Source organism: Copadichromis virginalis, linkage group LG4 (genome assembly GCF_057382275.1).
Source record: "Copadichromis virginalis isolate Kocher_CV1m ecotype Utaka linkage group LG4, C_Virginalis_male_GT1.1, whole genome shotgun sequence".
Classification (NCBI taxonomy): Eukaryota; Metazoa; Chordata; class Actinopteri; order Cichliformes; family Cichlidae; genus Copadichromis; species Copadichromis virginalis.
This window is the reverse complement of record NC_140621.1, coordinates 35,724,114-35,835,481: the sequence shown is the minus strand read 5'-3', so window position 1 is coordinate 35,835,481 and position 111,368 is coordinate 35,724,114. Positions and strand designations below refer to the sequence as shown.

Sequence of the window (111,368 nt, the reverse complement as noted above, 5' to 3'; positions counted from 1 at the left end):
AATAAAGTGGTAGAAACTCTGTATAAGGCCCAGGTGGATGTTAGATGATAACAAATAAAAGTTTTTTCCAGCTAGGGTGAATATGGATAAGCATCAGGCTTTCAAATGAATTAAAAGTCTGTCTGGGTCTTTGGTTGATTAATAGGCTGGTGTGAAAAATTGCTGCCACACCGCCCCCTCGGCCTGTGCTTCGAGGTTTCTGGTAGTTAGAATGACTCGGGGGTGTTGATTCATTTAAACTAACATAATCATCCTGCTGCAACCAGGTTTCTGTAAGGCAGAGTAAATCAATTTGTTGATCAATTATTAAGTCATGTACTAACAGAGACTTGGAGGAGAGAGACCTAATATTTAATAATCCACATTTCACTGTTTTACTCTTTGGTTCAGATGTGGATACTTTATTGTTCTTTCTTTGTAATTGTTTATGTTTAAGTTGTTTGTTGCTGGTTTTTAGTTTGTTTTTTGTCTGTTTGGAAGCTGACACAGTCTCTATGTAGATGGGTTTTTGGGGGGGTAGCAGGAGGAGAGAAGCTGCAGAGAGGCGTGTAAGACTGCAACTCTGCTTCCTGGTCCCAACTCTGGATAGTCATATTTTGGGGGGTTTAATAAACTTGTCCATATTTCTAGAAATGAGAGCTGCTCCATCCAAAGTGGGATGGATGCCGTCTCTCCTAACAAGACCAGATTTCCTCCAGAAGCTTTGCCAATTATCTATGAAGCCCACATCGTTTCTGGGACACCACTCAGACAGCCAGCAATTTAAGGAGAACATGCGGCTAAACATGTCACTGCTGGTCTGATTGGGGAGGGGACCAGAGAAAGCTACAGAGTCCCACATTGTTTTGGCAAAGTTGCACACCGATTCAATATTGATTTTAGTGACCTCTGAGTCACATAAGTGGGTGTCTTTATCATTTTCTTTTAAATGTATGTTTGTCTTTATAATTCAAGTAACAATTTGTCAGTTGAACTGAATTTCTTAGCCTTTTCCCCCCCATCTCTGAAACACTTTAGTCTGGTTTCAAAGCACTACATAGCACTGAAACTGTGCTTTTAAAAGTTTTTAATCATCTTGTATTAATTGCTGACTCTAGAACTCTGTTATTTTAGTTCTTTTAGACCTGAATGCTGAATTTGATACAGCAGAGCATGGTATTCTAGTGTCTAGACCGGAGAACCCTGTGGGTATTAAAGGAACTGCGCTTGAATGGTTTAAATCTTATTTAACCAGCACCAATCTTGACAGTTTTTCTGTCAGGTTTGGTGGCTCTTCATCCACATCCAACCCCCTTTAATGCAGGGTGCCTAAAGGATATATCCTTGGTCCAGTATTTTTTCCCTTTACATGCTCCCATATAGGTTCTATTTTCAGAATCAGAATCTCATTTCACTGTTACGCCAATGATTCTCAAATCTACTTAAAAAATTCAGTTACAAGATGTTACAGTCCCTGATAATGCATTGCTTTAAATGGAGAGACTCTTGAGGGATGGCTGTTATGAGGAAAGGCAGCCCAGAAACACACATCTATGTGTGCCTCAACTTTCTGTCTTTTACCCAGGCTAATCTGCCATTTTCCTTCCTTGGCTAGGTTTAAGGGTTTCGATCTAGATTATCATTCTAAATTTGGGACACATCATCAGTAGTGGACCTTGGATTCATCGGGTGTTTCGGCCATTATCACTAGACACACTAGCCCCGGAGTGTGTCACTGGTTTATCTTAAATTGTTATTTCTCTTCTTCTTTCTTCTGTTTTGGTTTCCTACAGCTTGTTTTCTATTTCTATCTACTGCAACTGATAAATACTTACCTCTTTAGCATTTATGGAGCCTGTGTTTTTTTGGTCTTGTCTTTGCTGTCTTGACAATATAAAATCATGGTTGGCATTACATTTTTGAATATAAATGATCAAAAAAATAAAAACAAAACAGAGATTGTACACAGCAAATCCAGCATGTCCAAATTAACACTGTCGGATTTGATTTCAACACTATTAAAGTGTCTATATGGGTCCACACCAGAGAGTGTTAATTTAACTCTTTTTGGAGAGTTGGTACGTTAACTCTGATTTAGTGTTAAACACCAAATCTGTCTGGAGTTGATAATTTAACACTTGGTGTTAAGAGTTTATATATTAACTCTCAAAGAGTATTTTAGTTTAACTACGTAAGAGTTATCTTCTGATTCATTCTAAAAAGCGGGAATTTTACTGTTCTGAACTTCTAGAAATTTCTTTTGGAAATAAACATTTACTAAAAAGATGCAATGTTTTTGAAAAACATTTATTCTGAACTGTGCACCACAATTTCAAAACATTTTCTGAAAGATGTAACAGTGTACATGTTCTCACTTTCATTAGAATTTTGTTTATCAAAAGGTCTGACATGGTAAATGCAAATAACAGCATTCTCATCACTTATTTCTTCAATACAATATGCATGTCCTTCATTCATCCCTTTGTGGAACTTCAACGCACTTCTGCTCTCCCCCATATTCCATCTTCACAAGCATATCCTGTGTGGAGATTGAATAAAAATTAGTTGACACTAATTAACGGCACAAATAATCCAGTAAACAATTGCAGCACAGTAAAAAAAAAAAGGAATCCTCTTTGAGCCATTACTGGTGTAAAGTATTTTCCCAAAAGACAAGGACACAGGCAACAGGTAATACTGAACTAAATGTAAAACCTCAACCTTTTTCATTTTTACCTAAACCGTGTGCACAAAACTCTGGAGGGATCTATGCTAACGTAGAACCCAGTCAGGACATCTGCTACTGCTGTTTGCTCGTTTTTTTAATTTTTTTATGGGCGATCGTTTTCAGGCTTCAAGTAGCACCATTATACCAACATTTCACATTCTACACATTGTTTTAGGTGTATTTGACCAAAAGTTTGACTGAAAATTCACATGCAAGCTTTTTTTCAAGGCTGTGGTATTTGCCTGCAAACAATACCTTTCAGCTAGCTAAAACAGAATATTATGCTATCAGCGAGCAACATGGCTAATGCCTTTCACACAGCTTTGTCTCAACTCCAAAGAGCCACAGAAGTAAAAGCTAATAATAATAATTGAAACAATCTTTGAAAAAATGACTTACCAAGCATGGCAAACAACTCAAATATGTAGAGCAAAATGTTCTGAAACGGCTTCACTTCAGCTTCGATTGGAGCCGTGCTGGGGGCGGAGTCTGTGAATTTACTCTGTTGGTGTCATAGCCCCTGTAAGAGTTCAGAGTTAAGAGGTCAAGAGTTAATGTTTCCATTGTAACGCCTCCAGATTTGACAGAGAAACACTCATTTTTAACACTCGATTTTAACTACTATCATTTTACACCTCAGAGTTACATTAAAAGAATGTGACTCTACTTAGAGTAAAATTAACTCTACTTTTGCAAGAAGACTATTAACACCAAAACATTTAACACTTTTGAATTTGCTGTATCTGGACCTTTAGACCTTCGTCCTTCTCTTAAGGATGACCTTGGCCCTCTGGAAAAGTCCAGAACTCCTGTTGCAAATAATCTGCCAGTGTTCTTTGAAGGCAGTTTTTTTATTTGAGAAGCAAATAAATTCTGTTGTAAAAGTCAGCTTTTTCCACCTCAGAGTGTTGTTTAAGTGTGTTTATTAAGAAATCGATTGATTGATTGAGGTGAGGTTGAATGAATTATCTGGTGATTATATTATGTATACACTTCAAATGAATTACATTATGACATTAAGTCTTTGGGGAGTAGTTCTTATCTTCACTTTCTAATTTGTACGACTAGTTAAATATAAGAGAAGTATAATATGTTAATCCTGTGGGACTAAAATCTCTTTTGAGCATTCACAGAACTCTTGCTTAAGATAAATGAAACATGTTGCCTGTTTGATTTATTTATTGTCTTACTGATTGAGAAACCAAAGTCCAGATTTTGGTTTTTAGGTGTAACTTTATCCTTGCTGATGATGAATGCTTAAGTGAATCTCAGGGGCTGTGTTTAGCTGACAAGTTGGAGCTGTCACAGAAAAGTACTGATGCCCTCTGGTGGTTCAACAAAGCTGCTACACTGAACACATACACTGCTTTGAATTGTGAGACATCGAGCATTTTGTGTATCTACCTGAAGACACAGTTTTTTCTTTTATCTACAGACATTTAAACAAATATATTATTTGGTCGAATATTCAACCCAGTAATAATGAAATGCCATCATGATCACTTAATGAAGCACAGGAGTGGCTGAGGGATAGTAACGTCAGATATCTTTATTGTTCATATTCAGTGATCTGCAGACAAACCATCACATAGTTTTTGTTGTATCGGGGACATTTTTTCTAATAGAACAAAAGTGTGAGTTTATTTCTGCATGAAACAATTGAATCATAGGAATAATTTAAAATACTCTTTCCCAAATTCCTGTTTGAACTCCTCTTCACTGTTTAGCAGTTAATGTCAGGCCCAAACTGTGGAACAGACTTCCACATTACAGAAGATCCAAATTTCCTTCATTGTTGATGATTGTTTTCTGTTTCACGATTACCCCAGACCTGCTTCTCCTCCCACACTATTGGTTTGAATAGAATCAAACTTACATACAATGCTCATCTAATAGGTCTTCACTCAAACTGTGCTCAGAGTTATATTTGTCACTTTTTGGACAATAAGTTGTGAATTCTGACGTATTGTGCTGAGTGAGCTTCTATATCACTGACCTCCTTGTTTTAATGTCGATGCATTTTAATTTCCACTTTGATGTTCTTTGTCTTGATAAACCACTAAAAACAAAAGATCGTCTGAAGGTTATACCAAAGAACAAAATAAAAACCCGTCACTCTGTTTTCTCCATTATTAGACTGTCTACTATCGGTTGCGCACTTCCACTGTCATAGTCGCTCGACTACAGTTTGAGATGGCGGAAGTAAGGGTAACATCATTATCTCTGTAAGTAAGAGTGGGACCCTCAGCTCTTCCTCTGACAAACCCTCGCTGTTCATTGTTTTTCATAATGTCAAACAGACAAGAATTACATTGTGTGTTGATGGGAAAGACTCCGATTCCATGCCAGATGTAGTACAGGTTATAATCGAAAGGAACAGAGAACATGCCAGCAATTTTCTTATCAGCTCGCTTTGTAGATTCATTGTAAAGATCGTAGGTGACGACTCCAACACATCCGCGCGCTGCGCCAGCAGTCTTAGAAAACACAGCGCTGCCATATTCAGAAGTGCGCAGTGTTGAAGGCATGGCAGTGTCATATTGTCCACTCTCCAAATGCACTCTGGACAGAGAAACAAAAGACATCTCAATGAATATGTCAATTTTGAAATGAAGGGCAGCGGTCATGAGACAGGCGTGTACCAGGGTTACTTTGGATTAACAGAAAATGTTTGGCTACGGTTGCCACAAAGACTGCACAGAGCAAACATTTAACAGTCACGCAGTATAAATACTTCCAACACGACACTTTCCATATCACATCCTGATATACAAAAAGATTTAACAAATTTCCCACAATGTTTATAAAAAAATAGTAGTGTTTGGCTTTTTGATATATTTGGATAAATAAACATTTGATCCTCCACCATTTGGTTTTAGAACTTATGAAGCGTCTTGGATGAGAGGCCTTCAGCCTGTGGTACAGGCCTTCAAGCTGGCTGTAGTTAAACCTTTACTCAAAAAGCATCTCTAGACCCAGCAGTCTTAGCTAATTATAGGCCAATCTCCAACCTTCCTTTATTAGATAGAACTTTATTAATCCCTCGGGTGGGTTCCTCTGGGAAATTCGATTTCCAAAAAAGCACAGCACCGACAGAAGTTACAGAGTTACAGAATATATATATATATATATATATATATATATATATACACACACACACACCCAGCACGCCCCTGCGGGCGGTTTATCCTTCAAGCTCGGGTCCTCTACCAGAGGCCTGGGAGCTTGAGGGTCCTGCGCAGTATCTTAGCTGTTCCCAGGACTGCGCTCTTCTGGACAGAGATCTCCGATGTTGTTCCCGGGATCTGCTGGAGCCACTCGCCTAGCTTGGGAGTCACCGCACCTAGTGCTCCGATTACCACGGGGACCACCGTTACCTTCACCCTCCACATCCTCTCGAGCTCTTCTCTGAGCCCTTGGTATTTCTCCAGCTTCTCGTGTTCCTTCTTCCTGATATTGCTGTCATTCGGAACCGCTACATCGATCACTACGGCCGTCTTCTTCTGTTTGTCTACCACCACTATGTCCGGTTGGTTAGCCACCACCATTTTGTCCGTCTGTATCTGGAAGTCCCACAGGATCTTAGCTCGGTCATTCTCCACCACCCTTGGGGGCATCTCCCATTTTGACCTCGGGACTTCCAGGTTATACTCGGCACAGATGTTCCTGTACACTATGCCGGCCACTTGGTTATGGCGTTCCATGTATGCCTTGCCTGCTAGCATCTTGCACCCTGCTGTTATGTGCTGGATTGTCTCTGGGGCATCTTTACACAGCCTGCACCTGGGGTCTTGCCTGGTGTGATAGACCCCAGCCTCTATGGATCTTGTGCTCAGAGCTTGTTCTTGTGCTGCCATGATTAGTGCCTCTGTGCTGTCTTTCAGTCCAGCTTTGTCCAGCCACTGGTAGGATTTCTGGATATCAGCCACCTCCTCTATCTGCCGGTGGTACATACCGTGCAGGGCTCTGTCCTTCCATGATGGTTCCTCGTCTCCCTCCTCTTTCTTGGGTTTCTGCTGCCTGAGGTATTCACTGAGCACTCGGTCAGTTGGGGCCATCTTCCCAATGTATTCTTGGATGTTCGTTGTCTCATCCTGGACTGTGGTGCTGACACTCACCAGTCCCCGGCCCCCTTCCTTCCGCTTAGCGTACAGCCTCAGGGTGCTGGACTTGGGGTGAAACCCTCCATGCATGGTAAGGAGCTTTCTTGTCTTTATGTCAGTGGCTTCTATCTCCTCCTTTGGCCAGCCTATTACCCCAGCAGGGTACCTGATCACGGGCAGGGCGTACGTGTTGATGGCCCGGATCTTGTTCTTACCATTCAGCTGACTCCTCAGGACTTGCCTGACCCTCTGCAGGTACTTGGTGGTTGCAGCTTTTCTAGCGGCCTCTTCATGGTTCCCATTCGCCTGCGGGATCCCCAAGTACTTGTAACTGTCCTCTATGTCTGCAATGTTGCCTTCTGGTAGTTCAATCCCCTCAGTTCTGACTACCTTCCCTCTCTTTGTTACCATCCGACTACACTTCTCCAGTCCGAACGACATTCCAATGTCATTGCTGTATAGCCTGGTAGTGTGGATCAGTGAATCGATGTCTCGTTCACTCTTGGCATACAGCTTGATGTCATCCATGTACAGGAGGTGGCTGACAACTGCTCCGTTCCGTAGTCGGTATCCGTAGCCAGTCTTGTTAATGATCTCACTGAGGGGGTTCAGGCCTATGCAGAACAGCAGTGGGGACAGAGCATCTCCTTGGTAGATCCCGCACTTGATGGTGACTTGTGCTATGGGCTTGGAGTTGGCCTCTAGTGTTGTACGCCACATCCCCATTGAGTTCCTGATGAAGGCTCTTAGGGTCCCATTGATCTTGTACAATTCTAGGCATTCCAGTATCCAGCTGTGGGGCATTGAGTCATAGTCATAGGCCTTCTTGTAATCAATCCAGGCAGTGCACAGGTTATATATATATATATATATATATATATATATATATATATATATACACACACACACACATATATAAATACAGAGACAATATAAATAAAATATATGAAGGGGATAAATAGAATAAATAGGAATAAAAAATAAAAATACAAGTGAATTGCACATTTCAAGTATTGAGTCTATTGCACTGTTGACTATTTACAAAAGTATTGCACAAGGGATTGCACAGTGAGGTGAAGAGGCACTACAGCTTAGTTGTTCCCCCCTCCTTTGTCCTCCTGTTTCCCCTCCCTCTCCCCTCCAGAGAGGAGTTAAACAGTCTGATGGCGTGTGGGACAAAGGAGTTTTTAAGTCTGTTAGTTCTTGTCTTTGGGAGAAGCAACCTGTCACTGAACAGACTCTTCTGGTTGTTAATGGCCGTGTGCAGAGGATGCCCAGCATTGTCCATAATGTCCATCAGTTTCTTTAATGTCCTTTTCTCTGCCACTGTCACTGTCACCTATATCAAACATCCTTGAAAGAGTAGTTGTCAAACAGCTAACAGATCATCTGCAGAGGTTTATTTGAAGAGTTTCAGTCAGGTTTCAGAGCTCATCACAGCACAGAAACAGCTTTAGTGAAGGTTACAAATGATCTTCTTATGGCCTCTGACAGTGGACTCATCTCTGTGCTTGTCCTGCTAGACCTCAGTGCAGCGTTCGATACTGTCGACCATAATATCCTATTAGAGCGATTAGAACATGCTGTAGGTATTACAGGTACTGCGCTGCAGTGGTTTGTATCATATCTATCTAATAGACTCCAGTTTGTGCATGTAAATGGAGAGTCCTCTTCACACACTGAGGTTAATTATGGAGTTCCACAGGGTTCAGTGCTAGGACCAATTCTGTTTACATTATACATGCTTCCCTTAGGCAGCATCATTAGAAGACAGAGCATACATTTACACTGCTATGCAGATGACACCCAGCTCTATCTGTCCATGAAGCCAGATAACACACACCAATGAGTTAAACTGCAGGAATGTCTTAAAGACATAAAGACCTGGATGGCCGCTAACTTTCTGCTTCTTAATTCAGATCAAACTGAGGTTATTGTACTCGGCCCTGAAAAGCTTAGAAATATGGTATCTAACCAGATTCTTACTCTGGATGGCATTACCTTGGCCTCCAGTAACGCTGTGAGGAACCTTGGAGTCATGTTTGACCAGGACATGTCCTTCAACGCACATATCAAACAAATATGTAAGACTGCGTTCTTCCATTTGCGCAACATCTCTAAAGTTAGAAATATCCTGTCTCAGAGTGACGCTGAAAAACTAGTTCATGCATTTATTACTTCCAGGCTGGACGACTGTAATTCATTATTATCAGGAAGTCCAAAAAACTCCCTGAAAAGCCTTCAGCTGATCCAAAATGCTGCAGCAAGAGTCCTGACAGGGACTAGAAAGAGAGAGCAGATTTCTCCTGTTTTGGCTTCCTGTTAAATCCAGAATTCAAAATCCTGCTCCTCACATACAAGGTCTTAAATAATCAGGCCCCATCTTATCTTAATGACCTTGTAGTACCATATCACCCTATTAGAGCACTTCGCTCTCGCTCTGCAGGCCTACTTGTTGTTCCTAGAGTATTTAAAGTAGAATGGGAGGCAGAGCCTTCAGTTTTCAGGCCCCTCTTCTGTGGAACCAGCTTCCAGTTTGGATTCAGGAGACAGACACTATCTCTACTTTCAAGATTAGGCTTCAAACTTTCCTTTTTGCTAAAGCATATAGTTAGTGCTGGACCAGGTGACCCTGAATCCTCCCTTAGTTATGCTGCAATAGACGTAGGCTGCCAGGGATTCCCATGATGCACTGGGTGTTTCTTCTGTTGCAGGATCAACATTGCAAGTGGCCAATCAGAATGTTGTGACGTCATACTTTTGCGACTTCGGGAAAAAACGCCGTAAAACAAAAAACTGTACTTAAGCTGCGAGAAACTGCCTCTGTCCGCCAATCAACGGACCCTAACCCTTTAATAAATGGTAAGCAGAATTGATATTGTCCTTGCAACATTGGAATTTCATAAATGCACGAATGGCTTGGCGCGCAAAAGAATAACGCCACAAGAATGTGATTGGTCACTTGCAATGTTGAACCTGGAACAACATTTTCATGATGATGTGGGAACAACACCAACACGACGATATCAGATCATCCCTATGTGTTAACAGACCTCTCTGCACTGAATCATCCTTTTTATTAATCTCTGTCTCTCTTCCACAGCATGTCTTTATCCTGTCTTCCTTCTCTCACCCCAACCGGTCGCAGCAGATGGCCCCGCCCCTCCCTGAGCCTGGTTCGCCAAAGTGCTTACTTTTAGGGAGTTTGTTGATTGTTGGGTTTTTCTCTGTATCTATTATTATAGGATATACTGTACAAAATAAAGTGCCTTGAGGTAACTGTTGTTGTGATTTGGTCCTATATAAATGAAATTGAACTGAATTGAATTTGACACAAGGACTGTAGAACCTGGGAGCTGATCCACCAACTGCTCCAGACTGAAAGGTCTTTGAGCTCAAACAAGGAACAACTAACAACTTCTGAGCCTGGAGCTGTCATGGTCCTGGGACTTTGACCCAGTATTCTGAGTCATGAGTTTTGCCTTTGGACTTATGATTTACATTTAGAACAGAAAAATCCTTTAATTGTCCCACAAGGGGAAATTTGGTCATAACAGCAGCAAAACCCCCACAAATACACACAGAAACAAAATTTTTACATATTTACATCATGGACAGTAGTTACCAAATCAGAGTACTGTACAGTTATTAAAATTAGAGTACAGATAAGTGGCAAACCCAGGTTGTAGTGTGCAATCAGAGCAGGATACTGAAAGATGTTTAAATAGTTAAGAATATTTAGAATAACTGGAAAAGTGCAGATTGTGTGTTGTATCTGTGCATTAAAAAGTAGACATGTAACTTCCAATAAGTTAGTGTATATATAAGCTGAGAGAAGTAATGTGCAGTTATAACAGTAGAAGTTGTTATAACTGTGGTCTCAGATGCAGAGAAATTAAACGCTTGGATTTAGAATTTAATCCGTCTGTTGAGTCCTACATCTGTGTCCACGCCCTGTTCAGCACACACCCGGTCCCATGTTAGCAGCAGTACATTATGTACGTGTCTTTGTGTAGCTTGTCCATTTAGTGGTGTGTATGTAGGCACAAGCGTTTTGAATCCAAGCACAGAGAAACTGTTGCACATGCAGCAGGGCAGGCTTTGTGAGCTTCCAGCAGATTCTCACTCTCGTGGGTAAATTTGCTCTGGAAGCTCAGTTCTGCTCACTAAACAAGTGCCAAGTGATTCCATCCAATCAGCAAATTCCTAGAAAATAACATTTTTCCTCAACCATTCCCAATTTGCATAAAATTCCAGTTTCAGGCAACATTTAAAAATGCAGATCCCTACACCAGCGCTCTAGAGCGCGGCCAATTTGATCGCATTTTCAATGGTGCGACTAAAAAAAATCTTAGGTCGCACCGGTGCGACCAACTGTTCGAGTAACAAAAAAACAAAAAGTCTCCGTGTGGTCAACAACAGACACAAATGAGAGCAGATTCCACACAAAGATGTAAACACAGAGCGCAGACCCGACGCATCAGAATCATGATAATAAGAGTAAATGCCCAGGTGTCCCCTCTCCTCACTGCCTTTCAGCAGCTGTGCAGCAGCAAACAGGTCGTCAGAGGCCGATGTGATGATTAAGTTTAACATTGTCTACAATATTACCAGAATGCCAACGCACTTTAAGCACAAGCACACGATCGTTAGTTAATCATTTACAAATGAATATTGTCTGAATGGTCAGCAATTCCCCCCCAAAAGTGCACATGTGAAACTGCGGTGTGAAGCAGTGCGGTTGAAAAATCTGAGTGCTCCAAACTTTTGTGCCGGTGCGCCGAAGAAAAAAAATGTAGGTGCACCAGTGCAACCGTGGCAAACAGTTAGTCCCGAGCCCCGCCCTAAACACCACTCACAGTTTGTCATTCTCACTGCTCTTAATGCAGTTCTCACATCAGTCATAATTCATTGTGTGAAATATGTGCATCAACATATTTCTCAGTATGCTTCTCATCTGAACAGCACAGCTCTCTCACTTTCCTCAGCACTGTTTGCATTTCAATCAAATCACTTCAAACGTTATTCAGACGTGTATGAAAGAGCAAACATAGCAACACATGAACAGCAGTGAATTTGCCTTTAAAATAAACACGTTCTAAGAAGAGTTTTAGGTAAAACAAGCAGTAATTAGATTTTTATTTTTGTGTCACACTTTTCTACACGAGGCCAATATTTTTCCAAAGTCAGAAAAGTTTTGATAAAAGCCTCAAAAATGTAATGAAAGGATCTGAATTCAGTGATCAGAGATGAAGTGATTGACTGAGTTTTCATGACAAATAGGACAAAAGTTTTGATTGCTGCAGTGTGTTTTGCACAGGTGAGTGTGTGTAATGAGAAACTGAGAGCTGCATGAAGACGTTTCTGCTGTGAAAGCTGCTCCAAGGCGAACGATGAACACCCCTAACATGCTTTATATTGGTCTTTGTTAGTCATTCACACTCTGTTCTACATTTTTTATGATGTTTTTACCTTTTAATTAATTTCATGTCGTTCATGTCTCTATTTTTAATCTGCTTAATAGTTCTGTTATTAACAGCATGTCAATGATCTGTGAAGCACTTTGAACTAACCAGCAGAAAAAATGAAATGTGAGTGATTGTGTTTGAGTAAGGAGTCACCTGGGGTTGCGCAGCGAGTAGTTCTTGCTGTAATTGCTAAAGACAACTTCACACTGTCGAGAGTCAGAAGCACCCATGACGTCTGCAAGCAGAAGAACAAAACGACTGAGCCTTCAGGGACTCAGCTGGATGGTGACAGATGTGAGGAGGTTTTTCTTTCACATCAACAATTGTGCACTGTGGACACATCCTGCCTTCAGATAATTGGTGCAGTAGCTGTAGCTGTGTCTCAGTTCAGGAGCTGCACTGTTTGAAGGACCCGGCTGTGAAGGCCGGAGTGAGCGGCTGTTTAATGTAGCCTAGAGCTCTGGTCTACAACACCAAGCACTGCTCAGGTTGCCGACACAGGTCAACGTTACATTCATTGTATTAGTAAATGAAATGTACTTATTTTAAAAAATGACAGCAGTGAAACTTAAATTTCAAACACTGAGCTTCAGTATTTACATTTCATATCATTTGATATCTTCTTTATCTCAAAGGCAAATATCTCTTACAGCTTATATACGGATGAATTGTCTATGAAAGAGACAAATGTTGTTCCTTTACTGTGTTGATGCCTCAACCTGAAAGCTTAAAATGCTGATCACAAGCCGTGATTAATTGTATAGCAAATATTCCTTTGCTGGGTGAGAAAAACACGTGTTATCATAACTGTTTGAAGTCATATATAAAAGACGTCAGAGCCTTAAACAGGCTGATCTTTGTTAAATGCATCTCACAGAACTTTAAACATCTTTATGAAATACGATCTAATGCTGTAGATCAACTTACCTTCAAAAGAATAAAGCATATATATAAATGTACAAGCATGTAAACATCTACAGCAGTAATCCAACATACTGTAATACTGTACAAAGTACTGTAGTACTGCACACAGTACTGTAATACTGTAATACTGTACAAAGTACTGTAGTACTGCACACAGTACTGTAATACTGTAATACTGCACAGAGTACTTTGTACAGTACTGTAATACTGTAATACTGCACACAGTACTTTGTACAGTATTACAGTACTGTGTGCAGTACTACAGTACTTTGTACAGTATTACAGTATTACAGTACTGTGTGCAGTACTACAGTACTTTGTACAGTATTACAGTATTACAGTACTGTGTGCAGCTTGTGCTTCTTTGTCTCTTGATCTCAGAATAAGGAAAAAGTTGGAAACACTGAATCTTATTTGATCTGCATTCCAAACATAGTCTAGATTAAACAGCCCTGTGTTTTTGTGAGACATGTGTGGCATCCCATAATGATCACAGATCCATCCTGGACACCCCACTGAAAACTTTCCGGCTTCACCACTGATGAAACTTCGATCAGGTTATGGTCACAGTTTCCGCCTCTGCTGCTTTTTACTGAATGTTTCTCAGTGTTTTTATGATTTCCACCCTTTGAAAGTCATGATTACAAAGTTCAGATTCTGTCTCTCATTCTGTTTCAACAGTCCAATCACAGTGAGGCTCACACAGTCTGAAACCCTACGTTAGAAAATGCAGTGAATCAGAGGAAGCTGTACGTACAAGACTAAATTAAGACTAGTTTTTTTAATATCAAACAATGAAAAATTGACTTACAATAACGTGATGAGTTCAGATAAAAGCAATAAGCAGTGTCCACATGGGTCGTCCTCCCGGTGTAGCTGTGTTACTAAACAGTCCTCTTTTTATACCCTGAAAGTGAAAGTACAGGGGGCTGAAAGGACGGATGCTACTGAACCATTTAGGATCCGTCTTTCACACTGAAAGAGCTGGGCGTCACTTTCAGAGAAACTGCCTCAAATAATTTCTCCTCTAGCATTTTCTGCTGTTTTAATTGTAACACATTTAGTTGGCAAATAGATACTGTAACAAACTGCAACAGAGGTGTGTGTGTGTGTGTGTGTGTGTGTGTGTGTGTGTGTGTGTGTGTGTGTGTGTGTGTGTGTGTGTGTGTGTGTGTGTGTGTGTATCCTGGTGCCCACAAGTGTGAAGGCATTTTTGAGTTTGTAGTTTTAGTGTCAGGGTTACCGATGGGTTATGGCTAGGTTTAGGTTCAGGGTTAGGCATTCATTGTTGGTGGTTATGGTTAAGGAGAGGGGCTGGGGAAAGCGTTAGATGTCCCCACAAGATATAAAACCCAACAGAGTGTATTTGTGTACGTGAGAGAGAAGAAAGACGGAGCGTTTTGTTGGTGTCTTAAAGCTTTGTCAGTTACTCCAGTCGGGCTCACGTGTGTCCTCTCTCTAACAGATTGTGAACATTTGTTCTTCGGAGAGCAGTTTTCTCCATGCAGCCTTTGTTTCCTGTGCTGTTTTTAACCACAGGGTGCGGTGACAATCATTATCTTCTTTAAGCAGTATTATAGCATCAAGCAGCCACATGTTTGTGGTGTGTGGCGAGTTTGCCTGTGCATGCTAAGCGTGTGGATGAGTACAGGATCGTGTGAATAACAAAGCGAAAGACCAGACACTGGGATAGATCTCAGGTTTGTGGCAGTGGATTCTTTTAGACTGATCTAACAGGAAGGAAGATTTTTTTGAATCAACAAAGTCAGGTCTGCACGCACAGTGTGGGCGTACCTGCACAGCAGTGTGTGGATCTTCTTTGTATGGATCCGCTCTTAATTTTAGTCTTTGAGTTGGTGTCGGTGATCCACTGTACATGTAACCGATGTGTTCCTGTGTTGTCTCTGACAGTGAAAGGTAAACAGAAAGACCTGCTATGACCAAATATGAACAGTTAGGACGAGAGTTTGCTCAACACACTACAACCTCCAAGCTAGCAAGACTGTTCATGCTAGCATGATCAGCGCCTATACACATACACAGCACACACGTACCACATACTCAGCATTTAGCAAAGAGAGGCGCAATGATGACAATAGTGAACTAAAACACATGATCAGAAACATCAGGGTGGATAAAGATATTATTAGTGTAGGACAAGAAATGACACCGACCTCTCCCACAGGGGAATTGTAGGAAAGGGGAGAGGCCAAAGGGGTACCCCAAATTTACAGGGTTGCACCAAAGAAGAAGAAAAGGATGAGGAGGGGCTCTAACTGATGATGAAGATAGCTACAGACTTGGAGGTCCTAACGGTAAGGTTTACCAGGGACAGTTTGGGGTTTAAAACATATTTTGTGTAAATATAACAATATGTAATTTATGACCTGGTTACATATGTTAAGGTGTGATGTGTCAAGTCCCGTTGCCTGGTTAAAAGTATCTGCAGAAAGCAGTAAACGTTTATTTATCCACTGCTGGAGGGTGAAGGTCAGTGATGAACTGTGTTGTCATCTGATCATCTGATTAGATGCAGCTTGCTGACCAAGCTGGATTGTGTTAAACTTACTATTTCATACTTTTGTCTAAAAAACATCACGTCAGCTCACCCGACGGTGTGTTTGTGTACATGACACTTTAATACGCAGCGTGGAAAACCACAGTTCATGTCACAGTGAACACGGTGAGACAAAAAGCTAACACATCAAAGTATTTCAGCTTATTCAGAGAGTCTTTGTGGGAAAATAAATCCAACTAATAATTATCGTCGTGTTGAGTCATGCAGACTAATCTCCCTGCAGGAATAGTTCAGGTTACTGAAACGTTTCTGCCTCTGACAGCTGTCCACACCTAAACTGAACTCGCTACACGTCAAAGATACAGAAATGATTCTCTTTAACGGTGATGTAGGAACCACACCTGCTATCAGAAAGGTCAGAGGTCAAATTAGACTAAAAGTGACTAATAGTTTAGAGGTATACAGAATAATCCATGTGAGGCAAAAGCTCCAGACTGCTCTGTTTCCAGCAGATTTCCTTCTTTCAGTGACGGCACGCCCACACAACAGGACGACACTCGTCTCAGTAACACGTGTGTTCGTCTCAGTAACACGCGTGTTCGTCTCAGTAACACGCGTGTTCGTCTCCAACACTGTCGGCGTAGTACAGGCACTAATGTTCTCTAGCACACAAGTAAGCAATGATTCACGGAGTTTAGAAACAGGCAACAACAGATCAGATATCATTTTACTCTTTGGTGTTTCACTCACATTTAAACATATTTATACAGCAGCAGTACAGTAACAACTATACAGCATTAGAAGATCCTCCTGTCAGCATTAGACAGAAGAAAGACAGTTTCATCTAAACTTCGATTCCTGGACGAATCTTTTGGTTTTTCAGAGCAGATCTGACCCTGTATTGTTTTTTGGGTTTTTTTTAGACGATATTAGCTAACACAAGTGAAATTCAACCATCACCAAGTCAGTCAGTAGCAGGAAACTGCTCACTGAACATCAGCAGATTAATAACACACAAAGATCTGGTAAAAGAAAGCTCTTCCTTTCTATGATGGTTAAATTATTAAAATGTTTTCACCATTAACACAGTCCAGTATGAGGTCTACTCAGCACAGTCTCACCAGTGTTGTCGGCTTACAGAGGAGAGGCAGAGCGGTGCACATCCATCAATCCAGCAGAAGTAGACCCAGAGTGGAAAAATATGACACTGAGTGTTGAGCTTTTATAACCTTTATAGACAGAATAGCATAGGTGGTGGAAGGACTGCACTTTGGTGGCCTCAGGATTTCATCTTTACTTTTTGCAGATGAGCAGTGGCTGTAGCTCAGGAGCACTTTATAGCACAGGCAGAGTAAGCGCTGCATAAGAACCATTGCAGCTACCATTTACCATGGTGTGGTTCTGTTTATCTGTTTATGCTTTATCAGGTGGTGGCCTCCAACTCTGATGTGGTTTTGTGACCAAAGGAATGAGGAGTTCTTCCTTAGAGGCAGGCTGAGGAGGTCAGCCATCTGAGAGGCACTTGTAGTGGAGCTGCTGCTCCTGTTGGGATGGTTGATTAGGAGAGCTCTTGGACTATGAATGAACTGGAAGAGGTGGCTGGGCTGAGGGAAGTCTGGGCGTCTCTGCTCTGACCGCTGCAGCTGTGACGCAAACCCAGATAGATATAGAAAATCGATATTCAGAATATTCCTATTTTTCATTTTAACTGATTTAGGTTTCAGAAAAAAATACATAAAATCAAATTATTTAATTTATAAAAATATGTGTATGTGAGCTGGTGCAGCAGTTTTGAGTTCCCTCCCCAGACGCCCACTCACATCCTGGGCCATCTGACCTCAGGAATTCGCATGATAAGGTGGGGCCAGGTTTCACAATGAGCTCACCCGAAACTCTGGCTGATTGTGACCCACACCCAGTTTCACACCTTGGCTCATGTGATTAGAGGATCATCAGGGGTCCTTTTGTCCCTCTGTGGGGGGAAACTCCCACAGGTTTATATCTGGGACTCTCCACCATTTGACCTTAGAACTGAAGAAGCTTCTCGGATGAGAGGTGAAACGTCTTCAAGCAACTTAAAGAAGTCCAGACGCTTTTCTTTGCAAGCTCCTTTGACTGCAGCATTTGTACTTTTAAAGTCTGTTTAATGACTTGATGAATACATTTTTGGATACATTACTGTAAATGATGAAATATGTTCCACAGTTTGAATCAGGTTTGAGAGCGAGAGATTGATGAGTTTGAAGCCATTATGACTGGGAAAATTCTGACATGCAAATATTTTTTCTGCGAGTGAGCTGAGAATCGTCCCGTATGGACAGAGTGGACAGGGTAAAAGTACTCTAGGAGGCATCAACATGGGCAGCAGAGAAATATTCACTTCTGATAAGGACTTAAAGAAGTGCCATAAGGAAGGAAAGATCATTGACTGTCAAAAATATGATGTTGTTGACACTCCAGGTCTGTTTAAAGTAGACGCCTCTGTCTCCAGAGCAATGTCAGTAGTCTCTTGGAAAGAGTTCTGGTCCACGAAAAGCGGGACAGTGTCAGTACGGTCAAAGTCAATCTCGGCAGGGGTGTGGCTAGAGACAATAGTGTTCGTATCAACATTATCAAGTCACTACAGTCTGGGTCTGGAAGAGCAGGAGGCAAGCTGCTGTCCAGGAGACTGAGATCCAAAGCTGCTGCAGCCTTCAGCTTTTGTTACGGAAACTTTAAATAAAACTGCAACCACCAGCTGAGTGTCTTTGAAGTGAGGTTTATGAAAGAAAAAGGAAAAAGAAAAACACTGCAGTGGAGAAAAAGTTTAAATTAAGCACCAAACAGTTTTCTGAGGAAGGACACCGCCCTGAACTATTTTATACCTTCCCAAAAGTCTCAAAGAAAGAACATCCACAGCATATCATATATCTCTACACCTTCAGTCCAGCTCATCTTTGCCCCTCTCCCAGAAAAGTTGTGACTGCCCGTCACCTCCCTAAGATTAGGGTGTCTGGAGATCTTTAAATCTGTAGAATGGTTGCAGGTTTGCAACATGAAAAACTTTCTCTCCAGTGTCCATTGTGGTGAGACAGTAATTCACCTCAGACCTCCTCTTGGGGATAAGGTAGGGACCAGTGTAAAAAGGGGCCAACTTTGCAGAAAAGTAGGACGATGAATCTGATTTTGGGTGTGACTTTACTCTGACTAGGTCTCCAACATCGTAAGAGACCGCGCGACGTCTCAGATCATAGTAGTGCTTTCGCCGTTTATGACTCTCTGCGAGCACCAAGCGAGCATGTTCATGAGCATCCTGAAGTGAAGCTCTCAGGTTATCTGAGTAAGACGTTTCGTGGACATTCAGTCTTTAACAGGAGGGCTGAGTGGATGGAGACCACATTTTGTTTTTGGTTGAGGAAATAGAGGAGATCATCTTGTACAACGTACTTCTCCAGATCCCGACTATCCTCCACAGTTTGTTTTTGACTTTTGAGCTGATTGAGCAATGAGCCCGTGACTGGGTCCTCAAGCTGCAACTGACGAACATGCGGGCGGTCAGAAACAATTGCAGAAGGTAGAGCACGAAGGTCCATGCTCCCAATCACGGCATAGGGAGGGAGAAGATTGGTAGGGGCTTCCACACCTGGGAGGGGATTACATGAAAGGGCATCAGGCACCTTATTACGTTCTCAAGGTTTGTGGATAATGCTGAACTCAAGGTTTTGAAGGAGAAGACACCACCAAGCAAGCCTGCCACAGGGGTTTGGTTGAGACATCAACCACTTTCAGTTGCTGTGGTCAGTGTAAATAGTTACGTGCAAGCCTTCGACATAGGGTCCAAGGCCCAGATGACAGCCAGACACTCCTTCTCTGGAGTCGAGTAGGGTTTTACTGATTTGTGCAAGGCATGGCTAGCCACAGCAACATCTTTGCCATCCTAATACTTCTGCATTAATGCTGCTCCAAGACCAGCATCACATGCATCAGTGTGAATGAAGAATGGACGGGAACCTGAGGACTGGTGCTGAGGCTATAGAATGTTTCAGAAAGTCTACAGCTGCTCGGCACTCTGGAATGACACTCTTCGTCCTTTTTAGTGAGGACATGACGGGCATAGCCATGTACAAAGCGGCGACAGTAGCCAGTTAGGGCAAGGAACTGTCGCACCTGCTTTGTTGTGGCACTTTGAACTCACAGCTCTCACCTTGTCAGGGTCAGAATGGATCCCCTCTGGCATAACCCAATAACCAAGGAAGGTGAGTTCTGTAAGGCAGAATTGGCATTTGCTTGGTTATAAAGAGAGGCCAGCGGACTAAAGCCTACCAAGGACCTCTTTTAGGTCAAGCAGGTGTTGCTCAAAAGTCGTGGTGTGACAACAATGTCATCCAGATACACCGCGCAGGACTTATAAACCAGGCCAGCTAGAACATTGTTTATAAGCTGCTGAAAAGTCACAGGGGTGTTACACAGGCCAAAAGGAAGGACTCTGAAACGAAACAGGCCACAGTGCATGATAAAAGTAGTCTTTGGTTTAGCTTCTTCAGCAATGGGGACCTGCTCAAAACCTTGAGCGAGGTCTAGTGTTGTGAGAAACTTCCCTCTTGACAAAAAGTCCAGTGTTTCATTCACTTGCGGGAGTGGGTAAAAATCTTTCGCGGTCAGCTAATTTAGACCATGGAAGTCAACACAGAACCGTGGTTCGCGGGGGGGTTTGTTCACAGTGACCATGGGAGCAGCCCATTTTCACAGATCATCCATAATTACAGTTCTCATTGGGACACGTATTGTTAGTGAAGTGTGAGTCATAAAGTCCATCCCAAGAACCAAGGGGGATGTCAGGTCCTGCACTATCACAAACCGTTGATAGACTTGCTTGCCCATAAATCCAATGATTAACCAGGTTATTCCTAATGGATTGCAGTTAGTGCCATTGGCCAGTCTTATGGGTGGAGAATTCCACAGATTCTTTAATGACTTTTTTTTTTTCAGGCAACAGGTCTGCATTTACTGCTGGAAGAGACTAACCTGTATCTAGTGTGGCATCCAGAGCTGCTCCATTAACGTTCACATAAACTCTGGGAGGGGCGTTCCACGGTGATTGTGAAGCTCCAGAAACGTTTCGTCATCATCCAGGTGACGTCTTCAGTCTCAGCGGACTGGAGCTTTCAATCTTATAAACAGCACATTTGCATAATGACTGAAACCAGCCCAGTGAAGGGACAATGGGCTGGGAGGTCAGTTCCTTAAACTTAATTATGCAAATTCTCGAGGCCTGGAGTTCGAGACCCCTGATCTAAGTGCTCTGTTGGGATTGTATAAGTGGAGGAGTTCAGAGAGATAGCTGGGCGCTAAATTATTTAGAATTTTAAAAGTGAACAAAAGAATTTTAAAATCTATGCGATATTTAACAGGGAGCCAATGTAGTTTGGCTAAAATTGGAGTGATGCGTTCATAGATTCTCGTACCTGTTAAAAGACGCGCAGCTGCATTTTGAATTAACTGAAGCCGGTAAAGAGAAGAGTGTTGGAGGCCGGAGTAGAGGGAGTTACAGTCGTCCAATCTGGATGTGATAAATGCGTGGATAAGCTTTTCAAGGTCCTTTAAAGGAGGGAACGGCTTTGCTTTGGAAATCTGACGCAACTGGCAAAAGCTGTTTTTTTACCACAGTGGAGACCTGTTTCTCAAGTTTTAAAGAGCCATCCAGGAACACTCACAGGTTCCTTACAGTGAGCGAGAGATGGCTAGCGAGAGGGCCTAGGGCGTCAGCTAACTGGTCTAGCAGAGTGTGACTACCAAAGACTATGATTTTGGTCTTATTCTCGTTCAGTGTAAGAAAATTATGTGATAACCAAAATTTAACTTCATGCAAACAGTTGAACAGAGGTTGCAAAGAAGCAGACACATCGGATTTCAAAGGTGAATAAATCTGGATATCATCAGCATAACAGTGAAAGGAGATGTTGTATTTACTAAAAATTAATCCCAACGTCAACATGTACAAAGAGAAGAGAGCAGGACCGAGCACGGACCCTTGAGGCACACCACAGTAAATAGGGGCAGAAGCTGAGGAGTGTTGCCCCATAGCAACAGAGAACGACCTCTCTGAGAGGTAGGATTTAAACCAAGTTAAACCGTACCTTTGAGACCAACAACATGTTCCAGTCTTGACAGAAGAATGTTGTGGTTAACCAAAGCAGCAGTCAAGTCAAGTAAAACTAAAACTAAAACCACGGAGTATCCAGAGTCAGCAGTTAAAAGAAGATCATTAACAACTCCAAGTAAGGCTGTCTCTGTGCTGGGGCGAGGTTTCAAACCAGACTGAAACTTGTCATTAATACCATTTGCATCTAAAAAGGCCTGAAGTTGTTTTAGAACTACCGTTTCCAATATTTTGGAAATAAAAGGGAGTTTGGAGATCGGCCTGTAGTTAGTGAGACCATTAGGGTCAAGATTTTTCTTTTTCATAATAGGTTGCACAACAGCATGCTTAAAGACAGACGGTACACAACCTGATGACAATGATGCATTCAGCAGAGATAAGATACAAGGACCAATAACATGTAAAGCTTCCTTAAAGAAACGAGAAGGAAGAATATTATGCGGGGAACCAGAGATTTTGAGATGATCAATTATGTCTTTTAAAGCAGAATAAGACACTGGCTCAAACTGTTGGAAGACAGTCAAGCATTCAGAGGCTGGAACTGGGTCTAAAACTGACGATGAATGAGATGGATGAGAAGCCCTTAGAGCTGAGATTTTATCAGAGAAATACTTTAAGTATTTATCACAAAGAGCAGGGGAGGCATCCCTATAAGTGATAGTGCTAGGGTTTACCACAGAGTTAAAAGTATTGAAAAGGGCTCGGGGGTTGTGGCTATTAGTCATGATAATGCTGGACAAAAAGGCAGATTTGGCAGCTTTAACAGACTTTTGATACTTTTGATATAATTACGGAGGATGTCCAGAGAGACGTGGAGTTTGTCTTTCCTCCATTTTCATATCTCATCACTCTCCACTTTCTGTTCATCTGAGAAAAAGACACAATTTGCTATTGCATTGATCGATTATTTATTATCCACACTTAACAACTCTTGCACCTGATCCATAATAAAGCAATGATAGAAAAAATGTTATAGAACCAAAGCATTGTGTTTATTTATTTTTTTCACTAGCTGGGCCCACATCCTCATTTTAGGTTTGACAGCGTTTTAGTAGGTAAAGGTGATGCTTGGACATGAGTTGAGCTGTGGTTTGGGGAAGGCCTCGAAGGGGACTGGCGACGGCTCCCATGCCTGGCAGATCCCCAAAGAAGGCGTCCCCTAGAAGGTCGAAGATCTCAGCAGTAACAATTTGATTTTCAATTCAACGTATTTATACGGCACCAAATCACAGTGACAGACGCCTAAAGACCCTGCAATGATGTCTGGCAGAACCAGGCTCACGGAGTGGCGGGGCCATCTGCTGTTTTTGGGGTGAGAGAGAGAGAACAGGACAAAGATAAGTGCAGGGAGAGCGAACGCCGAGTGACATCCCCACCGAAAGGAGAGGGAAATAACTGGTGGCAGGCCAGCGAAGATGAACAGCCCTCAGTAAAGTAGTCGAGGATTTCATGAAGTGGAGTGGATGAGCTCGGACAATTAGGAAGGAATGTTTGGAGAAGAGATCAAATGAAGGGTTGATTAATTGAAACACTGACTGGAGGAAAATTGCCTTCTGTAATGATCAGCCCCCAAATTGTCAGAGAGCAGAGTGCGAGTCCACCAAACTTCATGGGAGATGATAAGATGTTTAGACGTAGTCAGAACTGTGAGTTGGCTTAGAGAGCGGTCTTGAATGACGGTGTCGAGGGTGGATGCTAGATGATGCTAGTGAAAGCACATGAAAAGTGATGGGACGCCATGAAGAATTAGGCACATTGTGCGGTTTGGATGTCTTAAAAGGGGCGATAGAGGACAGAATCTGGTATCCCCGAACCATGAAAGTTCGCTGGTGCTTTGCAAAGACAGGAAAGATGGCAGAGAAACTGGCATCTCGGTGCCGGCAGGGTTTGTTGCTACATCTTGCGGAAGACTGGACAAAACGGAGAAACTGGTTAGAGGAATGGGATCCCAGTGCCGAAAGCTTGCTGCTGCCATTGCAAATGATGGAAATAGGGAGCCTAGCATCCCATTCACACACACACTGACACAGATACACACTCACTCCCCTTCCCCACTCCAAACTCCTCCGATACTTGCCTCCCATCCGGCGCAGACGGTGGGTCAGCTGGAATGTGCAGTGATGCAGCGACCCTGATGCCGCTTACTCGGCTCACTCCCTGTTGCTTGTCATGTGTTTTCATGGTGTTATGGTGTGAAGATTCATGCACTTTTGTGCTGTGATGTTTTTGTTTTCTGAGCAGAGTTTCTTTGTTCCTCCTCGACTGTCCATTGTTGTTATACATTTCATTGTTTTCTTTACATTACCTGTTGTGACCTGCCTCCCCAATGTGATGTATGTACGTTTAGAAAAGGTCCAATTTTGCTGCAGGCAACTGCAAGGGACAAATAAAGGCTTAAATCAATCAACTATAGTCTATGTGCACTTTCCCCTCCTGAGTCACCTGATGGTCTGCCAGAATCTCTTCGAGGCAGTCCAAAAGTCTTTTTCCATGGCGTCTCTGAACTCCTCCCACACATGAGTTTTTGCTTTAGCCACTGCCCGAGCCTTGTTCAGCCTGTTGGTTCCTGGTTGGCTTCCTCTGAAGTTATCAAGGCTAATCAAGCCCGATAGGACTCCTTCTTCAGGCTGGTGGTTCCCTTTCACCTCTGATGTCCACCATCAGGTTCGGGGCTTACCACCTTGACAGACACCAACCACCTGGAAGTGCTGAACAGGGTCCATTCAGACTAGTGCGCCCTTGCAATGCTGTCAAAGATCTGCTGCAGGTGGGTGTTGAAGATCAGTAACTCTACCCCAGATAGAGCAAACTATTTCCTGGATCTTCTGCTCATAGGGGTTTTTGAGTCGCTCTTCATCTGGTCCCTCACCCAGGACCAATTGGCCATGGGAGACGCTACCAGGGGACAAAAAGCCCCACAAGACACACAAACCCCTCCACCTTGATAAGGTAATGAATCCCGGATAGCAATGGCATATAGAAAGTATTATTTTTATGTCATAGCTGATCAGAGGTAATATAGGCATTGATAAATAACAATTAGCATCCTGAAAGCCTCTGTGATCCAGGCACTTTAAGTATTTTAAAAACCTTTTCCAAACTTAAATAAGTTAAAATTTAAAGTAAAGTAAAAGTAAAAGGAGACTTTTCATCAATCTATCCCACATGAGATGAACCAGATCAGAAACAGATTCAACATCATGGCATCAGCACTGCTTTCTGCTCCTCTGCATCACAGCCATGAACCTGCTGCAGGTGATTCACACTGTGATGGATCCATCACACTGATGCTCACAGCTGGGTCTGGAGAGCACCGAGCTGAACTTAACCAGATGTTGTCTTCAGACTGTGAGTCTTGGAGTGTAAAGCTGATGGGGATCAGCTCTCATCGTAGCTGCAGACACTTCAGGTCACTTCACCCTTTAGCCTCAGCCTGTGGCTGTATCCCAATTCAGGGTCTGCAGCCTTAAAGGCCGCATTTTAAGGCCGATTACGTCACAGCGGCGCGCCGAAGGCTGTCCCAATTCAAAGGCTGCTCGAAATGCGGCCCTGAAATGCGTCCTTCATTTCCCTGAATTTTAAGGACGTGGCAGTGTAGACTTCGTGGCCCAACATATCCCAGAATGCATAGCGCGGCGGTGGGTGTGGATAAATTTGCCGAAAAAAACGGCGGATGAGGGGCGGCTGAAGAGTAAACTTTAAGTACTGAATATTATGTCACTTATTTATGTGCAAATGTTTAATAACGAAGAACATTAAACATTCCTGTTGGCCACATGTCAGCAAAGTCATGTGACATTAGTGACGTTTGTACTAACTTGGTTTTAAAGCCTTTACTTTTAAATATACGCCGTTCAATAGCTGAGCTTAATCCTACAGAGAATGATCAAAGCTCATGTAGAAACAAACAAATGAACAAAAGATTTTCTACTTCATTTCTGTCAAACACAGCTGTATGACACAGCTGTATGACACATTTCCAGCTGTTAGTATCATGGTTGCTAGGCAACCTGGGCAGCGCAACAGAGGCTTTTTTTTTTAAACTTTATTGACAAACAACAGTATCAGCGCAACGGAGGCTAGACCGTCCCATTACACAAGCCTCGTACTTCCGGCCTTAGCGGTCTTTGAGTACGCGGCCCTTGAGGATCGTTGAGGCTGCGTACTTTAAGGCTGCAGACCCTGAATTGGGATACAGCCTGTGTCAGACGTTTCAAACCCAGACAGACCAGCAGGTGTAGTTTCTCCTGTGGCCACCAGAGGGCAGACGTTCAGCAAACAGCTGCACTGCTCCTCAGAGTCCAACATCCTCAAACCAGGAGGCGGGCTCAGTGCTGGGGAGGAGCTGGACCATCAGAGAGGAGGGGGTTATCAGAAGTGAGGAGAGGAGCGCGCTCAGTCAGGACGGCTCACTGCTCCTCTGAGCATCACAGGGAAACACGAGTGATTTAAGCCTTAAAGCTGTGATTTTTAAAGTGTTACCTCAACCACACTGATGTAGCTGCTGTTGTAATCAGAGGTTGTCAAAGATTTTCATTTCAAAAGCCAAAATACCTCTCGCCCACACTCTGACCCACAACTTTTCTCAGTCATTTATGATAAAAGAGTTTAAGGGTTTGAGAACAGCTTGGTCGTTGAAGCTGCAGCTGGTAGCTTATAATAACATATAACCTCCAATAAAAGTCCTGGAAATTCACTCACAAAACTGAAGCTCAGATTTCTTAGAGGGTCTGTTAGTACAGTAACCTCACAGACGATGTGTCATATCAATGAAAATGCTCCAGCAGCACAAACACTGTGCAAAGATCTAGTTCAGGGACTCCAGTTAGCTGAGGTGAAGCCTAGAAGACTGCTAGCGGCTACCTGTGTCACCATCCACCTGTCTGAGCGTTTTCTGGTCTGATTACTGACCTGGAAGATCCGCAGTAAAAACAAAGGAGAAATGCACATTTCAAGACAAGAAATAGTCGCCTAACATGTTTCATTTTTGAATAGATATTTCTGATTCCTGTGTAAAAGAAAGGACGTGTCCTTTCTATCAAAGGTCGTCGTACTGATGTGCACTTCTGCCAGCTCTACGCAGGATCTTTGTGAACGGCTTCATTTTATTTTCAGGTCCTTGCATCATCTTTTTTGTACACACTGTTTTAAATACCACGTCCCACTTTCTTAAAAAGAATTAAACTAATTAAATTTTAATAAGTGAAAAATCCCAGCACCCTGTTGGTTGAACCTTTCTTTTTTTGGTCCTTGAGTCTGCATCTCATTCTGACTCGTGCTCTGTGATTGGACGGCTCTTTCGGAAACCAGTTTGGTGATGTGTGTTCAAGGGGAGGGAACTATACAGACGTTATTATAAAAACATGAAGTTACAAAGAAGAGGACCCACTCGTGACTGCCCACCAACCACATCTAGCAGGCAGGATGGCCGGCAAACATGCAAATGATGGTAAGAACGTTTTATATTTGAGCTTTTGGATGAACCAGCAGAGCGAGGACTCGTTCTCTTCCTCAGACTAATATTTCCAGGTTTACGTTCGTGTATGTTAACTGTCAGCCTGTGGAGTTACCTGTAACTTTGAAAGTAACTTTACATTTCTCACACACTTTGGTGTTTTAGTCAAACTCAGCTTTCTTGTCACATTCAACAGATGCTGCCAATATTCAGTGACGCTTCCACCGTCACACAACAGCTGCTCGTTATACTGTTCATGTTATTAGACAAAAACACAGAGAACAGCAGTTCATCTGGAGAATTCAGTGAAGTTTAAAGACTTCAGCTGCAGATGTTCACTGCACGATTTAAACTAAATGTTTAAAGTTTAGAGTTTCACTCAAAGGTCCCTTACAGATGTTTTACTAACTTGGTGTTTCAGCAAAACTAGAAAGTCATTTTGTTTCTGACATGATGTAATTTATGTTATTTATTTATATTTATAATGGAGTGCTTTACTATCATTGGTTGTAGTTTAATAGTTACAGTTTCAGACATTTTCTTCCTTTTAGCTGTTTAACTGTATTCTTAGGACAGAGCTCCAGGAGGCGTGAACATCATTAATGCTCCTAAAATTATTTTCATACTTAAATAAAACTTTACTTTCATTTCTATCCATGTATTATACTGAAAGGGTTTTCTTTAAACAGATGGCTGCCTGGTTCACATGGCAGGTGACTGCTGCAGAACTGAGACGCCTTAAAAACCATCTGAAGCCTTTCAGGTGTTTTGCAGCATTAGACATAAAGAGCACCGAGTCATCAGCAAAGCAGCGTTTAGCTCAGTGAGACTCTACAAAGCTGGAGTCAGCTGTTCAACCCAGACTAACTGATCATGTCTTTGAAAAGCAAAGGAAGCAAATAGGATCAATTTAAGCTAATGTCAGTTGTTGTTGTCTAGATCAGTCACACTGTGACTGCTGCAGTGTTGATGTGTGATGAATGTCGTGTAAATTCTCAAACAGGGCCGACAAAGCTGAGGATTATCCTCGTTGGGAAGACTGGAGCTGGGAAGACTTCAACCATCAACACGTTCCTCGGTAAACCTGCTGTGAAGAAGAACCGCCTTCTCTCAGATACAACACCGTGCAAGACGGAGACGGCACAGTTTGGAGACCAAGAACTGGTTTTAGTTGATACTCCTGGTCTGTGCCACACCAACTATAAAAAAGAGGAAGTGCTGAATAAGATCACTGCATCCGTGTTTGAGGCTGATCAGGGTCCTCATGTGTTCCTGTATGTGCAAAAATGGGTGGGAGATAACACACAAGACGAGAAACGAGTGGAAGCCCTGAAGAAGATGTTTGGCGACGCGTCAGGGCCTTACTTTTTCCTCTTGATGACTGTAGATGGAGCTGAGGATGAGGATAAGATAACAAAGTTTACTCAGAGAGTTGGTTTTAAAACAGAGAACTATTGTGTCCTTAACAACAAAGGTGAAAAAGACCAGAAAACTGAAAAGGTAAAGGAGCTGGTGGACAAAATCAATCAGGTGGTGCAAACTAACAAGGTAGAGGGCAAAGAATATTACACCAAGGAAATGTTGGAAGAACATAAGAACAGACTGAAACCAACATATCAGGTCAGTGATGCAAACAGGGACCTGACCTCTGTGGTGGGGGGCTTGTTAGCTTCTATGCTGGGTGAAGAATTAGCTCAGAAAGTGATACAGTTTAATTCTTACCTGGCAAAGGAGTGTGATGAATGGCTCTGACTGTAGCCGTGCAACAGCCACTTACAACATCCAGCACGATGAAAAGGATCAGCGAGGGTCATGAGACTTTTTCTTAAACTGATTATGTGACTTAAAGCCTTCAGACTGAGTTTGAAGAAACGACATTAAACATCCTTTGATGCATTAACGACCATCCAGCCCTGTTTTTAATGCAGCGCCGCCCGAAGATCACGAGCGTCCAAACCTGATGAACGATGTTGTTGCACAGAGCGTCTCTGAGTGTTGATGTCACTGTGCTGTGGCTGATGATGAGCATTATTCTGAAATTGTTCTCCAGTTTGTAGATGCAGGTTTGTGCTGATTGGTGAGCTTTTATTTCTGACGCTGCGTCTCTCACCCTGATCGAGACAACCAGCGGTTTCCTCTCAGTACCTCTGAGATGTGTTGACATCGTCATTTCATATGTATTCTTCATGATTTTTAATGTTCCCCTTCTGTTTTTCTTCACATTTGAATGTTTTTGGAGTTAGGTTCGGACACATTGGCAGTTTACTTTCATGCTTTTGATCGATTAAAACTGTGAACATTTTTGCTGCTGCAGGACTTGTTAAAGTTGCTTCCTTATATGTTTTTTCTACAGTTTGTTAAATTTGGAGAAACAATGATAAAATGTCCAAATTAAAATAAATTGGCCTTTTAAATGTCACCTGTCCCGACTCTCTTTCTACTCGTGTGCTGTTTTTTTCTGTTATAACGTTAGATTGCCGAGTGCTGCAACTTTATTCCAGCATTAGTTGGGATGTAAGTATAAAGGAACGAGCTCTTTATGCGCAGGTATTTATGGCTGCAGCTGTATTACCAATGCTAACATTCTCTTATTTTGAAAAGCATTGATACGGCCTCTCTTTCCCCTCTTGTCCACAGCTCATATAGCTCAGCGCACACACAGGCATGCATTAGACTGGATCGTTAGCCTCACTTCTATAAACTTGATTAATTTTGTAAAGAACAATTCTCACACACAAACAACGAGTCCTCTTCAGCTCTGCGGTTCAGAGTCAGCAGCAGCTGAGATTTAATCATGTGGAGTTTATCAGCACTGACAGAGACATTCAGGCTCTGACTCACCTCCTGTCCTCCTGCTGTGACCTGAAACAGCCTCAGTGCTCCATGTTTATGCCTCAGGTCCTAAAATGCATCAGAGGTTTGTGAGACCAGCTCTGCTGAGTTAGTGATGTCTCTGTTGCCTGTCCATACAAACATAACAAATGTTAATTATGTTCGAGTATTGTTAATGACTGAGGGCGGGAGTAATGTGGACACTGCTCCAGTCTGTCGTGGTGAAGCAAGGAGGGGAAAGTAAAGCTGTCAGTTTACCTGTTCCTGGTCTCATCTGTGCTCATGAGCTTTGGGTAGTGAAGAAATGAAAGTGTGAATACAAGAAATGAGTTTGCTCTAGAGGATGGCCGTATTTTCTGGAGTGATGCGGTCAGGAGTTCAGTCAACAGCAGCACACTGACGTGGTTTGGGCACCTGACGAGGATGCTTCTGGCAGCTTCCTGTGTGAGGCGTTATGAGCATGTCCATATGAAAGGAGACACCTGGGCAGACTGAGGACACTGCTCCTGAAGACATAAGAAATTATGTCTCTGGGTGACTTGGTGTCTCGCTAGAAATAAGTGCTTGGGTTAAGGAGGTCTGGGCATCTCTGCTGAGACCACTGCCTTCATCATCTGGACCTGGAGAAGAGGCAGAAAATGGTTGGATGGATGTGGCAACTGTGTCAATCAGCTAAATGTGGCACTGCTGCCTGACCCCCAGATCTGTCAGACCCCATCAGGATCCCCCTCAGAGCTGAGGACGCCATCATCCACCTGATGCCTGTTATCGGACCCGGAGTTAGCAACATCCCCCAAAAACCCGAAGAGGAGAGTCCTGGCCCCTAGCCCTGCCAGTGTAGCAGGAATGATGAGGATGATGATGCAGCAGCAGCCGTTCTTCTCTGCGTGAGTAGCTTAATGTTGTTCGTGTGTAATTTACGTTGAGTACACTAACCACGTTATTACATTAATGCATGTAAGGTGAACTAGCAAACATCATCATAGCTACATGCGGCTGTCTTCTTGTTTGATGGCAGATACTCCCTTCACCCTGGCCAAAAAGGCTAAAATGACCAAAGAAAAAGTGGAAAACAGTTAAACATGAGAGGTTTTTGGACAAAGTTTGTTTTTTCCATTGTTTAAGCACTGCTTCCAGCCAAGAGTGATACCATATATGCCCCATAGCTGCAGAAAAGGCTAACATTGTTATCTTTTTACAAAAAAACAGCTGAACATGAGAGGTTTTTGGACAAAGTTTGTGTTCTCCATTCTTTAAGCACCGGTTTGAGCACCGTTTAAGCACCGGCACCGTTTCAAAAGTACCGGTTTGGCACCGGTCTCGGATAAAACCTAAACGATACCCATCCCTAGTTAAAACACCACTGCACTTTACAGGAAGAGCCAGAATCGTCTCTGAGGTCTTTTAACATCTGTCGGACAATGCTCAGGATTTTCTATGATTTTCTATGAGTCTGTTGTGGCCAGTACCATCATCTGTGCTGTTGCATGCTGGGAAAGCAGGTCAAGGGTCACAGATGCTAACAGACTCAATAAACTGATCAAAATGCAGTAATGTTGTAGGGATGGAGCTGTAAAGTTCACCTAATGCACAGCACACAGAGCAGTACACCCTCTTGCACATGCTCGACTGTAAAAATAACAAATAACAAAGTTCTACAGTTTAGAGTAAAATGTCAATCATATATATTTACTCTCTGTAATATTTTGCATATTTATATTTCTTAAATTTTGTCAGTTTCTTTGTAAAATATTTGTATTATTTGATTTAGTTCAGTCTGTTCTTATTGTCTTGGAGCAACTATAACCATATCATTTCTTCTGGGATTAATAAAGTATTCTGATTCTGAGCAAGGTTTTAGTCTCCCACCATGGTTTTATCCAACACTGACAGATAAATGCTCCGTGAAAAGGCTGCGTTAGGACACTGGCTGTGGTTAATAACCTGGGTTACAGACCGAGTGTACGTGATCTTTGGTGTTTGTTTTTCCTCCTTGTCTTTTAGTTTACGTTTCACTAACAGCTACAGTCACCTGTGTCACCATCCACCTCTCAGTTAAAGAGACCACGCCCCTAATTATGCAGACTTAAAGCCTTAGTTGAAGCAGGTGCGTTGTAAAAAGCTCAGTGCAGGAGCCTCTGCTGGACATTAGAGGAACTGCAGGTTTTGGTGCTTCAGTGCTGATGGTTCATCTCATCCTGACATTTGATCTGAATAACAAACACATTAATGCTGTTTTATTGTGTTGTTTCCTGTTGTCGTCAGAAGGTTAAGTGTGAGGAGGCAGACCTGTGGAAATGCACTCTGATGATGCACTTTTTTCAGCCTTCTGATTGGTTTCTTTCAGCCGGACTTCTGATTGGACAGCTGAAGTTTAGGGGCGGGAACCAGGAGCAGACTTGAATATAGAGGTGAGTTGGAAATGTAAACAGTCAGAAGAAGACATGGATGGTCGTACTGCAGTGGAGACCAAGGTACTGATTGATCCACAGCCCATGGGTGAGTGTATTTGTCCTGCAGTGATCCTCAGGCTGGTGTGTGCTTTGAGTTTTGGGACAGTCATTATTTCCTGAAACATAAAACAGGAGCAGCTCTTTGCTTAAATCACTGGGACACGATTTCAGTTTCAGTCTGAAATGTTTTTTAGTTCACACATGTTAGGTTTGTTCATTTACTCTCAGTCTAAAGCTTGATCAGCACCAAGCTGCACTCAAAGAAATCATTTCTGATTTTTAAGCTGTAAAGATTTTATATCACAGATAAGAGGAAAATAACCAAATGAATCTCATATGACTCTTAATATTTGAGTCAATAATAGAAATTATAAATATGTAATAATTCAAGTTTTATAAAACTCTGAGCTGATGAGTTGATATTAATAAAAGTTTTAAATGTATCATCTGCTCATGAAATAAAACAGTTTCTGTTTTTTTAATGTGAATATTTTTATCGCACTTTTAAAACAAAGTTGTTCAATAATCAGATCCTTTCATTTTATAGAAAAACTATTGATGAGCTGTAAAATCATCATCAGGTGATCTGACAGTAAAGGTGATAAAGTCAGCGTTCAGTCCTGATATTTTAGGAGGCTTTATGATGGTGAGATGATTTTTTTATTCTGGTATTTCTGGACGTTTTCTGTTTCAGTCAGTTCAAATCTATCGTGACAGCATTTCGCCGCCATTTTCCTTGCGATCCTCTAAACGTCTCGAACCTGTGCGGTTAAATCCGTCACATCTACGACTTTAAACTATAAATGTGATGAAATCAGTTTCTGTGGATTCACTGAAGTCTTTGTTCTTGGAGTGAAGCTGAAGCTTCTTCATATTTGGTTCTGGACACTCGGACTTCTTCACCTCTGTTCAAACTTCCTGGTAAGTAAACTGATTTATTAACAACAGTTTGATTTTTAATATGATGAAATAAACGAGGGTGACAGCGAGCAGTTAACCAGCTTTACTTTGGTATCAGTAGCATTAGCTTTTGTGTTGATGTTAATCCAGCTAATAAACTGTAATATGCAAATGCTATAAATGAACTTTTAAACCTGACTTTGGTCCAGTTCTCTCATTTTCACTGCCTTGTTGTGTCTGTCGGTCTTTAGATGCAGTTCTCTCCTCGTTGGTAAGGATGCAGACTTTCTTTTCAGCAATAATTTTCAGATCATGAGTTGAATATTTTTGTAAACACTAAATGTTTCATGTAAAAAGTCCTGACTCCTCTTCATGTTTAATCCTCTGCAGCTTCTATCAGATTCAGTCTGCAGCGATGTGGAACCGAGTCTGAAATAATTCTCCTTTGGTGAGTGCAAAGTTCTCAGACATGAACAAACTTATATGGAGGTTTTATGACTCTTTACAGACACAGGTTATATAAAGCAGGATCACAGTGACGGCTTCATGTTCTGACGCTTCTCTGAAACACTTCCTGTTAAATCTGTTACTCCCAGTATTTCAGTGTATCACAGATACGTTAAACAGCTGGTAGCTGTCCACAGACGAGACCCAGGCCTTCCATTAAACTTCATGAGTGGCCGTTACCTGCTGGCATAGCAGCTGTTTGTACTGATGACCCAGAATGAAGCTTCTATGTGCACACCTGTGCTCCGCCTCAGCATCGCCCAGCTAAATCTGTGTGCCATCGATTTACTCAAGTTTCCAGAGGACATAAAAATAATGAAGTCCATGTCACATTCAGTCCAAAAACCTTTCTTCAAATGTTGATCTCAATCCTAACAGTGACATTTTGTAGTTTTATTGAATAACACTGAATTCAAACAGTGACCACATCCCTTCATTTTTATATTTTATGAATAAACCTGATTATATCCATGTGAAACAATGAGTGTGATTTGTCCTCATATGTCTCGGGTCTGTTTTTTACAGAAGCTCCATCATCGGCTCCGTTTATTTAAAGAGCAGATGAAGATAACAGGCGTCATATGGGCAAATCAAATCTGTTCTATTTTCAAACAAAAGCGATATCATGAAGTCTAAAGGTTCTGCCTTTTAAATGTTTTTTATGAGACAGTGTCAAAATAAGACCATTTTTATTGATTCTCATTTTGTTTTGTCTTTTAAGCCACAGTGGGACTCCATAAACTGTTTCATGGCCGAAGTGTATCTCTACAGGACGAGACACTCAATAGAAAGATTGTTGTGTCTGGATGTCACTCTGAAACAGGTCGTGTGATAAATACTGAACTCTGGGCCATCTCTGTCCCATCTTTGCCAAACCATGTGCCATATTTTATTTGGGATTTTTGGTTAGAGTTGGGAGCCTAAACTGGGCTCTACATCTGCAGATGCACCAGAGCATGCCCGGTCAACAGGACCCCACCAGAGGCGGAGCCAGCCATTTTATACACCCGGGCTTAGCCCTATCCGGTCTTTAAGTGATGACGTGACAAATCCTACTTCCGGGTCTAAAGTAGTCTGCGTTTAATACGGCTTTTGTGTTGTTAACATGTTTAATGTTTTGTATTTTCTTCAATTTAATCTCAAAAAGCTCCTAAAACAGTCAGTGATCACTGTTGACCTCCCTCGGCTTTTATTACCGCTAATCATTTATTTAAGCTCAGTTTTTTTTTTTTGTATTGTATTGTATTGTATCTTTATTTCAGACATATACAGAAAAAACAACAACAATAGTTTTAACAGTTTTAACCTTACGATGTAGCTACAGCCCAGGGATTCCAAACCCCCTCAGTCAGGACATGCTATATTGTATTTAGATGGAAGCTAGCGAGCTAACTTCCTTTAAAACTTCCTAACTTCCTTTCCCCTTCCATCAGTACATAACTGAAACCGATTTAGAGAGTTTGTTTAGCCGTGGAGGGTAACAACAGAAAGTATGAAATAAACACACATGTAAGCAAGGGCTGGGCGATATATCGAGTTTTTTAAAAATATCGATATATTTTTATATGAGATATAAGATGTGACAATATCTTTTATATCGATATAGTCTATGTTACGTTATAATTATAGTTGTGGAGCCACAAGTTTGCCTCTCTTTCATCCACTTTTGTCTTTACGCAACGTTACTCGACCTTGCCTCTCCTTCACTGAACACAACTCCCCCTCCTTCCCCATCGCTTCACCTGCAGGCAGCGACAAGATGGACACGGCAAATCTCCGTTAACGAGTTACTGCGCATCGCCCCATGCGTGGGGCTGGACGGCATCAACGTGTTAACGAGCTAACCACGCTAACGAGCTAACCACGCTAACGCCACGCTTTTTGTTATGCACAAAAACAACAGTTTTCTTTTATTTATGGAGCATTATTATTTAATAAATGCTGATAATTTATTTTTGAGTAGTTTTTTTCATGTACATCTATGCTGTATGTTAATAAAAGTGCCTGTGTGACATCTGGGACACAGCTTTGACTAAGAACTCTGTTTGTTCTTACTTTATGGCTTTAAAAAAAATATCGAGATATATATCTTATATCGCCATCCAGCTAAAAAATATCGAGATATGAATTTTGGGTCATATCGCCCAGCCCTAATGTAAGCTAAGACTCTCTAAAAAACAGCATTGTTGTTGTTCAGCTTTTCATTTCGCCATTTGTTGATTCACTCGAAGAACAAGTAACGTAATATGGGTCAAGTGATCAGTTTGATATCAATCTTTTGTGATACACCGTCATATTTACATTATTTGTACAGTAGGAATGATTTGCTTTTGTACCTGGTGAAACTAAGCTCTCCTCTGTGCAGCAAACTCGCAGGCAGCAGCTTCTCCCCCCTCGCTCACATGTGTAAGTGCTCAGTCGCCCAGTGCCTGAGCTCGGATCATACCAAAATTAGGGGGGATTTACGACTGTGCGTCATGTAGTTTTTGTTTTATACAGTTGTCAGTCAGGCATCTAACTATGAAACAAATAACACTCCAAGACCCCGGGCTTCTGATAAGATTACCCGGGCTTAAGCCCAGTAAGCCCGGGTTTGACCCCATCCCCCCCCAAAAAAGAAAACATCAGTATATTAATCAGCAGCTTAGAGTTGCTGGTTGCAGCATGCTTTGCTAGCTTTAAGTCAGCTAACTTTACTTGACCAGGAAATTAATCCCGACTCCAGGTTTCTCCAAACTCTAACTATATCCATTCCTGATTAGAGCCACACCTTTTTGTCCTCATGCTGAAGCACACTTGGGTTCTGCTGCAGGACTCTGTAGTGACCTCAAAGTCCCGACCTGAATCCGATTGAGATGCTGTGGCATGACCTTAAAAAGTTGGTTCATGCTCAAAAACCCTCCAAAGATGAGTGGGCCAAAACTCCTCCACAGTGCTGGAAGATTCATTGGCAGTTACAAGGTACATTTGAGATTCAAGAGGTTGTTCTTCCGAAACATGAGATACGAGCACGAGAGATTTTGGGCAATCTTTTTTTGTGTCTCTGCTGAAAGATTTTGTGTTTCCTTGTCTGTGAACGTTCTTAGTCATCGTAGTCTAAGGAGCTTAGAAAGAAAAGCTTCTGGACTTTCTTAAGTTGCTTGAAGACGTTTCACCTCTCATCCGAGAAGGTTCTTCAGTTCTAAGGTCAAATGGTGGAGAGTCCCAGATTTAAGTCCAGTGGCACATGAGCCAAGGTGTGAAAAGCACATGAGCCAAGGTGTGAAACTGGGTGTGGGTCCCAATCAGCCAGAGTTTCGGGTGTGTTCATTGTGAAACCTGGCCCCACCTTATCATGTGATTTCCTGAGGACAGATGGCCCAGGATGTGAGTGGGCGTTAAGGCGTCTGGGAGGGATCTCAAAACTGGATTATAGATGGCAGAGAGTTGGTGTCGTAAGCCCCGCCTCTGTTCAAAGATGGTCGCTCACAGTGGACATAGATGCTTCTTTCACTCCTCTTTCAAACCATCTGTCCTCTCTGTCCAAAATGTGAACATTGGCATCCTCAAAAGAGAGGATCCTCTTTTGAGAATTTCTAAGCTCCTTAGACTTTGTGTTTCCTTGTTAATAAACGCTGATTGTTCATTCCTCCTGCCTTCATGTTTTATATTTCCTTCCTCGCAGCTGCTTTATGATTTATGTCAATGCTGTACACTGAAAAAAAGGGACTGGCCATCTCTTGGATTTATGTAAGCATCTTGCATGTATTTAACACAATTGCCTCATGTTTTAAAGTTAAATGTAACTATATAGTGTAAAAACTACATGATATGCAGAAAGGGTGTATTAAATTGTTCATATCATGTTCAGGTGAAGTAAGTTAATAAGATAGCAACGTTAAATCTCGTGAAACCACGCGTGATTTCATCTCGCGGGCTTTGGATCGTGGTTTAAAAAAGGCATCCATCTCAGTCAAGTCGAGCAGCCAACTCTACGTTTTTGGTATGTCTTGATTTTTTGAATTAATTTTTACCATATTTCAGCCAAATGTAGTTAAACGTCTAGAGTGTCGCCATGTAACATGCTAAAAAAGAGCCGTTAGCTTATTTGCTGTTTTATCTGTTGTCAAAGAATTGGCGCTTTTTCATTTGAATTTGTCTTTGGCACAAGAGCCGTAATATCACATTAAACCTAATTACGAGGCACTCATAACATAATTTGGTTTTCTGTGTGAATAGATTTGCCAACTGACTCTTCAGTTACATTGTGTATTTACTGCACCGTGGTGTTAGTGAGATTTTGGACATTGAACAGCTTTAGCTAATATCATCAGCGGCATTATGCTAGCTTACATCCCTACCCCTCCTGCCCTCACCTGCTGTCCTTTTGTTTTTGTTTTTGTTTTTTTTGCTGCACATTGAGAGATGACCTCTATTCTGCATTTCACCAGGAGTCAGCTGATGGATTGTGGGTTCAAGGTGTTATGGTAAGAAAGTATATTCTATTTTCGTTTCTGTAACTTAATTATAATAGGTTTTTTATAATTATTAGGTGCATGCATACTCACCCTATTAATACAACTGAGAGATCCAAAATCTGCCATAGGTTTAACTTATACCTGTATGTATTGCCAGAAAGGTGATTACTGGACTCACATTAATGCACACTTGAACTGAAATGAGGTTGTAACTTGTGGGTTGTTGGGTTGCAAATCAGAAACAAACATCTTTGGATTTTTTTAATCCCATAAGATCTGGAAACACAGTTTTTATTCAACAAAACATTACTGATTAACCAAGCACAGTGCCTGCTGTTATTTCAAAATAATTTTATGTTATTTCAGATAAAATGCAGCATTCCAGTGCATCCCAACCTTGCCTTTACAGTCAAGGTTTCTGACGGAGCTGAGTTTTTCTCTGACAGTCTGCTGAAAGTGTTTGCAAAGTGATCGGGGGAACAGTGCACAAAGCTAAAGGATGTAGCTGCCATGATGACAGTAAGAACTTTAAAATTCTTTAACTACAAAGTGTATATGTATTGCATTAGGTCAGTAAAAGATTTTTATGCTACATCCATTGAAACAGTCAACTATTACCTGTGAGTACCGATTCCACTAAAAGGATGCCATTCTTTTTTGTCATGCATTTACTGGCCCACTGAGAAAAAATTATCTTTTTTTAAAAATAAATGTTCTGGAAACTATATATCCATAAAGTTGATGTCAAACAGGAACTTTTGATATTGCTTTGTAGATGCTGGTGTTGCATGTTGACTGGTTTAAAAAGTCAAGAGTTTTTGTCTGGGATCATTTTCTTCTGTGCTACTGAAAAGTTCACAAATCTCTGTTTTCTTTGTTATAATAGTCAAGGATGACATTAATGCTCGGAGTCCCTCATCAAAGTGCTCCGCATCTGTGTGAAAGACAATTGCAACATCTTGGTGCAGGAGTTCATGGTGAGTGTTTTATGAGTAGATTGTGGATTTGCAACATTTAAAAATGCATTTAGTTATCCACTTGATCCTCATTGGACTGGTTAGGACCAGTAGTCCTCTTTAATAATTTGAAGTTCACATGAGGCCTGGTAGTGAACTCGGCCGCCGGCCCTTGAGGCCCCACCCCTGTATTAGGGGTCACATCAGTGTGAAAAAACTTTAAATTTGTCATTCTAGTGAACAAAGGAAAATCCCACCAATATTTACATTAGCTTTTGTTTGAAAAAATGACCAACTGACCAACAGCTAACCAAATTGTGGGGCTGAAAGTCTAAATTCTAACATCTTCTGAGTGACATAACCTGGATTTCTGATGGGCCGGTGTCTTTCTAACAAAAACTAATGTAAAGCATTTGAAATTATTATGTTTTTCACCCTCTCTTAGAAACTCTGTTAGACCATGAATGGCAGCATGGCAGGCCACTCTTTGGCTATAGCTATTTACTATGGTTTAAATTACTCTAACATTAGAACTGGTAGATTCAAAAGAGATGAGTTTAAAAAGGAATCTTAAAGAAATGTTTTGTGTTTAACCAGGACTTGACTGAGGCCACTGCACAGATTGAGAAAACCACAATGAACATCTGTCTCCAGAGATGCGCCAGGCAATGACTTTTCTGATGTTGTTCTTCAAGATCTGGATAACGTGACCTTTGCAGTAGCCATGCTGTTTGGACCTTTTTTATTCCTTCAACATGAGTTACCCATCACAACTCTGCTACACTTTTGAGGTGATTCAAAGGGTGGTAATGGAGTTGGATGCAACTCAGCTCTCAAGGAAAGCTCACAACTAAGACAAAACTGCTCCTGCAACGAAGCTCACTGTTATGCATGTGAGGTGATCAGCTCTAGGTGAGAGGACATTTAAATCTCACACTTGTTCTGCTGGATTTTTGAAGCTCAATTCCAGAAACGGATCGCAGGTTTCATTTGTATATACTCTGCAACTGCCATGAGGACAAGCCGTTTTTTTTGTTGTTTGTTTTTCCTTTTGCTCTGTACAAGTTCTGTTTGTCTGTTTGGCAGCATTTTTAAATTTGTCTTTGTATTTTTTCTTTCTTTTACTAGTGAAGAGATGTAGCATGAACAGTTATACAGTCTAAATATCCCATATGGGTCGTGTGAAATGGTATTTTCAGTTTCATTCAGTTGAAGTAAAGAACGTTGAATATTTCTAAGTGTGCTGTTTTGAACCAAGATGTCACAGTATGATCAGTGCTGTATTTTTTGACAGTCACTGTATCAATGTTATTTTTGCGTCTCTTGAATAAAGGTTTTGACCTGCAAGTGCTAATTTCTTTAGTTATTGGGGTAAAATGGGTAATGTTAATAGGAAGGTGTTTGCCAATTCAGTAACCTAATTTAATGTTAATGGAAACTAACATTACCTCAAATTGTTTAGTTATAATTGTTGTTTAACTGAATCTTGATGTCAGAGGCCTTAAATAGAATGTTTTGATTTGTTCTTTCCCAACATTTTTCAAAAGAAACAGTCTAATTTCTTTACTGTGATTGATTCCAGAGAACACGGAAGAACTGACATTATTTAACTGTTGATTTATATAGATTCAGTGGAGGAGTAATGTCAGTTTAATTCTTTACCTACTGCAGTGAAATTAGACATTTTGTTTTGAAAGGTTACTGGTGGATGCCAGCAACCATCTTGGAAGAGAACAATACAATCTGTTATAAGGCCTCCATTTGAAAATTGTGTATTTGATACTAGAATATAATAGCAAAATGTAATTTGAAGATAACATGTAGTATTTAAGTGACCAAGTAGTATTGGGTAAAAGTTATTGAATCGTGTTGGGATAACGTGAGAAAATTGTGAAGGATTAAAATATTCCAAGAGCTCAAATTACTTCATCAAAACATGTTTAAGTCACATTTTATCAACACAAATTGCACAGGTTTATTGAACATGAATAAATTGTGTTAATTTAACTCAATTGTTTAAGTTGCTGCCGAAGCAAAACATCTGTGTGCAACAAATGTCCACCATTGAATTAAGTAAAACATATTTTTTTCAGTGTAAGAGATGGTGACTGGGACAGTTCTCACATACTAATATTCTTCCAACAGATGACCTGAGGATCGTGCTGTTTGGGAAGACCAGGGTTGGTAAAAGTACTCTAGGAAACATCATCATGGGGAACACAGAGACTTTCACCTCAAAGGATTCGTCCAAAGATCGCACACAGAAATCCCACAGCACTGTGGAAGGTCAAAAAGTGGCTGTTGTTGATACTCCAGGTCTGTTTAAACCTGGAAAACATGAAGATGAGCTGGTGAACGAGATCAAGCGATCCATTGATCTTGCCAGTCCTGGTCCTCATGTGTTCCTGCTGGTGCTGAGGTTCGGTATGATCACCTCTGAAGAATTAGAGGTACTGGAGGTTTTTGTGCGCACCTTTGGCAGACGTGCATTGGCCTACACAACAGTGGTGTTCACCCATAGAAATGAAGATGAAGACTATGAAGCTAACATACAGGAGGCTATGATCGAGAGTAAGGATTTCAGAGAACTCATTGAGCAGTGCCAGTGGAGATATTTTGCTTTTAACATTGAAGACAAAAGTCCTGCTCAGGTCACCGAGCTGCTGAAGAAGATAACACCGATGGGAAAAGATTACTTCTACACTCCTGACATGCTCCAAGAGGCTGGAAAACCGGACGAGCAGGACGAAAAACCAAAAACAGCAGAAACAACAGGCAGGCGTGCGCTTCTGGAAAGGACTGGATTGGTGGGAATCATTTTGGGATCTGTGGGGGGATATTTACTTGGAGGTGGTGAGCTGACGTCTACATCGGGAGCTTTACTGGGAGCTTTAGGGGGTTCAGTACTGTTGATGGGAACAACAGCTTTAGCGATGAAGGCCAAAATGCTCACTGAGAAATGCTGCAAAAAGTGAGTTTTTAGTCCTACTGGGGGATTTTGATTTAGTTAAGCTCGTCAAACTGAGTTAACCACATCTAATTTTCATATTTCAGGAAGGGTTTTTAAGACAGAGTCAGTGGTTTGCAGAGTAGTTTACAGTGAAATAAGTACTAACTACCATGGGCGCTTCGGTGTTGGTGGAGGGGAGGGCAACACGATTACTGGATACTTTCATTACTGGGAAACAAACCTAAAACAGAACATCACTTTCCTTTTGGAAGCAGGTTTCCACCTGATGAAAGTACCACTCACAGGAGACAATGTCTCATAATAATGACTCATGTCAGGTGTGAATATATCACAGGAAGTGGACAGTCTGGAAACCTGACCAGAACCAGATGTTTAGCTGTGTTGGAGCATCTAAAAGAAAGTCTGTGAGGCGCTCAGCAGAGAGTGATGAGGAGGAGAACGACCGCGGTGTTTGGATCTGCTGCTGACGTCTCAGAGCTCGATTGTACGAGTTTCCAAAAGCAGCTGAATGAATGGAGGCTCTGAGCTCCACGCTGTGGGACTCCACCACCACCCTGCCAGATGGGAGCTTTTTGTACATGAACACATCATCATTGTACATTATTATATACAACTGAACATTCACCAGGTCACCAGAGTTTAGGGTTCAGGTTTTGTATGAGCCACATGTTAATAAAAAACTAGATGTTAGATTCAGATGATGTTTCTAATATTTTGGCTTTACGATGTTTCCTCTTGTGAGTCTGAAACAACTGAAACAGGATAAAAACAGGTGAAGCCCAACTCTGGATCTGCTGCAGTGACCTGCTGGATGCTAAGTGAACTTTTATCTTCATTAACCTGTGACTGCTTTCACATCCAGTGGTGATCTGTGAGATAACACACAGTCTTTAAATGTCTTTTTGTGTGTTGGACAGATCGATAATCTATCAGTTTGATCAGGTTAGATCCTGCTGGCCGTCACAGACTCTGTTCTACATTCATACAGTTTGTTCTCATTTTAAAGGATTTTTGGGTTTCAGGGTTTTCTTGTGTTTGTTCTCCTGGATAAACTCCATGTTCTCACTTTAGGAGTTTCTACAGGACTGTTTCCTGATACAAATGCAAATGTGTGCTTCAGCTTCAGTGCAGACGGTTTTCACATGTTTGTGGATGGAAACACTTCGGTGTCTTAAACCTGTATATAGATATATATGATATATATTGTTTTCGTGCCTGAACTTGTATAGAAATATATAATCCATTACCTATACTCTAATATGTAATATGCACTCTTATGGCAATGCTAATTTTACTCATACTGTGGTCGCTCGCTATAACACGGTTCACCTTTTGCGGCCTCGCTGTTTCGCTGATTTTTTGTGTGCAATTTTGCATAATTTTTTTTGTATCATTGTGTTCTGCGTCCTGATCGACTGTAGACCATTGTCCATCTCCTCCGTGCCCTCTCTCCTGTACAGTACAGAATCACTACATCGATCCTTAGCAGTGTGACTCTGAAGTGCAGTACTGACGTTTTCTCCATGCCTTGCAAGGCACCTGCGGTAGCACTCAAGAGGCAGAGAAAGATGCTAACCATCACACAAAAAGTTGGACTTCTGGACATGCTAAAGCAAGGTAGAAGTTACCGTATTTTTTGGATTATAATGCGCATTAAGCAAAACAAATCAAAACAAGTCAAACTTTACTGAACTCATTCTTCTTGCGTCCTCCACTTCTGTTTTAGCTGTTTTTTTAAAAGCCACCACAGATCCACAGATCTCAGGCTCAAAGGGAGAGACTTCCACAGTCTGGGGGCCACAGTTACAAAACCTCTGTCGCCTTTTGTTTTCAGCCTCGTGTGTTGGACAACCAGCAAGCCCTGATCACATGACCTCAGGGACCTGCTGGGAATGTATGGACGTTCACTGATATATGTTGGTGCTTGTCTATGCAGAGCCCTGAAAGTCAAGGTCAAAACCTAAATATGATGGTCCACGGTATCAAAGGCAGAGGGCCAGACACATGCTGTGTACAAAGAAAAGAATCCATGACTCTAAGGAAACCTCTGCCAAACAGGTCAGAGTCATCATCAGTGTGTATATTAAAATCCTCGACTATAACCAGTCTGGACAGCTTCAAAGTCGAGGATAAAAAGTCGCTGAACTTTAAAAACATGCTGTTCAGGCCAGGTGGACGATACACTACAGCGCTTTATTTCCAATTTTAACCAGCTGTAGTTCAAACGATGAAAAGTGTTGACAGAAACGTTTCAGGGATTTTCAGTCATTCTGCACACCAGATGGGTTAATAGTGTTAAAAATGTTAATCGCATTGACCGTGATGGCGGATTAATTTGCATTATCGCATTAATTTTGACAGCACTAACTAGAAACTGTAGACCATGAGGAGTTCTATGGGGAATTCATATTATATAATAATTATACACATGTAATCCAGTATTTGTACTCTTGTATCAGTATATGTTAGAGCATGTTCTGTAGTCCAGAGCATGAGCACATATAACACAGTCACATCTGTCCTGATGTGAACCCACAGGCTCGTGCTGAGGAGTTTGGTAAACAGTCTAAATGATGTCTGACTGTTATTGTTATTGTGTGTTGTATTAAGTACCAGCTCTGCTTTGGATTTTGTGCCTGAACTTGTTGTGCAGGAAGTCCTGACCTTGTGCCTTTGAGCAGCAAACACATGTGAACATGCAGACAGACAGTGGGACGTGTCTGCAGACGTCTCCCTGTGTTAGCAGAGGAACATGTCCGTCTCATAGATGGACCGAGATCAGAGATGTGGAGACAGGAAATGTGGTTGCTAAGTGGTTGCTATGGGCACTGATGTGGTATAAAACAGGCCGATGAAGAAATCAGGGTCTGGTTAATTCAGTGACTCCAGGTTGTTGTGTTCTCTCTGCTCAGGTCACACACCTTTCTGCTGATATGGAGGAGCAGTGGTGCTACTCTCAGTCCCTCCCAAACCCCCTCATCCCGTCTCAGACGGCCTTTCAGTCACTACTGTGTCTGTGACCAAAGGTGAACGTAGATGAACAGCAAGCTCTCTGTTCAACAGACCAGCACAGCATTGCTGCAGATTAACTTGTTTGGTTGTGAAGGGCTGCAGTCTTCCTCATTTAGCTCCAGTTTGGTGTAATAGCTAAAGTGTGACTGTGAGCTGCTGACACGGCTCTGGGTTAGCGTGCAGTCAGGTGAGTGAACATCGTCTCAGCAGTTTTCAGATTAACTGACATGTTTTCATTCTGGTTTGGACACAAAATCCAAAACAACATCATTTTATTATCATACAACATATATATCCATGTGCGGATCACATGTGGTTTGGATATAGCCGTACACAGTCAGGCACAGTGCGAGACATTAAAATGTGCTGTTGTGTGTGAACTTTAGCTCACAGCAAACACGACTGTGAGGCCTGGAATCCACATCTGTATTAGTGAGGGTGAGATTAAGCAATCCACCAGAATCATTCACACACGTGTGTGTAAACTGCAAAACCAGCTGCTGCACTAAAATGAGTGAATTTAGAGTTAAACTCATGAATAAGACAAAGAAACCACACGCAGGAATGGCTCGCTTACGAGGAAGTTTAATCATTGTGACCTCAGGTGTCAAGTTCGGTGAAACGCTGCCCTCTGCTGCTCACAGCAGGAAGCACAGCCTCCAGCTTCAGCCTGTCAGGACTGGAAAAGCAGCCCTGACAGCAGGTCTGACCAGACACCATGAGTCACTGGTTAGCCTGGGTGCTGCTGGTGTGGTTGAGGTTATGGTGAAGCTCTGTGGACGGCCTTCTGTCCAGCATCCTCTGTCTTCAGGGTGATTTTCATCATCTGGATGCTGTGGTTGCCGGGCAGATTAGACCCGGCCAGCTCAGGTGTGTCGGCATCAAACTGGTCGAGCTGAACCTCGATGCAGCTCAGGTTCCACCTGTGCAGCAGCACCTCGATCGACCAGTCGGCGCTGAAACACACGAAGAAGAAGCTGTGAACTCTGTTTGCTCCGCTGCAGCTCTTTGTCATCAGTTGAAGAAGAGATCCGGTATCGAACCCTCAGGCTACGTGTCTGACTTTGTGACACCTCCTTTGGCTCCTTCTTAACCAAAATAGGACTTTTTCAACACAAAACACTAAATAACTGCAACCGAGTGTTTATTTTCATGATTATGTACGATTAGTCCGGTGACTTTATGTTATTTTGCACATTTTAATGAAATATAATTGTATTTACAAAATGGAGTAAAAAGAATAAAAAAGAGTAAATATGGTCATTTTTGTTGGTGTAATGAAGGATGTTCCTGGAGCGCACATTATCATGAATGAGATCACATTTTGGGTGTTAGCGTGTGCTTCGTCTCTCAGAGCTCCTTACGTGACTGTTACACTACAGAAGGAAAAACTTTTCCACATTAAAGTTTAGCAGCTTCAGTTTTCTTCTTTTTGTATTGAAAAAGATGAAAATGAAAAATGTGATTGTTTACATCAGTGATTCCTGAGCTGCTGCCCCCTGGTGGGCTGTGGAAGAACAAATTATTTAAAATAAATATCTAAATACATTAAAATGATTCAAATGGTAGTTTTAAATTAAAATTATTATAATCATTTTTTAAAGAACAATTTTTAATCTCATGCCACTTTCTGATCACTGAAATCGCACAGACTGGGTCTGAGGCTCGTGTAGTGATCAGAGTGGTGAAGGTTTTCGTCCACAGACTGAAACAGAGGAGCAGTCGTACCTTCGTACTTGGTACGTCGTCCAGAACTCGGCTTTGGGGTTTTTTCTCAGCAGGAAAAAAACGGTCACAAGGACGTCTTCAAAATCTGTAACAGGCAACAACTCGTCATCCTCCATAAACAATGTTTGTACAATCGTTTTACATCCTGGTGCATCAACAGGAAATATATTTACATTTCTAAACGTCCTCAAAGAAAAACAGTCCAGTCAGATACGAGTGTGATTTTAGAGAAGCTGATACAGGAGCAGAGCACTTTATAAACAGTGGAGTAATATTAATAACTGCACTTTGTTCTTCCCTGATAACACAGACGGTCGACTCAGTCCAGGAGGTGACTGAGCTGTTTCACACCTGACTTACAAACACGCCCAGCTTCACTGAAATATCAACCGAACAATTTAAAACTACATAAAAATAATGAAGAAATACCAAACTATGATGTCTACGCTACGTCCAGATGAACAGAATCAACTTTTGGAGACCAAACTATGCAGCTGACCTTTGACCTACATGCAAGTCAACTATAACATTGTCAAAATCAAAAACACATTTTTAGAAAATTTCTATCAATCAGGTTTGAAAGCGTGACGGCGTCTGAATACTTTGTTTTGCTTTCTGACAGGAAAATGTGCTGCGAACCTTCGGGATCGTAGAAGACGTCTGAGCCCAGGATGACGTCCAGCTCGGGGAGCAGGACGAGGTCCGGGGAGATCTCACCCCAGCTGACACCCACCACCGGCACGTCGCTGAGGTCGTTGGCTTCGCAGCTGCGCCTGCAGTTCTCCAAACACGCCGGTCTGTCAGCGGCATCTGACAGGATCACCACGGCACCGCACCGCGCCGCAACCACGCCGGGCAGACTCACGCCTGCGCTGAGCTGAAACAGCGTTAACGCGACTCCTTTAGGCAGCTTTGCAGCTGGTTCGCTTTAAACCACGTGTTTCTCTGATGCTGACGAGGTCGGTTTTTCCACCCAGACGTGACCTCACTGTGGCTTACACACTACTAATAGTCTCAGGTTTATATTTGGCACCTAAAGTGATTTTACTCATATTAATTAAACCCCTTAAACTAAACTGTCTTCACTGAAATATTAATTTAAGGTTTGTCTTATCAAAATAACCTCGAACCCTCATTCGGTTCCACTGATCTATGTTTGCACATCAAATGACTCCTCAGACGGATCGTTGACAGCTCTGCGATGCTTTGGATCAGTGTAACCTATCTCCACATGTGTGAGTCTGAATGTGTGCTCCTGCTCACCTCCAGCATCTTCTTCCCTCTCAGCTCCTCTCTGTGTATCCACAGATACTGAGCCAGCACCACCGCACACGGCCACACATACATGCCGAACTGCGGGTCGAGGACCTGAGGCACCAAAAGAATTTTGGTTTTGTGGAACAAAATTAACACATGCAGACATCTCATGGGCTTTAGTCATCTGTTAACTGTTATCCTCTGATATCCGGTTGGCCAGTAATGATAATAAGTTGAGAAAATGAACTAATCAGTTGTTAAAGTGACAGAAAGCTGTAGTCCTAATTGATTCCACATCTAAGAAACTCAAGGCTTTTAGAGTTTCTGGCTTTTCAAATCACAAATGAGTCAATCCAACGTGTGCGCACAGAAACCTGACTTTATGGATTCATTTATTTACCTCCTGCCTTCCACTTACTGTGATATAACTGATGGAGGAAACCAGGAAAATCAGCAATGATGGTCCAGTTTACAAAAATAAATATATTAGGCCGAATAAAACAGAGGACTCGAAGGTATCGTATTAAAACTTATGTATTATTTATGTACCTATGGTTAATTTCAATGAAGCGTGATTCAACAGCACGCCGGTTAAATGGTTATAAATTTTACTTAAACACAAATATGCTTGTGTATTGCCTGTATGCTGTATTAAATCGAGGATTTTAAAATAGTCTCGATTTGTACAAAACTTAAATTTGACAACTTTTAAGGAGCTAACACGTCGATTTCTAAACAGCACAACAACGAATTTAATTTATAATGAAGCATTAGTTTCTCACTCTGAGTGTATTTTCTGTTGCTATACACTCGGTATAATGTTACATTTACAGGTTTGAACAGACCTCGGGTATGGAGACACAGAGGGACTCCCGTGCGTTTTTCCTCTCGTCTTCAAACGTGAACACTTTATAAGCTATGCTCGGCGTTTCGGTTCCACTGTCGGCCATCCTGTAAGCATACACGCTTTTACCTGACCTTGTTACATCTACCTGCCATCAGTCCAGTTCTTTGTTTTTAGGTATAAAACCCATATTTTTATTATCCCTGAAAACCTCATGCCACAGCTAACGCCACATTGGAAACTAGTTCCGCGCAGACCAAAACAGAAAGGAGGGCGTTAAAACAGCCAATGAAAATCACGGGCGGGAAGGTTCACTCGACTACCCAACCAATTGACACTTACCTTCCGGTAGCTTATGTAGCCAATGAACTACCAGAGGGGCGGTGGCTAATTGCGTAATCAGTTGCGAAAGCATTGTGTCACACAGCTAACAGCTAGCTGCTCCTGTTAGCTGTTTATCAAACTTTATCCGCCCGGCAGGTTTTAAGAGTTCTGTCTCATCCACCATCTCACATCGGAGGACGTGTTTATCACACACCCGGCGGGTGGCTGTGTCGTTTTATCAGAGAAACCCGGAGAAGGTGTGAGAACAGCGCAGTTAGCCGGGTGAGAGCGCAGGCTGTTGGATGTGTTTGTGCGGTATCACCGGGTTAGCTTGACAGCTAGCTGAGCAAAGATAAACACGCCGGGCGGAGGAATGAACCACAAGAGCAAGAAGAGGATCAAAGAGGCGAAACGCAGCGCCAGACCCGAACTGAAGGACTCGCTAGACTGGATAAAACACGGCTACCATGAGACCTTCGACCTGTCGCACCGTACTGTGAAGGTAACTGTTGATGCTAAGCTAACAGTGGCTAACAGGGGAGTGCAGCTTGTCACGTACACAATGTGGGAGACGTCGCCGCTGCTCGCGCCGCCGGCACGTGAGATGTTTGATATGAGCTCCTGTTAATGTCCGTCTGTCTTCATCACACATATAACACCCGAGAGCCAACACGAATGTGGAGGAACAGGCGAAGTAAAAGTACTGATAGCCGGGGGTAGTATCAATAACACATACTTAAGGTTCTGGAAGTACAGCAGGTGTATCACAGAAGCAGACGGTTATATTCTCTTAATAAACTTTGTTAACATTTTATAAAAGTACTTGCGAAGAAAAATCGATCAAAGTTTCGACCAAACTTTATTCATAAAGCACTTTTACAAACTGTAATTCAGACATTTAGTGGCCACTGCAACCGAAAACGATGAAACACAAAACACAGTAAAAGACAATACACTGACAATGACCTAAAATAACCGTGTTATAATAACGACACCGTAATATAATGTAAAAAGATTAATACATCAAAGATAAATAGTAAAATATTCATGATACAAAATAGAATGAAGTATATTGGGCACAAATACTCTTTATTTGTTCATCCACAGGAAGTGTTTTCCCTCCATTAAATGTTAAAATTTTAACGATGTGCAGGATTTAAACATGGGAAGGTTTCACAGTTTGATCTCATGAAAAGCAGGAAAACACCAAACTGAGCTGCAGCTGTGTGACGTTCGGGAGTGGCATTACAGCTGTTATAAAAGACATATAATGGTAATATGTAACGCACTCTGTGCTGTGTTTCAGGACAGTGTGGAGCGCGTGGACACCCTCCATCTGACCACAGAGGAGTTCATCGAGCGCTTCGAGCGCCCCTACAAGCCCGTCGTCCTCCTTAACTGTCAGGAGACCTGGCCCGCACGGGAAAAATGGACGCTGGAGCGCTTAAAACGCAAATACCGCAACCAGAAGTTCAAGTGTGGTGAGGATAATGACGGTTACTCAGTGAAGATGAAGATGAAGTACTACGTGGAGTACCTGGAGTCCACCCGTGACGACAGCCCGCTCTACATCTTTGACAGCAGCTACGGTGAACACGCCAAGCGGCAGAAGCTGCTGGAGGACTACGATGTTCCCGTCTTCTTCAGGGACGACCTCTTCCAGTTTGCAGGAGAGAAGCGCAGGCCGCCCTACAGGTGAGTGGTCTTATCTGTGTGTGAATGTGTGGATGACAGGTTGTGTAAAGCGCTTTGGGGTCCTTAGGGACTAGAAAAGCGCTATACAAATACAGGCCATTTACCATTTACCATATCTGCTCCGTCTCTATCCAATCAGGAGCACTCGCTCTTCATTTGATCAGCTGATTGGTCAGATCTCTATTGGCTGTAATTTGACCTCTTGATGGATTATTTGATATTTTTGATTTGTTCGGTTTCATTTGGCTTTTGAGCCCTCAGATTTCACCAATATGTCGTCCCAGTACCCACATTAACCCTCTTGATTGCTGGAGGCAGATTAAACTCTAAAATAATCAGCGTCTTTAACTTCTATAATTGGCCGTGAAGCACCTGCAGCCGAAACCACAGCTGTTCTTTTATTACCTTCTACAGCAGAGCGCAAACTGGGCCTCTCCAGCCTATTTCCTCTTTCACTTATATTTCATGTGAAGGCTTCTCGGCTCAGCAGGACACCTTCAGTTCAGTTTGTTTGCTTTTACAAAGGTTAGGATTTTTTAATGAAATATTTTTCAGTTTGAATGAAGCAAAGCAGGAAGAACTGATGTGTGAAAGATGAAAGAGGAGGGCTTTGTAGTACATCCTGAGGAGGACGGCATCATCCACAGTCACTTTCTGAAGCCGGGATAACTTCAGCCCTTTCCCTGACCTCATGACGTTTTCCACTGAGGCAAAGTGATTAGAAAAAGACAGAGGAGGTAGCTTCTTGCATCCAGCACGAGTCCAGGTCCGAGGGGCTCAAACCTGCATTCTGTCTCAGGTCCAGCAGGAACGACTCCTGTGGTTATAGTCTGAGAAAATGTGTCTGACCTCTGCAATGACTTTCCTGATGGGTTTATGGTTTCAGGTCTTATTAAATAAAGCTTGAGTTGAGATTGGAAATTGGAACAGGAAGCGGGGGAAAGTTTAAGGCAGGGGTGAGCGAACTCCAGGCCTCAAGGGCCGGTTTTAGATGTGTCCTTGATCCAACACAGCTGATTCAATGACCTGGTAATGAACTAATCATTTGATTCCGGTGTGTTGAACCAGGCTTTAAAACCTGCAGGACACCGGCCCCAGAGGCCTGGAGTTTAAGGTGTGCTGTAGCAGTCATGAGCTACTGCCAATCTTTAGTTTCTCTGAGCTTGTGACGTCTGATTTCATTCGCTTAATTTCCCCCACAGATGGTTTGTGATGGGCCCGGCCCGGTCCGGCACCGGCATCCACATTGACCCGCTGGGCACCAGCGCCTGGAACGCTCTGGTTCAGGGACACAAGCGATGGTGTCTGTTCCCCACCAACACGCCACGGGAGCTGATCAAAGTGACGAGAGAGGACGGCGGCAACCAGCAGGATGAGGCGGTCACCTGGTTCAGCGTGGTTTATCCCCGCACGCAGCAGCCCACCTGGCCCGCAGAGTTCAGACCGCTGGAGATCCTGCAGAGACCCGGGGAGACGGTGTTCGTGCCCGGTCAGTGAGGATGTGCTGTGATGGCTTCTGTCCGTAGGGATGCTCTTGATTCATTTTTAATTCAGTTTATCCGTCCGTCCATTCTCTTTGGCTTGTCCTTGTCAGGGTCACGGAGGGGGGCTGGAGCCTATCACATCTAACATGGGGTGAAAGGCGGGTACATCCTGGACAGGTCGCCAGTCTGTCGCAGGGCTAATTCAGATTATCAACAAAAACAAAACGCAGAAAATATACAGAAAGATCAGTCAATCCTACAAAGTGGTGTCGGTGTGTTTACATGCTGCTGTTATGCTGTTTAAACCCTCTAACTCCCAACCTGTTAGCCGCCCCTCCCTGAGCCTGGTTCTGCCGGAGGTTTCTTCCTGTTAAAGGGAGTTTTTCCTTCCCACTGTCGCCAAAGTGCTGCTCATAGGGGGTCACATGACTGTTGGGTTTACTCTGAATTATTATAGATACAGTGGGATGCAGAAGTTTGGGCAGCCTTGTTCATAGTCATTATTTTCCTGTATAAATCGTTGGTTGTTACAATAAAACATGTCAGTTAAATATATCATAGAGGAGACACACACAGTGATATTTGAGAAGTGAAATGAAGTTTATTGGATTTACAGAAAGTGTGCAAGAATTGTTTAAACAAAATCAGGCAGCTGCATAAATTTGGGCTCCACAAAAAAAATAAATGAAATCAATATTTAGCAGATCTGCCTTTTGCAGAAATTCCAGCCTCTAAATGCTTCCTGTCGGTTCCACTGAGAGTCTGGATTGTGGTTGAAGGTATTTTGGACGATTCCTCTTTACACAACATCTCTCGTTCATTCAGGTTTGATGGCTTCCGAGCATGAACAGCTCTCTTTGACTCACACCACAGATCTTCAATAATATTCAGGTCTGGGCTGAGATGAACGTTCCAGAACGTTGTACTTGTTCCTCTGCATGAAAGCTTCAGTGGATTTTGAGCAGTGTTTCGGGTCGTTGTCTTGTTGAAAGGTCCAGCCCTGGCGCAGCTTCAGCTTTGTCACTGATTCCTGGACATTGGTCTCCAGAATCTGCTGATACTGAGTGAAATCCATGTGTCCCTGCACTGGCCACACAGCCCCACAGCATGATGGAGCCACCACCATATTTTACTGGAGGCAGCAGGTGTTGTTCTTGGACTGCTGTGTTCTGTTTCCTCCGTGCATAACGCCGCTTGTTATGCCCAAATAACTCAGTTGTAGTTTCATCAGTCCACAGCAGCTTATTCCAGAATGAAGCTGGTTTGTCCAAATGTGCTTCAGCAAACCTCAAGCAGCTCTGTTTGTGCTGTGGGCGGAGCAAAGGCTTCCTCTGCATCACTCTCACATGCAGCATCTCCTTGTGTAAAGTGCACCGAATGTTAGAACGATGCACAGCGACTCCATCTGCTTCAACATGATGTTGCAGGTCTTTGGTGCAGGTCTGTGGGTCGACTCTGACTCTTCTCACCGTCACTTCTGTCTATCTGAGATGTTTCTTGGTCTGTCACTTCGAGCCTTAACTTGAGCTAAGCCTGTGGTCTTCCATTGTCTCGATATGTTCCTAACTGTAGAGACAGACGGCTTGAATCTCTGAGGCAGCTTTCTGTGTCCTTCCCACCACGATGCTGAACAATCTTTGTCTTCAGGTCATTTGACAGTTGTTCTGAGACCCCCATGTTGCTAGTCTTCAGAGGAAATTAAAAGAGGGAAACTTACAATTGACCCCCTTAAATACTGTTTCTCATTATTGGATTCACCTGTGCATGTAGGTCAGGGGTCACTGAGCTTACCGAGCCAATTTGAGTTCCAATAATCAGTCCTAAAGGTTTGGAATCAATAAAATGACAACAGTGCCCAAACTTATGCACCTGCCTGATTTTGTTTAAACAATTCTTGCACACTTTCTGTAAATCCAATAAGCTTCATTTCACTTCTCAAATATCACTGTGTGTGTCTATGATATATTTAACTGACATGTTTTTATTGTACCAACGATTTATACAGGAAAATAATGACTATGAACAAGGCTGCCCAAACTTTTGCATCCCGCTGTACGATATAAAGCACCTTGAGGTGACTGTTCTTGTGATTTGATGCTTTACAAGTAAAACTGACTCGAACACGTTCAGAGCATCTGATTGGTTTTTGTTTAGCACTTCTGACGTCTCGTCAGGGTTTTGCTTCCTCCATTAAAAAGAATTCGCTTCCATACTGGCTTCATTATTCAATCCATCTTTTAATCTGTATGCATGTGAGTCATGTTTATTCTTATTACAGTTAAATGACCTGTATATGAGTATGTGGGGGTCTTTGTTTTAATTCAGTGTTTTTGTACTGTAGCACCAAATCATAAGAACAGTCAGGTGCTTTACAGGCACAGGTGAAGGACGACAGTAATTCAGAGAAACCCTCACTTTGGTGACCGTGGGAAAGAAAAACTTGTACATGGAACAGTCGCTCAAACAGACACAGCAGATCAAGGTGAATAAAATGTCGTTCATCCACAGCTGTTGTATTTTGCACAGGCACTGGTCGGGCAGCTAAGCTTCGTGTTTTGAGCACTGTCAGCCTTTCAGTTCCATCCAGGAACTCGCATGTGCTGATGACAGTGATGTCACTGACGGTCAGTGACTCTAGGCTGGTGTTCAGTGTTTACAGTGGATGAGTGGGAATGCTCGCTGACCCAGCCGTGACCCGACAGCGGCGCCGACCTTTCAGAACGCACTGACCTACATTCACGTAATGCCGACAGAGCTGATGGTGATGAGCACGGATTAAACCCTCAGCTGCTCCTTGGGCACCGCTCCAGGTTTTAGTCCTACCTAACAGACAGCACAGAGACAGGAGGGAGGTGCTGTCTGTTAGCGCCCACATCGCCCTGAAAGGTCCCCACTGACCGTTGTGTCACCTCACCAAAGTGCCAAACACACTGAATTTAATGAGACGGAGATGAGCAGAAAGGTGGAAGCTCAGCTCGAGTGTAGTGTGTTTGCCTCGCCTGCTCTACCTGATGAGCCGAACCGACACCCAGTGCATTTAACGGCTATGTCGGTAATGTCGTCGATTCTGGTTTGTAAGACAGTCGGACTTCTGTGGAAACAGGTCGATGTCCCAGTGGGGCAGCTGATATCGAGCAGAGCCACGTTCGGGTTGTTCAGATCTTTTTGCTTTTTGGTGTTGAACCATTTTTTCGTCTTTCTGTAGGCGGATGGTGGCACGTGGTCCTCAACCTGGACACGACAATCGCCGTCACTCAGAACTTTGCCAGCTCAGTTAACTTCCCCATCGTGTGGCACAAAACGGTTCGAGGACGTCCCAAACTCTCCAGGAAGTGGTACCGGTAAGGACGGGTCAGGAGGAGGACGACATCTTTAGATGTGAATTATCTCTTTGTGGTCCCAGTCTGAGTTTTAGGGTGGACTAGAATGTGAACTGTAGCTGGTAGAGTGAGGACTTCTCGCAGGCTGCGCTAACGGTGGCTGCTTTTGTTGTTTCAGGATCCTGAAGCAGGAGCGGCCCGACCTGGCGGTGCTGGCAGACAAAGTGGACCTGCAGGAGTCCACGGGCATCGCATCGGACAGCTCCAGTGACTCGTCATCGTCCTCGTCCTCCAGCTCGTCAGACTCAGACTCTGACGTATGTGCTGACACACATACACACACACTTCCTGTGATGGAGGCAGTGGAGGTGTATATGAAGGTGTACAGAGATGTCTGTGCAGTGCTGTGCAGAAGTCTTGGACCTCAGTTCTTTACATATTTTGTTAGGAAAATGTGCACCAAGTTACTGAAACATGTAAATGCAGTAAACACAATACAGAGTGTATAGTTCTGATGAGCTTTGAATATTTGACCGTCAGCTCGGTCTGAACTCTCATCTCTGTAAGGATCTTCGGGAATAGTTCTCCAGATTATTCCAAGCTCTTCTTCGGATGTTTCTGCCTTTTTGTCTATGAAACTGGTTCTGTCTGTTATGTGTAGACTCGGCTCTGGTTCATTCTCGAGTTCGGAGGCTTTACAAACAAACAATCGTCTGAAAATGCTCAGGTACAACGACTGGACTGAAAATGAGTGAAAAAGCGGCCAAAGACCTTCAGAGAGCAGGAGAAGAGTCTGAGGCTTTTGCACAGAATTATAGACAAACCTGTAGAGACTCCAGGCTGGGCTGCGTGTGGCCTCATCGTTTCTCACAGCTGCATCACCAGCTGGGCAGACGAGTGCTCCTTAGTTTATAATCTCATAAATTATAAAAACAATTATGAAGCTACATTTATGCTAACACGTGTTCTCCTGTTTATTGTATGTAATACTCACCACCACCAGCAGGGGGAGTGGTGGTCTTGGAAGCTGTTTAGAAGAAGGTAATGATTACTGTATGTGGAGCTGTAAGAGACAAAGCGTCCAACAGTACTTTTGCTCCAGATGTTGTTCTGAAACACCTGTGAAACGATATCACTCCTCATCTTCCACGTTTATGTGAAGCGTTTAAGTTTTAGACCAAGGAGGAAAATCCAAATCACTGAGGGCGGTCGTCCTGCAGAGTGTTTTTAAATATTCGCAGCAGCAGACGTAGGTGAATGCCGAAATGAGATCCGGCACCTGGCTGCAGGATATAAAGTGTGATCGCTCAGGTACAGCCCTGGCTTATATTGATCCCAGCTGTCACATCACACCTGAGCTGGCAGCAGGGTTCTTACTGATGCAGTGACGAGGTGCGTCTGTGGGAGTGCACGCACGCCTTAAAGTTGTCCCTGACAAATACTCCATTTTTATAAAAGGTGAACGTCAGACTAACAGGAAACACACAAACTTCCTCTGGAAAACGTTAAAAACTCGTACTTGTAGTTTGTCGCCACTGTGGAACCCGTCTGAGCATGTGCACTCTGTCTCCTCCCACAGGCGGGGTCGGGCTCTGAGGGCGACGCCATGTCTCACCGAAGGAAGAAGAGACGCACCTGTGGCACGGCGGCCAACGGAGACACGAGCAGCCAGGATGACTGCGTCAGCAAGGAGAGGAGCTCGTCACGATGACCTCCGCCCGGCGGCGGTGACTCTACGGCTCCAGCTGCTTCTCGTCTCGCTGAAGGTGTGAAACCCTGAGGAGGAGGAGACCTGCCACCACTGTGCTTTTCTCTGTAGCTTCTGTAAGGATGAGGCTGTGAAGAGGCGTTTATGGAGCTGGACGGCTTTTGAGGGGCGTGTTTAACTGTAAACGAACTGCCGGCGGGCGTCACACTTTGAGCAGGATTTCACCGGCACTTCAGCTTTTCCACCATTTCTCCAACTTCAATGTCAGTTTTCTGCTTTTCAAACTCTGATAGCGTCTCCGGTTTCTCGCCGTTGACTCGCTGGTCGTCTACGTGAATCTGAGCTCTTTGGTGCTTTGGGCGGTGTACATGGGAACGCCTCCGGAGCCGCTGTCTTAAAGGGACTGTAATTGTCCCCCTGACGTTTTCACAAAGGTTCCAGTGGAATATTTTTATAACAGAACATTTGCAGTTTGAGTTTGTAGCAGAGAAAGTTTCTAAAAATCCCGATTGATCCGAACGCAGCGTGACACAAACCGATCTCGATGTCCTTTTATGAAACATGTAGTAATCAGCTGCCTCTCCAGTGAGCTCTTATCTCATGGACAGACTCCCACTCTCCACCTGCTGCAGGTGTGCGCAGGTGTGCGCAGGTGACCCACCCCCCACCCAACTTCCCCTCAGAGGAGCCTGAGGGAAGAACAGGCACCTGCGGTCCATGATGGAGGAGGTGGAGTGCAGCTGTGGGGCGAGATCGTCTCTGGAGAAGCAGCTGAAAGAAGTCGAAAACGACCACAACAGCAAGACAGGAAGTGACAGGCCTAGCTAGTTGGTAAGGACTCGGCTTTCAAAATAAGAGCGCATCACGGTTAGCTGGTGGTCCTTTGGTGTTGGCTTTCGTGCGCTGATGCGGTCGATGAGTTTCTGATGTGATGCCTTTTAAACAGTTTCCTGATTGAAGGACGTGAGCGGCGCTTTTAAACACGTCTTAGATAAACGTATTTTGTTCTGACAGTGTTGAACCTCGTCCGTTAGCGTGGGCTCAGATCACACCGTTAATGAATGTTTTAGATAAACGTCCACAGGCTGGGATGTTCCTCACACCCTCTCGTTTCTGCCTACGTGCACGAGCTGAAACTGGGTCAGCGTTCTGTCTCAGCTGTTTCCTGTTATCTGGAGAGACGAGGGTGGCGGCGTCCACGTCTCAGGTCGGCGCTTCGTTTCTGTTCGTTTGTTTGCAAACTGTCTTAAGAACCAGATGTGACCCGAGGCCCGGTCCTCTCCTCTCCACCTGACGCTGAAGTCATGGAGGTGTCAACTTAGCGCCTTAACGTGCCAGACGGAGACTTCCTGCCTGCTGTCTGACACTTCCTGTTCGAACCAAACAGACTAATGACATTAGAGCAGGACCTCTGCAGCTCTCAGCTGATGTTTCTACTTTGTGCCAAAATCAAGAGACGAACAGCCGAGAGGTCGTGGACGGCGGTGGCGTGTGGGAGGAGCCTGTTAGTTTGTTGTTGAGTATCAGCTGAGGCTTCATTTGAATTATTCATAAACTTTCTGACCACAGCAACTAAAATCGTATCGTAACAGTGAAAACGGGCTCGCGTGCGGCTGTTTAAAGGGACGTTTCGCCCCAGTGATGCAACGTGTCCTCCAGCCTGTCCTGAGTTTGTCGCCTCAGAGCAAAGTGAGAGAGTTTTTATTTATGTATATATTTTTTTAGAGGTTTGTCTTCTTCACCATGACAGCAGTGACGCTCCAAGTACCAAAAATCCATTAAAAAAACCTTTAGAAATCTCGACCCGGTCACTGTTCGGTTTAATGAGTAATCTGTAATCATGCAGTCTGATATTTGTCTGCAAGTCTGGAGCTGCTGAGGTTTTTAAACGTTCAGGAGAAGCAAAGATGTCTGCCACCCCAGCACAGCAGGTGACTGCAGGCTGGAGGGAACTTTTATTCTGAGTCTTTGTCGGGCGACCTGTCACTACACTGGACACGAAATATAAACATCACCAAACAGAAATGAAACTAAAGATGTTTTAATTCCTCATCAAATGTTTTTTCTAAACAATCAGAGAAACGTCTCATTAAAGCCCAGATCTGTTTAATCTCCTGTCATCAAACACAATAAACCAGAGTCAGATCGCCGGCTGCACCTGTGCGTTCGCTTCCTGCCGACCTGTCGCGTTAAAGTGCCTGACAGTGCTGTGACTGACTGTAGGGGGCGCTGTTTTACCTGTTCTCAAAGGCACGCTGCTGCTCTGTGACGCCGTCACACGGTGCCTTTAAGTGAAGGTGTGCGTTCTGTGTCGATGACGAGAAGCTCAGATGTGTGATTGAGTTCATTGTTGCTCAATAAAAGTTTTCTATGATTGAAACATCGTCTCATTTTTTCTGTTCCTGTAAAAACTGATTTCAGCTGAAAAATCACTGAAATAAAGTTCATTTACTTTTCTAAGGAGCTCCTTAGACTACGATGACCTGCATGACTGAAAACCTTCACATTCATTTACTTTTCACGCTGCGCTCCACGCTCTGTGACCGGCTACAGAACCGTGTCAGGATCGCAACAGGACTTCAGCCAGCATTACCACAAACACTTCCACAGGGTTGCGTCCTCAGCCCCACCCTCTACACCCTGTGCATCATACTGAAGTTTGCAGATGACACTGCAGTGATCGGTCGCATCACTGGTGGGGACGAGGCGGCTTATAGGAGAGAGGTGGCCGGTCTGTCATGGTGTGAGGACAACCTCACCCTCAACACTGATAAAACAAAGGAGATGATAGTGGACATGAGGAAGAAGAGGTATGATATTGGTATGATCCGAGCTCAGACACTAAGCGACTGAGCGAGGGGGCGGGGCAGCTGCTGCCTGTGAGTGCGCTGTTGGGAAAACGGAGCCAGCCATACTAAGGAGAGCTTAAGTTTGAGCAGGTAACAAAGCAAATCATTCGTACCGTACAAATAATGTAAATGTGACGGTGAATCACGAAAGATTGATATCAAACTGATCACTTGACCAATATTACGTTACTCGCTCTTCAAGTGAATCAACAAATGGCGAAATGAAAAGCCGAACAAATGCTGTTTTTTTTAGAGAGTCTTAGCTTACGTGTGTTTATTTCATATTCTCAGTTCTTACCCTCCCCGACTAAATCGGTTTCAGTTATGTACTGAAATATAAGAATGGACATTCGAGGGTTCTTTCAAAGAAAAAACTCAGGTAAATGTTATTTTATATATTATGCTTTGTATGTTGTTCAGTATATTTCTATGCAAAACAAGAAGAATTTCAGTACACAGCAGGATATTCACATTTGTAACCAGATATTTACTCTTTATGGAGAAAACATTTTTACTGTACAACATCAATTTAGAGTAAACTTTTATTTTAGATAAATATTGAAATATCTTTCGAATTAGTTAAATGTCACAATAAAGAGAGACAGAGCTTCTATTTATTATCACTTTCATCAAATTTAGGAGTACATATACACTAAGTTTATTGTTAATTAATAAGAAACTCCAGACGATTCCATTCTGAGCTGAAGAAGCTTCTGATTGGTTAGTAGAGTCCATGTGAGTAAACTGGTGGCACAACTGTGGATGCATATAAGGCAAAACACAGAGCCTGTTTCTGTGACATGGGAACATCAGGAGATGTCAACAAAACACCAGGAACAGAACTGTGGAGCTCCATAAGTGTGGCTCAGTTTTAATACAATTTGGTGCCATTTACAATTAAGAGATACAGATAGTTTCTCTCTTTACTCTTAAAGTTAACAAATATGTTTTTATATTAATCTAAAAAATAAACATTTAGTCTGATTTGATGTTACAATTAAAAAAGTGTTTTTATCTGAAGAGTTTGTAAATATCTGTATAACTGTATATTTGATGATTGTCAGCACAAAGAGGGAGAGAGATGAACAAGAGCAGGTGAGACACACATGTTAGTCAAATGGTTGTTTACCAGAAGTATCACCGTATCACAGGTCCTCATGTATCTCGTACCCAGTGTTTATTTTTAGGTTTGTTATTTTTCAAACTCTATATTTATTAAGTTCTGCAGCTTGTTTGCACAACAAGGATAAATAATTATATAAACTTTTCTCAATCTAAATATTGGACTTTGGTAGAATTAAAAAATAAGTGTAGTGCAGGTCTATGATGATTTTTAGTGCTAGTATCATCTAGTTCTGATTCTGGTTCTGTCTTGGTTAAGTCCTCAGTAGTCCTGATTTTGAACTGTTGTAGTCCTGTTTTATTTCCGGATCAGTTCTGGGTCTGGTTGAATTGGGGTTTAGTCCTCGTGTCTTGATACAGCCCCGACTTTGTTCTTTCTTGCTGCTTAATTAAAAAACTAGTTTAAGGTGTCCTGCACATGTGATATATATTTTTCCCTACATGAAGTCATTCTTTTTTGAACAAAACTCAAAACAGAGCCAATTAATCCTTCAGTCATTTCAACCCCCCCCCCCAAAAAAAAATAATTTAAAAATCCCACATGCATACTACCCTTTAGGGCTAAGCCCCGGGTGTTTCAAATGTCTGGCTCCGCCTCTGGTTTAGGAGTGTGAAAGCTACTCCTCCTTCCCCACAGCCATCAGACTCTTGAACCTACCTCAACTGCAATTTGCACTCTAAGCTCCTTTGTACATGCCTTTACATTGACAACGGCATACCTCACTTGTCTTCATTTACATGTCTTTTACTATTTTTATCCTTATTTTATCCTAATAACTTGTCTTATTTTTATCCTCAGTTTGTTCCTTCAACCCTACCAAACTTGTGTGTGTGGACAGCAAAGGAAGAATTTCATCGCACAGAGAAATTTCTTCTGTACATGTCACACAGTGGAAATTTGTATTTATCTTGTATATTGTTTTTGTTCTGATTTTGGTGTTTGTTTGTGGGTGTCGTTTTGTTTGCATGGTTTTTAGTGTTTTATGTGACATGGTTTTTGTCCACTGTGGACTGGCTGCACATGGGACAAATTAGCTGATAGGGACCACCTGCTGAGGCAGGGGTGTGTCCAGAGGTGGCCTATCAGCTGTGTAAAGACCTTTTAAAAACAGGCTAGCTGGGCACTGAAGAGAGAGGCCCCAGACTGGAAGGTTAATGCGAGATGGCCAGTGTGATGCGGCGACCAAGTCCTGACCTCATGGAACGGCAACAGTAAGAGACGACGCGTGTGATTGGCAGCAGGGCAGAGGTTCTGGCCCCTATTTGTTATGTTACAGGACACCGACGCAAGGGGAGCTGTGGCGGTGGTCGCATGATGGATTCGGGTGCAGAACGCAAGCCGGGCTGGGAAGTGATGGGCCAGCGGAAGGACAAGAAGATGGGAGGCTCTTTCTTGTCTGCCGAAGACGAGGCTGGCGTGGACTCTGCTCTAAAGAAGGAATTCCTGGCCTGCTGATGGACCCATAATGAACATGTGGCCTAATTATAGCAGGGGGGGTTTAGTGAATGTAGAAAATGGTAGTTTTACGGGTTTTAGAATTGTTTTTAGTAGAGAGCAAACATTTTATTACGTACATTTTAAGGGTGTTTTTATTTGTGCTCCCTGGCCTAGTAATAAACTGTTCCTGATCAGACCTGCTTCCTCGCTGTGCCCGTGGTATCTGACTCGCTTGCTCCCCCTTGTATTTTAAAGAATCTTTCTTTTTAGCGTGACATTCTGGCGCGACCGCTTTAGTGTCGCCGCGCGTTACATACACATGACAATAAACCCTTTAAATCTTGAATTGTTTATGCAGCCCAACAGGATTATTAAAAATATGTTTTAGAAAATAAAATGCATCGTTTCTCTGGGCTTGAACCTGAAGCTCGTTTTCTGAAGTGTTTCAGGAGAATTTAATAATCAGATTTTTAAAATGTGCTCTGCAGGTAGGAGATGTGTATGTTAAAATCTGAACTGCCACATTATTAGGTACACCTCGTTAGTACATCCATGAGACTCCGCCCTCAGAGGGACCAACAACCCCGCCACCGTCACATCACCCTGATGCTCAGGTTGAACTTCAGCGGCTCGTCTTCACCATACCTGCGTGTGAGCAGCTGCTGCCATGTGATTGGCTTATTGGTTCATTATTTAACAAGCAGATAACTAGGTGTGCCCAATCAAGTGTACGCACACCATTTATAACCTTTGAAACGTCTGCTGGTTGGCAGGCTTCTTGTCTGTTGTTTTAAATGTGGGAAACAAAAAACATTTAAAGATTTATTTAGTTAGAACACAAGTTGATCTTTATTCTCATCGTAAGCACCGCCGAACTTGATGTGCGACCATTAGAATGAAAGAGCAACAGAAAAGAAAATATTCAGTCATAAATAAAAAGAATAGATAATAATTCTGATAATGGCAGCGGAACAGATCCTAACAGGTATTTCAGACTCGCACTCTGACTGCAGGTATTGCACAGGAAATGCTCAGCACGTGACCGCTTAAAGCTGTTGTTCAGCCTGATGGTCGGGCTGCAGTCCGAGCAGAGCTTCCGGTGCCTTTGAATTCACTTTAAAGAAAAGAAAACTAAATGCCCACGCAGACACTAGGCTTGGGGCTTTGCTTTGGTAAGCAGCTTATCTGCTTGAAAATTAGCCCTCGATGCCTCTTTTACACCTTTGTTAACGACTTTTATTTTGAAATATCTAACTGGGTTTACATGCTGTTTGTAGGGTTGATAATTTTTGAAACCATTCTTCAATGCTGTGGTAGCCTGTGTGTCAGATAGTTTAAAGTTGTATAAGTCCTGTTCATTTGAACAAGAAGCCGGCGAGTTATTGTGCCCTACATGTCAGGTCTCTTATTTTGAAAAGTACAAACGACTGGTTTGTATTAAACACTCTGAACCCGCATTTGAGTTTTCGGTCTTTAATTTCGAAAACCCACTTGGAGTATTTTATTTTGAAGCAGATCCGGCTGCTGCCCGTGTGTGTGTGTGTGTGTGTGTGTGTGTGTGTGTGTGTGTGTGTGTGTGTGTGTGTGTGTGTGTGTCAGCTGTTGAGGTCAGATTGTGTGAGGAGGCGGGATGAGGCTCAGTGTGTGATCGCAGCCTGATTAACACACACGGTCCTCAGCCTCCTCTTGAACAAACACACACTCCGTGACTTTTCGGCTCTTCATCATGGACTTGGACCCCGCCGTCATCGTCCCCGCCATCCTCTTCACCGTCGTTGCCATTTATTTCGCTACGTCGCTCCTCAGCAGGAAGCCCGATGTCTCCTCCTCGTCTGCCGGGAGCAAGAGGTCCAAACTCGGGTACGGAGACGACCTTCTTCCACAAGGAGCTCTGGAAGAAGAGCCCGAAGCCTCCCTGCGACCAGAGCCTCCAGCTCCGAGCGTGGAGGACATTGGGGCGACCGAGACGATCCAGGTGAGCTCCATCGATGCTGTTATTGATCAGACTGGTGTTTGTTTGTTTGTTTGTTTTGTTTTTTTAAAGAAGCGGCTACTTTTAATTGATAAAACGCAGATCTACGAACCCGGGAAATGAACTTTAGTTCCAAAACTGATCAATAAGCAATAAAAGATGTAAGAAGTACAAACGAGACGCAGTTTGTAACTGCAGCCTGTCAGACAGGAGCCTTTAATGCCTCAGTCCTTCAGTTTCATCACCTGCGTCTGAAGAAGGCGGTACCAGATACTTTAATCATTTACTGTCACTTTATATAAACAGATGATTAAAAAGAGAATAACAGCAAACACCAGGTTATTGTTTGTCCACAGGAGACATACTCTCCCTATCTCCCCCTCCCTGTCTCTCTCTCTCTCTCTCTCTCTCTGCCTCTCCCTCCCCCCCGTCTCTCTCCCTCTCTCCCTCCCTCTCTCTCATATTGGCTCCTTTTCACTGGATAAAGTTCAGATAAACTTTCTCATTAAGGTAAAATGATGTTTCCTCTGTAACAGTTTCGGACCAAACGCAGTCGATCTGTGTTCGTGTGTTTAGGTTAACGGTGATTGGCTGAAAGCATAACTGGCAGATCAGACAGAGATGACAGGAAGCTGCTGTTTATTCAGTCTGATTATTGGAGGTGATGGCAGGTGCTCCTTTACGTCCACATGAACTTCCTGCTTGAATCGGTTTATTTTAGTGGCTGTTTGTTTTTGTTTTACATCTTTATTTATATCGACTAATCACTAACTAACATATTAGTTACATATCAGTGAAACTGCAGTTATCACAGACTGTATATGGAAAACGGACGTCGAGATACTGACTGTTGCCATCTTGGTTTTTTAAACCAAAAATAAAAGAAGGCTAACAATAGCAACCTTTAGCATTACTTTAGCATCACAAAACCTTATTATTATGTTACGTTGTGTTTTTCTATCATTCTGTCACTTCGCTGCTCTTGTTTGCACATTTGCACGGGCACTTTGTTTCTGCTGTCTGATAACAAAAAAAAAAAAGCTTCCTTAGATAGTTAGATAGTTTGTTTGTTTGTTTTTTCTTGTTAATTTATGTTGTAATTTATGTTAGGTCAGTCTGTCTTGTCTCTGCTAGCCAGCTAACTAGGCCTCTTAGTTAGCTAGTTTAGTGTTTTCTGTTAATTTATGTTGTAAATTTATGTTGCATGTAGCACCTTGGTCCTGGAGGAATGTTGTTTCGCTTCACTGTGTACTAACTGTATATGGTTGAAGTGACTATAAAGCCAACTTGACTTGACTACTTCTCAGTAACAGCCAATCAAAATCTAGCTCAGCCTTATTGGACAGTTTGTTGGTACAGGGACCTCACAGCAGACATATTATTGGTCACATGATGTCATTAACAATGCTCCCAACCGCACAAACAGGTCCAGAGGTCCAGCTCAGGTGAAGCTAGCAGATGCAGGAGCCTTAATGCCAACATTAAGCTCTCTCTCTCCCTCCTTTTGCATAAGTCGAGCAGCGTGTCAGGTTACATTTCACTGCAGGTTATACTTGTATAACTATGCGTGTGACGAATAAAGAGTCTTGAATCTAAATACAGTTTAAACAGGTGAGCTATAAACAGGTGTTGTGAAGGAGGAAACGATCCACAGAGGCCGACAGTTTGTGCATCGGGCTGTGAACATGTGTATTTCTGCAATAAAGGTTTAACATGGGAGCCTCTAGTGGACGTGAGAGGAACTGCAGCTTGTAGAGCTTCATTTGGATGTTTGGTTGCCCCAAGTTACCACCTGCTCTCCTCGAGCTACCTGTGTGTGTTGCTCTGTGAGTGATTAATAACCGTCCACCAGTAAACGGCGGGTGCACTCTGGACTGACGACTGGAGGCCCGATGCCCAAACATGGTCACCACCTTTTCCCTGTGATTGGTGGATTTGCTTGTGCACACTCTGACTCGTCTTTATGGAAATGTTGAACTGTTTTTGGGAGGGTGGAGTGAAATGCACACACAAGCTGTGGTGTTGGACTCGTTTGAATACCTGCTGATGTGAGAGCTGTTAAACATGCAAACCATCTGCCCGCCATCTTTAAACAGCCTGCAGAATGTGTAACAGGTCTCCGACTAACCGTCTATATTTGGTGCCAGACACTGACACCACCTATAGGAGGTGGGTGTGGCGCTGTGGCGTGGGCATGTTTGACAGCTGTGAGCTCAACCTGCTGATCCCACTTTTTTAAATCCAGCGACTCTGAGTTGCTGAGCCTCCTCTGATAACGTTACCCAAGCACACCGAGCTGCAGCTGTCAGGCTTACTGTACGACTGCCGCAATGCATCGTGGGCCATCTCACAGCGTTCATAAAGGACGTCTGTCTGAGAGCTGGAACACAGCGAGTGTTGTTTTCTGTGTGGGAGTGACAGCAGCACAGCCAAAGGGACACTGGCTGCACTTTCTATTTTACCTCAAACTTACATTCAGACAGAAGGAAGAAAGTTTGGGAATCAAACCCTCAGCCTTCCTGCTCCGTAGATGTGCTGTGGAAGAGTTTCCTGCTCTGACCGTTGGAATAAAACACTGTTTAGTTTGGATTATTTGACTTAGTCAAATGATCATTTTGTGGTGTTAGAGCTGGGGACCAAAACATAAGGAACATTATGTTTGGGAAATAATTATTCTAATTAGAATCATTTAAATATTAATTTAACATTTTACTGCCGCAGAGGAAAGAATTAAGACGTTTAGATTTATTCCAAGAAAATCCATGAAGAATATTCAAGTTTTAAAAACACGTGTTTTTATTTCACTGTCAGCTGATGCTTGTGCTGATTCTGATGTTCATGCAGAGACTAAACAGCAGAGCTTCGTCTCGTTCCTCCGGTGAAAGCTGCACAACGTGAGCTCACTCACATCTCCATAAACGGAGAGCTGCTTCGCCACGAGCGACACACTTTCAAAGAATGAGGAAGGAGAGGAAATGTTAACCAGCTCTGAAGAAACAACTTTCACTGTTGACTTTGAGCTAAAGATGTTTCCTCTGTGTCCACGTGTTAAACGAGAAGCAGCACTTTTTCCAGCCCGAGCACATCAGCTCAATAAAAAACTCTTTATTGCATTAATCTGGGCACAACGCGCTGCTCTCTCTGTGTTTGCCTTATCTAGGCTGCAGTCTGGATGGAGGTGGAGTAACGTTAACAGAAGGATTAGTCCAACATGCTAAGCAGAAACATGTCACAGAGTCACGCCGGCTGAACAAGAAGGAGAAATCAGGCTGAGACGCATGAAAACAGCTCTCGGCCAGATATGCCACTCGCTGCTAGAAAAACTGACCTGCTGATAGTGAAAACTCAATTTTATTTCACAACAACAGTCGCCTCAAAGTGCTTTATACTGTAAAGTAGACCCTACATACAGAGAAAAACCCAACAATCATATGACCCCCTATGAGCAGCACTTTGGCGACAGTGGGAAGGAAAAACTCCCTTTTAACAGGAAGAAACCTCCGGCAGAACCAGGCTCAGGGAGGGGCGGGGCCATCTGCTGTGATTGGTTGGGGTGAGAGAAGGAAGACAGGATAAAGACATGCTGTGGAAGAGAGACAGAGGTTAATAACAGATATGATTCAATGCAGAGAGGTCTGTTAACACATAGTGGCTGAAGAAGAAACACCCAGTGCATCATGGGAATCCCCGGCAGCCTACGTCTATTGCAGCATAACTAAGGGAGGATTCAGGGTCACCTGGTCCAGCCCTAACTATATGCTTTAGCAAAAAGGAAAGTTTGAAGCCTAATCTTGAAAGTAGAGATAGTGTCTGTCTCCTGAATCCAAACTGGAAGCTGGTTCCACAGAAGAGGGGCCTGAAAACTGAAGGCTCTGCCTCCCATTCTACTTTTAAATACTCTAGGAACAACAAGTAGGCCTGCAGAGCGAGAGCGAAGCGCTCTAATAGGGTGATATGGTACTACAAGGTCACTAAGATAAAAAGAGCCGAGGTTTCAACAGGATGTGCTTGAACTCTGGGAGGAAACAGTCACAACGTTTGGTGTTTCAGGAACAACTATACATGAAATCAAACACGTGGGACTCTCGTCTTCTTTGGGTTTTATCAAACTGAGCAGCAGCGAGTCGTGGAAGCTGTGAGCCGTTCTCTCCAGCCTGACATACCTCTGCTGGTATTTCCCCCGGCCTGGCGCCGTTCCTGCCTCTCCTCCTTCCTCTGAGGCCTGCTCGGCTCTGGCTCAGTACTCCTCTGCTCCACAGAGCTGCTGGCTGGGCATCAAATCCGGGACAAAACAATGTGGTGATTACACTGAGCTTGGCACCGTCACCCTCACCACCACCGCCGCAACCACACCCTGTCCCCGCCCGGCCTCTGAGAGAACTTCCTGGTGTTTATTGGTTGTAGCTGCTGGCGCTGGGGAGGAGTTTGCTCTTTATAGCACCACCAGAGCCTGAAACAGAGGATGTGAAAGGGCCGGTCTCAGCGATTGGCCTCACACTCTGAATCTAAATGTTTGTCTCACAGATGTTGGTCTGTATGAGATGAAGTAAGATGATCTGTGTGAGAGGACACGGTGGAAGCGTCTCCGTCGTAAATGGAGGTGGAGTCAGCAGCTGAAGTGGCGATAGGGCAGCGAGCAGGAGGATAACAAAGAGTCTGTTCACACAGAGGCTGGAGCGCTCGCCTCGGCACGCTGCCCTCAGCTGAATCATACTGGGATGAAATTTATGGGAAGACCTGCAAATGACAACTGTAGCCAAGCAACCATCTCCAAAATCAGTGGAGCAAGAATTCTTATATCAGATGAGACCAAATCACCTGCAGTCTGTAACATCCACGTGGCCCAGCTGGTGGATTGACTTTATTCTGATTAATTACGTTTTTCTTTTTCATTGTAAACTTTATAATCTCATATAACAGAAGAGCAGAGCTGTGTTCACAGCGTCCAGCTGCCTTCAAACAACACCAATAAGCCCTCATTAACATTTACCTGCTGTGGCTCCACTGTAACATTACCTGACAGCTTGAAGTAATCAGCTGACCCATCCACCCACCCCGACCTCCTCCCTGTCTCACCGAGCTCCTCGTCTGCTGTCAGAGCTGCTGTATGCGGTTCAAAGAAAACCTGAAGGCTTGTTTTGTAATTTGCAGGTGTAAGAAACTGTTTAAGAAAAGAAGCAAAGCAAAGCTTGGAGGTTGAAACGTTTGCATCGTGTGTCCGACGTCTGAGTGATCTGTCCGGTTTGCTCAGGTAGCTCAGTGAATTCCCCACATGCCAGCTGAGCTGATGCTTCCTCTGCGCCTGTTATGGAGCTGAAATGGCTTTTAGGAGCACAGCACTCAGTGTAATGTTACAGATATGCTTAGCAGGACGTGCTCTCAGAGGTGGTGAAGGCGGCGGTGACTGAGCCTAATCCACAGTGGAAGAGCTTGTTTTCCAGAATCCCAGCTTCAGCCTTTGTACGTTCTAAGTTCTTGCAATCATATCTTATAATGACTGTTAATGAGTTTAGAACATGGTCCCAATTAAAGAGCTCACAATCCTAATTTGGTGTCATAATCTGTTCTGACTGAATGAATGCAATCGCTCGTTTGAAGTCGGGCTACGAACAGAAAGCAGAAAACCTCCCGTAGCAAACGTCTCATCCCTTCACTGCATATTCATATCAAAAATAATCTGTCGATAGAGTTTAAGTCGTGTAAGTTTGATGGTTTATGTGCCGATGGTAAATTGGTCACACATTAACTTTTGTGCTGCCTGGTAGATACGTTCTCCAAATTAGGAAGTTGATGTTTGTTGCATGAAAGGACACCGCTGCACACAATGACCTCATCACTCCTTTAACAAACTGTTTTCTGGTTTAGGCCCGGAGTCCAAACAGGGCCCGTCCTCATCGTTCTGCTGACTCACAGAGCGATTTAATGAGCTGCATTTAGCACCGTGGGTATTTCAGTGATTCAGAGCTCAGGAATTCAGAGGAAGAGACCCGTGTTTCCGGCTAAACAGATGCCATGCCAGTGTGAGGCTGTGATGGAGGGCTGCTGTGAGGTTAAGACAAGCGTGCACCAGCTGTCTCTGTGGTGAGACCAGCAGACTGTGGGGTCTCTCCGGGTCAGGGCGAGACCGATGGAGCAGAGCGGGCCTAAAATCACAAAAAAGATTTCTGCCTCCATTTCTCTGGGCTCAAGATCGGTTAATACTCATAAAAATGGCCATTTCCTAGAAGACGTGTCACATTTTTGTTCATATGATCCAAACCTTCTAGTTCAGGGGCTGTTATGGTCCGCCTCATTACAACACTCAGACTGTGACACATCACTGTCTGACTGACGTTTGCTGGATGTTTGCTTTCTAATCTTTGATTTACTACTTTGTCATTTTGATTTAACATCCTATAAACTTGATGTACCTTATGACAGCGGTCCCCAACCCCCGGGCCTCGGACCGGTACCGGTCCGTGAGTTGTTTGGTACCGGGCTGCGAGAGTCGAGGCTCAGGTGTGAAATGTCTGGTTTTCAGGGTTTTTATCGGTTTTCAGCGTTATTTTGTTATCGTTTTTGTCGTTTACTCGGTTTTCCTGGGTCTTTTCACGTGTGTTATGAATAAATCTTCTTTTTTTCGGTACTGGTACTGGTTTTATTTTGTTGTATTTATCCGCGACACCTTAAAGACCGGTCCATGAAAATATTGTCGGGCATAAACTGGTCCGTGGCGCAAAAAAGGTTGGGGACCGCTGCCTTATGATACCTCTCTGTGAAAAAGCTTTGAGGTCAGAGGAGAATGGACAGACTGATAGGAAGGAAACGGAAACTCTAATAGTCTAAGGAGCTTGGAAAGAAAAGCATCTGGACTTCTTTAGGTTGCTTGAAGACGTTTCACCTCTCATCCGAGAAGCTTCTTCATTACATTCAAGGTATGTAGAAGAGCATCTCTGAACCTTGAAGCAGCAGAACACCACACAACCGTGTCACTCCTGTCAAATTCAAATTCAAATTTTATTTGTCACACACACACAACCATACACAGTATGACATGGGGGTGAAATGCTTGTAGCTGTACAATGCCCGACCATTAAATGACAGAAGAAAAGTTTTACAATATTTACAATTTACTACAAAAATTTACAAATTAACTTAGGAATTTACAGTAAAGAATGTGCAAATAGCAGAAGAGATTATAAAGATAAGGATTATAAATTATAGGAATTATAGGATTATAGGAAATGTGTGGTGACGTGTGTGAGAGTCCAGTCTTATAGTGACGTGTTTGGGAGAGTCCAGTCCTACACCTGGTTCAGGCCCCGAATAGCCTGGGGGAAGAAGCTCCTCCTCATTCTCTCTGTTTTGGCCTTAAGGGAGCGGAAACGCTTCCCAGACCTCAACAGTGAGAAGAGTCCATTGTTGGGATGGGAGAGATCCATCATAATCTTCCTAGCTTTGGACTTGCACCGCTTGGTGTAGATGGGCAGCAGGTCAGGGAGCTCTGATTGAATGATGCGTTCTGCCGAGCGCACCACCCTTTGCAGATCTCGTCTGTCCTGCTTGGTGCTGTTCCCAAACCAGGTGCAGATGTTTGCCGTCAGGACGCTCTCGATGGTGCAGGAGTAGAAGTTCTTGAGCACCTTCAGTGGCAGATGGAAGTCTCTAAGTCTTCTGAGGAAGAAGAGACGCTGACGGGCTTTCTTAACCAGGGTGTTGATGTGACAGGACCATGACAGGTCCTGAGTGATGTGGACACCCAGGTATCGGAAACTGTCCACTCTCTCCACTGGCGTGCCACTGATGATGAGGGGTTTGTAATTCCTCGCCTGCTTTGTAGTGAAGTCCACGATCAGCTCCTTAGTCTTGCTGATGTTTAGGAGGAGGTTATTCTCCTGGCACCAGGTCTCCAGGTTCCTAATCTCCTCCAGGTAGGCCGTCTCGATGTTGTCGGAGATCAGGCCCACAACAGCAGTGTCGTCAGCAAACTTGACAATGGAGGTGGTGTCGGATGTGGCTACACAGTCATAAGTGTACAGTGAGTACAGCAGGGGGCTTCAAACACAGCCCTGAGGCACTCCAGTGCTGAGTGAGATGGAGGGGGAGACTTGTTTCCCACCCTCACTGATTGGGGTCTGTCTGTGAGGAAGTTGAGGATCCACTGACACAGTGATGAGCTGAGTCCTAGATCCGTCAACTTGGTGAAAAGCTTAGAGGGAATTATTGTGTTGAATGCTGAACTGTAGTCCACGAACAGCATCCTAACATAATTCCCTCTGCCAGTGTCCAGGTGACTCAGGGATGTGTGGAGCAGGTGAGATATGGCATCGTCTGTGGAACGATTAGTCCGGTAAGCAAACTGAAGTGAGTCGATGGTGGGAGGAAGTGAAGAAGTGATGTGATCTCTCATCAGTCTTTCAAAACACTTCATCACAATTGAAGTCAGTGCTACTGGACGGTAGTCATTGTGGCAAGCGGGCTGTTGTTTCTTTGGAACAGGGACAATAATGGACTGTTTGAAGCACGTGGGAACCACAGCTTGGGCCAGGGAGAGGTTGAAGATCTCCGTGAACACCGGCGCTAGTTGATCAGCGCAGGCTCTAAGGACCCGGCCAGGGATTGCATCTGGTCCTGCTGCCTTCCTGGTGTTCACCCTCCTGAAGGTGTTCCTCATGGCATGCTCTGTGATGACGAATGCATTTTCTTCACTGGTGCACTCCGAGCGCGCGCAGCCGTTTGTTGTTTTAATTGCTGCGGCATCGAAGCGAGCATAAAACGTGTTCAGCTCATCAGCCAGTGAAGCATCGGCATTCATCATTGAAGAAGCTGGTCGTTTATAGTCCGTTATAGTCCGCAGTCCTTTCCACAGGCTCCTAGAGTCGCACTGTCGTAGCTGTGACTCTAGTTTTTCCCCGTAGCTCCGCTTTGCCTTTCGGACCGCGCTGCGCACGTTGTAGGACGCAGCCTTGTATAGGTCCATATTACCGGAGACGAGCCCTTCATCGTAGGCAGCGGTGCGTGATCTCAGAGCGTCGCGGATGTTTTTATCCACCCACGGCTTCTGGTTGGGAAACGTTCGGATGATAGTTCTTTCTGCTGTGTCGTCCGCTAGTTTCCCGATAAATCCCACAACCGCTTCCGTAAACATGTTGATGTCATCAGAGCTGCGCCGAAACATGTCCCAGTCTGCGTCATCCAGTGCGTCCTGCAGCGCGGCCACCGATTGGTCCGTCCAGCGAGCGACCTCCCTCCTGATTGGTGGTTGCTGCTTTAGCCTTTGTTTGTAAGCAGGCATGAGGAAGATGGCGGAATGGTCCGATTTTCCAAATGCCGGCAGGGGTTGAGCCTTGTAACGGTTCTTGAACGGGGTGTAGCAGTGGTCTAATGTCCTCGTGCCCCGGGTGGGGCAGTTGATGTGCTGGTGAAGGTTGTGAAATGTCCGTTTGAGATTCACTCTGTTAAAATCTCCCATAACAATGAGTGCGGCATCTCGGTGAAGTGTTTGTTGATGTGTGAGAGCCTCATGTAGCTCACATAAGGCAGTGTCCGAGTCCGCGTGAGGCGGAATGTAAACAGTGCAGGCAATGACCGCAGTGAATTCCCGAGGGAGATAGAAAGGGCGACACTTAACGATCAAAAGCTCCAGATTGGGCGAGCAAGAGCGTGTGAGTGGGGAGATGTTTGTGCTGTCGCACCATCTGTTGTTCACCATCAAACACACTCCACCACCTCTTTTCTTCCCCGACTCCATTGTCCTGTCCATGCGGTAAACCGAAAAGAACCCCGTCGGCTGCACGGCGTGGTCTGGTATCGCTGGGTTCAGCCAAGTCTCGGTGAAGCAGAGGAGGTTGCAGTCCCGAATGTCTCTCTGGAACTTGATTCTGGCTCTGAGGTCATCAAGCTTGTTCTCGATGGATTGAACATTGGCTAGCAGGATACTGGGCATGGGTGCGCGGTGTGCGCGAGCCCGTAGCCTGTTCCTGATGCCGGCTCTTTTACCTCGAGGCCGTCGCTTAGGGTCGCGTCCTTTGTTCTCTCTCAGGATCTCCTTTGGCCAGGTTGGGTCCGGAGTTCAATCTTCTGTCAGTGTGAGCAGGAAACTGAGGGTTCAGTTCACACACCAACAGAGGAAGATGTTTGCTGGTCTGATGAGTCACATTCAGACAGTCAGTTTGGAATCAACATGACAGCATGGATCCATCCTGCCTGTGCTCCGGCCGCTGCTCGTGTGATGGTGTGGGGAGGTTTCAGTACCAGCTTAGTATGGTTTACACTGCCCGAGTGTTGCTGCTGGCCGTGCCCATCCCTGTATGACCTCAGGCCAGCTCCAGGTCTCAAAGCTCAGATCATCTTGGACTGCTTTCTAGAACTCGGCAATGAGCTCACTGTACGCAGTCACAGATCTCAGTTTAATAGAGTTCAAAGTTCCTTCGTCTCCATAAAGCCTTCCAAGTGTTTGGTTTCTTTAACCCCTGGAGGGTCCTAGAAAAATGCATACACTATTGGGCTTAGAGCCACAAATCGACCCAAGACCCTCCAGGGGTTAAGGCCACAAGCGCCTCCTAAAGACGAGGACAGGAGGAAAGCTTGGATGGTGGTATGGCAGAGAGGCTGAGGCAGAAACCAGATCTGCTGCTTGGATGTCGATGTGTGCAACCTCAGCACAGACAGGTGCAACAGTAGAGCCAAATAGGGAGGTCAGCCGCTAGAGATATACCTGGGTATATATAGTACATAGTGTACATACTGTACATAGCTGTATGGATGAGCTGCTGGGTGTCAAGGAAGGGACAGGTTAGCTGAGGAGGGTTTTATTTGTCCCAGTGTTGCTGTGGAGGTGCTGCGAGTGACAGTAATGACCTCCAGATGAGTTGGTCTGTGCAGAGGTCATTACAGGGAGTCCACATGTGTCCAGGTATTTTTCATTGCTGAAGTATAAGTCTTCCTTCAAGTCTGGCTGATATTACATTTCTCTGCTTCATGAAATTCTTGTTTCATGGCGGTTGTTTGGTTTTCCTCTGCGGCCCAGATTCAAAGCATCTGGGTTCGGTTCCCCGAGTCAGCAAAATCCAGCGCCAGTGAGATTTGAACAAGCAAGACAATATTTGCACATTGACGGGTTAACTGTGCTCTTACTGTGTAATAACGGTCTGTAATCCTAAAAAACATTTTGTAATAAAGGTCTTTAAAGTTATCAAAAACCAGCCTTCGTGAAATCTGTTTCATTTTCTCAAAAGCAAAAATTACTTTGAATTACAGGATGACGTCATTCATAAACTTTCCCAAAGCAGATTCCAGACTTCAGCAGGTTTATCGGGTTTATCTCAGTTTTGACAGTCGGCGAGCTGCTCGTTCAACTGTGACGTCCACTGCTGTGAACTGTTTTCATAATCTTTCTCTTTTCAGGCTGTCCCAGAACCACAACATGTCCCAGAACCAGCGCAGATATCAGAAGCTGAGCCGGAAGCAGCAGAAGATCCAGAGGTCACAGAAGCAGTCAGAGCACCAGAACCTGTGGCAGAACCAATAAAAGTGCCAGAGACAAGAGCAGAGCAACCACCAGCACCAGAAGCAGTCCCTGAACCAACAAAAGAGCCAAAGTCTGTTCCAGAATCAGTCACAGTATCAGAACTTGTCTCTGAAGCTGTGTCAGGCCCAGAACCTGTTCTCGAACCAGATGAAGCACAAGAAGCAGCAGCAGTGTCTGAACCCATACCAGGCTTGGTATCAGGCCCAGAACAAGCTGCAGAACCTACCCCAGAGTCCAAACCTGTAGCAGAGCCCTTATCAGAACCAGACAGGTCCCCTGAACTCATATCTGAACCCAAAACTGTCCCAGAACCTGTTACTGATCCAGAACCTGTGCTCGTGTCTGAAGTGGCAGCCCAGAAGTCCGCGACTGAACCCGAAGAACCGCTTGAGCAGATTCCCAGACCCAATGAAGGTCTGACAGAACCATCGCACAAGCAGGAACCAGAACCAGAGACCATCCTGGATGATGGTAAGTCTGCTAGCTGGACTGTGCATTTCTACTCTTCTGTCTCTGTTCAGAGAGGTTTTGGTCTTAGTTGACCTCGGTGGACCACATGAGTCCAGAACTGGTTTTATTTCTTGGCCAAGGACTGCCTAGTGTCTAAGTTTCCAGTAATTAAATATTAGGAGCACCCCGAGGCTCTATCCTGGGGCCTCTTCTGTTCAACATAAATTTGAAAAGCCAAACTTGTTAAAAAACCTGTTCAATAATTCAGTACAGCCTGTGTACTGATTTCTTTAGTGAAGAATGATGGTTCCTCAATTTCGCTTTATTTATTTAGCGCCAAATCACGACAACCGTTGGCTCAAGGGCTCCTGAACGTCTCAATGCCAACACCTCAAAAACATTTGCTTTGAACAGTGACATGTGGTGTAACATGTATGTGACAATGACATTGGTTCAGTATATCTGCTGCTAAAACAGACTAAACGTGCTGAAAGTTTGAACCCGCTGTGAACACTGAAGCTCCCACATACGTGCTCTGGGTTTACGTGTCAGCTTCGTTTACACTGAAGACAATCTTTGAGCAGAAAACTGAGGCCAGCAGCTGCGCGTCACAGATAAGTCACTTCCAGGAAACATTAGGAGTGTACACAGATGCTGGGCTACTGAAATACAACGTGTGACCCAGAGGAATATATTTTAGAACAGCTGATTTGCTGTTAATGAATCAGCAAGGAGGAAATCCGGCTACTCCCTGTGATCACTGTGACCTGCAAGTCTGGATCAGTATCCAGGTTCATGCATGATGCACAACCGTGCTCCGTGCGGCCGGCTGTCGACGCTGGCTGAGCCAGAGCGTGGTTACTGTATCAGCCGGCGTGCGTAGAGGTGAAGCAGCCATCTGCTGCAGGAGGATGATACTTAATCTTGAACAGGCAGCAAAGCTCTTGGCGTGCAGGCTGACGGCTCGCCATATGACCTCCAAGCTGTCACGCAGCAGCTGGAGCGACAGGTGCGTTTGTGTGCTCGGAGGTTATTGCTGCACAAATACAGTGGCAGAAATGATCAACCACAGACTGCAGTGATGTGACCGCTTGGACTTTGCTTCTAAGCTCTTTTAAATCTACAGTAAGAACTTTTCACCAAAACTGTGAGTCCTGCCGCTCTCGTTACTTCATGAAAGAAAACAGAGATGCACTTTAGTTGTTAGTCACTCAGCAAATGAATATAAAGAATAAAAAAAAGAAAAATCTTGTATTGTCAGTATGAGCTGATGAGTTAGAGCTGACATCAGCCAGATGCTAACATGTCTGCGCTCCCTCTGCTGTTCCAGATGTGGCTGCAGCTGCTGATGTGCTGAGCTTCACCCCGGGAATGAAACAGAGTAAGATGGCAGTGCTGATGACCCAGGAGGACATGGAGGAGGAGCAGAGGTTGGTTTCCTGGCTGACAGTTTCACTGCATGCTAACACTGACCTTGGTGCTGTGTGCCGTGATCACGCTGTTCTATCCTGCATGGACGGGTCGGCTGCACGGAGCAGCCAAAGCTGATTGGCTCCTTAAACCTTTCTGACACTCGGCGTGGAAGATTTGATGGAAGAGCTCAGGAAACAAAAAACAGCTGTGGTTTCATTTGAACTCATCAGGTTTTAATTAACCAGCTATTGTATGGATGTGGTTAGAGAGCTGTCTCTACCAGCACGTGGCTCAGTGTGGACAATGCTGTGTGTCAGTCGAATGCTGATTGGTTAAAAGTGGGCGGGAACAGGGAAGGGCGTGACGCCATGAATGGGAGAAGCAGGAAAGGTGGAGACTTGAACCCACCGACAGTAAACGGCTGCTTCGTGTAGACTGGGCTCGGTGTGGAACCAGAACCATGGCCTCCCTTTGCACCACCTCAGGTACACCTTTGTCGTACCTGTGCTGGGAGCAGCTCTGCCTCTTGAGGCTCTTTACACACTCCTGTGTTTCCATCCCAGCAGAATTTTAACTGAGGCAGCTGATTATTCAAATCGAGACTTTTGCCGAGGACTCGGTCCGTCCTCGCTGGAGCGAGAGAGCGCTCTGGTTCGTACATCCAGAGCAGCTTCTGTCTCCTCCGTTCGTGTCTGTTCTACGCGTCCTGAGGCTGACGCTGTCTGAACGCAGTGTTATGTAATCTGCTGCTACATGCTGTCTGTGCCCGTCTGTGAGCCTGCAGCTGGACGGAGTTCCCGTTGCTTCTTTGTTGAATCACAGTTAAGTAGAGAAGCAGCCTGCGGACGAAAGTCTGGCAGATTTCACCGTTTTTATTTTCTGCTCTTGTCGGTGTGGGGCGTGCTCGTCTGCAGCGCTCTGATTGGACACTGGAGCTTTGTGTGGCTTGGTGCTGCTGCTGCACTGTGTTCCTGGAGCAGGGGAGGCCTCTCTGTTCTCAGTTTGCTGAGAGAAGCTTGTGCAGAATCCTCGCCGAGCATCTGTTAAACTCTGAATGTTTGCTTCCAGCTGCGCAGTGACCTTACCTTTGTGTTCAGTCTGACCCCAGCCTCGTCAAACACCTGGAGGCCAAAACCTTCTGAGTCAGGAGAAACTCGAGAAAGGGCGAGTCCCTCCAGACTGAAGGTCGCTCCTCACTGTGGGACACAGAGGCTTGCACAAAAGATGCTAACTGACCACAAACAGTCATTTTTCTGTCCTCTTGTAATCAGCTGTCATGCATCATGTGATGGATCTACGTTAGTGCATGAGGTGTCTGCATGCAGCTGCTGCATGCAGAGAGATGGGCGTGTTTCAAAGACAGATACAGCCAGCGCTGCAGTTTGTTTTGCACAGGTTTGGGTCAAAGTTCATCCCTGATTGGTCCCAGTCCTGCTGCAGCAGCCTGATGCGTCCTGTACTGGGACTGTTGCATCCTTATTCATCAGAATACATGTTGTGCATACTGGGAGGATCACCATCATGTGACACCTGTGATGTGCTGCTCTCACTTATAATTTGGTTATGACGCCGCGTGCATGTGTCTGATAGCCGTGTTCAGTTACACACAGAATCGTGATCATCAAACTTTTCATTTAAGCTTCTTTTTATATCCGCCCCTCCTGGAATATCCCAGCATGCACCAACCTTTTTTTTCTGGAGAATTTGCACGTTTTTCTGGATTGTATGAGTGACGTGTCTGACAGCCTCCACCTTTATCTTTCCAGGATAGAGCTCACGTCTGATTTTACCTCTCTGTAATCAGCCTCAGCAGACTCAGTGTGCTAGGAAGGAGCTGGTAAGGAGAATATCCCCTCCCTGAACCCTCAGCCCTGCCCGTCCTTAATCACCCCTAACGCTGCAGCACAGATAGACTGACGCCGACATTCACAGTGAGAAACAGAGCAAATGCAGCCAGTTAGATCAAAGCGTCCAATAAGAAGCTATAAACTGATTAACGTCTGTCCTGCAGAGCCGACAGCAGCTGCAGGTTTGACGTCTCTCATCTGAAGTTTCTTCAGGAGAACAAACATGTTGATCAAAGCAATTAAATGTGCTGGAGGAACATAATTAAAGAGCATCTGTAATAACTGCAATGATTTGATTATTTGAGTCAATCTGCAAAATGACGATAAAAATAAACTCTGAGAATCAGCGTTTACAGAAGCCGTCGTGTGATTCGCTTCAGCTGCAACATTAAAAGAAAACAGAATGTTACTAAAGGGATATTAAAGCCGTGCGTGTAGCGCCATTGTGGTACTTCTTTCACTGTGACCGTGGAGTCTCCTCCGTGGGGAGGGTCTGTGTTTGTGTCTCCCGTGGACGTTCGGGTCCAGCTGCTGGTTGGGTCCCTGCTGACACTGAGAACATGTTTTTGTGTTTTCTGCCCACGAGTGGGCGTGTCCCAACTTTTAATCGTTTCCTGTCTCTGCAGTGAGATATTCTGCATGAGGTGCTGATGACTGATTATTGATTGGTCTATCCCTGCGGCTGATGCTCCTCCCTGTTTCACGCTCATTCCTCTGCTGTTGGTCACATGGTCTGTGTTTACACCAGCCCGCCGCTCCAGACAGCGGCTGCTTATCCTCTTATCATTATTGTCCTTCACCGTCTGCTAACAGGAAGCTCAGCCCCGCCCCTTTAACCTCCCAGCAGTGTACCAACTGAGTGTGACCCAGCAGGGACAAAAGGCGGCTGATGTGGGTCACATGTTCTCTGTGGGGATAAAGGAGACGCTCCACCTCCAGCTGCAGCAGGAGCGCGCTCAGTGTTGTGAGGCTTCACGAGCTTTTAATCTAAAAGAAAAGAGCGCCGGGGTCACGTGACCACGCTGGGGCTGACGTGAGTTTCCCAGGCTCCAGGGTTGGACGAGCTCTGGGAGCATTTTCACAGACGTGTGATGGGAACTCTTTGAGTCATGTGAAGAAGATCAGGCTTGGTGCTGCAGTCACAGCGTGGACGCGTCCTCAGACTCCCCTTCATGTGATTCGGTCCTGCTGTGCGCTGCCTTCTTTACCTCAGACAGGTGAGATGCTCCTCTTCAGTCCAGCCGCTGACCTCAGACACACAGCTTTCATTATCTCCGTTACTTCAGGGCTACTGCCTGTTTATGGAGGCAGAGGTGTGACTGAGAATCATTGGATTTGGTTTTTATTCCTGGTTCATGTTTCCTGCCAGCCCGTCTCTTTGTCCTGCGAGTATCCGGTCATCTCTGATTCAGTCTCCAGCTTTCACACACACATTTCCTGACCTGCATAAACTACTGGAACACTTGGTTGCAGAGGCCACAGTAACTCGATTTTACTGTTCGTCTGCCTCACAGACGAGTGGAGCTGCAAACTTTGAGAAAAGGCCTGAGAGCAGACGTCACAGCTGCTGCCTCGTCCGGAGCAGTTTAATTTCTGGGTGTGGACTTTGATATCACTGCTGCTGTGATTCTAGCAGCGGGCTGCCAGACTTCATATCAGCCTCCTGCAGAAACTGTGCAGCGTCAGAGCAGGGTTACAATGATTCAGACGGGGTCCTGGAGGCGCTTAAACACATCCATAAAAATAGAGGTTGAATCATTTAAGCCAAACAGTTCAGCGCTTTATCCAAAGCACAGGAAACCGTGGCCCATAATTAACGGTTGCTGTTATGGAGAAAACGAGCAGTTTGATGGAGAGTCCTCCGCCTGCGTCTGAGCTCAGTTTCTTTTTTGGACTTTTCCACTGCGCGCAGCGTGGAGCTCACCAGCGCCCTCCTCTGGTCAAACACACCACACATTCAAAAGAACCATAATAATACCTCATATTAGTATAATCAGCTGTCACACAGTCAACGTCAGCCTGGACCAGGACACTGTGGAGTTCCCCACCCCTGTCATATGGAGTATTTTATTCCACGCCGACCGTGACGAGGGGCTGCTGAAGCAGAGAGCGTTTCTAAACGTGTTAGTGACGCATGTTCAGGTGCTGTTGAAACACAATACAAGCTTTACTTGTTCCACGTCCTTCCTGTCGCGACCCCGTGGGGATTTATGGGGATGAAGCGCGGGTCGTTTCATTGCTTCAGTCGTGGTGAATGTGCAGCACTGTGGACTCGCCATCTTTATTTTGACCTGTGGGAACTGGACGACTGTCATCAACATTTTTTCCTGTTGAATTTTCTGTATTCTGATCCAGGTGAATAAATAATTCCCGGGTGGAGGTGTGTTCTGTAGCTGGAGAAACACTTCTGAGAACTTTGCTTTGTGGCTGTAGCCTGAGGCAGCAGCTGCTGTCTCACCTGTGCAGGTGAAGCGTCGCTGTGGACCGGCTGCTCATCGAGCGCTCGCCTCTGCTCGTTTATTTCTGTCTTCGCTCTGGTCTCGTCACATCTGTCAGCTTCTGTCCAGCTGTGCTGCTCGCCTGCTAACCCTGCATGCTGCCTGCTACGGCTCAGCTAACGGTGAGTGCCGCCCTTTGCTTCACCTGTCAGGAGAGCCGTCATTAACCATGTTAGGCAACGTGTCCATGAGTCGAACTAGTTAACCTAACTGACCTCTGACTCTGGTCGCCTCGATCAGCTGGAGTCACTCGTGAAGGACTTTCCACTGAACTGTTAGCTCAGGCTTCCCGGTGACCGCTCAGCAACCTGCAGTCAAGGAAACGCGTGTTGTCTCCGACTGGAGGGTGACTGTTGCCTAGGTTACATCAGCCCCAAAGTGCTGCACCTAAAACCTGTGTGTGTTTTATGTTCTGGTAGCAGACCTCTGCAGTCTCCTGTGGTTCGCACTCAGTGTTGCCAACTCCCCAGTAAGGAAAATCGCTATTGGTTGTCCTAAAAGTCGCTAAATGACGTCATCGCCTAATTTGCATAATTGGTCATGCTAATCTAATTGCACCTATGTTGTTGGAGAGAGAAATAACATCGTGGAAGAGACATAAAGGGAGTAAAAACGTCCTAAATGCATTTAGAGTTTATTTAGAACTACAAATTAAATTTCTTTTAGCAATTATTGTTTTTTAATGTCACAATTCCAACCCTGCTCCTTTACCCGGGCTTGGACCGGCAAAAGTGACCCGAAATAGGCACTCTGGGAGAGTTACTCTGTGTTTGTGTTTATAAGTAGTTTTAAACCTTGTGATCCACAAAACAGCATAAGAGTAAAAGAAGAACTGACTGCGTTACAGCACCCGCTGCTTGTTGAGAGTAAAAGCCATACGCGCTTTCACGTCTGAAAACTCGCTAAATATAGCGACAGAGTCGCTAAATTGGCAACACTGTTCGCACTGGATCAGACTGCAAACACCAACCACAGGAAACAGAACATTTGCTTTCAAAGTAAAAGTTGTGCCTTATCGCTGTAGCCAACACATTTCATGCAGCTTTTACTCTGAAGGCGAGCTCTGCCACAACAGCTCAGTGAGTCGTTGACGACTCGTTGCAAGTCGGCGACTTCTATGCAAACTACGAGGCACCAAAGCAACCTGGAGGAGGTTTTCGGTGCAGCACCGTTTACTTCTCTGCCCAAAAAACTTCAGCATCTATAAACCTGAATATTCGAGTAGAGTCAGTGTTGGCGTTAGCATCTCTCAGAGCTGAGGTGACTCCAGAACAACGTCACGTTAAACTGCGCTAACTCTGGTGCGTGTTAGCGTCACCGGGTTTAGATTTTCAGACGGTTTGAGTCATTTTTACAAGTTTTCCTGTAGTTGTGATCTCAAACTTGTGTTTTCTTTGTGTTCTTACAGCTGATCTGTGAGGATGAGGGGCTCTGAAGAGATGAGATAAGACCCTGCAGGAAGTCCTACTTTCTTCTCTTGTTGTTGAGTTTTGAGGTTTGAGCTGCTTGTGAAAAGCAAACGTCTTCACACCAAAGTGCCTTCAGGAGTTTCTTTTCCGTCTGCTTTTCGTGTCCAGCTTTTCTGAAGCAAACAAATTAATTATGTGAGTGAATGTTAATGAAGTTAACCTCAGTATAACCTGGTTCTCACTGCTGGTTTCAAATGAAGAAAGAAAATTAGACGACAAGCTGCAATAAAACGTTCCTGCTGGCTTCAGTGTTCAGTTGTGATTTTAAAAGTTAACCATGAAATAAAAGCGTGAAACATGTTGTTGATTCTTTCTGATCTTCATCCATCCATCCATTCGCTTCCGCTTATCCTTTTTCAGGGTCGCGGGGGGCGCTGGAGCCTATCCCAGCTGTCATAGGGCGAAAGTCTTTCTGATCTTTGTTTTGTAAATTCTGGATTATTAAAAGTACTTTTGCCCATTCTTGATGTTTGTTTATTCTTTCCTGTTTCCTGTTTTTGCTTCAAAGTTTAGGTGGAGCTGACAGAGACAACAGCACCATCAGGTGGTTGTTTAGAGGCAACATATGAAAAACTAAAAGTGTAACCACAGACGACACAAAAAATGAAAGTCCCTCCAAATATGGCAAACCTGCATTAAGATGTCCTCTGGCTGTAAGAGGTCAGGAGGTGAGCCTGCTGCTCAGCTGATCTCTGAGCTCGTCCAGCCTGTCGGGTTGATGAGCTCAGAGATCTCTCACTGAGAATTTAGGATCAAAAGTGATGAGTGACGAGTCTGGTTTCAAAATATCAAGATGCAGATGATTGAAACGCTCCTGTTTTATCTCAGCCTCAAGACCTAACAGAGGAGGGGCAGACGAAATACTGTCAGCTTACAGCCACTGCTGGGAATCATCAGTGGAAACACTTTCAGAGACGTTTGCAGTGCCAGAGTCTTTGGACTGGTTTCATTTAGCTGGATGTGTGTTGGAGTTAAAACTGCTGATTAATGAAGAAAATCAAATTTTGATCCACATGCAGTAACATCTGAAAGATTCTGATTGGCAGCCTCATTTTTCAGCCTGACGATGATCCCATACACACTGCCAGCGCAGTGAAAGCATGTCAACACACAGTGGAGCACTATCAGTCATGGATGGGCCTCCCCAGAGCTGGAGCTCAGCATTCCTGAAGCAGTGCGGGGACCAATGTTCCCCCCAAGCTGCGCGCGTGCACAATTCTGCACTGCTGCACGGCCTCTGCACACAGAAAAAAATCTACCTGAATTGAAATTAAAATAAATGCGTTAACAATTCTGTTCTTCAGTGTTAGTCAGACAGTGACTGGCTGCTCCTGTACGGGATCAGAACGATGCCGCCTTATCCCACATTCGTATATATGCAGCCAATCAACGTTGACAGGCTATGACAGCGTCCTTATGTGCCGACACCGCTGTTTTAGCGAGCAAAGCGGCGTGTAGTGATGCGCGAATCATGAACGAATCGTTCAGTACTCGAGAATCACTTTACTGACTCGTGAATCATGATTCACAAACCCAACTGACTCACTGACTCATCCCTGTTGCTGTTAGCAAACTCATTTCATTAGTAGAAATGTATCTAGCTTATAATTAAAATTGTGGAGAAAAACACAACATCCAGTTTCTTAACAAAAACATTTCTGCTCTGAACATGAAGAAAAAACCCTGAGTAGAAGCTCGCATCAGGACAATCGCTCCTCAGTTCACAGTAGCATCGCTCTGCTAACTAAGTGTAGTCAATGGTTTTGTTGTGTGTCAGAACAATGAGGCGCCTGCTGAGTGTCACAGGTGTTACAGCAGTGACACATCTGCTGCTGTCAGGCCTGCAGGTATCAGGCTGTTGTTCTCCTTCATCTCATAGTGGACAGAAATTATTTTTTGGAGCGGCACAAATAATTTGTGTGGCATCAGATTTGATGCAGAACAGCTGATTGTTCTGTAAATAGTTTGAAATGTTGGTTTAAAAAACGCCTTGACTGCATTTTTAGGTAAACAGCTGCAAAAAACCTTGTTGTTTGCATTACTCAGTTACTTTTTTGAAGAAGTAACTATATCATTACCTGCCCAACATTGGTCATTATTTACTGTATTTTGCAGAGTTACAGACTCTCTAACAGACCACAGACTCAGAAGTCAGAGCTTTATAAAAAGAAAAAAAAGAAAAGAAAGAAAGTTGTGTTTTCAAAATTGGAGTTCAAGTTATTTTTACTTCCAATAGTGTTAACATGCTGCACAGGTCATGAACAAGATTTTTTTAAATTTTCATTGTAAGTGGGCTAAAGCAGTTAATTAAAAGTAGTGTAACATAAATGTAAATGCTGTAATTTGATTATTTTAATGAACCATGCATGGATTCGATGCTGGCGTGACCGTGTGCTCACGTCTGCTGTTGCTCACTGTGGTCCAAGTGTCCGCTCAGGGTGTTTGTGTGTTCAGACACATGAAACATTAGAGGGAACATTGGTAGGGACATCCTGAGGCAGAAACATCCAAAGAAGAGCTCTGAACGTCCTTCAAGAAGCCTGGAGAAGAGATCCTCAGAGAGCTGAAGGATGATGGTGCTCACACCAAACATTCATTGTCAAGCTCGTTGGCTGAAGACTTCAGCGCAGTACTGTCTAATGATGTGCTACCTGGTTGCTAGCTGCAGGCAGCTATGTAAGGCTCAGATGGTGCAGATGGTGAGACTGTTAGCTGTTTGCAATAATCTGGTTCATTCATATTGAAATCATTCAGTGAACATCCAAACCCACTATCTGAAAACACCTGAGCGAGGATCAACAATAAAAACGATCCTGGAGGCTAAACTGTTAACCGTGTGTGTGTGTGTGTGTGTGTGTGTGTTGACATCCCAGGGTGCAACAGGAGCAGCTGGCGGCCATCTTCCAGCTGCTGAAGGCGAACCAGGAGGTGACGGAGGCCGACATAGAGGAGCAGCTGAAGCTTTACTCCCTCTGAAACACGAGAGACGCCATCGATCTGTCCACTCAGGAAGTCTATCACCATGACCACCATCACCAGCATCATGTCTCCAGACTGCAGCTCGCCATCTGTCAGACTCTAGGGACATCACTTCCTTCCAAAGCAATGCTAGGCTAAATTGTAGTAGCAGTTTGAAGAGCGCACTAATGGAAGCTGGCAGGCTTCAGATTCATATTCATGGCAGACACGTGAGTGCGGCGGCGTCCTCGTGACGTTTCCCCTCAAACCGCTTCATTGGCTCTCGTCTGAGAGCTTCTGACGTCACCAAAGACCAAAAAAAGAAACAGTGTGTGGGATGATTTCAGCCTCAAAGCTCACTGAACTCTTTTCTACGTTAACTCTGTAAAAAACATTTCAGTGCTCATTAACAAACATTTTTCAAATATTTGCTGCAAATATTGTTATTTTAAAATAATATTAATGGAACATTTTTGCATCAAGATTGTCATGAAAACAACTTTTTTTCCGTCCACCGTTCATTTTTTATTTCATAGTTCATTTAAAGCATTTATAGTATTTTTAATTAGTTTTCATAATAATAATAAAAATGTCCCCAAGTGTCCCCCGAGCTGTGATTGGCCTCCTACTCAGGTCTGGCTGCTTCTTCTTCTGTCGCTGTTTTTCTGCACTGGAGCATCTGCAGTCACAATAAAGCTGTTTGAAATCTCGCAGTTGAGTGAAGTGTTATATTTTCCTGCAGGAAACGACAGAACACGCTGGGATGATGTACTGTAAGGCCGGCTTTTGTAGTCCATCCTGTAGACAGTGTAGTTTCAGCAGTGCAGACATGATTAAGGAGTCCAGCGTAAAAGCAGTCTGCTTCTCCTTTCCTGAGTCCTTTTAAGTCTCTCCTTCACACCTTTCCTTCACTCCATGGCCTTTTCCCACTGTGTGGAAACTGATCTGGAAAAGGAGACTTGAGTTCATGTCGGGGCAGCTGGATCAACTCACAGAGAGAAACATCAGTGCCACCTAGTGGTTAATGGTGAAACTGCAGAACAACAGGCTCAGCAGCAGAGGCTTGTTTGTTTGCAGCTGCAGGCTGTGTTTCCTCCTGTGAGCAGCAGAGGGCAGCATTTAACTAAACCACACAGGTTCAGGGCTTCACCTCTGAGACTGTGAGCAGAAACACGCTGTGCTTCCTGTTCGAGCTCTCTGCTCTTTCCTCTCACCCTCCCTTACTTCATTTTTCAGCAGAGCCGTCTGCCTTTGATTCCCCAGCATCTAAGGCTACGTCTAGGCTAGGCTAGGCTACGACGTAGCCCAAGGTGACGTCCCCACAGCAGGTTAAATACCTGGGACTCTCCATGATAGAGGTGAAAAAAACACAAAGATATTTTTGTGATTCGTTTGATTCGAGTATTTTTAAGCTGTCAAGTAAGAGTTTGATATAAAAATCTCAAACTGAAGGACCAAATCCAACCCTTTGGACATTTTAAAGTGGACATGAACAACGACATGTAGAAAGGAAAATTCTCAGCATGGATCTCTGCTCTGTAAAATGGTCTGTGAAGCTGGATTTAGGAAATAAGTGTTAAAGTTAACCCGACAAGGAAAATGTCGGTCGAGTGAACCACGGGGTTGTCGAACTGAAACAGGCTCTCCTGCACACAGTCCTCATTTATACAGTTCTCTGCAAACCCGAACATCACGGCTAACAGGAGGACATACCTGTTCCAGCACAGCCAAACATCGAAGAACCACTTACTGCTAAAGGGACTGACAGTGGAAGTGGGCACTGGCTCCTTGGTTTCTTAACATGAAGCTTATCATTGCAACACAAAAAGAGACCTCCTTAGTCTGCTCTGCTCTAATGTTAGTTTCCATGTTTTCCACTGAGTTAGCAGTTCTGTCACCAGCTAGCTTACATGCATAGTAAGTCTATTAACAGCAAACAACCAACCGGTTGCTGTCACATTCTGTACTGACACAAGGTGGCGCTGAACATGTTGTACAAGCTTTAACTTATTTCACTTATTATACACCCATATCACTTTTTCTGGAGCTTAAATATTTTCCCCTCCTCTCCTGCTTGTAGCTGCTGCAGTCTGCACAGCAACCCACCAAAACCAGACAGTAGAACAGACAGGAGAGCTGACGTTAGAGGTGACAGCATCCACAGCGACACTGAAGTGTGGAGAGGTCTGTGATCACGTGCTCCACCCTAGTAACACTACAATCTCAATATCAAAGCACTGCTTCAGGTAATAAATGAAAAATGCAACATAACAGAAATTATAAATTATATTATTTTGATTTTTATTACTTTACACAGTTTTTAAAGTGATTTAAATGCTACAAAAAGAGCAATCACAAGCTCCCAGAACAGCATCTTCAAACAGCAAAACATGGAGATAATAAATTCAATGTGCAAATTTGAAAGCTGACAGTAACAGATGTTTGGCTTCTATGATTTTTCTTTTTTAAAGAGCAATTTTGGAGGATGATGTTCTGTTTCAGGTTTGTTTCCCAGTAAAGTATCTGGAGGTACCCAGTAATCTTGTGGCTCTCCCCTCCACCAACAACTGCTAATTCACTGGTGATTATTTTACTGTAAACTACTCTGCAAACCACTGAAAGTTAGATGTTTTTAAAGAGTTTAGAGAGCTCAACCAATCAGCAACCAGAATACAAACTGTACAGATGTCCCTTAGCTTGTGATAAAAGACAGAAACATCTTGTGAGGTTGAGGCACAAAACGATGATAACAGTCATTGCTCAAGACTTTCTACATTTGAAGCAATGCATGTTCAGGGATTGTAACATCTAGTCCTGTTGCTTAAAGCACAAATATCCCTTACAATATGAAAAGGTAAAAAAAGAAAAAGAGACCTGGTTGCATGAACATTACACCGACTCACTGCTGCATCATGTGGTACAAACTGGTATTAGATGAAAATACAGCCCAGGTCAAATCGTCACGGTAACGAGCCATCGTGGCCATTCCTTTCATTTTTAAAGGTTTGAATCTGTTTTTGAAACATTTTACAAAAAGCTAAATCAATTAAAAACTCACTTTTTGCAGCATTTCTCAGTGAGCGTTTTGGCCTTCATCGCTAAAGCTGTTGTTCCCATCAACAGTACTGAACCCCCTAAAGCTCCCAGTAAAGCTCCCGATGTAGACGTCAGCTCACCACCTCCAAGTAAATATCCCCCCACAGATCCCAAAATGATTCCCACCAATCCAGTCCTTTCCAGAAGCGCACGCCTGCCTGTTGTTTATGCTGTTTTTGGTTTTTCGTCCTGCTCGTCCAGTTTTCCAGCCTCTTGGAGCATGTCAGGAGTGTAGAAGTAATCTTTTCCCATCGGTGTTATCTTCTTCAGCAGCTCGGTGACCTGAGCAGGACTTTTGTCTTCAATGTTAAAAGCAAAATATCTCCACTGGCACTGCTCAATGAGTTCTCTGAAATCCTTACTCTCGATCATAGCCTCCTGTATGTTAGCTTCATAGTCTTCATCTTCATTTCTATGGGTGAACACCACTGTTGTGTAGGCCAATGCACGTCTGCCAAAGGTGCGCACAAAAACCTCCAGTACCTCTAATTCTTCAGAGGTGATCATACCGAACCTCAGCACCAGCAGGAACACATGAGGACCAGGACTGGCAAGATCAATGGATCGCTTGATCTCGTTCACCAGCTCATCTTCATGTTTTCCAGGTTTAAACAGACCTGGAGTATCAACAACAGCCACTTTTTGACCTTCCACAGTGCTGTGGGATTTCTGTGTGCGATCTTTGGACGAATCCTTTGAGGTGAAAGTCTCTGTGTTCCCCATGATGATGTTTCCTAGAGTACTTTTACCAACCCTGGTCTTCCCAAACAGCACGATCCTCAGGTCATCTGTTGGAAGAATATTAGTATGTGAGAACTGTCCCAGTCACCATCTCTTACAGCACTGACATAAATCATAAAGCAGCTGCGAGGAAGGAAATATAAAACATGAAGGCAGGAGGAATGAACAATCAGCGTTTATTAACAAGGAAACACAAAATCCTTTCAGCAGAGACACAAAACAAGATTCCCAAAAATGCAGAGTGGGAAACCACAGAGTGCAAGACGATGGATCAGACAAACATTAAGAGAAGGCTCTGAATTGACCGACGTGACCTGAACATGTCTGTGCAGCAGCCATAATCACAGCTGGTAGGATGAACACTAAAGAAAGGTTCCTTGGTGCTTCCTTTGTTACCTCCTTTAGCAAGAACTGACAGCACGATGCATACAAACCAGGACTATGAAGCCAGGTGTAGGAACCATTTTGTGATGTTACCTTATGTGTGAAACTTTTTGTGTTTTTACAGTATGGTGTGTTTATGTGACTGTATTTAAGGTAGACACACGTAGTTAATGTCAGGTGTTGTTGGTCGGACGGAGCAAACGGTTTGTGATTTATGTTACGTGATGTTGGATACTGTTGAACAACAAATACAGGAATGTATTAAAGATGTTATACAGACAGGATGAGTAGAGTTTCACTGATAACAGTGGCACCGCGTCACCCCAACCATCGAACACCTCCGTGGATTCAAGCGTCGGCTGAGCCTCTACACCAGGAATATGAACAGACAGAAACTGGGACAACAAAACTCACAACACAAAACACTATAAAAAGTAATAAAATCAAAGACGGGAAAAACAAACAGCACAATAACGACTAACAAATAGAACTAGAAAGACCAAAAACTCAAAGTGCAGGCTCCAAAACCCAGGAGGAGCTGCCTGGATGTGTGCAGAAAGATTCGACCTCAGAACCAAAAGCACAAATCAAAGTACAGGTACGTGCACTCAGAGTGAGCTCAGCGTGTGCAGGGTATCGCTTTCTGTTGTCTGGATTCACTTATCCTAACCGGAGATCAGGACAACCAGTTATCAGATGGTAAAGTTTCACACGAGAGACCAATGACGCTGATGACTGTGCCGTCAGCAGAGCAGCTGATTGTTCACAGAAAGAATAAACAAAACATTAGAAAAACATGATGTCGTCACACAGTTTGGTCATAAAGACTGGAGAAGAGCGGCTGTGTTAATAAAGTTTAGCCTGTTTGAAACCTGGGAGGAGAGCCGAGGAGGAGATTATGGCGAAATCGTGCTTCGTAGCTACGGAGCACTCTGACATCACATGGCCTGCAGAAGCAAACACATGCAATGACGTGTGCATTTACAGTGACGCAGCAGCACTAACAGCGCCAAACAGACGGACGACCTGAACTCAAAGACAAAAGATGACAAACTGACCCAGGAACCATTATATGCATTTCACTCAGCACCAGTCCAGACCAGCTTCACCAGTAACAGCAACGTGTGCAAATAAAAGACAACAGCAGGTGAAAGTCTTTCACACACACAGGTTACAAAGAAGCCTTCGTTTCTTTCAAATATATGCAAACAATTGCAGAAATCATCATATGAACAACTATGTGATTAAATTCTCTGATGATAAAGCAGTTTTTTAACGTAAGATTCAGATGTTGCTACAAATCAGCAACATCTGAATCTGTTGTCTGGTGTCCCGTCCCTCGCCTGAAGCAGCAACTGTCTGTGAGAGCTGCTGTTACACTCGTTCCTGCACGCCTTCCTCTAAGTCTGCACAAACACCTTTTCTATTATTTTGAGTGCTCAGTATGCAATCAACTATTAAAGTGATCTAAAATCAGTGCAGTCCCCGTGCCATTTGCCAGAACAGCTTTTGTAAACCAAACTTTTCCAGCTCTCACACTCTGCTGAGGTGGTTTGGGCCTCTGACGGAGATGCCTCCTCGGCACCTCCGGAGTGTTCCAAGCATGTCCCAGTGGAAGGACTGGGCAGACCCAGGACACTCTGGACAGATTACATCTCCCAGCCAGCCTGCGAACGCTGTAGTGTTGCCCTGGATAAGCCTGAGGAGCTGGCTGGGGAGCGGGGAAAAATGGATGGGTGGAGTTTTCTAACCGTATATATATATATATATATATATATATATATATCCTTTTATAGTTTAAGTAATGTAAAGCCAGTCTGGTGGCCTTATTGATGTAAAAATCAAAACTGAGATCACTGTCAAAATGATACCGAAGTTCCGACTCGCTCCCTGAGTTTCAGAGAAAAGGATGACAACTATGAACAAATCTGTTTCTGACATTTTGGAACAACAAAAATGTTCCCATGTTGTCTCTGCTCAGCTCTGAAAACAGACGCCAAGTAGTTCATCTCATCGATGCAGCTCAGCAGCATGACGTGCAGTACTCCCACGCAACATCGCGGTTCGCCTTTGGAGGTCACCACAGATTTATCAGTAAATTTATATTGTGTGAAATGTATTATTATGCTGCCTATGGCTATTTGAATGTTGTTAGAATTTAATCATTTTTGTGGTGCAATAAGCATCTTCTAGTCTAAAACATTAATAACAATATAAATACCATGTTATAGCTGAACAGCACAGCACTGATCCAGTCTATGCACCAAGGTATTCTCATTTATTCACACATTTAAGAGGCTTCACAGATGCCATATTACTCAGGTGATGACTCTTCACTGAATATCTAAGATTTGTCTCTAAAGTGTGTTTAAGAGTGTACGAAGGGTTTGTAACAGTGCAGAGAGGATTTTATGGCTTATAATGCATGAAAATACTAAAATAAACAATCATTTTGATCATCACGTCAACAGTTTCGAACTCAGCAGTGAGATCAACAAGAACTGAAACTGAAACTGTCGGTGAGTCACTGCTGATCCTCAGAGCTCTCTCTGTGCTGTGATTGGTTCTTATCGTAAAGTCTACAAGTTAAAAATATTCATTCAGTTGTTTATAAACATTTTTTCAAATATGTTGATGAGGGATGAAAGAAAAAAGGTCCATAATTATCAATTATCAGTGGGGTTCTTTTACTGAGTGGTAGCAGCAGCACATTCAAGAGAAACATGGAAAGTTCTAGACTGTAGAGAGCCCCTATCCCCCCCACCCACACCTCCAAACCAGATCCTAGAACCAGGTTGAGGTGCTTCCATAGCAGCACTCTGAGCTGTGAACGATACAGGTCAGCCCGTCCAATCTCCCAGAGGAGGACATCTGAGAGCGTTCTCCTGTGGAGAGCTCCTGGAGCTCAGAGACTATCAGGACACAAAGAGAAGAAGACGTCTGTCTTTCAGCAGGTTATCAAGAACCTACTTCTGTTTTATTACATGCACGAGGTTATACAAAGGCCACAAGTGAAACAAGTCCGACATGTACAGGAGAATGACCTTTGACCTCTGATCTCGGTCCATCTATGAGACGGACATGTTCCTCTGCTAACACAGGGAGACGTCTGCAGACACGTCCCACTGTCTGTCTGCATGTTCACATGTGTTTGCTGCTCAAAGGCACAAGGTCAGGACTTCCTGTACAACAAGTTCAGGCACAAAATCCAAAGCAGAGCTGGTACTTAATACAACACACAATAACAATAACAGTCAGACATCATTTAGACTGTTTACCAAACTCCTCAGCACGAGCCTGTGGGTTCACATCAGGACAGATGTGACTGTGTTATATGTGCTCATGCTCTGGACTACAGAACATGCTCTAACATATACTGATACAAGAGTACAAATACTGGATTACATGTGTATAATTATTATATAATATGAATTCCCCATAGAACTCCTCATGGTCTACAGTTTCTAGTTAGTGCTGTCAAAATTAATGCGATAATGCAAATTAATCCGCCATCACGGTCAATGCGATTAACATTTTTAACACTATTAACCCATCTGGTGTGCAGAATGACTGAAAATCCCTGAAACGTTTCTGTCAACACTTTTCATCGTTTGAACTACAGCTGGTTAAAATTGGAAATAAAGCGCTGTAGTGTATCGTCCACCTGGCCTGAACAGCATGTTTTTAAAGTTCAGCGACTTTTTATCCTCGACTTTGAAGCTGTCCAGACTGGTTATAGTCGAGGATTTTAATATACACACTGATGATGACTCTGACCTGTTTGGCAGAGGTTTCCTTAGAGTCATGGATTCTTTTCTTTGTACACAGCATGTGTCTGGCCCTCTGCCTTTGATACTGTGGACCATCATATTTAGGTTTTGACCTTGACTTTCAGGGCTCTGCATAGACAAGCACCAACATATATCAGTGAACGTCCATACATTCCCAGCAGGTCCCTGAGGTCATGTGATCAGGGCTTGCTGGTTGTCCAACACACGAGGCTGAAAACAAAAGGCGACAGAGGTTTTGTAACTGTGGCCCCCAGACTGTGGAAGTCTCTCCCTTTGAGCCTGAGATCTGTGGATCTGTGGTGGCTTTTAAAAAACAGCTAAAACAGAAGTGGAGGACGCAAGAAGAATGAGTTCAGTAAAGTTTGACTTGTTTTGATTTGTTTTGCTTAATGCGCCTTATAATCCAAAAAATACGGTAACTTCTACCTTGCTTTAGCATGTCCAGAAGTCCAACTTTTTGTGTGATGGTTAGCATCTTCCTCTGCCTCTTGAGTGCTACCGCAGGTGCCTTGCAAGGCATGGAGAAAACGTCAGTACTGCACTTCAGAGTCACACTGCTAAGGATCGATGTAGTGATTCTGTACTGTACAGGAGAGAGGGCACGGAGGAGATGGACAATGGTCTACAGTCGATCAGGACGCAGAACACAATGATACAAAAAAAATTATGCAAAATTGCACACAAAAAATCAGCGAAACAGCGAGGTCGCGAAAGGTGAACCGTGTTATAGCGAGCGACCACAGTATGAGTAAAATTAGCATTGCCATAAGAGTGCATATTACATATTAGAGTATAGGTAATGGATTATATATTTCTATACAAGTTCAGGCACGAAAACAATATATATCATATATATCTATATACAGGTTTAAGACACCGAAGTGTTTCCATCCACAAACATGTGAAAACCGTCTGCACTGAAGCTGAAGCACACATTTGCATTTGTATCAGGAAACAGTCCTGTAGAAACTCCTAAAGTGAGAACATGGAGTTTATCCAGGAGAACAAACACAAGAAAACCCTGAAACCCAAAAATCCTTTAAAATGAGAACAAACTGTATGAATGTAGAACAGAGTCTGTGACGGCCAGCAGGATCTAACCTGATCAAACTGATAGATTATCGATCTGTCCAACACACAAAAAGACATTTAAAGACTGTGTGTTATCTCACAGATCACCACTGGATGTGAAAGCAGTCACAGGTTAATGAAGATAAAAGTTCACTTAGCATCCAGCAGGTCACTGCAGCAGATCCAGAGTTGGGCTTCACCTGTTTTTATCCTGTTTCAGTTGTTTCAGACTCACAAGAGGAAACATCGTAAAGCCAAAATATTAGAAACATCATCTGAATCTAACATCTAGTTTTTTATTAACATGTGGCTCATACAAAACCTGAACCCTAAACTCTGGTGACCTGGTGAATGTTCAGTTGTATATAATAATGTACAATGATGATGTGTTCATGTACAAAAAGCTCCCATCTGGCAGGGTGGTGGTGGAGTCCCACAGCGTGGAGCTCAGAGCCTCCATTCATTCAGCTGCTTTTGGAAACTCGTACAATCGAGCTCTGAGACGTCAGCAGCAGATCCAAACACCGCGGTCGTTCTCCTCCTCATCACTCTCTGCTGAGCGCCTCACAGACTTTCTTTTAGATGCTCCAACACAGCTAAACATCTGGTTCTGGTCAGGTTTCCAGACTGTCCACTTCCTGTGATATATTCACACCTGACATGAGTCATTATTATGAGACATTGTCTCCTGTGAGTGGTACTTTCATCAGGTGGAAACCTGCTTCCAAAAGGAAAGTGATGTTCTGTTTTAGGTTTGTTTCCCAGTAATGAAAGTATCCAGTAATCGTGTTGCCCTCCCCTCCACCAACACCGAAGCGCCCATGGTAGTTAGTACTTATTTCACTGTAAACTACTCTGCAAACCACTGACTCTGTCTTAAAAACCCTTCCTGAAATATGAAAATTAGATGTGGTTAACTCAGTTTGACGAGCTTAACTAAATCAAAATCCCCCAGTAGGACTAAAAACTCACTTTTTGCAGCATTTCTCAGTGAGCATTTTGGCCTTCATCGCTAAAGCTGTTGTTCCCATCGACAGTACTGAACCCCCTAAAGCTCCCAGTAAAGCTCCCGATGTAGACGTCAGCTCACCACCTCCAAGTAAATATCCCCCCACAGATCCCAAAATGATTCCCACCAATCCATTCCTTTCCAGAAGCGCACGCCTGCCTGTTGTTTCTGCTGTTTTTGGTTTTTCGTCCTGCTCGTCCGGTTTTCCAGCCTCTTGGAGCATGTCAGGAGTGTAGAAGTAATCTTTTCCCATCGGTGTTATCTTCTTCAGCAGCTCGGTGACCTGAGCAGGACTTTCGTCTTTAATGTTAAAAGCAAAATATCTCCACTGGCACTGCTCAATGAGTTCTCTGAAATCCTTACTCTTGATCATAGCCTCCTGTATGTTAGCTTCATAGTTTTTATATTCATTTTTATGGGTGAACACCACTGTTGTGTAGGCCAATGCACGTCTGCCAAAGGTGCGCACAAAAACCTCCAGTACCTCTAATTCTTCAGAGGTGATCATACCGAACCTCAGCACCAGCAGGAACACATGAGGACCAGGACTGGCAAGATCAATGGATCGCTTGATCTCGTTCACCAGCTCATCTTCATCTTTTCCAGGTTTAAACAGACCTGGAGTATCAACAACAGCCACTTTTTGACCTTCCACAGTGCTGTGGGATTTCTGTGTGCGATCTTTGGACGAATCCTTTGAGTCTGAAGTCTCTGTGTTCCCCATGATGATGTTTCCTAGAGTACTTTTACCAACCATGGTCTTCCCAAACAGCACGATCCTCAGGTCATCTGTTGGAAGAATATTAGTATGTGAGAACTGTCCCAGTCACCATTGACATAAATCATAAAGCAGCTGCGAGGAAGGAAATATAAAACATGAAGGCAGGAGGAATGAACAATCAGCGTTTATTAACAAGGAAACACAAAGTCTAAGGAGCTTAGAAATTCTCAAAAGAGGATCCTCTCTTTTGAGGATGCCAATGTTCACATTTTGGACAGAGAGGACAGATGGTTTGAAAGAGGAGTGAAAGAAGCCATCTATGTCCACTGTGAGCGACCATCTTTGAACAGAGGCGGTGGTTTACGACACCAACTCTCTGCCATCTATCTCCAGTTTTGAGATCCCTCCCAGACGCCTTAACGCCCACTCACATCCTGGGCCATCTGTCCTCAGGAAATCACATGATAAGGTGGGGCCAGGTTTCACAATGAACACACCCGAAACTCTGGCTGATTGGGACCCACACCCAGTTTCACACCTTGGCTCATGTGCTTTTCACACCTTGGCTCATGTGCCACTGGACTTAAATCTGGGACTCTCCACCATTTGACCTTAGAACTGAAGAACCTTCTCGGATGAGAGGTGAAACGTCTTCAAGCAACTTAAGAAAGTCCAGAAGCTTTTCTTTCTAAGCTCCTTAGACTACGATGACTAAGAACGTTCACAGACAAGGAAACACAAAATCTTTCAGCAGAGACACAAAAAAAGATTGCCCAAAATCTCTCGTGCTCGTATCTCATGTTTCGGAAGAACAACCTCTTGAATCTCAAATGTACCTTGTAACTGCCAATGAATCTTCCAGCACTGTGGAGGAGTTTTGGCCCACTCATCTTTGGAGGGTTTTTGAGCATGAACCAACTTTTTAAGGTCATGCCACAGCATCTCAATCGGATTCAGGTCGGGACTTTGAGGTCACTACAGAGTCCTGCAGCAGAACCCAAGTGTGCTTCAGCATGAGGACAAAAAGGTGTGGCTCTAATCAGGAATGGATATAGTTAGAGTTTGGAGAAACCTGGAGTCGGGATTAATTTCCTGGTCAAGTAAAGTTAGCTGACTTAAAGCTAGCAAAGCATGCTGCAACCAGCAACTCTAAGCTGCTGATTAATATACTGATGTTTTCTTTTTTGGGGGGGGATGGGGTCAAACCCGGGCTTACTGGGCTTAAGCCCGGGTAATCTTATCAGAAGCCCGGGGTCTTGGAGTGTTATTTGTTTCATAGTTAGATGCCTGACTGACAACTGTATAAAACAAAAACTACATGACGCACAGTCGTAAATCCCCCCTAATTTTGGTATGATCCGAGCTCAGGCACTGGGCGACTGAGCACTTACACATGTGAGCGAGGGGGGAGAAGCTGCTGCCTGCGAGTTTGCTGCACAGAGGAGAGCTTAGTTTCACCAGGTACAAAAGCAAATCATTCCTACTGTACAAATAATGTAAATATGACGGTGTATCACAAAAGATTGATATCAAACTGATCACTTGACCCATATTACGTTACTTGTTCTTCGAGTGAATCAACAAATGGCGAAATGAAAAGCTGAACAACAACAATGCTGTTTTTTAGAGAGTCTTAGCTTACATTAGGGCTGGGCGATATGACCCAAAATTCATATCTCGATATTTTTTAGCTGGATGGCGATATAAGATATATATCTCGATATTTTTTTTAAAGCCATAAAGTAAGAACAAACAGAGAGTTCTTAGTCAAAGCTGTGTCCCAGATGTCACACAGGCACTTTTATTAACATACAGCATAGATGTACATGAAAAAAACTACTCAAAAATAAATTATCTGTCACGGTCCGGGGCAGCGGCCGTGTGGAGAGTGGAAGGAGGACTCAAAGCGCAGCACTCATTCAGGTGTGAGGGTGATTTATTGATAATAACAAACATAAAGAGGAGATGGCAAAACAGAACTACGGATGAACTAAACTGGGTGAAACTACACAAAGGAGTGGCAAACCTGAACACGAAGGGAGAACAGCAGGGAGAGCACGCAGAGGATTTCACAGGGTAGATGCAGAGTACGCAGGGTAACACAGAGGATGAACACAGGTAGGAACACAGACGACGCGACGAGGAGCAGAGGAAATCACACGCTATAAATACACAAAGAGACACTGGGAAATCACACACAGATGGGGGAAACAGCTGGACCTGATTAACCTGACGAGACAGGGGAACACTAACACCAGGGACCAACAGAGGGAGCACAAACCCAGAACCCAGTGTCTAAAATCCCAAACACAAACCATCCCAAAACAGCCATGAATAATAATGAAAGTAATAACAATAAGTACATAAACATAAAGTCACTGAGTCATGGTCGCAGGACCATGACAGTACCCCCCCCCCCTCAAGGGCTGGCCCCCGACAGCCACAGAAACACACCACCAGATCCGGGCGGGCGGCAGGGGGCCCAGGACGGAGGGACCGGACCACGACCACGGACGGAGGCCCCAGAGTCCCAAAACAAAGATGAACACAAAACCCACAGGGGAGCAGAGTCCAAAGCACAGTTCAGGAGGCCGTCCACGAAGAAGGCAGCGGCGGCGCGTAAAGAGTTCAGGAGGCCGGCCGTGCGGAAGGCAACGGCGGCGCGTAAAGAGTTCAGGAGGCCGGCCGTGCGGAAGGCAACGGCGGCACGTAAAGAGTTCAGGAGGCCGGCCGTGCGGAAGGCAACGGCGGCCACACAGGCGATGGCGGTCCGGGGGCCGGCCGTGCGGAAGGCAACGGCGGCCAGTCAGGCGACGGCGCTCGGCCGGTAGCCTAGCCAGCGGTCCAGAAAACGGCCGTTTAGCTCCAGACCCAAACGAGGCTGGGCCAGGCGAGGCTGAGGGCACGGAAGCCGGGACCGCAGCAGGCGGAGATGATGATGCAGACACAAAGGCTGGACCAGACGAGGATGCAGACACGAAGGCTGGACCAGGCGAGGATGCAGACACGGAGGCTGGACCAGACGATGCTGATGATGCTGATGATGGACCAGACGATGCTGATGATGCTGATGATGGACCAGACGAAAATGAAGCTGAAGCTGGACCAGACGAAGATGAAGTCGGACCAGACGAAGATGAAACCGGGCCAGGCGAGGATGAAACCGGGCCAGGCGAGGATGAAACCGGGCCAGGCGAGGATGAAACCGGGCCAGGCGATGAAGAAGCTGCAGCTGAAGCTGGGCCAGGCGAAGCTGACGCTGTAGCTGAAGCTGGGCCAGGTGAGGATGAAGCTGGACCAGAATCAGGCGAGGATGAAGCCGGGCCAGGCGTGGATGAAGCCGGGCCAGGCGTGGATGAAGCTGTAGCTGAAGCTGGGCTAGGCGAAGCAGACGCTGAAGCTGAAGCTGGGCCAGGTGAGGATGAAGCTGGACCAGAACCAGGCGAGGCTGAAGCTTCAGGCTGAGGCGTGGCAGTAGCAGGTGGTAGCGCTGCAGGTGATGATACTGCAGGAGGCGGCGCTGCAGCCACAGGTGGAGAAGCAGCCACAGGTGGCCGGACGGGATCCTCGGGCCCCCCAGCAGGCGAAGCAGGAGGCTGGACGGGCTCCTCGGGCCCCCCAGCAGGCGAAACAGGAGGCTGGACGGGCTCCTCGGGCCCCCCAGCAGGCGAAACAGCCGCAGAACCAGTGGGCACCGGGGCCCCCGGCACACATGAAACAAAGCCAGTAGGCACGTGGGCCTCTGGCACACATGAAACAAAACCAGTAGGCACGTGGGCCTCTGGCACATGTGAAACAAAACCAGTAGGCACGTGGGCCTCTGGCACATGTGAAACAAAACCAGTAGGCACGTGGGCCTCTGGCACATGTGAAACAAAACCAGTAGGCACGTGGGCCTCTGGCACACATACGGAGGGCTGCAGCTGCGCAGAGCACTGACCCTGCTCAGGCAGTGACAGCCCGGTGCAGTTCACAGCTGGCATCTTGGCCACCAGGGGTCCAGAGTAAGCTGAGGGCAGCAACCCCGCCTCTGGGGAAGCCCCGGAGTGAGTAACAGTCACTAATGTTGCCAGCTGTTGAGGAACAGGTCCGTAATGTAACAGTTTGTCTCCCTGCTCAGAAACGGCGGTGGAAAAACAGTGTGAAAATTGTGGCTTAAGGGAGGCTAATGGTTGAGCTACAGACTGGGAAGCTTGTGGCTGGACACAGAACTGAGCCGGAGAATGGTGATAGAGTCCTGGCTCAGAAGGAGCGGCAGAGAAACAGTTTCTCGGTTTCACAGAGGGTCTGTACACGCCCACTTGCGAAGGGTCCGTTACCACGAAGGTGGGTAAGCGATCCGAACAGTCTCCCATCCCGCTCTGGATAGCCCCAGAAAACAGAGTCCCGGAATCTGGGGAAGCCAGAACATGTCGCTCGCTCACCGCCTCGGACTGCTCGGAAGTAAAAGCAGACGGGGGGTGAAGACCGAGGTCCAGAAGGAGGAACTCCCGCTCCCACGAACAAAGCGAGCCCAGAAGCCATGGGAGACCGGTCACCAGACGCTGTAGCCGCCTCTCTACAGCGCACTGGGACGTGCCACCCGGGCTTTCCAGCCACAGGTCGATCAGCTCCTGTGTGGCATCGATGAGATTTTCCCGTAGTTCCCTGGATGGATTAAGCGCTGCTGGGTCCATGTTGTGGTCGCGTCGTACTGTCACGGTCCGGGGCAGCGGCCGTGTGGAGAGTGGAAGGAGGACTCAAAGCGCAGCACTCATTCAGGTGTGAGGGTGATTTATTGATAATAACAAACATAAAGAGGAGATGGCAAAACAGAACTACGGATGAACTAAACTGGGTGAAACTACACAAAGGAGTGGCAAACCTGAACACGAAGGGAGAACAGCAGGGAGAGCACGCAGAGGATTTCACAGGGTAGATGCAGAGTACGCAGGGTAACACAGAGGATGAACACAGGTAGGAACACAGACGACGCGACGAGGAGCAGAGGAAATCACACGCTATAAATACACAAAGAGACACTGGGAAATCACACACAGATGGGGGAAACAGCTGGACCTGATTAACCTGACGAGACAGGGGAACACTAACACCAGGGACCAACAGAGGGAGCACAAACCCAGAACCCAGTGTCTAAAATCCCAAACACAAACCATCCAAAAACAGCCATGAATAATAATGAAAGTAATAACAATAAGTACATAAACATAAAGTCACTGAGTCATGTGTCGTGTCCAAATTCATGGGCTGCATTCTCCTGAGGCCGCATTTGTAGACCGATTACGTCACAGCGACGCGCCGAAGGCTGTCCAAATTCGTAGACCCCTCCGAATGCAGCCGACAAATGCGTGCTCCTTTTTCCGAATTTGAAGGATGGGTCGGGTGTGTCCTTCGTGGCCCACCATATCCCAGAATTCATAGCGCGGCCCAGCCAAGCTCCAGTTTCCGGCTAATGGCGGCCGCTACTAAGTTTTAAAAATTACTCTTATTAATCTTTCTGGGTCACGAAATAAACTTTTAACATATTTTCAGGCGAGAAAGTAGCTGTGTAAACATCAAATATCTGCTCGGTTTATCAAGATATCGCATCTTTGCTAAAGTGCTTCGACGTTTTCGGAGACGTCTGCTACCCACCAGCTCGATAGCTAGCCGGGAGCTCGAGGGTTACTGATGCGGCCGAGAATGGCACAACTCCCGGCACATCATTTTCAGATCACCGCGGACTTTCGCTGCTCGGGTTAAACGTTGTCAGCCGGTGATCAGCTGTGATCAGCTGATCACGGGGCCGGGGTTAAAAGAGAGACGCCACCCACCTGTTCGCCGCTCAGACATCATTCTCTTCGTGTCAGGCGCTCCGAAACTCTGCCGACGTCAGTCTCCGCCTGATTCAGCAACCGTGAGTGATTATCCCTTCAATCCTTTTTCTCTTCCCGGCTCCGCTCGCTCTCTGTCGGTAACGACCGTTCCGAAGCCACGCTTCGTGCACTGATCGTTACTAGAATAACTGCGTGCCTGCTCCAAACCCACCGCTAGCCTTCGCCGCGCTTGGGTCTAGCCAGCACGCCACACGGGCACGCCGAATTACTGTGTGTAACCCGCCCGGCCGTGACAAACGTAATATATAAGTCACTTAGACAACCTAAAAATGTTATTGTTGGGCTTTTTTCAGTGTTTTGTTTGTTCGTGAGTAAATCGGTTTGGCTGAGATTAAAGTTATTAGATTAGATAAAATAAAACTTTATTAATCCCCCGGGTGGGTTCCTCCTTGGTTTTTACACAGCTGACTAAACGTCAAACAGAAAACTGATTAAACAGAAGTGTGAGATGGCCGAGAGTTTACTCCAGTGTCCTGTTATATTTTAGACAGCAAGGAGCAGACGGCTGAGTTTATTAAACTCCACCGAGACAGCGGTGACGCTAATCAGAAGGCTAGACCGTCCAATTTCACGGCCGTTTACTTCCGGCCTACCCGATCTTCTGAGGACCCGGCCCACGTAGACCGCGAAGGCCGGGTCCTCAGGAGAATGCAGCCCATGAATTTGGACACGACCATGGTCGCAGGACCATGACATTATCAGCATTTATTAAATAATAATGCTCCATAAATAAAAGAAAACTGTTGTTTTTGTGCATAACAAAAAGCGTGGTTAGCTCGTTAGCGTGGTTAGCTTGTTAGCGTGGTTAGCTCGTTAACACGTTGATGCCGTCCAGCCCCACGCATGGGGCGATGCGCAGTAACTCGTTAACGGAGATTTGCCGTGTCCATCTTGTCGCTGCCTGCAGGTGAAGCGATGGGGAAGGAGGGGGAGTTGTGTTCAGTGAAGGAGAGGCAAGGTCGAGTAACGTTGCGTAAAGACAAAAGTGGATGAAAGAGAGGCAAACTTGTGGCTCCACAACTATAATTATAACGTAACATAGACTATATCGATATAAAAGATATTGTCACATCTTATATCTCATATAAAAATATATCGATATTTTTAAAAAACTCGATATATCGCCCAGCCCTTGCTTACATGTGTGTTTATTTCATACTTTCTGTTGTTACCCTCCACGGCTAAACAAACTCTCTAAATCGGTTTCAGTTATGTACTGATGGAAGGGGAAAGGAAGTTAGGAAGTTTTAAAGGAAGTTAGCTCGCTAGCTTCCATCTAAATACAATATAGCATGTCCTGACTGAGGGGGTTTGGAATCCCTGGGCTGTAGCTACATCGTAAGGTTAAAACTGTTAAAACTATTGTTGTTGTTTTTTCTGCATATGTCTGAAATAAAGATACAATACAATACAATACAAAAAAAAAAAAAACTGAGCTTAAATAAATGATTAGCGGTAATAAAAGCCGAGGGAGGTCAACAGTGATCACTGACTGTTTTAGGAGCTTTTTGAGATTAAATTGAAGAAAATACAAAACATTAAACATGTTAACAACACAAAAGCCGTATTAAAGGCAGACTACTTTAGGCCCGGAAGTAGGATTTGTCACGTCATCACTTAAAGACCGGATAGGGCTAAGCCCGGGTGTATAAAATGGCTGGCTCCGCCTCTGGTGGGGTCCTGTTGACCGGGCATGCTCTGGTGCATCTGCAGATGTAGAGCCCAGTTTAGGCTCCCAACTCTAACCAAAAATCCCAAATAAAATATGGCACATGGTTTGGCAAAGATGGGACAGAGATGGCCCAGAGTTCAGTATTTATCACACGACCTGTTTCAGAGTGACATCCAGACACAACAATCTTTCTATTGAGTGTCTCGTCCTGTAGAGATACACTTCGGCCATGAAACTGTTTATGGAGTCCCACTGTGGCTTAAAAGACAAAACAAAATGAGAATCAATAAAAATGGTCTTATTTTGACACTGTCTCATAAAAAACATTTAAAAGGCAGAACCTTTAGACTTCATGATATCGCTTTTGTTTGAAAATAGAACAAATTTGATTTGCCCATATGACGCCTGTTATCTTCATCTGCTCTTTAAATAAACGGAGCCGATGATGGAGCTTCTGTAAAAAACAGACCCGAGACATATGAGGACAAATCACACTCATTGTTTCACATGGATATAATCAGGTTTATTCATAAAATATAAAAATGAAGGGATGTGGTCACTGTTTGAATTCAGTGTTATTCAATAAAACTACAAAATGTCACTGTTAGGATTGAGATCAACATTTGAAGAAAGGTTTTTGGACTGAATGTGACATGGACTTCATTATTTTTATGTCCTCTGGAAACTTGAGTAAATCGATGGCACACAGATTTAGCTGGGCGATGCTGAGGCGGAGCACAGGTGTGCACATAGAAGCTTCATTCTGGGTCATCAGTACAAACAGCTGCTATGCCAGCAGGTAACGGCCACTCATGAAGTTTAATGGAAGGCCTGGGTCTCGTCTGTGGACAGCTACCAGCTGTTTAACGTATCTGTGATACACTGAAATACTGGGAGTAACAGATTTAACAGGAAGTGTTTCAGAGAAGCGTCAGAACATGAAGCCGTCACTGTGATCCTGCTTTATATAACCTGTGTCTGTAAAGAGTCATAAAACCTCCATATAAGTTTGTTCATGTCTGAGAACTTTGCACTCACCAAAGGAGAATTATTTCAGACTCGGTTCCACATCGCTGCAGACTGAATCTGATAGAAGCTGCAGAGGATTAAACATGAAGAGGAGTCAGGACTTTTTACATGAAACATTTAGTGTTTACAAAAATATTCAACTCATGATCTGAAAATTATTGCTGAAAAGAAAGTCTGCATCCTTACCAACGAGGAGAGAACTGCATCTAAAGACCGACAGACACAACAAGGCAGTGAAAATGAGAGAACTGGACCAAAGTCAGGTTTAAAAGTTCATTTATAGCATTTGCATATTACAGTTTATTAGCTGGATTAACATCAACACAAAAGCTAATGCTACTGATACCAAAGTAAAGCTGGTTAACTGCTCGCTGTCACCCTCGTTTATTTCATCATATTAAAAATCAAACTGTTGTTAATAAATCAGTTTACTTACCAGGAAGTTTGAACAGAGGTGAAGAAGTCCGAGTGTCCAGAACCAAATATGAAGAAGCTTCAGCTTCACTCCAAGAACAAAGACTTCAGTGAATCCACAGAAACTGATTTCATCACATTTATAGTTTAAAGTCGTAGATGTGACGGATTTAACCGCACAGGTTCGAGACGTTTAGAGGATCGCAAGGAAAATGGCGGCGAAATGCTGTCACGATAGATTTGAACTGACTGAAACAGAAAACGTCCAGAAATACCAGAATAAAAAATCATCTCACCATCATAAAGCCTCCTAAAATATCAGGACTGAACGCTGACTTTATCACCTTTACTGTCAGATCACCTGATGATGATTTTACAGCTCATCAATAGTTTTTCTATAAAATGAAAGGATCTGATTATTGAACAACTTTGTTTTAAAAGTGCGATAAAAATATTCACATTAAAAAAACAGAAACTGTTTTATTTCATGAGCAGATGATACATTTAAAACTTTTATTAATATCAACTCATCAGCTCAGAGTTTTATAAAACTTGAATTATTACATATTTATAATTTCTATTATTGACTCAAATATTAAGAGTCATATGAGATTCATTTGGTTATTTTCCTCTTATCTGTGATATAAAATCTTTACAGCTTAAAAATCAGAAATGATTTCTTTGAGTGCAGCTTGGTGCTGATCAAGCTTTAGACTGAGAGTAAATGAACAAACCTAACATGTGTGAACTAAAAAACATTTCAGACTGAAACTGAAATCGTGTCCCAGTGATTTAAGCAAAGAGCTGCTCCTGTTTTATGTTTCAGGAAATAATGACTGTCCCAAAACTCAAAGCACACACCAGCCTGAGGATCACTGCAGGACAAATACACTCACCCATGGGCTGTGGATCAATCAGTACCTCCACTGCAGTACGACCATCCATGTCTTCTTCTGACTGTTTACATTTCCAACTCACCTCTATATTCAAGTCTGCTCCTGGTTCCCTCCCCTAAACTTCAGCTGTCCAATCAGAAGTCCGGCTGAAAGAAACCAATCAGAAGGCTGAAAAAAGTGCATCATCAGAGTGCATTTCCACAGGTCTGCCTCCTCACACTTAACCTTCTGACGACAGCAGGAAACATCACAATAAAACAGCATTAATGTGTTTGTTATTCAGATCAAATGTCAGGATGAGATGAACCATCAGCACTGAAGCACCAAAACCTGCAGTTCCTCTAATGTCCAGCAGAGGCTCCTGCACTGAGCTTTTTACAACGCACCTGCTTCAACTAAGGCTTTAAGTCTGCATAATTAGGGGCGTGGTCTCTTTAACTGAGAGGTGGATGGTGACACAGCTGACTGTAGCTGTTAGTGAAACGTAAACTAAAAGGCAAGGAGGAAAAACAAACACCAAAGATCACGTACACTCGGTCTGTAACCCAGGTTATTAACCACAGCCAGTGTCCTAACGCAGCCTTTTCACGGAGCATTTATCTGTCAGTGTTGGATAAAACCATGGTGGGAGACTAAAACCTTGCTCAGAATCAGAATACTTTATTAATCCCAGAAGAAATGATATGGTTATAGTTGCTCCAAGACAATAAGAACAGACTGAACTAAATCAAATAATACAAATATTTTACAAAGAAACTGACAAAATTTAAGAAATATAAATATGCAAAATATTACAGAGAGTAAATATATATGATTGACATTTTACTCTAAACTGTAGAACTTTGTTATTTGTTATTTTTACAGTCGAGCATGTGCAAGAGGGTGTACTGCTCTGTGTGCTGTGCATTAGGTGAACTTTACAGCTCCATCCCTACAACATTACTGCATTTTGATCAGTTTATTGAGTCTGTTAGCATCTGTGACCCTTGACCTGCTTTCCCAGCATGCAACAGCACAGATGATGGTACTGGCCACAACAGACTCATAGAAAATCATAGAAAATCCTGAGCATTGTCCGACAGATGTTAAGACCTCAGAGACGATTCTGGCTCTTCCTGTAAAGTGCAGTGGTGTTTTAACTAGGGATGGGTATCGTTTAGGTTTTATCCGATACCGGTGCCAAACCGGTACTTTTGAAACGGTGCCGGTGCTTAACCCTTGTATGGTGTTCGGGTCTGTGAGACCCGTGTTCAGTTTTTTTCAAAAGAAAAATTAAACAATTAATTATTTTTTCACGTGTAAATGTGTTGTGTCTTTCCACTCACTCCACTTGATTATAACTGATTTATTTATAACATTTTATATAAAAGAAAAACGAGAAGCACATTAATTCATCAATGTGATCTAACAAAGGTAAAGGGAAAAAATTAACCATGTTTGCTGTTCATATGTCTTGTAATTGGGATGAAGTAAACATCTGTTGAGTAATTTAACATAAAATTGTTTGATAGTGTTAATTTGGAAAGCCAAAACTCTAGCGGGTCCACCAGACCCATGAACACTGGCTGAGTAACAAAAATATGAACACCACACAAGGGTTAAACGGTGCTCAAACCGGTGCTTAAAGAATGGAGAACACAAACTTTGTCCAAAAACCTCTCATGTTTAACTGTTTTCCACTTTTTCTTTGGTCATTTTAGCCTTTTTGGCCAGGGTGAAGGGAGCATCTGCCATCAAACAAGAAGACAGCCGCATGTAGCTATGATGATGTTTGCTAGTTCACCTTACATGCATTAATGTAATAACGTGGTTAGCCTACTCAACGTAAATTACACACGAACAACATTAAGCTACTCACGCAGAGAAGAACGGCTGCTGCTGCATCATCATCCTCATCATTCCTGCTACACTGGCAGGGCTAGGGGCCAGGACTCTCCTCTTCGGGTTTTTGGGGGATGTTGCTAACTCCGGGTCCGATAACAGGCATCAGGTGGATGATGGCGTCCTCAGCTCTGAGGGGGATCCTGATGGGGTCTGACAGATCTGGGGGTCAGGCAGCAGTGCCACATTTAGCTGATTGACACAGTTGCCACATCCATCCAACCATTTTCTGCCTCTTCTCCAGGTCCAGATGATGAAGGCAGTGGTCTCAGCAGAGATGCCCAGACCTCCTTAACCCAAGCACTTATTTCTAGCGAGACACCAAGTCACCCAGAGACATAATTTCTTATGTCTTCAGGAGCAGTGTCCTCAGTCTGCCCAGGTGTCTCCTTTCATATGGACATGCTCATAACGCCTCACACAGGAAGCTGCCAGAAGCATCCTCGTCAGGTGCCCAAACCACGTCAGTGTGCTGCTGTTGACTGAACTCCTGACCGCATCACTCCATCCTCTAGAGCAAACTCATTTCTTGTATTCACACTTTCATTTCTTCACTACCCAAAGCTCATGAGCACAGATGAGACCAGGAACAGGTAAACTGACAGCTTTACTTTCCCCTCCTTGCTTCACCACGACAGACTGGAGCAGTGTCCACATTACTCCCGCCCTCAGTCATTAACAATACTCGAACATAATTAACATTTGTTATGTTTGTATGGACAGGCAACAGAGACATCACTAACTCAGCAGAGCTGGTCTCACAAACCTCTGATGCATTTTAGGACCTGAGGCATAAACATGGAGCACTGAGGCTGTTTCAGGTCACAGCAGGAGGACAGGAGCTGAGTCAGAGCCTGAATGTCTCTGTCAGTGCTGATAAACTCCACATGATTAAATCTCAGCTGCTGCTGACTCTGAACCGCAGAGCTGAAGAGGACTCGTTGTTTGTGTGTGAGAATTGTTCTTTACAAAATTAATCAAGTTTATAGAAGTGAGGCTAACGATCCAGTCTAATGCATGCCTGTGTGTGCGCTGAGCTATATGAGCTGTGGACAAGAGGGGAAAGAGAGGCCGTATCAATGCTTTTCAAAATAAGAGAATGTTAGCATTGGTAATACAGCTGCAGCCATAAATACCTGCGCATAAAGAGCTCGTTCCTTTATACTTACATCCCAACTAATGCTGGAATAAAGTTGCAGCACTCGGCAATCTAACGTTATAACAGAAAAAAACAGCACACGAGTAGAAAGAGAGTCGGGACAGGTGACATTTAAAAGGCCAATTTATTTTAATTTGGACATTTTATCATTGTTTCTGCAAATTTAACAAACTGTAGAAAAAACATATAAGGAAGCAACTTTAACAAGTCCTGCAGCAGCAAAAATGTTCACAGTTTTAATCGATCAAAAGCATGAAAGTAAACTGCCAATGTGTCCGAACCTAACTCCAAAAACATTCAAATGTGAAGAAAAACAGAAGGGGAACATTAAAAATCATGAA

The 111,368-nt window shown here is 44.0% G+C and overlaps 8 protein-coding genes, 1 long non-coding RNA gene and 1 pseudogene across 14 annotated transcripts in view; 5 read left to right on the top strand and 5 right to left on the bottom strand.

The window, feature by feature from the left end:
- Positions 1-4,240: 4,240 nt before the first annotated feature.
- LOC146712070 (uncharacterized) lies at positions 4,241-14,164 on the bottom strand. Its single transcript, XM_085455203.1, has 3 exons — positions 14,014-14,164; positions 12,432-12,513; positions 4,241-5,269 (listed from the first exon to the last, which is right to left on the bottom strand). Exons 2-3 carry the CDS (start codon positions 12,506-12,508, stop codon positions 4,852-4,854), a joined length of 495 nt encoding a protein of 164 aa, XP_085311329.1. The 5' UTR covers positions 12,509-12,513; positions 14,014-14,164; the 3' UTR covers positions 4,241-4,851.
- Positions 14,165-28,283: 14,119 nt separating this feature from the next.
- Positions 28,284-29,714, top strand: LOC146712069 (GTPase IMAP family member 4-like). Its single transcript, XM_085452982.1, has one exon. The coding sequence runs from the start codon at positions 28,284-28,286 to the stop codon at positions 29,064-29,066; it is 783 nt and encodes a 260-aa protein (XP_085309108.1). The 3' UTR covers positions 29,067-29,714.
- Positions 29,715-37,699: 7,985 nt separating this feature from the next.
- LOC146712068 (uncharacterized) lies at positions 37,700-41,529 on the top strand. Of its 2 annotated transcripts, none has more exons than XR_014920241.1 (4): positions 37,700-38,472; positions 38,830-38,982; positions 39,355-39,440; positions 40,017-41,529. It is a non-coding gene; the product is annotated as an uncharacterized LOC146712068 (long non-coding RNA). The 2 variants fall into 2 exon arrangements; XR_014920240.1 differs by having other exon boundaries at positions 39,350-39,440.
- A 40-nt stretch (positions 41,530-41,569) lies between these two features.
- Positions 41,570-42,473, top strand: LOC146712067 (GTPase IMAP family member 9-like). Its single transcript, XM_085455202.1, has one exon. It carries the CDS (start codon positions 41,630-41,632, stop codon positions 42,392-42,394), a length of 765 nt encoding a protein of 254 aa, XP_085311328.1. The 5' UTR covers positions 41,570-41,629; the 3' UTR covers positions 42,395-42,473.
- Positions 42,474-45,971: 3,498 nt separating this feature from the next.
- mettl23 (methyltransferase 23, arginine) lies at positions 45,972-50,238 on the bottom strand. Of its 3 annotated transcripts, none has more exons than XM_085455199.1 (5): positions 50,115-50,238; positions 48,394-48,498; positions 47,770-48,007; positions 47,131-47,215; positions 45,972-46,358 (listed from the first exon to the last, which is right to left on the bottom strand). In XM_085455199.1, the coding sequence occupies exons 1-5, from the start codon at positions 50,205-50,207 to the stop codon at positions 46,163-46,165; spliced, it is 717 nt and encodes a 238-aa protein (XP_085311325.1). In that variant the 5' UTR covers positions 50,208-50,238; the 3' UTR covers positions 45,972-46,162. The 3 variants fall into 3 exon arrangements, with proteins under 3 accessions (XP_085311325.1, XP_085311327.1, XP_085311324.1); XM_085455201.1 differs by lacking the exon at positions 50,115-50,238 and adding an exon at positions 49,574-49,637; XM_085455198.1 differs by lacking the exon at positions 50,115-50,238 and adding an exon at positions 49,233-49,525.
- On the top strand, positions 49,927-60,142 carry jmjd6 (jumonji domain containing 6, arginine demethylase and lysine hydroxylase). The gene is made up of 6 exons (XM_085455197.1): positions 49,927-50,057; positions 50,862-51,250; positions 52,453-52,739; positions 55,940-56,075; positions 56,233-56,371; positions 57,634-60,142. Exons 1-6 carry the CDS (start codon positions 49,929-49,931, stop codon positions 57,763-57,765), a joined length of 1,212 nt encoding a protein of 403 aa, XP_085311323.1. The 5' UTR covers positions 49,927-49,928; the 3' UTR covers positions 57,766-60,142.
- Positions 60,143-64,726: 4,584 nt separating this feature from the next.
- LOC146712064 (uncharacterized) lies at positions 64,727-88,000 on the top strand. 3 transcript variants are annotated; one of them, XM_085455195.1, is made up of 5 exons: positions 64,730-65,146; positions 76,529-77,123; positions 78,433-78,532; positions 80,282-80,352; positions 84,269-84,791. In XM_085455195.1, the coding sequence occupies exons 1-4, from the start codon at positions 64,898-64,900 to the stop codon at positions 80,313-80,315; spliced, it is 978 nt and encodes a 325-aa protein (XP_085311321.1). In that variant the 5' UTR covers positions 64,730-64,897; the 3' UTR covers positions 80,316-80,352; positions 84,269-84,791. The 3 variants fall into 3 exon arrangements, with proteins under 3 accessions (XP_085311320.1, XP_085311321.1, XP_085311322.1); XM_085455194.1 differs by lacking the exons at positions 80,282-80,352; positions 84,269-84,791 and adding an exon at positions 87,203-88,000 and having other exon boundaries at positions 64,727-65,146; XM_085455196.1 differs by lacking the exon at positions 80,282-80,352 and having other exon boundaries at positions 64,735-65,146.
- Positions 88,001-89,579: 1,579 nt separating this feature from the next.
- Positions 89,580-91,166, bottom strand: LOC146712063 (GTPase IMAP family member 9-like; annotated as a pseudogene).
- A 6,148-nt stretch (positions 91,167-97,314) lies between these two features.
- LOC146712062 (GTPase IMAP family member 5-like) lies at positions 97,315-98,118 on the bottom strand. The gene has a single exon (XM_085455486.1). The coding sequence runs from the start codon at positions 98,101-98,103 to the stop codon at positions 97,339-97,341; it is 765 nt and encodes a 254-aa protein (XP_085311612.1). The 5' UTR covers positions 98,104-98,118; the 3' UTR covers positions 97,315-97,338.
- Positions 98,119-111,150: 13,032 nt separating this feature from the next.
- LOC146712061 (GTPase IMAP family member 4-like) overlaps positions 111,151-111,368 on the bottom strand; it is a 3,441-nt gene continuing 3,223 nt past the window's right edge. The window contains exon 2 of the mRNA XM_085455485.1: positions 111,151-111,368. This exon is cut by the window's right edge and continues 1,171 nt beyond it. The gene's annotated coding sequence lies outside the window, so the exon portion shown is untranslated.

Excerpts from the sequence above, each read along its gene's own strand:
- LOC146712070 (XM_085455203.1), bottom strand. The coding sequence starts at position 12,508 with ATGGGTGCTTCTGACTCTCGACAGTGTGAAGTTGTCTTTAGCAATTAC. Across the intron at positions 5,270-12,431 it reads TACTCGCTGCGCAACCCCAG|AGTGCATTTGGAGAGTGGAC; the intron begins GTGACTCCTTAC and ends TTCTCTGTCCAG.
- LOC146712069 (XM_085452982.1), top strand. The coding sequence starts at position 28,284 with ATGTGTGATGAATGTCGTGTAAATTCTCAAACAGGGCCGACAAAGCTG.
- LOC146712067 (XM_085455202.1), top strand. The coding sequence starts at position 41,630 with ATGGGGAACACAGAGACTTTCACCTCAAAGGATTCGTCCAAAGATCGC.
- mettl23 (XM_085455198.1), bottom strand. The coding sequence starts at position 49,337 with ATGGCCGACAGTGGAACCGAAACGCCGAGCATAGCTTATAAAGTGTTC. Across the intron at positions 48,008-48,393 it reads GAGGGAAGAAGATGCTGGAG|CTCAGCGCAGGCGTGAGTCT; the intron begins GTGAGCAGGAGC and ends ACGCTGTTTCAG. Across the intron at positions 46,359-47,130 it reads ACGACGTACCAAGTACGAAG|CGCCGACTGGTCGATCGAGG; the intron begins GTACGACTGCTC and ends CGTGTGTTTCAG.
- jmjd6 (XM_085455197.1), top strand. The coding sequence starts at position 49,929 with ATGAACCACAAGAGCAAGAAGAGGATCAAAGAGGCGAAACGCAGCGCC. Across the intron at positions 50,058-50,861 it reads TGTCGCACCGTACTGTGAAG|GACAGTGTGGAGCGCGTGGA; the intron begins GTAACTGTTGAT and ends GCTGTGTTTCAG. Across the intron at positions 52,740-55,939 it reads GGAGACGGTGTTCGTGCCCG|GCGGATGGTGGCACGTGGTC; the intron begins GTCAGTGAGGAT and ends GTCTTTCTGTAG.
- LOC146712064 (XM_085455194.1), top strand. The coding sequence starts at position 64,898 with ATGGACTTGGACCCCGCCGTCATCGTCCCCGCCATCCTCTTCACCGTC. Across the intron at positions 77,124-78,432 it reads AGAGACCATCCTGGATGATG|ATGTGGCTGCAGCTGCTGAT; the intron begins GTAAGTCTGCTA and ends CTGCTGTTCCAG. Across the intron at positions 78,533-87,202 it reads GACATGGAGGAGGAGCAGAG|GGTGCAACAGGAGCAGCTGG; the intron begins GTTGGTTTCCTG and ends TTGACATCCCAG.
- LOC146712062 (XM_085455486.1), bottom strand. The coding sequence starts at position 98,103 with ATGGGGAACACAGAGACTTCAGACTCAAAGGATTCGTCCAAAGATCGC.